This window comes from Aulonocara sp. 'chitande type north' Nkhata Bay, linkage group LG7, assembly GCF_057382095.1.
Source record: "Aulonocara sp. 'chitande type north' Nkhata Bay isolate Kocher_YH1m ecotype deep benthic linkage group LG7, A_spYH_male_GT1.1, whole genome shotgun sequence".
NCBI lineage: Eukaryota > Metazoa > Chordata > Actinopteri > Cichliformes > Cichlidae > Aulonocara > Aulonocara sp. 'chitande type north' Nkhata Bay.
The window spans coordinates 41,219,467-41,363,645 of record NC_141350.1 but is presented as its reverse complement, the minus strand read 5'-3'; the positions used below and the strand labels follow the sequence as shown (position 1 = coordinate 41,363,645).

Here is a 144,179-nt window from a genome sequence, read left to right as displayed (position 1 = left end):
CAGTAAAACACTGGCTGCACTGAAGGAGCAAAAGAAAACATTACTGTAAGAGAACAAATAACTTAATGATTCCCAGCAACATTAGCCATTTCACTGTTCATAATTTGCTGTTATTTTTTTGCACTTTAAAAAAAAACAAAACATTAGCATTAACATTTGCAGCTCATCTGCTTAAATCCACACCATGTATCAATAGATCTGAGAAATGAACAAAGACAACTTGATGTATCCTGTCTTTTGGCAACAAACATTTGTCTAACGATCCACCAAATTCCCTTTTGCAAAAATACATAAACCACCTTTTAAAGAAGCTGTACTTGAATGTATTGCGAACTGTATCCAAACCACATTACAAAGCATAAAATATTTCAACAGATATGGCTTGGAGGCCCACAAGGTCAAATTATGCATGAATGGCAATTCTCAGCACTTTACATTTGTGGTACAAAGGTAGTGGTCAATCTCCTGAGCAGTGAATAATTACAGAAATGTCATAAAAAAAACAATAAGCCAAAGTACTTCTTGGCTAGAGTGAGGTAGCGACAATATGCTTATCATTATATAAGAGAGTTATTTCATGATGGTCTAGATAAGCATTTATTGTTGCACAGCTAGTTGAGGCTAATTACTTTCTTTTGTCATGCCTTTTCTTACTCATACGGATCTATTGCTTAAGAACAGTACCCATTATAAAACTATAGCCTATTTATTTCTAATGCCTTAGTGACTCTTACAATGTATATACCTGAGCTTTGTCACACAAAAATGCCTCATCAACAGCTCGTGAGTCACTGTGTGAAATATATGATTCGTTAAGATCCAATGCTGCACAGAGTCTTTCTAACCTTGACACTTTAGACAATAATACAATTGATCAATAATACAACTTAACGTCATAATTCTAATCAAGCAGATGCCTGAAGCAAAGATAATAAAATGTATAAACAAGACTAAACATTAGATGTGGCTAGCACATTTTCTATGACAATTTAACAGAAAAGGAGGACAAACAGTAATATTTCGTTCTCTAATCATGAGAAAACTGGGTGACCTTTGTATATAATGGGTCCCTGAATGGCAGTAATCCCTAATGGGTAGATTATTGTGTCGCTGTTCCCCTAAAGAGATAATTTACAATTTCCTGTTTTAAGATTACTGCAGCTATTGAGGAAAAAAGGAAGTTAACCTCAAACCAACTACAATGCCAGTTTCCACTTGTAAATACTGGCTTTAGGTATGCCACTTAAAACATTTGCTCCTACCCTTCTCTCTGTCCTCTGGACCTTTTGTCTTAAATATTTGAGATTGCGTGTTTAGAAACAGGTACAGAAGGAATATCTAGCCAGCTCTTAACAAGGGCTTAGGAACTAACCCTTGTTCGTGACAATTATGTGGTGAAGATGAGAATTTATCTGCAACTGTGAAACAACTTGCATGGATTTCTCCTGTTTTTGCAGATTTAGCACTGTGTGACTATTGAGGTCACATTTAACTCTGTCTGAATTTCAGAGCCAAAACTACAGGAAATTGGCCACTGGGTCACAGTTAAAAGTGACATAGCTCATGCCAAATGATTTGGAAGACATAATGCATCTATGGTCCAATTTTATGATTTTGCATTTAGCAAACAAACATAATTCCAATGCTTACTGTAAGTCTCTGCCAACTGTTTTGGCAAAGATATCCAGGAAGTTCCATCCTCCACTTCCCAGATAGAAGATCAGGATGGCTGGAAGAACCTGGTACCAGGGCAAGCCCACCAGCAGCCTCAACACAAAAAGCAGGGCAGTGCAGCATGCTAGACGCATCATCCTGAAAGAATGCAAACACATATAAATAGATACAGAAGGGTCTGCCAGCCCCCTCTGTATCTACTGATCACAAACATTTCAGGCCAAATGACTGAAAGGTTACGTGCACGTTATATGAGCAAACAGAATTTTTGAATCCACTTCCTTAGAACTCAACACCTTAACAATGTTATGGTCTATGGTTTTGTTTACATATCTGCAGTCCATTTCAATCCACTGAGTCAGCTCTGGTAGACTGAAGTTGCGGTGAAGGGTTACCATTTGAAATAGCGGAAATTTAGAGGCTTGGGTGACCTCTGGGTATTCATGATTACAGATGAGATTGTAAAACATTTATAAAATGTGTTAAGCTGGGTGGAACCCTTAAATTTTCTCTTCTTGCTTGAAGGAGAAAACAAAAAGAAGCCTAAAGGCTCTGTTCTGAATTCACAGCAAACAGTCTAAAGTGACAGCAGACAGCACATGCTGACACAGTTTCCCAGTTGCCACCTGATACAGCCAGGAAGATAAGCCTAAACAGTAAATGATATCTTCACACCCATGTTTGTTATTTTTTAAATAGCCTTTAAGCACAATACATATAGAGATGATTGATTTCAGTTCATCATCATCAAAAGGCCATTTTATAACCCCCTCAATGCCTCCATACATCTGGCTGTAATTGTGATGATGTTAGCTCCATCATGCAAATTCAATAACTCCACTGCTAAAATATAAACAAGCACAGAGGAGAGCTCTGTGTGGACGATTACATTACCCTGAACCTCAAACAGATCGACGTGATGGGTTCGAGGGAAAGAGATGCATTAAGGGGAGAGGTGGCCACTTCCCGGTAAGAAAAGAGCTTCATCATTCGCTGATGCCGAACCCGGAAATTTTCATGGCGCGTAGCATTGCGGTAGAGGCTGTGGCAACGACAGGGGGAAGGCTCAACCCACTGTTGGCAAGGTTACACCTCACTAACCATGCCATGTGCATTTCAGACGAAGCCTTTTTTATTGCAACAACGTTGGCCAAAATCATCAAACTGATATAGGTTATCATGGTAACAGGCGCGCCAGGGAAACAGGATGCGCAGCGTATTGTGCGCATCGGCTTAAAGGAAGCGGACAGCGTGACACCATGAGCAGCTTCTTTCAGGAGATGAAGATGAGGCATATGGTGTAATCGCACGGTTTGCTTGTCGGGGACAAATGGCCGTCTCAAATGTAAACATCGGACACCCCGAGTCCCGTCAGCGGGTTAATCGCTGACAAGGAGATGACGAGCCGCCGCTGCTCCTCTCTCCTTTCTTCTGGCGAATAATAAACGGGCCGGTCCCTCAAACACCACGCCGATCGATCTGGGCTGAGGCAGGGACCCATTTCCGTTTACATACCTTGCACCTCCTTCACAGCATGCAGGTACGCAGAAATCCCAAACGTGAAAGTCGTTGTGTGCAATTCCACCTTGATCGGCTTACAGGCTAGCCTGGTCGCCCCCCCCACTCTCTCCCTCCCTCCGCTCTTCACCGCCGCTCGGTCGGCTTGACAGAGAAACGCACACGGGCTGACACAAGCACTGGGATCCCCCCCTTTGTTAATATCACAACGACCCGCTGCTCCTTCTTCGAAATCGCCTGGCAGTCTCCGTCGACTTTGATCCCACGATCATCATCCGTTCATTGTCATAATCATCAATATTATCACTGGCTTCATTGTAGCCGATAAGCTCACTAGCAGGCGTAATTCAAATGACCTTATAATTTTCTTACTTGCGCCCGCCCACTGCCGTCAGCGTCAAATCAGTGAATCAGGAATAAGAGTTGACGGACGGGTGCAACAGCCAATCAAGAACATGAATGTACATCTTTTTCTACGTCACATCCAGCAGGAGGCGGGTGTTTGCGGTTCAGGAAATGCGGTGTGGCCCAGCAAGCTCAGTTAACGAGGCCAGCACGCGCAGCAGTTTCAACGTGGTTGTGACAAGGCCCTGATGCAAAATGAGTACGCCTCTTTATGCCATTCACTCATTACTCTGCTGCGACCTGCTAGAAATTTTCTTTAAGCCTATGTATGTCAACACAGGAGCTCCCGGAGGACTGTGGAATTAGGAAGGGCAGGTTTTCGAACAATAGCGACAGGATTAACCCGTCCTGTGTTCCAGAGAGGACTCGGATCTACTATAACATCTGTAACTTGCCATTTTTCAGTACAAAGGCTAGGTTGATTGAAAATAACATTAAGTTATTTGAACTCCTCGTAGATGTCACATACATTCTTAAATGTACGACTGCTGAGCCAGACAGAACTGCTCTCAAGTGTTGCAATAAAACTTTGGCACCAAACAATTTCTATACTACATGTTGGCTCATGAATAATTGTGAATAATTGTTTTTGCTTTACGGACTGCTGCAACTTCAAACCAAGAAATGTCCTGTTGTCTACATTTACAGAACACAAGGACGTTGACATTTTACACAGTGCTTATACTAGCAACGTGACATCTCTTGAATTGCACTGCATAACCAGGGTGGATTACAAAAAGTCTACGATAGCAGGCCGTTGAGAGCCACTGGTGCAGGTCAACAAAGGACGCGCTCCCAGTGGTCCCGGAGAGATCTGACAAGGAGAGACTTGTTTGGAAATTCTTGCAAAAAACATGTTAAGTGTAACCTTGGGTCAAATAGTGGACTCGATCTGTGGTAATACCAAGGAGTCACAAAAAGGTGATAAGTTTTACAACACAATTATCATACTGCTATCCCATACACACTAGTGTTTGAGATCTTAGCTGAATGATAAAGAGATGCAATTATCAGGGCAAGAAAATTTGACCAGCTTCGACCTGCCAGTGATAGATTTCCATTCAGTTTCACAAGCAGATACAGATGCCAATCAAGTTAATGAGAGTATCACAGGCGTTGTCAAACTCTTGATAGCAGATGACACTTATCACTGATTCTTAGATTGTATTATGCATGCTATGCTTTTTTTCGGTACATCAAGTCCACCAGAGCTTTTGTTTTTCAGAAGTTCAAGTGCTGACAGACAGGAAACTATAAATATCTGTGAAAGTTGCCCAGTACCCTTTCTTAAATTAGGTGAAGGATGTGAATTGAAACAAAAAGACGGTGTATCTTTATAAATTGTGATATTTAAGCATCTCATTTATTAAATTCATGTCACTTACTGGTAGTACAGTTTAACACTCCAGTATTCTTATCTTTTCTGTAAATAACAAACCAAACAAGCAAAGTTAGAAAACGACTGCCATTTGAGTAGCCAGTACAGACAGGCCTTTACTTTAGTTCTATTTAGGTAAGCTCAAACATTTAAATTAACCCTCAGCAGCATTTACATCCTTGTACACACAGACAGATCTTGAAAGACTGGAATGAACCCACTGAAAGGTTTGAATAGCTAGACTATTTTAAATACCATGCCAGCATAATGGAAAAATCCCAGTGTCCTTTCATTATCAAAATTGTTAACCAAGAAAAAAGGGGACATCAAATCTATTAATAAGTTTGTGGTCTTTAACTTTTTTTTCCTGCAGTTTTCTTTGTCAGAAGAACCGTCCTCACCATTTTATTTTCATTTTCTCTTTTTGTTCAGTCATCCAGTTCCAAACCAAAGTGAGCGTAGAGATCTCGTGTGGTGGTCCCTCTCAGAGCAGCTGCAAGACAGGTTACAGGGTCAACTCCCTCTAGCCTACATTTCAAACAAACCACAAAACACTGAACAGGCCAAGAGTACAGCACCGAATAATTAATCAGGCTAAAGACGAGGCTTGCACTTGGTAAAAGGGGTATGAACAGAAGTATTTAAAGGATATTGATAATCTACATTGTGTTTTATTACCAATATTTTAAAGATTTCCAGTTACTTAGCCCCGCTAGCTGAATCTTGGGGTCGTTAGTATTCTACAGAATCAAACTATGCTGAATTATGTCGGGTCCAGCCTGATAGATAAGTGCTTGGCAAAGAAAGGCAACTAACAAATATTAGACTTTTTATATGCCCTAACTGCCAAGGTCAGTACGAATCTGTTTATCCAACAGTCAAAAAATGAAAACACACACACGGCAAAAAAACCTGCAAATACTTTTTAATAAATTACCTATTAATATTGTTTCAAAGTGTTTTGTTAGTAAAAATGAAGTGAGAATGCTTTCAGGTAGATAAATTAAACTATGCAAAGTGGAATAAAAAAGTACAATCAACATTTGGCCTCACTATTCTTTTTTTGTCTTTAAAACAGAATCAGTCAATACACATGGCATTTAGGTTACTACAGTGACCTTGGAGCACTATGCATAGTTCTTTCAGTCTCAGGTGTTTCTGCCTCTTTATATAATCTAAGACCACCTGTGTGATGTTGACACCACAGTCGTGTGCTACAAAGCAAGCTCAACATAGCCAAGCTCTGATATGTCAGCTGACTTTTCTTTTTAAGGATCAGTTCAGTGCCGCCTATTTCAACAGAGACATCGGGACAGGAGAACAGCAGACAGAGGTCTATAAAGAAAAAGCTGTAAAAGTAGAAGAGTGATAGGTAACAATGCTAGGAGACAAAATGTTACTACACCTTTTACCATTTACTTTTTACATGAACACTCCACATTACAACATCAAAACGGATCCATTTAAAACAACGACAACAACGCATTTATGTCAGACACAATCCCATAACACGATGAAGAAGTTGTGGAAACCACTTTAGATTTTAGCTGGTCACAGTGAAGTTGATTTTCCTTAGTTGATATTCTCCTTGATAACTAGCCTACAAGTAGAGTGATATATTATCTGACCTATGTTGTGCGTATTTCCTGTAATTCCAGCAGTTTAAAACAGACTTGGTAGAAGATTAGGTTCAAGCATAAAACATGTAAACATTTTCTACATCACCAATTGAATGCATGCAAATTCCTGTGACCATGCAGCGCATGTTGCACTGCTGTAACTTTGCTGTGTGACTTTACTGCAGGCTTCCTTTGGAGGTATTAGTACAGTATAAACATATTCCTTAAGCAGAGAATCTAAAATCAAATTTGGAGCATGTTGTCTTGAAAAGAATCAGTTGAGATGTGGTGCCTACAGCAGATTTTAAATGGAATATAACTCTGAATCAGGTTATGTGTTTAGTTACTATGGTGACCTAACGCGGTAAAAGAGAGCCACCTTTATGGCTTTAGGCTTGTTACAACTCGCTAACTCATTTGTGCTTCACAGTACACCCCTCAGGGCTCAGTGGAGACAATGTTCTGTTGCAGGACTCGTTCTTATTTCAGCAACGGCTGTGGGGTGGATGCTGGATGTCACAATGAATGATAACTTTGGCACCTACCAGATCCGCCTTTAACGATACTGTATGACAGATTAAACTTAAATTCTTGGCATAGCGCCTGGTAATAATAATGATGATAATGATAATGCCAACATCTAATTTAAGCATTTACTAAGAAGGTGGAAGGAGGTTTTAGTAATTACGCATCCTGCTTGTTGTCTCTTAAGTCTCATGACATTTAATTTGAAATAAAATTTAAAAAACTCTCTCTGAATACTAAACTAATTTTGGGCTAAAGGGATAAATAAACTTTGCCATCGTTTGTTATAAGGAGTCTGTGTACCAGGAAAAATGGACAGACTAAAGTTTTGATTTAGAAAGTCTGCATGTTGAATATGTTCAAAATAATCATCTGAGAAGGTAAATGCTATATTTCCCTAATTGTGAAGCAGATAATATCAAATTAAATCCAAAATCATGCAATGGTGATGCAAACACCAAATTCGGTACAATTTGGCCCCTTGTATAATAATATTTTCTGATTAGCCACATGAAAATCACATTTTTCAAGAAGGCAGCCAATATGACCCATGAAAAAGTAGTTTTTGCATTTAATTGCTACATAATTTACTGATTTTCATTATCTTGTGTCAATTTCTATGTTTTGAAGCATGCAGCATTTGCTTACTTTTCTGGTATATTATTAGGCTAGTAGCGCTACTGCATGGGGTAAATGGGGCATGGAGGTAGGAGCAGTGCCTTTGTTTCAGCATTCAGCCACATCCCATGGATGAACTACTGACACTGGTCCTCACCACTATCTGTCATCTGTGACTCCCAAGAAGTTGCCTGTGCACAGCATACCCTGGTCAACAACATTGGTTCGTGGGCTAAACTAGGTGAGGGAAGCACACAGAAGATCCAGTTTATGTGATGAAATTCATTTATAGCTCTGACATTGATGGCATATAAAGTCATAGATAAACTTCTGTTTTCTCAGAGATGACGGCAATAAAACAGAGTTGTTCAAGTTGCTAGCCAACAAGGTTTGTGAATCTGACACAATCAGTAGTCCAGTGATTGCTACAAGAGGGCCTCTTGTAGCAATCACAAGTACCAAGTGCCTAGATGCTGTCTCAGCCAAGAGGTGGCTGACACTGGGGTATACGAGAGATGCAACTCTGACTAGACGTCAGTAGCTCATTCATTAACGCAAAGGGCACCAATGTGTTCATTATAGCATTGTAGACAGTGGGAAGGAAAAACTGAATTTTAACAGGAAGAAACCTCAGGCAGAACCAGGCTTAGAGAAGGGAAGCCATCTGCCGTGACCAGTTGGGAGTGATGGGAAGAAGACAGGACAAGAGACAAACTGTGGAAGCTCAGGGATCACCTGATCCAGCAATAACTATTAGCTTAATCAAAAAGAAAAGTTGTGAGCCTAATTTTATAAGTAGAGAGGGTGTCTATTTCCCAAATCCAGATTGAGAGCTGGTTTCACAGAAGAGGGGCCTGAAAGCTGAAGGCTCTGTCTCCCATTCTACTTTCAAATACCCTACGGACATAAGGACATGTGTGATGAAATTATTAAAACCTTTGTTAAACTTAGACTCCTTCTGAAGCGTCTGACGATGACCTGCATCATCTGAAGCACTTTGTCATAGTGATGTATGACTAAACAAGTTCATGAGTAAGAAGTGAGCCTTGCATGGAGAGAGAAGAGCTATTCCATCATCAAGTGCAGCCCTTAGGGACCATGCAAAGCATGCTGCCTACCAGGCAGGAATCATCTGGGGCTGGGCTAAGGCTGAGGAAGAAGTCTGTACAGTTTCATGGACCACACTCCCTATAATAGCTGCATGCTGCCAGGAACTGACCAAGTATGGATGTAAACATGAGTATAGAGGCAGATACTATCACCATGAACATTTTTGCTTTCTATGCTGTTTTTATTGCTGAAGTAGTTGTTAATAAAATGTTTGCAAAAATGTGTTGATCTACTAAAGACACAACAAAACTGACTGAACATTACTTTCAAAATAATATAATACATATGCATATATATCTTACAGCTAGGCTCTTGATAATGGGAAAAATGAATCTGAGATGTTTAAACTTGTATGTCTGATTTTCAATGATCTTGGTGTCCAATCAGCAATCTTAATTTTTCAAACAGCTAATCAAGTAATTGTGCCAAATTTGGTGCTTGTATCACAATCTACACCATTTTTCTGTTATATTCTATGACCACCTTTTCAGCAATTTCAGAAGTGAAAACCTTAAAGTGGTGAATATATGCAAAAAAGGGAAAGATTTTAAGTAGCAACATGAACTCAGACAAACAGTCAGACAGACAGACAAATGGACATGAGACAAAGGACATTTGTCTTTAAAGGGTAATGCAGGGCATCTCCTCTTGTCTCCTCACTCCAGGGCCTGCCCACCCAACTCCTCCCTCTCAGAATAACAGCATACAGTACAACAGCAACTCATTGCGTTAAGTGTAGAGCTTTTGTGAAAGTGTGTGCTTGAGAGAAAGAAGGGAGAAGAAAGAATGACGGCACGTCTTTGTATTTGAATATATATGCACGTGTTACTGAATGCATGCATCTATAGACAGAGATTGTAATTGTGTGTCAGCCTGCGGGTGATGAGAAAGACAGCTATTGTGTCAGAGGGGAAATGCCATCTCCGTTCACTAAGAAGTCATTATCATCGTGACTCTTCACTGTACTGACAGAGAACTTGAAGAGAATGCTAATTTAACTCAGCACAGTTTTACTATGAGAGATCACCTAACTTTTCTACACAGACTGTTCATAGGTGGGAAATAAGTATATTGGTGCACTGTACATTTAAAATCACAGACTAAAATGGGAAGGGAACATCAAGATTTTATCTACAATAAAACACACACACCCTTAGGTAGTATGACATGACCGTGAATCACCAGAACTCCTTCCAGTATGAAAACTGAACTTCACCCTACTTACTCAACCTTGTGCAGCTGCAGAACAGGGATACAAAAAAACCCTTATGATTATGATAAATTACAATTACCCTTTTAGTAAAAAGGTGAAATTCCTTTTTTGGTCAGAAAACCTTTTGAACTCCACAAGAAGGGGAGAAATGTGTGGGCAGCATGCCAGTGATGTACAAGCATTATCTGATATGCAAGTTAATTAATTTAATTACTAAAAGTTAGTACCAAATTTGAAACCCATTCAATATTAGCCAATATAATCACTGAGCACAAAAACTACATGATTTTTAGTGGCTGACCTTTTAAAAAAAAAAAAAAAAGGTCAGCCACTAAAAGTCAAGTCATTTTTTTTCTAAAGAGTTTTTATAAGCAATCCCATGTGCAGCATATTATTAATTACTGCATAAGGTTTACTAAAAATACTTCTGTTTCAACAGAGAAAAAAAAAAGCAGGCACACCCCTCTTTGCTGCCCTCCAGTGGCTGACTGAGGAGGTTAAATCTTCCATTATAATTCTTAGTTTACATTTTTTTTAATACTCTCACACTTCTCATCACAATGTACGTTTATGGTTATGCAGCAAATTAACCAACACTCATAGTTAAAATTTAATTCAAGTGGACTTCACATGTCATGGTTGTAAAGAAGGTGTAGTGGATAGAAAGATCCACACACCCCTGCTAAAATGCCCAGTTTTAGTGATGTTTAAAAACAAAAAAACAAAAACAATGACCTAAACAAAAGAATGACTTTAACATTTTTTGAAAGACCCAGCCAGACCTCAGACCCGAATGCAACCGAGTCTGTGGAGTGACCTGATAAGGGCTGTGCATAAGATAGCCTCATAATCTGACAGATTTTCCACAGAGTAGGAAAATATTGGTAAGTTTAGATGTGCCACCCTAAACGCCAGAATGCTCTATTAAAATTAAAGGTGTGATTAAGGGAACATGTCCATGACCCATCATCTAAAAAAAATAAAGGTACTACTGCATTCATCCCTATATAAATATCAGTTTAGTCCATTAGATGATTGCCAGGTAACATTTGTGGAAATACAATTGATGTTACTGTTGTGAAATTAAATTGAAATGGTGGTTTTATAACGTTGTTGTGATGCATCAATGTTAAAAATGGGTCACTTAAGCCTGTTGATAGGTAAGTGGCTGTTAGGCAACATGATGATGTATTAGTACCTCAGATAGATAAGAAGTGTCATGGGACAAACAGAGAGAAATTTGGTGTATTATAATAAGATAGTGTTAGTGACTGATAAACATTTTCATCACTTGAAGAAAATACTATGCCCAGTGTTTACAAGAGTTGATGCTCAGGGGGAATGTTAATTACTGAATCACAGTAATATTCACATCAGCAGTTATAACATCATTAATAATATACCTTTATCATTTTAATTTACCAAGCTTCACTTATTACTACATACATTGAATGCTACTTAAAGCTTGAACTGAAATTTCTTTTTCTCTCTTACCTATACGACCCAGGAGTGACTGCCCAATGTCTTTGATGTCGTTGTATTCATGCAACTTATCAATATGATGCTCCAGCTCCTCTACTCTATAGCCCCTAAAAACATATACGCACGCATGGTCTCAGCAGATTTATGCAAAAGGTCATATGCAGGCAAAGGCACAAAATTATAAACATCTAAAAAAGATAAACTGCTATGTGCAGGTGGACGATTAAATCTGAGTTCTGTTCATCTAATGATTCAATGAACCATCACTACCCATAGCATTGAAGTTGGACCTCAAGACAGAAATACAGCAAGAACAACACAGCTGTACTTACTCAGCCTCCAGCTGTGCTATCTCTGTATCCAGCTGCTCTCTTCTCCTCTCTAGCTCCTCCACCTCCTCTGCAGGGCTGACTTTAGCACTCTCAAGTACTTGAAGCTGTGACAATCATAACAGAATAAGGCATGTGTGGCATGCTATGGGTGATTGTTTGTGTGTGTGTGTGTGTGTGTGTGTGTGTGTGTGTGTGTGTGTGTGAAAAAGAAGACAGGAAAGCTACTTACAGGTGACTTGAAGTGGGAATGTATTTTCTTAAACTTTGATAATGGAGTTCTACAAAAAGAAGGAATGAATTAATGATGAAAAAATATGGATACAATTAGATGCAATTATGTTAAGCCAACAACAGCAACAATAGCTTAGTTGCAGTAAAGGTACTCAAGATCGGACAATTGTTTAAGTACACAATAAACACATTATGTCACTTGTGTTTTAAGTTAAGTAAACTTCATCTTAAAACATTAAACTTGGAGCTTTGGCTAGGTGACAGGAATTATATTTTACGATATGGCTAAAAATATAATACCTGCGAGTAAATTGCCTGTTTTTCTTTTACAGAAGCTTGCTGTTATTTTACAAATTATTTTATTTGATGTGTTAAGCAAAAAAGAAAAAGAAAAGAAAAAAAGAAAGAAAACAACACGTAAAGTTTACATGTAAATCAAGCCTCAAAACGTGAACAGAATAAACGAAGCACCCAGATGAACCGCTCGGCTGCAAATACAAGTTGCTCTGTAGTTGGTGGCTGGCGTTAACGCTAACAACAATGGTAAGCTATCCTCACAGTTACCTTTTTAGCTGTCCTTTCTTTGAGTCATTTCCCTCCGGTGTCGAAACTGGGCAGTGACTTTCACAAATAGTTTCAACGGACTGCTCCGTGTTCATATTGCCTTAAGGAATTATATGTGTTAGTGTTGGTTTAATACAACATCGGACAGCTGAACACGGAAAAGGAAGTTTGCAGTTCGCGGCTAATGGTAAACAGATTGATAGCGTAATTTGATTGGTTGTTGAAAACGAGAGGCGGGATTTAGAGACTATTGGTCAACCCAGAGTTAACTCAAAGTCCTCACAGTTTCAGGTGATTTGTTGGGGTAATACCTTATATTTTATTGTTAATGACTGTCCACAGATACTGACGTGTTTAAGTATTTATAATTACATTGTTGCATTCTATACATTATTGTTTCATTTGACGTAAACTCCGCCTGGCAACCAAGGGGACACTGGACTCAGTTCATTTTGCAATTTCCTGTTTCATTGCAAAACAAACAAACAAGCAACAACAAAACATTAAAACAGGTCGTTGAACCAGTGTGCATATATGACCCTAAACACACAGTATGCTCAAATTTGTTTGCAATGTAATGTAATGTGGCTGTATTTCGAAAATGTTAAAATAATAACTCCCTGTATCTCGCAAAAAACACATTTTTGCACGCCTTTTTAAACTGATCCATGCTTAGACATTACTTTATCGGTTTCAAGTGCAAGTTACAAGTGATTATGACCTTTTTTTTTTTAGTCCAAAAGAGACTTAAAACAGGTCCACGTGCTCCAAAATCAGTCCGCTCCTCAGCCACCCTGCTCCAATTATTGCACCAATAACTTGCTGTTACTGTAACGACATTTTCATTAACAAATTGTATGACTTTATTTTACTTGTAGTTGTACAAGTATGTCAATAGAGTTCACCTGAGGGGTGCATAGTGAGTGACCAGGGCCAGTCCATAGTGACCCCATTGTGTATATTTTTAGAATTTCTTTTTTTATTGACTCTTTTTTTAAATATACATTCTCTTTGAGCTTTATATATATTCTAAAATGATATAGTCATTGGAGTAAAACAGTAGTTAATTAATGTTTCCAGTCACACGTCCAGCACAGATGCCACCACTATGTCTAAAAGGTTCGAAGAATAGTTTCCTTGAAACGCATTGGGCAGTTAATTTTCTCAAGTGGCCACATGAGAAACTGGGACTGTTGTGGCGGGCTGCACAATGGTGCTAAAATCAAAAACTTCAGCTGATTGTTGGGCCCTTCACAACAGTCCCAATCTCTCAAGTTCCCCCTTGAGAAAGTTAATTGTCCACCCCTGCTTTATGACCAAAAAATATTAATATTGCAACGATCCAATGTCTGCACTCACCATCAGATGGCGCTAAAGTACTGCTTAAGTTGACTCCATTATTTCCCTCTTTATCTCATCTCTCACTTGATTTCCTTTCACAGCACTTACAGGCTCTCTTTCATCCCCCTCGTCCCCTCCCATCCCCTGTCTGAAACAACCCACACACGTCTTGACTGAAAAGAATATTGCATAATCAGAGAGATATGCTGTGGCATATATTCATGGACTAATCTAAATAGAGTTTACTCTAGACGGCTCACCAAACAAGCTGCCTCTCAGATAGATTCAAAGCCACCAGAACTCTAAATCTAAATCTGTGGTAGATTATCAAAGCAAAAGGTCACGTTCAATCCAAAAACACACGCACACACAGACACACACTTTTCACCACATATTTGGGCCAGACTTTTTCCAGTTCAGTTCACTGGGTTAGTACAAAAGGACGAGGGATACATTAAAGGATTTAACTCTTAAAAAAACAAAACAAAAAAAAAAACATCAAATAGAAAAAGTCTTCACAGAGACAAAAAAGCAGGTGAAGCAGGAAGAGAAAGACAGACAAATTGTGTATCTAGGGGGAGCTGATGTTGGGGTGTGGTGGACATAAAATCCAGTCCATTTTGTGTTATGTCCTCGGGATTCATTGCTTATTTATTGGTTGTTATACAGAAACAGAGAGCATGGGGAATGAAAAATTCAGACAGGAGGAATGCCCTTTCCTCCTTTCAGAAATTGCAATATTACACACACTGGGCAGTAATGGCTCCAGCATGCAGTCATGTCTGCGTGTGGGAAAGAGAGATTTATGGAGGATGTCTATTTCTGCCTATCTCTGACACAGCAGTAAAAATCAGAGAGTGATGTGTGTTTCTGTTCCCGACAAGATCATTTATCTCCAAGTCTAAGTTTTGTTAATTTAAGGGAATATATACAAATTACTGCATTAATGATAAATTGCTTGGATTTCATAGCAAGATAACAGTGGTAATGCCAGTGTATGTCTGTATGTTATAATTATACTTTGAGCAAAGTGTTTCATCAATTCATGGTTGGTTTTAAATGTAGGTTGTATTTCTAGCAGCCAGTGTGATGTCCACATTGGTAGCAGAGAGTCTTAGGGATGAAAATCCATCCATCCATCCATTCGCTTCCGCTTATCCTTTTCAGGGTCGCGGGGGGCGCTGGAGCCTATCCCAGCTGTCATAGGGCGAGAGGCAGGGTACACCCTGGACAGGTTGCCAGTCTGTCGCAGGGCTAACACACAAGGACAGACAACCATTCACACTCACATTGACTCGCACATTCACACCTAGTGGCAATTTGGATTATCCAATTAACCTATCCCCACAAGCTGCATGAAAATATAAAGGAATATTTACAAGAAATAATACCTTATGAGCAACCAGCTGTGCAATATTTGGTTACAGTTGCCACATTTGGTCATAGTGTCGATGTTTAAAACCAAAGAAAACATCTAAACTAGCTCAGGCAGGCAACTTGTACTGCACTGTATCATAAAAACGAATATGCCAGACTCTCCTCTCATCATGTACCAAATGCACCCTCCCAAATTGGCAGTGTAATGAAGCTGCAGAACTTCTCATCTCTCCCTCTGACACCATGCAGCGATGCAAGGGGTGCTGTTTCACTCCCTCAACCAACCCAGCATCCACCTGTGAGCACTGGGGTGGAGGGATATTTATTCATCTGTTTCTATGTGCATCTTATTTGTGGGGAGTGATGAGCTCAGTGCCTGGACACCAAACTCGAAGTGTAACCTATTGCTGTAATAAATCAACCATTTCAAATGTGAGTTGTTGGACCGAAGTGCACCTACACACTTCAAGAATACTGATGTGTGTGTGTGAATTTTATTGGAGACATACATGGGTGCATCATTTGATGCCGGCAGCTCCAACAGACTCTAACTAACTGCTTTCTTTCTAACTTTTTTCTGTCTAAATCTCATTTTCTTCAATCCAATATTTTCTTCAATCCTATAAGATACATAGAAGAAAGCATAGTGGAACAGGCCCCAAGAAAAGGAAGTATAAAAAAGGTCTGCCTGGAGAAGAAAAAGTAAATAGGAAGGTGAAGTGCAAGGAACATGACAGTTTGGGCAATGAGGAGGAAAAAGAGAAAAGGCAAGAAGCTTTGGGTTGGAATATTAGCTGGAAAATTTCCTATCTATCCTGTTCATAATTCATGGATTCCCAGCTCCTCCTGCTGGGGAATTAGGGTCAGGGATCGTAACATAGGCACAGAGTAAGAGAAATCTGCAGATATTCACTGGACAGACAGAGTACGTTAGAGTGAGCATACTGCTCCTGGTTGAAGTGGATGATGCAAAGCACACTATAAAACATCAATAAACTTTGAAAGGCCGTGCTACTTACGCTGCAGGTGATTATTCCTCTAAATAATTCATATAGCTTGCACAACCTCTCATTTACACAAATATAGCACAAGTACAGATGTAAATAAATAGCCTGAAGGGATCCATTCAAAAATAGATTTTTGGTATTTGATTAGAATAAATCTTAGAGGCAGCTTGCAGAAGGAGTGAAATCTGTTTATATTTAGCTTTTCAGACCATCATCCGTGCCTTTGTTGATTTCACTTTTGACAGAGCTGGGCTCATAGCTGATCTGTAATTATTCTTCCTTTCCATAAGCAGTAATGCTGACATGAAAATGAGATCAAATTTGATCAGACTCTAGCCTTTTTCCCTCTAGAAAATGTAAATGTATAACAAACCAACATAAATACACCATCACTGAACCTTTGCAAATCAAGCTTTTTGCTATCCAGCTGCCGTGCAACTTATGGTCCACTATTGTCTCTGTTGGTGCTAGTATCACTACATATAAATTATGCTGACTGTAAAGAGAAAAAAACACATCTCCTGCTAGTTTGTCTTGTGGGTGGAATGCTAGTGTGACAGTAATTCCCTGTTACAGTGCTGGCAATTCATGTAGAAATAAGTAGGAGTTTGAATATATATCCACATCAAAGGGAATCCATCACAATCTGAAAGGTTTTTCATGTCTGAAGCAGTTCTGTTGTGTTAATGCCATCACAAAATAGCTATTCATGTTTGAGCCAGGGAGCTCTGGATTGGAAATCAGCTATTCTACGCCTCCATCTGTCTGTGTGTTCTGTGGTATGTGCTATTTTTCATTCATGTCCTCTGACTCATCCTTCTAATAACTACCCCTATTTCCTCTCTAAAATAGTTTTCAGTTGTTTTCCCGTTGTATGATTACTTGCCATGCCTCTCTGACTCATTCAGTTTATTGCCCAAATAAAGATTTGCATTTTCTTTTTTGTATCATTTAGCCTACATGTCTGAATGGTTTTTCATTAATCATCATCTCCTAGCCTCTAACTGTTTCTTTTTCATCTGACTGCTCCTGATTCTTGCTTGTTACCCTTCCCGTTAAGTTGTGTTTGCTGTCATGGCTTTCACCTTGTTGCCTAAGGGCAGACAGAACCTGTATATAAACAGACTTTATTGCTCCTGCTGTAGTCCAAGCCTCAGCAGGAATCACTGCTTTCTTATGTTATTGTTTGATCTGTTGCTGCATAGCTGAAATTGATATTGAAAAACAATATTAGTAAGTTCAGTGGTTCACCTTTAGATATATTTACACATGTAAGCTTTAGAGAGCACAATTTTCAGATGGTCCATGGCAATAACAATAATATCCCCCTTTGAGCCAATATAAGCCACAGATGTCAGCTCATTGAGTCCTTCAACAACAAACTGGCAACATACACACCCAATGAAACAGAATTAGATTGCTGTTTAAAAAAAAACAAAAAAACAACAACCCTGAAATACAAAGAAATTTTTTTTTCCATTAGAGAGCAATCTCAACAAAACTATTCCTGCAAGACAAAATTAGTTACATTTATTGCTTGGAGAATTCTCCTCCACACGAAGCGCTTCGGCTTGCTGATATTTAACCTGCATTTAGAAGATCACATGCGATTAGTAGTGTCCAGTGTGCTATACACATTCTGATTACATTAATGCACGCTAATGAAATCTTTTTCTGAAAAGCCTCAATTTTGTATAAAAGTTCACCGACGCAAGCATCTTCATGCACAAATATGAATGCGGTAAATGACCCCTGAGGTTTGTGACTCATCTAGAAGATGAATGAGAATGAGAAAAAGGAAGATTTTCATACTGTTTTATTAGCAACAATGTGTCTGTCAGTTATATATTAGAAACAAGAACAGAAACATTTTCTGCAGTACTGTACCGAGTCTGAAAAACCAGCTGAATCATAAAATAAAGCAAGTAATTCAAATACTTCAAGGTAAAAGCAACACTGCATTTCAATATACACTTGTACACTTGTAATAATAATAATAATAATAATAATAATAATACATTTCTTCTATACTTCCTTATGGCACTAAATTTCCTGTGCAACTGTCACATAGTTTTAGATTAAAAAATAAGAACATTGAGAACTATTGTGTGTGTCTGCATGTCTGCATGTATGAGTGTACTTATATGGCTATCTTTGTGAGGACAAGTTTAAAATTGAGAGAGTACTGGGATGGACGTCATTTGTGCCCCTCACCGCTTTTTCAACTTTAACTTGTTGTTTTAACTTGGCTTTAAGGTTATGAGTTGAATGAGGTTCAGATTACACAGGTAAGGATTTGGCAGCTAGTTGTGACAGTTAGGATGAGGGACCGGGGAACGTAAATGAATGTCCTCGCAAAGTTAGATTTACAAACGTGTGTACTGTGGCTTAGTGTATTTGCATGAAAGCACATTTTACAAAGGAAAAAAAACTTAAAAAAACCCCCAAATTACTCACTGTTTCACAGTTTGGAAAAAACAAATGAGTAATTTAAAAAAAAGACAGAAAAAGGGAGAAGAAGTACAACAGCATTTACCATCCATTTGCAAGAGAGTGGTAGGTGGGTCCAGAAAGAACAATCCAATCAACTTCAAGTCCCTCCCACAACCACGGGCATTTCCTCTTTTGAATTCAAGCAGTAAATGATTTAACTTATTATTAGTGTGTTCTCTGTCCATAAAAGTCACCAACTGCTCCTCCAGTCAGAAAATTAGCCCTCCAGCCAGGCCGGTCAGCCAAGCGCAGAAAATAAAAACAATCCCAAGAAGGAACACTGAGTACCTTGGAGCAAGAGCATATATTCCTCAGTCCAATGAATGGAAAAAGGGGAGAGACTACAGTGTATGTTATGGCCTCTTAAATATTTATAGATGTGCCTTTAAAGGTGAATCTTTAGCCCAGGAATCCATACATCAATAAATCAGACAGAACACAAAGAATGTAGTGAACGTTCACTAACTTCAGTGAAGAACTATAATCGGGTTCACATTGGAAGCTTACGGTGTTGCTGTAAAAATGTTTTGTGTTTCTGACTGAGTCAGTGTTATAGCATTAATTAGTAAAATAAACAGGTACAAAATAGTTGCAAATCCATTTTCTTTGTTATTTAATCTGTTTGGGTCATTCTTTGCATTAAGATAAATTTAGGTTAAAGAAATAATATAATCGCTTCACCCCTTACAATAAAATGTTATTGCAGCCCACCTCTGGGTTCATTGTACACATCGATGACCTGTTGTGTATAACTGGATGGAATAAAACTTGTTAACAATTAATTGAGACACACACACACACACACACACACACACACACACACACACACACACACACACGCTTGCCGGTATCTTCACATATATGCACACAAATGAAGATCAAAAACCTTTTTGGCACCTAGTCCACACTGCCTGCAAGAATGCAGAGATTTTTCTCTTCTGAAGTGTAAAATACTGTATATACACTGTGTTTTGATGCTCCAAGAAACCAGCCTTTCGTCAAACTATGCAACTCTATGAAAGGATGAGGGAAATCTTCTGTGAGCCCTTTACGTCTTAAAATGTTATGGCATAAGTTACGTCTGTCGAAAATGTCTGCGGGGTGGCAGCTAAACACAACAACCCGCTCCCTCCTCCACTGGCTGTGAGTGATATTTCATAACCTCTATAATCTGTGGATGGAGGACCAGACAGATAATCCCATCATAAGAGAGGGAAACACTGGACTTTTCCTAATCATATTTTGTTTGCAGCAGCTCTGGAAGAGAGAAATCCCTACTGAACATCATTTTGACACATCATGAATCTGCCTATCCTACAGGCCACGGTAGAGGAGCCCAGAGGAAGTAGGGCAACACAGACTTTATCAGATCATAAAAGAAATTAATTAATCTTTAAAAAAAAAAAAGATTCAAAACAAGTTTATGTTGTTGGTAATTTAACATTTTAAACACTTTGTCTTGGCCCAAGTGTGAGGACCTGAGCATAGTACCTTTGAAAAAACTGTCCTGAGAGCCAGCTGAGTCCTCCATTCTGCAAAAAGTGACTGGTAGAATGAGACCAGACTAGATCGGACTACACAGGTCAAGACGACAAAAACACAGTCTCACTCAAGCCCAGTCCAGCCCAGGCCATTCAGATGAATGTAAGAATCAGCTTAAACTGAGTTAAACCTTACCCAGCTAAACATCAGTGCTGATGCTACAGCTGCGTGTGAACATGTCCCTCATGGTAACTGAACGGGCAAGGTTTGGTTTACGATAGTTTGAAATGTTTACAGGCACTGGCAGGTCCAGATCCTGCTGCTGGACACTGCGATAGCTGATCCGGTCCCCTCCGTTCCTCAACCCATCTGGTTGGTGGTGGAGCTGCGGCTGAGGTGGCTGGAGGTAGAAAGGCATCTCATAGTGTGTACAGGATGGGCAGAAGGTCTGCGATCGTGTCAGTTTCCTGGCCATTGGAGGGGTGGAAAAAAGGGCAGGGCCATTTGGGATGGAGGAGGCGGCGGCTGTAGCCGCCACAATGTTGTGATTGGAGTGAACCGGCGGGAGGTGAGATGTAACGGCAAAGTCTGGCTCCTCCTCCTCCGACTCAGACTCTTCCTTCTTGCAGCAATAATACTGATAGAAACAGAGGGACAAAAGTGGGAGATGGGCAAAGATGAAAAAAGTGGTGACGAGAGAAGAAAGAAGAAAAAGTACCAAATGATGTCAAATGTGCACGAGAAAGAGCTGTCTCAATGATCACTCAATTATCTCTTGAGGGGTTCTCTTGTGTTGTAAACAGACTCCAGTTTGCAGCTGAGGTATTATGGTTGTGGTATGACCTAGCTTTCAAATTAATTCCTGGCATCTTGCCATCTAATATCTGCTGTAATTTGGGGATTACTTTTGATCCAGAGAAATGTTGTCAGGAAAGGATCTTACAGTTTCCCTTCTAGCTATGTTACCTGGGTTCCCAGAGGATCACGGTAAATGGACTGCATTTATGTAGTGCTTTTATCTGAGAAGCTTTAAACCTTGCTTCTTATTCATCTTTTCACTCCCACAGCACACACACTAAGTTACTATTCATAGGCCCCTTCACTTTTTGTACACGTAATATGAATTTAACTAATTCACACTTAATAACAATGATTTTGGGGGCTATTTTCTTTTAAAGAGAGAAATGAAAACATATTTTTAATTAAAATGATTTTGCTACTGCACGACAAAACCGGTTCAGATAAATTAGAACCTGAGGGAAGTCTACCTGTGGCAAACTCCCACAGGTAATGCTGAATGTTAGCATGAAAATCGAGAAAACTGAGGAATTCTCTGTGAGACAAGGAGCAAATGTGTAAAACCATTTATAAAGCTTAGGCCTTAATAATTGTGATATGAAAGAAGAGTGGAACCACCAGGTATCCTCCTCGAGTTGATTGTTAGGGAGGCATCCAAGAGCTCAACCTTCACTTTAACAGCTCCTCAGCAGAGACGGGAAAGACAACTACCTCAGCAGCAACTCATCAACCACTGCTTAAAGATGTCCAAGTCAGTACATATGGCAAACACTTGGCCTTGTTTATTACCTTGCTAAAATGAGGCATGGTTGTTACTGTGCCAAAAATGACAGTCTCTACTTTCTGAAGGGAGAAAAGAAAGACGTGTCCCAACACATACTGTACTCCAAGGCTGTGGTTCACTACTGAAATCTTTGCCATTCTGCCTGCTGTCCACATCTTGCTCAGTTGCACAGGTGTGGAAATGAATGCCAGTATTGATGTGTGTCAGCAGCCAACAACGTTAGGTAGATTTTTAGCTCGCCTACAGACCGCTGAAAACTACTTTAGGTGATTGCTAAGATTCCTTTCCTGTTTTTCATACAATTTGTTTGGTAACAAAAAATGAAATAAGATTGTTCAAATTGTGATGAACTTACAATAATTGTAATGAGTTTCTAATCCTGGGCTGACAGAGCCGGGGGTCTTTGTCCTCTGTCCGTTTTATGTTTTGAATGATCAGTTGTGTAATTAAATTTTTTTTTGAAAACCTTGCTCTCAATTGGTTTTCCGTTTCCACTAGAATCAGATACAATTGACAATGCATTAGCATAGTTTTACAGATTAAAGCAGCATAATTACTCAACTCAAAGTACAATCTCTTACCTGCAGTTCTGCAAAAAGTAAATAGAATGAACAAAACAGATGATGAAGTCTCACCTGCAGCCTACAGTAGCACAGTACTGCGATGATAAGGAGTAATATAACCGAAGCTAGAATTCCACCAGTGATGACCACAGTCCCGGCTGTCATTCGAATTGCTCTCCATCAACACCCTGCAAAGAGGAAGAGGAGGGAAGGAGGGGAAGAAAGGAAGAGACAGGGGGTGGTGGTGGGTGGAAAGAGTTGGAGCATAGAGGAGGGTACGGGGTGAAATGAAGGAGCAAAAAGGCACACAATTCATCAGTTCAGTAGCTTCATTAAGTAGATTATAACTGTGTGTCATCTCAGTGGTGCTTATTGAATTATCCAGCAGCTAGGAGACATGTAATAGAATCATCCCACAAGTGCTGCTTATAATATAGACAGCATCTCAGACTGAAACACGAAGTGTGTGAGTGAGGGGGAGAATCTGTTTAGCGGGAGGACGGAAAAAAAGGATGAATTGCAGAAATGTCGAGAGGAACGAGGTAAACGGTTGCACAGATAGATGAGGAGAGATGCAACTACAACAGGGTGCAGTCAGTTTGGAGAAATGATGCGGCAAGTAAAATTTGCAGTCAAGCTCACCGAGATATTCTTCATGCTGCTGTGGTTCAACAAAGAACTGATAGGAACCCGTCCAAAAACAATATAATGTGAGGTGGTGTGCAAAGCAGATCATCAAAAGATCAGTCAGCAGGACTGTTGCAAGTAAACAGCCGTGACCTGTGAATTCGGATATTAAGTCAAAGGTCATAGCAAAGAGAAATGCAAATGCAAACCCAGGAAATTTGAAAGTGGATTTATTAAGTTATAGCATATTACAGTGCTTCTTTTATGTGATTCACAGCTTCCAAGCCACAAGTCAGATTGGAGTATTTTTGATCGATACTTGTTGGCTGAAATTTCTTGGTTTACATTTCACATTAAGGTGGAAATTATGCAGCGGGAATTCTACAGAATATCATAAGAAGACAGGTCCATTAGCTCCGTGGTTCCATTTAAGACGCTAAAATAGTGAAAGTAATCACACAGTGGTGTATAATTCAAATGTTATTATTCAACCTCAGTGATATGTAATATTTTTGAAAAACCTTGAAGGCACTTATCAGATGAGGGCACAGACCTTTTCCCTTCATTATAGCCGCAATCTGGAAGTGTCATAGAACCGCACCAACACACTATATTGTGGATAATTGCTTGAAACCAAAAATAGGCCAGCAGGCTTGTTGCTAAGCTATGACTCATTGGTGCAAGCCATTAACAGCAACAAGCACACTGCAGCATAGGTCTATGTTGTCAAGATCTAACTTGAATGTGACATGGGCAAACACTAAAAAGGAAATACTAAAAATAAACAGGACTGCCACCAAATCTTGCAGTATCCAGTTTACCCTGACTTCTGCTTTCATAACATGATGCGAGCAATGCTGAGCATCCATCAGCTTACTCACATTAAGTTTACTGTCAGCTGTGTGTCACTGGGCATTTGGTATTTAGTATGACACCTGACACAGTGACCTTCTCACACAGTCATTAGATTTAAGTGAAACTGTTTAAACCGTAGACTGTATAAAATAATCTCTCAGCATGATGTGAGATGCTTTATAAAGTCAGAATAGATGTCTCTATGGTAGCTACCAGCCCTATCGACAAACACAGCACAGCTTCTCCTCACTCAAGCTTCAATTCAGCTGGACTCTAATTCAATCTGCAGGCCGCACAGTGCACCAACCAAATCAATATGGAGGACAAGAAAGAACAGAGCGTTTTGGCCTTAAAGGCTTCTAGTTTAATTGATAGGGAAACGAGGTGATTCGATGGCAATATGGTTGCCAGGAAAATAAGAGAACAGGATGTTCAGGTGGCGCTAAGCAACGTTTGTGTATCAATGTTTTGCACCTTTATTTAGTAGAGTGCATAAGAAAAGTGACAGAACAATGACAGTGGCTAGGCTAAGCCTAGTAGTTTAAGATGAAAGATGAAAGCCAATGTTGCTCTGACAAAAAAAAGTTTCTGCCTAAAATATGATATGCTGGTCTTTAATAATCAGTTATTATTAAAGTTAAAGACTTCTTAAATAATAAATATATAATAATAATGATGATAATAATAAAAAGATGGGCACATGAATTAAAAAGTTATATGTTTAGGGTGCTGGGGCAGTATAAATGAGTATTATTTAGTCTGCAGCATTTACCTGCATCCTTTTAAGACCACAGGGCACAGCTTTATAAAGGTGGAATTAGATTTAAGGACGACTGAAGACAACATCGCGTAACAGATGATCCCACTATGTGTGCAGACCTGTGTGGCCTCATTTAAGTAACCAACACAGATTCTCAAGCACCTAATAATTAGTGCTGCTTATACTCAGCAGTCTGAATCCCTTCAGTGCAAACTCATCATGAGACCAGATCATCAGTGTTGGGCTTTTAGACCTTAATATCAATTTTCAATCTGAAAACCTTGACTAGTGTCTTTTTTGTTTCACCAGCAGATGGTGACATAGAGCAGTACACGGCCTACAAAAACAGGTTTCAAAAGGAAATGATCAAAATTACATTTAAATTTTAAAATAAAATACTAGAAAGTTAGTTGTTTTTTTTGTTTGTTTTAGAAAATAACACTTGTCTACAGACAATTAAAAATGCATCCTCTAAATGTAAATGAATCTTAAAGCCAAACATTAAGCTCAAACAAGACTGAGATAAAATTCCAGTTATAGTGAGATAAATTTACAATGAAAAGAACAGAAAATAAAACATTCCAAAAGTATAAATAAATACCAGTGAAGGAAAAACTGAATAAAAGCTGTAATAAAGATTAAAAGAAGACAACACAAGTAAGTCAAAAAAAGAAGAAACCACTGACTCTGCATGTGGGATCTGCTCAGAGAGCATGCTCCAAAGTCAAGGAGCCCTGATCACAAAAGTACAGTCACAACCACTTTTATATATTACTAACTATTCTGCTAGAGTGTCTGTATAGGTCCTCTTTTTTTATTTGTAGGACTTGTTTATATTTTATGAATAATTTTAAAAATCAAACCATAGAGCCACGCTCCAAACAGCTGCCTTGCGGTCATATGTCTTATCACCATCTGTCAGAGGTACCAGGGGGATCTGCCAGGTCCGGGATCCCCATCGTCAATCCTCGGCATCTCAACATTGTGTGAGATTCTCAGCAACACCTCACACATCAGCACACATCATATATAAGCATGAACAACGTAAGAGAAAAATTAGCTGGACTGCCAACATTAGACTGTTGCCCTTAATAGTCCATATGTGAAATCAAATGTTCCTTACATGTGTAGGTGCATTATACAAAAAAGTTCCTTTGTAAAAGACATTACTGTTGTGCCAGTTGCAGCTTGCTTAATTGAAGTGGTTTGTCAGGCACCAGGCCAAAAGAATGAGCACATGCATGATCAGGACTGCGTGCACATAATTCTGACTCGGTGTCATACAAATCCTTTTCTGTCTTGTCTCAAATGATGATTTGTGGACTGAGCTGATTTCTGACTTTTCTCACTGATATTCCTTCATGAAAGTTATTATGGTGTGCACAAAAACACACACACACGTGCATGTAGCATTTCTCATTCTGCAGGCTAGGCTGGTGCTGTGTATCTCCTGGGGCTACATTAATCAGATCAGTGTGTGAGCGATGTGTTGCAGCAAGGCGACAAACAGTGTTAATTATTTAACCACACACACTCACGCTCGTGCGCGCACAGACGCGTGCATATACGCAATCCAGACCCCATTGTGAAATAGTGAAATACTGGAGAGGGGCAATCTTGTCCACTCAGCTGCTTTTGCTGGTATTCGTCCACAGGAATGACAAGAGTTAGGGGCAAAAGAAGAATAGCCGTGTGCACACTCGCACACAAACACACACAAACACTCACATGCAATAATTTTAGTAGTAGCTAACATGCTCAGACAGAGGGCTTTGGAATAAAATGCCACGCTTCGATGAAACATGGCAGGGATCACAGCAAAAGGTCTTGCTTGGAATAATGGCTGCTGACAGGCTTTCAGTTCAGTGGGGAAGAAGTACGCAGTAGGTGGTGGATTCGAGTAACACACACAAGAGACGATAACATGCCCTGAGAACAATGGGAAGAGCTCTGTTATAATGGTAGCTGTCAAAGGGTGATTTTACACACATTTACAACGACAGAGTGTACCTACACATGGTTTTTTACGGAAATGACAAGATCCAAAGCCTCCTGAGAAGTATGCATTATTTAGCGAAAGAAGTGCTCACGTTTCTGCTCCAGTAGCTCCAGTTTTCAATCTCACAATCTTAACTGGTAACAAAGTTCCAAAATATGAATATAGGGACACGCAGAAAACAACAATGCCTCATCAACTCTGTCTGATTACAGTTTTTTGGCCCGTAATGAGTCCTTGCTCTTTAATAAGCTGTGCAATCAGGGAGCATTCAACTAGTATAAATGACATAATTTCAACCTGCAGGATGTATACTTTTATTGGAAGACATTATGTCATTTTGTTCGTCATTTCGTTTTGAGGCTTTGGTTTCTGTATTAATTTTGTAAAAAGCACATCTTGTGGCCTTACTTCTCCATTTTTGTACCTCTCTTCTGTCCTCCTGCCTGTGACCTGGAAAATGAGGTCAGAAACTCAATTCCTGAAGTGCATCTCAAAGAGAGAGAAGTTTTACGGGAGAGTGGGGATGCATAGGTGTATCATTTGCAAACGTTTCTTTGAAACCTGTGATCTAACAGGCATGACACACACAGAGAAAATGTGTTCCTTTTGCATTCATAACTTTAATTAGTTATTTCAGATGATTCCACAGTCAAAATTTCTGCCGACCACACTGTGAACTTAATCAAAAGTAATGCTTCTAATGATGTCATGATATCAAAAAGTGAAATAGAGAGAAATGTAAAAGTGGACAGCACATTGTGTTACTTTAAACTGGAAGCTTTGAATCAAGGATTTCTCATTTTGTTAAAACGAGTCTTGTCGTCGACTGCTCTGCTCATGTGGCAAAGGTAAGGATGGAAGGAAAAATGAGAAAAGAGAACAGGAACCTGTGTTTGTTGGCATTTGTTTTTTCCATGACATCTGTACTTTTGTCTTTTCATCTTTCATCTTAATCATTTTGTGTTTTTATGCTAACGTGTCCCCTCGCTTGCATCACTCGTGTCTGTCTCTCAGATCACAACTCCTCCCAGCGTAGATGTGTGTGAGAGATGCGTGAACTGCGTGCTTCCACTGGATCAGATTTGAAGGATGTCAGACATTTTTCTTCCTTATACAGTGTTTTACCACCATAGAGCAGCTCTTATTGATAGATAGATAGATAGATAGATAGATAGATAGATAGATGTTTGTGTATCTCTGTGAAATCTCTTTGAGCTGTATGTAGATTTGCATATAAATCATGTTTCACTAGCTGGGCCCACGTCCTCATTTTAGGTTTGACAGCGTTTTAGTAGCTTGCAGAACTGGGTGAACCTATATAGATGAAGGAGCGTGTTTGGAGGCGTGGTCCTGCTCCTGAAATTCTAATACAGCATCTCCAGAAATTGTTTGCATAATCAAAATAGATAATTACTTGTTATACATTTTCTTTATCATGTTTAAAATTTAGAGTCACATTGGGGCTAGGGCCTTTCCATTTGACAAAGGGGTAAAGGTGGGGTCACCAGTCCATACCCTCTTCTCAAAAATTCTGTCCTGGATGTAAATTTGTGAGAAAGTGCTGCAGATGCTACCCGGTTTATTTTTGAATTACTGACACAGCCAGATTGTCTGTGTCCCCCACTGCTTTCTCTATCAATTTTAAATAGGAAAGTCTTGTACTGCATAACCCCCCCCCCCCAACAAAAAAACCCCCCAACTGCAACAAGTTAACATGTCAGCTGAAACTGAAGACTACTTGTATTAGCAAAATATATACTCTGACTGAGCTGTGGGTAATGTTAATCTGGATTAATAATGCTCAGTATCAGTCCATCAGTGTTATAGGAATGCAGTGATTCTCTCGAGTCTATGAGTGTTGCATTAATCTTTTATCTATGGCAATCGATGAACCTTATTCCTACACTTCCAAGGTTAACTTCTGCAAGAGTATGGCTGTGTAGATTGTTGCAATCAAAGCCAGTTTTTTTGAGCAATAATCATAAAATTCAATGTGGCAATCAAATTTGAAATATTGAATTACATTTAAAAAATTAACTAAAAACTACATGAAAAACTACAACTTAAGTTTCTAGTTTGTTTAACATGTGAAAGCACATGCAGGCAGTGACAAATGTTAAAAAATTCACATCCACTTTTCCTAATATGAGTTTGAAGTGCACTCTTTTTTCTTTTTCTTTCTTTCTTTTTTTTTTTTTTTTAAATGGCTTCTACTTTTTTCCTTTAGCCTTGTTAAATGAACCTGCTCTACATTATCCTCTCGGGTGGCACTGACCCTGACTGGCATTACTCAACTCTGTGTCCCTGACTCAGTCTATACCCGCATAAAATATCACCTGGTGCACAAAATATCTTTTGCCAGCATTTGTGTCCCTGCATCCACCTTCAAGAATAATGACAACACACACCTATCCTGAGGTAAAGCTCAGGATAACTGAGGTGCTTTTTTCTTTGGTAGACAGCAATCGTTTTCATCCATCCTGTGTGTCCTAGCATTACCTAGGCAACATGTCTGTAATTAGTGCCCCTCTATGAATGATATATCATAAAAATGGCTCTTGGCTTGTGTGAATATAGCACCATGAGGACATTTTAAGGACTTAACAGTGACCTGGGGGTCTCTCCATTTAATTATACAGCTTGCTAAATGTGTCTCATCTATCTAAATGACCTTGCTTAGTTGTTCTTCCAGTTCAAATTGCAAACTGAGGTAGAAGGTACTCCTATAACTTTAAATGTGTTGTGCAAGGACTAAAGTAATGGAGCATGACTTTCCTTCCTTGCTAATAGCATTTTTAGACGTTGACTATTTGTTTTTTAACAGCAGTCCCAATTTATTTTAGGAGTATATATTTGGCGATGTCATGGTACAATATCATGATATTATAATACTAGTATGATAGTAATTATGCACATCTGTTCAACTGCTTGCTAAGGCAGATATCTAAACAGTCAGTCATATGGCAGCAACTCAGTGCATTCAGGCATGTAGTCATGGTCAAGACTCCAAAACTTCAAACTGAACATCAGAACATCAGAAGGGGGAAAAAGTGATTTTAAATGACTTTCAACATGGTTCGGTTGTTGGTACCAGGCAGGCTGGTCTGAATATTTCAGAAGCAGTTCTCTGGGAGAAAATGTCTTGTTGATGCCAGAGGTCAGAGGAGAATAGCCAGACTGCTTTGAGCTAATAGAAAGGCAACAATAACTCAAATAACAAAGTTATGCAGAAGAGCATCTCTGAATGCACAACACATAGAACCATGCTAAACCACTTTTATCATACCACAAAGCAATAAATCACATCTTGAGGTGGTTTCTTGAACATGACAATGAGTTCAGTGTACTCAAATGGCCTCCACAGTCACAAGATCTCAATCCAGTAGGGCCCCTTTGGAATTTGACAGCTGACAAATGTGCAATGACTGTGTAATGCTATCATGCAAATATTGACCAAATTCTCGGAGGAATATTTTCAACACCTTGTTGAATCTTTTTCATGAAGAATTAAGTCAGTTGTGCAGCCAAATGTTCACCCAGCCCTACTAAGCAATGTCCTGTGAGCATATATTACTCCAAGTGCTTTCAAAGCAGCACCATCCACTTCAGCATTTATCAACAAGAAAATGCTAGGTTTTGTCTCAGTGTTTGGAGAAATCCACTACAGATAACGACGAATAATAATAAAAAAAGGATGCCAAAATGTTTGCATATCCCTATGCTGAAAACAACAAACTTCTCATTTGGAGACACTCAAATGGAATAAATAATATCACTTTTTGTTCTGATGAAGCTATAAACAGGCTATTTACCTGTTGGATACAAATCTCACTGATGATGTCCTTTTACATTTACAATCCACAGGAGGAAGCCATTAGTTCTAGTGATTTCATTATAGGTGTTCTCTTGTGAGTTGCTCAGGTAAAGTGTCTTAATCACATCAGTGTGGAAGAAGCACAGAAGTTAAAGTGCACGCAATTCTGAAAGATAGAGGCAGACACACTTATTCCCCACACTTCTCAGCAGGGTGTTCAAGGGTCTTGAACAGTGTAAAAGCTATAGTTTCCCTTTTCTATGTGGATAAAAATGGGACAAAAAAAGTACGACATCTATCTATCTGTCAGTTTATTGTTCTGCCCTCTCATATTAAAGGAAATTAGCTTTCATTTTCAAATCATTTTAAAATAATTGCATACAATCACGTTTTGTCAGCCTGCCACTGCACTTCCTACTCCTCCCCACAGCCCTACCCTGTTCTACCCTCCGCTGTGAAAATCATACCACTTGTCTGTGAATGACAGGCTGTAATCTTGATGCCACAGAGAGCTGAAGTCGACTAACAGATCTTACAGTCGGTTGAAATCATAGCTGATGAATTGAAAAGCAGTTGTTAGTCCCGCAAGTTAGAAAGCTTTAAGTTCCTGTCAAGAGAATGTATGGAGTACGTATGTGTGGAGAGAAGGGTTAAAGTCTTAGCACCAAGCAAAGCCCCTTAATCGAGGCGGGGTGCACATATAGATGCCTATTCAATTTGGGTCACTTGTTGGTTACACTGCTTCTGGTTTACTCCTAATTCATAAAAATGGCTTACAATCAATTTTGACTCTTTGTAGTTATGCATAGTTAGTAGTTATGCATAAAACCTTGCTTTGATCTTAAATTAAATTCTCCAGCTCATCATGCAGTGATATTACAAGTTGAAATGCTTTAAAGTCTGCAGTGAACTTTGCACATGCTTTATTAACAATGTGAGAGGAATTGATAATTAAAGATGTTAATTGCAAGGTGCAACCTGCTTTGAATTAAAAACAGGGTGCTAGTTTTATAGATTCAGTTATTTTCAGTTACTTCAGTTATTATTTTTTTCCACTGGGGAATTGCAATGACAACAGAGACAGTTTGCTGTAACACTCAGAGCTCTGTTAGGACACACACACACACACACACACACACACACACACACACACACACACACACACACACATAGTTATTATGCCTTTAAATACATATAATTCCATTTTCATTTCCCTTAATTAGCTAGGAAGCTATTAAATGACCTTTGCTCCTTGACACTCGGCAGTGAGAAATTTTATCCTACTCTGCTATGTCTTCCTGAGCAAACAGCATGATTCACTGAATTTTAGCTCTTGACCTGGGAGCCGGTTAGTTAGTTCTGGTTGGCTGGTGAGAAATGCATCCGTGCATCTCAGAGAGGCCGTCTACTGACACGTATGCTCTAACACATAAGCCGTGATGTCAAACAACCATTTCCAATCTGTTGGAAATGGTTCAAACTTTCTGCTTGAAGTCCCTTCACAGCTCAGAGGTAATCGTAAGTTTGGGCTTCAGTTTTGTTAGGTGCGGTGCATGCAAACCCCATGCTGTGTAAGGTTTTCTTGCATGTTTACGCCCAGTATGTGACAGGTTGTCAGTTTGTCAAAAAGAAGCGTGTGGTGAACAAAAGCACATGCCCACATTGATCAGTCCAAGGTCCTGAAAGCATGAGTGACACAAGTAGGATTATATGAGTGTATAGTTTTTGTGGCATTGCAGTACTTTTGACTTTAACTTAAGTTGAAGCAACCTGAAACGCTTCACTTTTACCAGCATAAATCTCCTCTCTTTGAAATCTTTTCAACAGCCCACGCAACACTTTCCATGTATTTTTCCCTCTTTTCTCTAAAAGGTACTCTCTTAAATTCAAAAACAGTCATCTGTGTGGTCCTTGTGTGAGAGAAGGGAGGGAGGGAGGTTGTTGTTACAGTCTGAGTCCTCAACTTTTCTTCAGCCAAGGACAGGCAACCCGATCGCAATGTCCTCACACTGGATAATAGATATTTCATCTGATATTTCATCTAAATGTATGCATTAAATGTACCATGCAGCGTCTGAGGGACACACACATTCACATACATCTAGCCAGATACCACGGTAAATGTAGTGAAACAAGAGGTAATGAAGGTCAATTCACATTATAACAGCATACTCTGATCATCATAGCGCTAAGTTCTCCAAAACCCCAGCTGTTGCTGTTGATGCCAACATATGGTTTGTGAGTAGAAGAGAAGAGAATCGGTGTTGAAAGAAGGCCCAGTAATCCCCTGCTAGTGTTCCAATGTTTTTGTTATTAGTGCATGTCTTCACAGTGACTGGGTTGTAGCTCAACTTTAAATAGGCTAAACTGGGCTGTGTATACATTTTTATTTTCTGTGCTTACCAGGAAGCTTTCTCTAAGGTCAGCTCTTCTCCTTCATTAGTTTATATCCCCATTACTCCTCTTTCCTTTTTTTTGCTTTCCACTATTTCTGTCTTCCTCCACCTGCTCCTTCTGCCCATTCTTTGAATCTTTAGCTTTTTCTTCCATTTACCATGCTCCCTTTGTCTCCCTCTCTACTCTGTGCTCAGCTGGTATACACTGCCTTGCAGTGGTGTGGCCTGTTTTAAGCATCACTTTGAACAATAGTGCCATTTACAGGCAAATACACTGCAGCTGACACGGAGATGGATAGATCCTGCTGTGCAACACTTTGCACATTCTGAGTCTGTCAAACAACCACATTTACAAGAAGTTACGTAACTCAGAAAATTCTTGGGAGGATCGCTAGTTACTACACATCTGAAGCACGGGTGAATTCATCACACAGCTGTGGCAAATGGGGGGAAAAAATGCCCTATGGGGGCTCATATCCACCAGATACACACAAAAATATACACAGTCACAAAAAAATTAAACTGTGACTCACATGAATATTTTGCATTGACACAAAGTTCCTCTGCTTTTTCTTCCTCCTGAACATGCCGCTTTAGAAACAATATACTGCTCACATCTGTGTGATTGTAGCATCAAGCTTCTTTCATTAAAAAAAAAAACTTGCGTTTTTTTTATGCATCTACTGCAGCATTGATCTTTTCTAAAAATTACGTCACAGAGGTGCATGTGAGAATGCAAATGTCTTAAGCAGCTGGATCAACCTTCCAGCTCCCTACTTCAAAAATCCATGCACCAAAGTAAATTCAATGGAGAAATTAGCAGAAGCAGTAATTTCGGGGGAAAGGCACAAGCAAAAGGAGGGTGTTGAAATACAGAAATAAGCAGAGAACAAAGAAGAGACATACAAAGGTTGCATAGGGCGCTGTCAGAGGCTGAGACGAATGCCCACGTCTAGTGGAACGTAAAGATGGACGGTTGAAGGAAATGTGCTAAGCTTAAGATTGGTGATGGCTTAATTGTTAGTGCTAATGGTCAGCGCTCCAGAAGCAGTGTGTCTAAAAGTATGAATGGGTCTCCAGTTACTATGGCGACGGGGCTATTACAGAGTGACATTTTAGCATCGCCTATTTCATTTTTTGAGTGGGTGGTTTACTGCTAAAAGTTTCAACCTGACTGTACCTGAATTGACTTCACCCAGTTCACTCTCTGTATGTAAATCTCCAAGCAGATCAAAATGAAGCACAGAATAATGAAAAAAAAGAGTAATACAATACAACACATTGGAAAGAGAGAACAAGATTTATGAATAAGATACTCTCTTCTAATGTCTACTTTTGTCTTGTTTAATAACTTTTATGGTAACGCAATTCACGACATTGCTGAGCTTGCTTGTCTTTCCTTTTCGCGTCATCAATTTCCAAAGGAGTGTGCAGACATTTGGCACTTTTTAGTTTCAGATTTAACATTAACAGCAATGCTTGCATGCTCCAGTGATGAGCGTAGAGGCTTGGGAAAGAGCTTTGGACCATGAAGCCTGTAATGAGAACGCCCCGAGGCTCCCTTGCAATGAATACTGTAGATTACAGATGCAATGCAAATTGTAAACTTAGTCTGAGCAATGTGCCGCTTACCATTAGGTTTCTTATGTAATATACATACAGTGCTGAAGGGCATAGACAGGCCACTAGCCCAACAGTTGAAAAATGTTGTCTCTTTACAGAATGGATCTTATTTTTGTAGCTCGGGTCTTCCAGCTGAGTCATCAACACTGATTTTTAGCTGGTAAATTATCAGGGAGATTCCCCATTTTTCCTTTGTTATCGTTCCCTTTTAGGTTTTCAAACTGAAGACAGTAATAGAAGTATCTCTGAACAACTGCTGCCAGTATCAACTATGATCTTGCCTACAAAACCTACTTAACTGGTGTTTACGAGTTTGTAGATATAATATACTGGAATTTGTTTTAGGTAAACAACTGTTTGTTTACAACTTGTCTGACTAAAATTGACACATTTGTGAAGTAAATGTAGTGATGCTCCCTAGATGCTACTGGATTTTTGTGTAAGAATGCCACATTAATAATTTATACATATATACTTATATTTACACACAGTAAAAACTTGGTGAAATTATTTGTGCTTGTACTTTATTTATATCTTTTCTCATATGTTCCCCCTTTTTATTTTACTCATTCTCTTTCGCTTTCCTTTTTTCCCCCCGTTTCTTTCTCTTTTTTCTTCCACCTGTCATTTCTGGCTTTGCTACCCTGTGCCTATATAAATGAGGCATATGGTAAAGGAGAAATTGGCAAACACATTTGCTTTGCCAAGAGGCAAAGCAAATGTGTTTGGCACAGCAGTGCATTCAGACCATGATTGCTGCCTTCTAAACCTCGCTGAAGATGATTTTGCCAGATATCTAAGCAACACTGAGACTTGATTCAAAAGTCAAAGGTGAAAGGTGCCTCTTCGGTCTTTGAAAAAACATGGATAAAAAGATAATCATGTGTGTTTAAATAGTGAGAGGACATCGCGTCCTCTTCAATGTAACCTCTTCAGATGACCAGCAGATTCAAACCCAGATCCCTCTTGCTGTGAAATAAAAGTGCTAACCACTGCAGCACCCTTGTATGGAAGAACAGTAAGTTATGACTCTCCAAAGGCATGCACAAATATAATAGACAGGGATTGTCATAAAAGAAGCACAGGATTTTTTTTTATTTCTCCACACCCTTTTCATGTTCTCTTTCCACACCTCCCTCACATTTCGTCTTCTCTTTTGAATGAGCTTCAGTTTTTTACAAATCACTCACAGGGATGAGTCCAGCTGACCAACAGCCCGTGTGCACGTATGTGCCTGTGTCTGAATGTGTGTTGGCCACACTGTGGCTCTGTGTTGGAACACATCTGTGCCTGAGTGGGATGTGTGAGCATGTCAGGGTGTAGCTGAAAGGGGAGAGCAGAATGTGATGCTGAGGGGGAGGGGACGAGTGATGCATGGAGGAAGGGCGGAACGGGTGGTGACTGTTTAATATGATCAGTGAACAGCAATATTCCCTTCCCCCGGCCTCAACCCATCCACTCCAATCCCCCTCTCCATGTCAGCCAAAGCATAGCCATAATGATTCCCTTTCCCAATATAATGCATTTTAACAGTAATTAAGCTGATATGTGAATACACTTGAAAAAGCCCACGAAAAAGTAGACGTGCCTCTGTAACTGCATTCAGACTTGTCTATTCAAGCCTTCCCTGCTCCTTCTTCTCTGCTTCGCCATTCCTTTTGCTCTGTATTCTATATGCTCTTCTCTCTACACCTTTCCTCCTCTTTTTTCATCACCTGTTTGTCTTTGAAATTTGCTTTTCCATCCTACTCATCCTGCTTGTCCTTCAGCTCCCTCTGTCCTCCTCATCTTGCTGCTGCTGTGAAAACTATAAGGCTTGTAGAGCAGCAGAAGACAGACAAGTCTCTTATGCTCAGAGGGGGACTTCAGTGTGTTTGAATGTGTGTTTGTGTGTGCACACATGCTGGAATATAACACCTCTCCCTGGGGGCCAAGGTTAATCTGAGGGCCATTGAGGAGGTCGCTATGGGAACACAAGCCCCACCTTATTGTTGATTGTTTCAGGCCCTCTAAAATGACAATCTATATTTTTTTTCTTGTAAGAAACTGACTAGCTTAAAGTAATATGGTAACATGTGACAGTAACAGTCTCAGATTCACAGAAGTACCAGTGAACTGCCATGTAGGCAAGGTCTGCAAGTTATAACTCTAAGTAAGTGTCCAACCATCACTGTTATAGCAAAGCTGAAGTGCAGCAAGTGCAGGTGAAAGTAAGACATTTGGAAATATGAGCTCAAGTAAACAAACACACACAAGCAGTGACTTCAAGTTAATTCTGCGGATATAGCAAGACAGTAGAGAACAGTGATTATTGCTTCGTGGGTAGTTAAAGCATCCAATAGAGCTTAACATAAGACTGAATAACTTTTCCTTACACTCCTCTGATCCCTCCAACCATCCACTTAACAGCAAAAACATGAAAAAATATGGAATGAAAGTGATTTTAAAAAGTTTTAAAAAATACTAAAATAATTTCTATTATTAGACCAAAACACTGTTAAAGCTTGCCCAAATTCACTGGTTAGTTGACATTTTAGCTGGCTAATTGCTACTACAGGCACCATAGTGTTTCCAAAACAATCACTAGAGGGTGGGTTGCATGTGCGCCATTCCCTAAGGAATTTTGTCATTTTAACTCCATGTAGTGAGATATTTTAGCATTGCGGGGCTTTTATGCTGCTGGAGATCCATTTGCACCAAGCCTAAAAATATCTGCATACAACAGTTTGGATATGACCATAGCTAACAGTTGGTGACAGTAGCTGTGGCTCACAAGCCATGCTGTTTTGTCAGCTTGTGGCAAACCAGCCAGCCAGCATGTGTTTTATACAAAGCACTGAAGCTGCCCTCTGCCTTTACCCTTTATACTGTGTCTGTACATACAGGCATCTCTCTGTGTTAAATTACTTAAAGATTTTGAAAAACACTCCACATGTACACAGTGCATGTAAACAACTTTCAAGTTTTGAAATGTGGAAAAGAGTAGACTTCTCCCAACCTAACATATGGAAAGTATCTGCCTCTCTCCGTGGTGCTGAAATTAGAATCTATCTATCTATCTATCTATCTATCTATCTATCTATCTATCTATCTATCTATCTATCTATCTATCTATCTATCTATCTATCTATCTATCTATCTATCTATCTATCTATCTATCTATCTATCTCCATGTCTAAAACAAAAACAACATGCATGACTTGATAATCACAGTCGATAAAGAAACACAAAGGAAACATCGTGGTACAACACAATCTTTCTTCCTTCAAGGGTAAAGCATTACCTTCAGAGATAAGAGGAATTCGCCGGGTCACATTGAGGGTAGGGGTGGCTCCTTGGGGCTCAGGTCCCGACCTCGGCAGGCTGTAGTCTGTCAACCTCAGTGACGAATAATGACACCGGTGAATACGCCGAGAAAAAAAAAAGCCTCCAATGTCGGTAAAGATATGAACTAAACGCTGAAGTGCCTGCGATCAAAGTGGAGCTGGAGTTCGACTCGGGTCAAAATAAAACCCACCGGGCCTGGTTCCTCTTTAGTTGATAATTAAAAACTAGCAGATACGCCCTTTGCAAACAAACAAACAAAAAATGTCCACCTTTAACATTCGTATTCTTTGTACTGAAGACTACTTCTCCACGCACAGCGTTGCCATGCAAAACATTTTCTTTCCAGTTCCCGACTTGCAGAGAGACCACTGAAAAGCACTCCGGTAACAATGGTATGATGTGATCTGTGGAAGATGCTTTTGAAGCAGGCAGGCAGCAGCACACAATTCCATCCACCGATTGTCTGGAGTTGTTTGAACGGTTCCTACTGGTTAACCGAAGCTGTCCGCAAAATAAAACACTCCTACGCAAACATCATCATCAGCCTCGGCAGCATGTGTGTTGGAGGAGGAGACGGGGTGATGCGAAATCTCGCCATCTCTATTTCAACATCCAGTTCAGTACCGTCCAGGGAGGTCGAGGTCAGATATTTGTTGTTGTGCTACTCCAGGTTCCGCCGGATTTCCCCCCTTTCTTCCTATTCACAGTATGATCCGCATGTGAACGTTCTCGCTTAAAAAATGCGACTAAGCAGCAGAAAGCCACAAAGTCTCTGCAGATAAGTGGTCACAAAGAGTATTGGTAGCTGTTGGATTTCCGTACGTTTGCTGATTCTTTCAGAGCGATGTCCGGAACTGCGCGGAAACGAGTAAACTGCGCTTTAAATCCAGAGGTGGCTCAGTGCCTGCACACCCAGAGACTACTAAATGCAGCCTGGAGTGTACAGTCTGGGAGATGGCGCTTTAGTCACAGGCTCAGATTGGCTGTGGGTGCTTAGAGAGAAGGGGGGATTTAAAAGAGAGAAACAACATGCTGTTGATTTTCGCCTTCCAAGTTGACGTGCGTGAGGCGAGGCATGCAAAGCTCCTCTGTTAAAAGATGTCACCAAAATTTCTGAAGCCCACTTACAAACATGCACTGATACACAACTGCATTGGATATAAAATTAGTTGCATTATCACTTGTCCAAACCCCCCCCCCCCCCCCAAAAAAACCCCAACAACAAAAAAACTAACAGCTGTCAAGAGCATGTTGAGGAGGTGGCGAGAAGTAACCTTCACTATGTACACTGGGACCCTGAAACTCCTGCCACATTCAGGGGAGGAGATTAATTAAGATTCCCACTTACAGTGACCGCAGTTAATCATTCATGCTATACGCTTATGCTGCAGCCAAATCTATAAAGATAATTAAAAAAATTACACGTGTCCTATCCCCATGGTTCAGCCAAGTTGGAAAAACAAACCGTTCCTCTGTCGGGAACGAAGCATTCATTAAACTCCACTCTTTTCTATCATCGTTGTATTATACTCAATTGATATAGCATTTGTATTTTATTTTATTCTATTCTATTTTATTCTATTGTATATAGTATTTCATTTTATTCTGTTCTATTGTGTACAGTTGTGTACATTATCTTTTTCTTATCTTATTCCAGTGTTTTTCTAATTTTTCTATGTAACTTTGCACTATCTACTTTCTGCTGTAACAAAACAAATTTCCCTCGTGTGGAAGTAATAAAGGTTATCTTATCTTATCTTATCTTGTCTTAGAATCCCACAACTGTCCTGAGAAAAGTCCTTCTTTATGTGTCCCTCTGTAAAATTCTCCTTATTCAGTCCCTAACAAATCCTCAAGACTAGAGGACATATTAGGACATATCTGTGGATGAGAAAGACTGTATGAGAGCCATATGTGCCACAATATTCTCTATGTTGATCCGCCTCTGAATCTAAATTGTTTCACCTCTTATTCCCTCCACTTCTTTCTCTCGTTTCCTACCTCGTAGTCCAGCCTCTCTTCCAATTATCCAATTCACCCTAAAGCTGCTGGCTTCATTCGTTTTGATCAGACAAGAGGTAGTTTGCTATCATATTAAGGATAGCAGTGTGACTTTTTATTGCATTCATTTTTCTAAACTGAAAGCATTGGAGATTAGTACACTTTGAGAGTCTGCCGTGTTGAAATATTTATACAAGCAGAGAATGAGATGGCTGCTTGGAGTGGTCACGTCAAGGTGAATTTGGCTTTTATCCATTTCTCCCTCTCTCTCTCTTTCTCTCTCTCTCTCTGTGCATGTGTGTGTGTGTGTGTGTGTGTGTGTGTGTATACACACTTGCAAACAAGGTGATGTGTGTCAGAGTGGCCAGTCTGTGAAAGCTTCTGCTTCTGATTCAGTAGCAGAATTTAATAAAAGTGCACTAAGTAACATCAGTTTTGTTGGAGTTTAATTCCACATCTTAGTACAGTCCTCTTCCCCCCTCAAAGCTGGATTAGCAAACAGACAGGCAAAAGTGGGCTACTGCCTTGGAGCCCCACACCCTTAGGGGCCCCGAATCACAGGATCACTGCGTGAGCATTTGAAGTCTAAGTGACACTATATGTAACTTTAGAAAGAAGAAGTAAAACAATCCTCGTTGAGTAACAGAAAATTGAAATTCACAATCAATAAAACAATCTTTCTCACTTCGCTACACTCTGGGGCTTGATGCTCCAGTTTTGCTTACTCTGGTAGCTCATTGTGACTAACATTAGCTAACTTTAACACAGTCAGTATGTGCCAGTTACACAGCCTTTCCCTCATTGTCACTTGTTGTTGTAACAGTCATTGTTCAGCAAATATTGCATTACTTTAAATACTTCAAGTATGATATAACTCAAAAACAGATCCCATGCCAACAGTAGAACAAATGTATTCATTTGATTTATTGATATTAATATGATCTAGTTTAATTTCCCATCCAGGGAATGAAATTCCCTATAGTCACAGCTCATTAAATCACAGCAACAGAAGATGATGATGCAAGACAATGACATGATTAAAAGACTACATGTCAAATCTTAAAAGTTGCACTGATGTAGAAAACTGAAAATATTCTCATATATTCATAAAGACTAGAGTAGAATAGAGTAGAATAGAATAGAATAGAATAGAATAGAATAGAATAGTCCTTGATTGTCACTGTACATGTACAGTGAAATTGTGGGTGCTCCACACCAACTGTGCAGGAAACATAAATAATAAGACAACAGGAATACATAACAAACTAGAAAAATAGATGTAATACAACAGAAAGGCAGACATTAAAAGGACAGGTAGCAAAGTGAATGTAGTGAATGCAGTACAAACAGATGTCACTCAAAAGAAAAAGTCTATTGTGAGATGCAGGGCTGTTTTCCATTGCATTTCTGCTTTAATTAACTTTTCCACTGTAGTGAAGTACAAAACTCATTTTTCTATAATCTTTCATTCATTGTGCTTCCACACAGGCTTTTGTGTGCTTAACCCATGAGAAAAGCTGGTGGAGGGAAACACATTTAAAGCCTTTTGTGATTTTTTATTATATAGTCTTACATTGGTAAATGCCCGTGTTAGTAATGGACAAAGTTTTGTATAATAAAGTCATCTTCTGTATAATTAGTCCCTGCGAGGCCAAAAGGCTTCAGTATGCTCTCAATGCTGATCAAACCTTTTATCGACAAAGGGCAGTCAATGAGGGGAGAGTTGGCTTAAAGTGACGATGTCCTTAAAGAGCGGCGAGCTAAAATGGCTAGACCAAACCAGAGGCATATGGAACCAGGACAACCACACCATCCACAGCCCCCAAGAGTACCAAAGACCCAAGGCGACACATCTTGGCAACACCTGCAACATCCATCCAAGCAGGAGAAAGAGGGAGGCCCCAGATGGGGTGTCCACGGCCAAAGGGTGAGAGTCCCAGAGAACAATAGCAAATGGGCAGTCAACCTTACTAGAGGCCAGCCACCCTGGTACGAGTTGAGAACCAAAAAGGACCTGCATCTCAGGGAGGGGCAGAAGCATCCAGCAGGGAGTGGTGACCATGTCCCAGGGATGAAGGCTCAGCAAGCCCCAGACCCAGCCATGCACACATACACTCATACAGACCCTTTGCTCATTCACCCACTCTCATCCACCCACTAATGACACACAGAGAGACATAAAAACACATGCACACACACTCACCCTCTACTTTCAAGGTGTCAGCAAGCAGATGTGCCCTGAACCAGCAGCAAAGTTGGAGCTTTATTGTTTGGGAGATGCTGCAGGGCTTCTGAAAAAGATAAATCCAGAGCCAAAATGTCTTCATCATTTAGTTTTTAGAAAATCATTGCATGGTGCAGAGGTGTTGGAGGCAATATGCGCATTGATCTAGACATGACATAGACTAAAAACCTCATTTTTTTTTTCAAAGCAAACATAATCAGACAAAGAAGCCTAATTTATTCTAAATCTGTTCCCCACTCCCCTCGCCCTTTCCTTCCAGATCCCAGCTGACTTTACGGCGTCTCATCTTGTTTTTGTTTGCTGACACATCAGTAGTGGCAGCAGAAAGATAAGTGCGCATGTATGAGATATGAGAAGCCAAGAAGTGATGGGAACAGAGTGATCAGTAGTGAATACAGAGCAGTGTAATGGAGCAGAAACAGGAGGCTGAAAAGTGGTGGTGTGAAAGATAAAAAAGAGACAATTATTTTACAGAAAGAGAGAGATGTAAAGAGAAAGAGAGAGAGGATTACTGAGCCTCAAATGAAGGCCAGAGACACTAAAAGGACACACAGATCTTTTTTGCCTCAGGGAGTAACAGAGTTTATTACATTAACCAGCCTTTCTCATCTGCTGTCCGTTGTCTGCTCTGATCTAAACCTTTCTCATAATGAGTCTCTTCTGGGAAAAAAAACGTAGTCAGACATCATGTGCAATATTGAATACACAAAATCTGCATATTGATTGAAGACAACTAGCCCCTGATATTTAGGGAAAGTGATTTAATTACGTCTATAGAAAAGATAGACGTGCGCTGAACCAATGTGGAACAGAAATTGCATTTCCTGTAAAATGCCCATCCATCCGAATAGCCGGAAACCAGACTAAAAGTCAGTACTTTAATATTTTTTGTTTTTTTTGGGGGTGTGTACAGTCAGAAGGGTGCACCTGTACCCGAAACCTGAAAGTACAGCCACTGGGTTCTGGATTACACCCGTATAGCTCACCAGTGGCTCGTTGAAATGTAAAAGGTCATATATAAGGGGAATACGTGCCCGGCATTTTCCTGTAAATCTTGCCAGCAGTAACTTCCAGCTAGCCTGACAATCCTTCTCAAATATCAACCCATTATTTCCTTATCTGATGCAAAAATACTCAAATATATGCAGAAGGTAGAAATACTGTGATCGCAGTCTTTCATTCTTCCAATTCGTCCTCTATTTTGCCACATGCAAACACAGACATACACGACACACAAACAGGTTTCCGCAGGGACTTTTCTAACCTTTAAAACCATGTCCTTTCTGCTTTTGAACCCCATAATTGACAGCTTGATTAGGTCTTCTGCAGCCTCAGGCAGTGGCTTAAGGAATGGGCCTAATAAGTTAATGCCCTGTTTACTCCTCCCGAACCGTTTGCTGCCCCCTAAATCTGCTTTTTTAAATACCCAAAAAAGCTAGGTATAAAACAAAATTTTAATATGATACATGTTTACCGAGCAAAAAGACAAAGCGACAAAGATGGAGTCAGCAATAAAGTTTGGTTAGCTGAAGCTGATTGTCGCTGATAATGTCCATGGTTGAATTTGGATCAATTAGGGTCTGGCAGATGTGCAGAATCATGGTTGACCCCAGGGCCTAAAGAATACAATCCAATTTTCCTCAACAAATGTAATACCATTAGGCTGGATAAAAACAGACAAATCACTAGGGAGGAGTCTCTTAAAAACCAGAGAGGTGGATGAGACAGACAGAGACCGGGCAGTTGCTCAGAGACAATACCCAAAAAGGTTTGGAGACAGAGAAACCTAAACACTGGGAAACTGGTGGTTTTTAAAAGAAAGTCAAACTTTTCAGAAAACGAGAGCCTGAGAGGATAGAAAACATGTGAAGAAAAAACAACAATCCTCGAATGACCACTGAAAGGGATTCTGCCGTGGCCAGAATGCAAAGAAGAGAAACACAGTGAGTGCTTGAGTTTGGAGAATTTTACAGCTCTGGAGAAAAAGTTTCCACAAAACATTTTGGATTGAACTCCAGTTCAACTTTGGTTAAAGAGAAAGAAAATAAATAGAGGTGGAAAGAAAACCTGAGAGACTCTGTTCGCTGTTTTACTGAAGCTCATTACGATCTGTCGTTGGGGATGCGGATCTTCAGCAAAAACCTTCGCCTTCAGGACATAACCATCATGTATTTTACTGCCCTGGCTGCTCTAATGGTCATCTTGGTGGCTTCTTACCAGGCGCCCAACAATGCTGTTGAAGTGTCCAGCCTTAAACCGAACCCCTCTCGCCCTCTCCCACCTCTCCCCATGCCTTTCCGGGTGCCCCTTGATCCACGTGGGGAGCTCCAGCTGGCTTGGAACGTCAGCTACACCAACCAGGAGATTTATATGGAGCTGAGGGTTGCAGAGCTCAGACACGGGGTGGTCCTGGGGATGTCCGATCGGGGAGAGCTGACCAATGCTGACCTGTTGGTACTGTGGGACTCTGGAACCCAGAGCTACTTTGGAGTAAGTAAACCCTAGATGTGTGTATTTTATCTTCATAAGACTCTGTAAAAAGGACTTTAATTTTAGTAGGTAAAAGAGTCTATCGTGCCCCCTTTGCCAATTTTTATTGCAAGTTAGCTTGCCATATTCATAAATGCTCAGGGATTACACAGAAGTCCTTAAAGAGGTGAGATTTTCCTCTTTCTCAGAAATCATCTGCCTGTGGTCCTTGGAGTGTGAGATTGGTGTTTTTCCAGAAGGAGCCGGCGGATGGTGTGCTTCATGATCACATAGTCACAAAGGATGCAGGCGGTCTGCACTAATTGGAAATCACTCAAACAGCACTAATAGCTGAAATTCATCTGGGAATTATTAGCAGATATTAGCATATCAAAGTTGAATCCTGTGCTGATTAAGATGTGTATGTATATTACCTCATTTTCTTTTTGCCAGACTTGAGCCTTTAAACAAAATCCAACTTTTTCTCTAATACGCTGTCCTTAAAAATAATATACATAGCTATAAAAATGTTTGGATTTACACTTTCCCCCCTCTTTTAGTATTCCTAAAGAGTTTATGTGGAAATATTAACGAAAGCACCAGAATGTGTTTAGATTCTCATTCCTTCTCCTTTAGATATTTTTCTTTAATATTTTATAATAGTAACATAAGAACAGAGTCTAAGTGGTGTAGTTATCAAAATATGGAATATCACTTATTTTTCAGCTACAGGCAACACATGTGGTGCTAATACGTTCCAATAATCCATATCTATTACAGACAATTTTCTTGTTTCCTTCAATAAGATGGGGAAAAAAATTAAGTACAATACATTTATTTTACATATATATCAACAAGCTGCATGCTTTTGGATCTTGACATGGAATTGTCCAGTTTAAAATGGGGATACATGTAATAAGAATGTTTATGAATTAATAAGGAGTAGTGTAAAATTTAAACAATTTGTATAATTTATACTTAATTTCAAAGATATGCCTTCATTTAATTCTGAAATATTTCCATAAATGTCGGTGTCTAGCATTCCCACCTTTTAAAAGCATCTACAATCTACATGTAACACTCGCATCATTGTAAGTCTTTTCTTGTTCAATCGATTGCCTCCTGTCGGACTTTCTTTCTTCTCCAGTTCCATCGTTCTTCCCTCAGGAGGCCAAAATTACCCACAGAAGAAAGGTCACTGCTGTTCCACTGTCTCCCTCCCTCCCTCCCTCTCTTTCTTGCTCCCTCTCAGGCACATACTCACACACACACGCGTACACGCACGCACACACACACACACACACACACACACACACACACACACACACACACACACACACATATATTCACACACTTTTCAGTGACTGGCTACTCAAGCTTGAACCATTTCTGTACAATCAGGAACTCAGAAACTCCGGACTTTCAATAGATTGATGAAAAAAAAAAATCTCTGCTATGATCTTCACAGCAGTGTGTATGGAAGATGAAATAAACACACAATAGAACTTAAAGCTAAAAGAAAGAAAACAATAAGACATTTAAAAAGCTAAAAAACATAATAAATAAGATTTCAAAGTCCACAGAACTCAAAACTTGTGGGTCCAGCAGTATGACAGTTATGAACAGTTGTTAATGCAAAGCCATTTACAGCTGCTATATTAGATATAGTAACATTAAATAACATAAAACAAATGCAAGTACCGGTAGTTTGGAATTTTTTTCAAGAGTATTAAAGCAAATATAAACAATAAAAAAAAATTGATAATGGTCTGTACCAGATGACGATGTGTAAAGAGTCCTTGGAAATGATAAAACTACAGAGAATTATCAGTTTAGTCTCAATAGCTCTTCATCTGTATCAAGCCTGTCATTCTTTGGTTGTCTGTTCTGAAATGTTATCTTTTTTTTGTTTACTCTCATTCCTTGTGTAGGATCATTCTCACCTGCGCTTGGATGGAAGCTCTAAAATCCCACCTACCTGCTCAGGGGGAAAAGAGGATGTTAGAAAGTGTTGCCTACCTTGTGCACACACTGGAGCATTCAGCAGCTAAAAAAAAGCTAGCAAAAGTCTCAAGTCTTAATTTCTTTATATGACACTAGGAAAAAACCCCTCACAATCAACATTAATTTTACCCACTGCATTTACCAACATGTTTATTGTGTGACCCAGGACTGAAAGACCTCTATCATAACTTATACACTGATCTGTGCTTTTTCAGAGGGCAGGGACAAAAGATTCCTCCACTCATTCACACGCAGCGGAGATTCCTTTAAAAACAACAACAACAACAAATAAATAAAAAGATTAGATAACACATAAACTGTGGCTTCAACACTTTTTAAAATAGTTGTATAACTCTGTGTCTCAGCCATCTGTAGAGCTCACAGCTTGTGAATTCCATACATGCATACATAGCACATATTGTTTAATGTGAACATTTTCCCCCTGATTTGTACATACTGTATGTTTTCAGAATTGCTGGCTTTAAAGTCTATGAAGTGTGTGCAGAACAGTTATATAAGAGCGACAGAGAGGGAGACGGAAATAAAGAAAGAGATCTTAGGTGCTATTCTGGCCAGGTATGAATGTGAGAAACATAACAGAAGTGGATAGAGCGAGCTGAGCTGCTGCAAAGCCCCCTGGCAGAGAAGTAGAATATCGTGTACACCAGGCTTGGATGGCTCTAAAACACAAACTGGCACACTTTCAATGATTTCTCTAACTGGATTATAATTACTTGCCAAACAACTCCAAAACTTTTTCACCACTTAAGAAACAAGCAGCTACATGCTTTGCACACACTCGTAACTCTCCCGAAATTTGTTCATTAATGGCAGAATAATGAAATTCCCTGAAAGAATGTAACCTAGACTAACCCTCAGTTAAGAATAGGTTGCTCAGTGTTGACTCTAACTTATCGCTGTGTTCTCAAATGTTTTGCTTTGCTATTTGTTGCGTGTTATTCAAAACCTAACCAGACTTATTCTGTCTTCTCCTGCAGGATGCTTGGAGTGACAGCAAGGGTCATGTATCACTAGACAGCCAACAAGACTACGACCTGATTGAAGCCAAACAGAAAGCTGAAGGATATTACCTGCTCTTCAAAAGACCATTCAGTACCTGCGATCCCAGAGACTACGTCATAGAGGTGTGAAGAGTTTATATTCTTAGTGTATGTCACTGCTCTTTAAAGCTCTGGTACTCAGGAGAAACCTAGTAAGAGACTCTTTCTTTAGGTGGTTTATTTATGAATTTGATGGTGCAGTTCTTTTTCCTTTTGCTTTCCTTTTTAAAACCAAAGATTATTAAAATATTGCTCACACTGTTAATTACAGCTTTCAGAAAGAGAGGCTGGCTATCGTCACGGCTATCCCACTAGAATGCAGTGAATAAATAAATGCATAAAACTCCCCAAAGCAACAATTTATCTTACAAACTGCTAAATCTGAACTGCTCCCCCAAGTAAAGGTGAACGGAGGAAAAGGAGTGCACGCCAGAAGTCATCAGATAAACTCAGTTAGGAAATTAGCAGGTAAGTTACCTATTACTGAAGAACCGCATAGTTATGGGTGTTGTTCAAACTGAAAAAACCTCCCAGTGGTTTTCAGCAAGCCCTCAAATTCTTAAGCAACACAAAACTGATTGCACATACTATAAAAGCATTTTAAATGACAAACAAGGTTTTAAAAAGGCAGTGAAGTCCTCATGTAAGCCAGGATATTTAATAGTCTGTAATTTGTAAATCTAAAAACCTTCCCGTTGGTTTAGTCTCTTTTGACTGGCGCCTCTTCACATTGAAAGGAGATGTTGGCAATTCAGCAGACGTGTAATGTGTCATTTAAATTCAGACAAAGATGCATGCTGATGCTAATTTGCCGCTCATCACTTTATTTACTGTAAAACCTTGTTTGTCATATGTAGGCTAGAGGTATGCTAATTACCTCCTGTGATGGCTAGATACCATCTTGACCACATTGGAGGATTGGAGGAGAAAATTCCTGTCTGTGGAACAATGCCAGAAAAGAATAATTGATTCAATGAAATCTGTTTAACTCCCTGTCGAAACTTACTTGAAGACGGCTACGCTGTAAGAATAAATGCATTTTAAATATTGTTTAAAAGACAGCGCCTCTAAACTCTTCTATATATTTTTTAATTTATATGTGTCCCTTCTAAGGAGCACTCTAAACAAAAACAATTGTGTGGTATCGCAAGAAATAAGTGGTTATATAAATATATGAGTATACATAATAGTTATTATTCATAGATACCTACATCCTAAGTTCCTGTTATTCTTCTGAAAGAAACAGAATGAATGTGTTGTTACAATGGTAATGCCAGGAGAGGCAGTATTAGTTCTGTGTTACATTAATGTGTAAGGAAGTGGAAGAAGAGTGTGTCCTGTAGGAGGCAGTAGAAAATGGATGCTCATGTTCTGTACATGCCCTGAAAGTAAGGTTCAGTAAACCAGTGCAACGATACTCCGGTGTAAGGCTCAGTTATTGTATTTTTATTTTTTGAAGATGCAACAAATTGAAATCCAGGAAGTGCTTTAAATATTCTTCAAATTAAGGGCGTTGTTTTATTCTGAGAGCACACATTTTCTTTTTGTTTGTTTAATTGCCTTTAATGACTAAGTTGAAAAATTATTTACTGTAACCCCAGTACTGTAGTGTTTATCTTTTTGCTGTCTTTTTGATTTTTCACCTCTAAATCACTTTGTATGGCAATAATCTGTATGACAAGGTGCTACACAGATCACGTCTGACTGAACTACAGCATGATTTTACTTGCTGGTTTTGGCCTCAAGCCAAAACAACAAGAAGGTGATGAAGAAGGAGGAAAAGTCATGAGTGTCAGACAGAAAGTATTTGAGTTAGCGCATCAATGTAACACATTGTCTTTGCACTGTGCATGCTAATGAGAAAGGGCCTATGTGCATGCGTCTGCACGTGCCTGCACTTTTGCAGTATTTTCATTGCTGTGAACCTGATTAATTTAAGGTGTGAATATAAAACACTCTGAACATTATAATGATTATAGTTTCCATGGCACCACATTAGATTTTTAAGTCAGATGCACCAAAGCAAGGCTCATCACTATGACAACATAATGAAAAGTTTGCTGTGCTTGCCTCAGAAGGCATTAAAGCCTAATAAAAATGAAGGGACGCTTAAGTAGAAATGCACATCATGGAGGTTCATATTCTCCTATTGTGGCCATTAAACACTCTTTCTTTTGTGATTGCTCTAATTTGTCAGGAGGGGACTGTGCACATCATCTACGGCTTCTTGGATAAACCACTTGCCTCACTGGATAAGCTGAACCTGTCCGAGATCCGCACCGGCGTACAGAGAGTCCTGATGTTGCGTCCCGACACGCCGCCACCTACCCTGCCTCCAGACGTACAAATGTTAGATGTAGTGGCACCAAATGTCATCATACCAAATCAAGAGACCACCTACTGGTGCTACATCCACAACCTGCCGGAAAATTTGGCCAAGAACCACATTGTTATGGTAAAAAAGAAAGGAAAAAAAGCTTGTAAAAACAGAAATATTCAGCGAATAGTCTTTTTACACACAGCTGAGGGGGTGTTTCAGATGATTGTGCACAGGCAGCTGTTATTCTCCATGTCTACAAGCTAGATCAAACAAAATACCCAGCATGGCCACAAAGCAGAAGTGTCAACACAAAAAATAACCCTTTTCACAGGCATTTTTAGTGACATAGATTACTAATAAATCCTCGGCACATATGGGAACGTAATGCCTTTAATGTTACATGACAGCAGAAAAAAACAGATACATTTCAGCCTGTGACTTCCTGCCACAGCAGTATTGACATGTCTTGCAGCAATAAAAATACATATACGGTTTCTTTTTTTCTTTCAGTACGAGTCGGCGATAACTCCAGGGAACGAGGCCATCGTGCATCACATAGAAGTGTTTGAGTGTTCTCCGGATGTCCCTGCAGTTCCAGGGTACAGCGGCTCCTGTGATGACAAAATGAAGCCGAAAAAGCTCAACTTTTGCCGACACGTGCTAGCTGCATGGGCTATGGGGGCTGAGGTATGATGGGAAATACTGACCTTCCTACTCCTGTCTGAATGACATTACCTTGCCTCAGTATGAAATACAAATAAGCTTAAATTCCTAACCCAAATGTCTTCAATTTGCAAAACAGATAAGCCACAAAGGGAAAATAATTTAAAAAAGACTGACACCCACATAAACATTATTTTTAAAAACTTTTTTTTTTCAATACATATAGCAAGTGCTTAATTGAAACACAGAGTTGGGAAAGTTTTTGGTCCAAAGCTTGTACCTATAATAGGAGATAAACAAAAACTCCTACGCAAGTGATATCCAAGCCTAGAATTGCCAGCATAAAATCTTGTATAGATGAGCCCACACGCAGCACATATCTATTAAGAGCTTGGAGACAGTCTGCATGTGGGATGCACACTCACACAGAAATATTCATGCTTACATGGAAGCACAAATATCGTCATAGGAGACACAAATTAAAACTGCAGTGAGGAGGTAAGGAGAAGGTGTCAGAAAAGTTGAAACAGGAATAACTTGGCTTGCTGCAGCGAGCCGTTTATAGCAGTGCCACTTTTCTACCCTTTAACGCTGGCTCTTCCTATCATTGTGAGGCTGAATTCTCCAAGTGTTTGCTACTAGAGAACATGGGTTGGGATGGCTTTTTAAGAAGCAGAAAAATACAGATGCAACCCAAACAGTACTTAGATTCTTGTTGTTAGTGATTTGTTTTTCTTTTCAATCACAAAACTGCTACCTTATTCTGAGGCTTGCCTCCCCTCTACGAAAACTTGCTTGCCTTTTTTTTTTCTCATTGCTTTCACTTCCCTGTCCACAGTTTTTACCTTCAACAAATTCATTGCCAGCTGTAGAAGACAGCTGTTTTCAGAGCAAAGAAGTCAGTGTGGAACATTTAGCACCTAAAAAGTTTGAGGTTTGGTAGCGAACAAACCAAAGTTAAAAAGGAGTTCTGCTCAGAGCTCTGCTGTCCCCCATTGCCAAGGTCACACTGTACACCAAGTGCCGTAGGCAGCTGAAGACACACAGTGATGAGGAACAGGAAGACGAACTATAGTGGAGGACTGAGTCCCTGCATAAGATGTACCACTGACTGAAGTGACTGACATTAAAAAAATCCTGCTAGTGGCTACAAAATGTCGGCCTAAAGGACATTACAGAGCTCTGATTATACCAGCACAAGAACAGGCCCTAAGGACCACATCCATAGAGACAGGAGTCTGCCACACACTGCGCATAGATGTCCCAGAGTCTATTCACCACATAGTAGCAGGATGTAAGATGCTTACACGGAGGCACGAGTAAGTGGCTGGCATTGTGTACAGGAACATCAATGGGAGGCACCACCAAAGGTGGCTGAGAACTTTAAGAGATGGGGCCCCCAGCCCAAGGAGAGCTAAACTGTCTGGTTTCAGACAGCAGACGAACTAGAGGGGATGATGTAAGGTCCAGTATATGATAAATAAGGACTAAACTATGAATCCCACAAACACCAAGTATAAAAATACAGAGTTACAAATGAGCGTAAATCAGCATCTTTAATGCCATTAAGCTTTTCATTCATCTTTAATTATTATGTAGTGAAATCTAATAATAATTATAACATTTAGAAGTTTTCTTTGTGGCATCTGGTTGCAGAGTTTTGGAGTCATGTCCTTATTACCTCTGAAAGTCACTAAAAGATTGCATAGCAGTGATAAAACATCATCATATCGCCAGTTTGTTTTATTTTTAACCAGGTTCCACGATTTGTGTCGTTTTCTTTGGGAGATTTACATTTTTGAAAGGACCTCTCATAAACAGGGGAGGTGACGCTTGTTATGAAGTAGTCAGCTACATAGTCAGTCGGTCATCTATCAGCTATTAATCTACCATACTTTGGTAGCCTACTGCTGGCCACAAGAAGCAAAGCAGACAAGGAATGGTGAGGCTGTCAACATATTTGTCTGCACTACTCCCCACTGTATCACAGGCAGCCTGGCCCCTCTCCGATTGGATTATCTGCCAGCTAAACAAAAACAAGCAGGATGCCTTCTGTGAGCTGTGAGCTGTGGAGACAAGATTAGGTGGGAAATATTCAGGCCTCTTTCATCACCTCTTAATAGTGTTGTTTCATTCTCCTCGGCACCGCATCAGAAGGGAAACGTGGCCATGCAAAACAAGAGAAAAAGAGAAAAATAGAGTGAAGGAAGTTCTGAAGTGAAGAAAATCAATAATGAATGATGCTATCAGAATGCAAAAAGGGAGAATAGCACCGAAGAAAAAGGTGCGTTTGTGTGCAAGGGACATGTTTCAGAGGATTTAATGTTATGACATGAGAGCAAGATTAAAGCTTAACGTGGATTTCTCTATGTAATCGATGAAGGCAGTGGCTCTGATATGATCCCGAAGAATACAGCCTTTTTTGTTTGTAGTATTTTTTTTTCTTTTTTGTAAAAAAATATTTCTTTTTCTATAAGAAAAATATAGATACACATGATTTAAGTCATAATTATACATGACATGACAAAAAAAATTCTCAGTTGTCAGTAATAACCTGTGCTAAGTAAATTAATTTACAGATTTAAACTATGTACTTGGTTGTGCATAGGTATCCCTGTTTCTTTGCGGGCTTCAGCAAGAATTCTATTGAACAGGACAAGGAGAGCTTGCTTTGACGAAGCGATCACATGTTCAGAGAACAGAAGAATGATGCTTATGGATAAATGGAACAATATATTGCAAGCATATAAAAAAATTATTAAAGGAAACCCGAAAACGTTTTTGCCGTGTTGTATGATATGTGAAAAAAACCTGTGACATGATCTTAAAAAAAAAAACTAATCATACATATGTGTGTATTTGTGTGCATTTATGTGTATTTGCAGGCTTTCTACTATCCCCCTGATGCAGGCTTGGCTATGGGTGGACCAGGTTCCTCAAGATTCCTCCGTCTGGAGGTCCATTACCACAACCCTCTCCTTATATCCGGTACATACAGTATATATGTGAACATACAAACTTCAGGCGCATGCCTCTAAGAATGTTTTTCACTTTCTTTGACACACACACACACACACACACACACACACACACACACACACACACACACACACACACACACAGCAGCAGCAGGACTCTCTGTGCAGTATCTCTCTCCAAGATCCACAGGGTTGTCTTGAACTCTGTCAGTGCAGACTCACTTTGTCTTCCTTATCCCAATCAAACCTTGAAATACACAGATATCTTCCAAGTATTTCTTACTTTTTCAGCCCTGGCTCTTATAATACAGTATTTCTGCGATTTAAAATAATTTAGAAACCACAGGTCTTCAATAACAGGAAACAAGGAAGCGAGGGGTGGAGGATGACATTCAACAAAGGTCCCCAGCTGGACCCCTGGACCAAGAGGGTTCCTCTTGAATTATTAAATTAATTTCAGAAATATCACCAAGATCACCTTTTAATATCTTATGCTAACAAATTGCACATAGCAAGCGTTTTAGAGGTTGTTATACTGTGTTGTCTAAACAGTTGACAGAAAATAGGAGGAGTCATATTTACCTGGGCCAAACATACATACTACATATTACAGTATATAATTACATATTAGACCTTACCTTATAATCCTCTTTTTATGTTTCTGTTAATCTCCTTCCAAGATCTGTTGCTGTAGCACACAAACAGCACCTGAAATAAATTCCTTATGTGTATTCTTAGTCTGGTATAATACAAGACTATTCTGGCTATCAAATGTTTTAAAATGATCTAAAAGTAAGTAGTTAACTTAAGATATGCTAAATGTGTTCTAATATTTTAATATTCTTCACGCAGGCCGGCGTGACTCATCAGGGATACGACTGTATTACACCCCGAGCCTGAGGCGCTACGATGCAGGGATCATGGAGCTGGGCCTCGTTTACACTCCTGTAATGGCTATCCCACCTAAACAACACACCTTTTACCTCAGTGGATACTGCACCTCCAAGTGTACCCAAACAGTACGTACAGATTTACTTCATTATTTATAGTTAAAATGCTGGGGGGGATATTTTGGCTGACATGTCTTTCTTTTCCCAAGTTTTTTCTCTTTGTCTCTATGGTAAAAAAAAAGTTTTACTTGGAGCTTGACTCTTTCTCTGTCTACCCAGGCTTTGCCTTCAGGTGGAATCTATGTATTTGCTTCCCAGCTGCACACCCACTTGGCGGGGCGTGGGGTGAGGACGATTTTGGTGAGGGGAGGCAAAGAGCTGGAGGTGGTACAGGAAGACCAGCATTTCAGTACGCACTACCAGGTGGGAGATAGCAGGGCTCTGTTTACGCAGAGGAACTCCACCTTTGCACACTGTGTCTAAAATTAGACTGGGTTAAGGTGGCCTTTATTTTAGATCTCAAAGAGATGTGTGTTTCAAAGCTTATTCACAACAAATATTTGGTAAATTAAGTCTTTTTCTACCCTTTTACTACTTTCTCCAACATTTAAAAAAAAGAAGCTGTTTTACTGCCGTAAAGTCTGATTGGACTGTGGTAAAGTGACCCGTGTACACTATACACAGGCCATAAGATACACAGACAAGCTAGAGAGGCAAAAAACAGCTAAAAATGCAAATAAATATGCAATCATGCATGTTGTTAATGATGTACACAACGTGTTTGTGAGTCAATCACAGTACTTCTTCATCATTTACTTACTAATTTCCTGTGGTTAATGCTGAGTAATTTAATAATGTTCTGTTAAAATAGGAATAAATCACATACTTTTACAGTATATTTTCACTGGCTGGTTAATAACATGTTGGGTTTAATATTAAAAAGCACTTGGGACACATTGGATGGCACAGTGGTGTACAAATTAGCACTCCTGTCTCTCAGCAAGTTCCAACTTACTGATCAGCTGAAATCTTTCAGTATGAAAGTACTGCACATCATCCCTGTGCCTGCTCCACCCACAGTCCAAAATATGAAGGTTGGGTTAACTGGCGATTCTAAATTGGCTGTAGGCATCGGGTAGCTTTTCATTTTTGGGGAGCAAAGGCTCAACAAGTTTTGACATGTGCTTTAGAAAAACTATTTCAAAATAGAGTCAATATGTAACTGAAAAAGATTCTTATTCTTAAAAAACAAAAAAGCGTATCTAGTGATGAAGGTCAGAAGTCACTTCTGTCCAAAAAACAGGAGCAAAAGAGAAGCTCACACTTAGAACACTTAACATTTTTATACATCTAAAGACCATCAGCAACCTTGTATAAGCACTGACATCAGTATTGACGTCACTAGATAGTGATGTAGTCTTCAGCTTCAGCAGCATCCTGGTTTTGAATAGTTCCCTTTACAGGAACTTTGCAGCAGCAAAGAGACACAATTTGTCTCCATTTCCGGCTTTATATTAGAGAAAAGCATTGATGAATGAGTGAAGGTGCAGTTCAGGTAATAGATGGATGCCTTATATAATGCCTTATATGCAAAGACCTATCAACTAAACATCTAATCAGTTGTCGACATCTGCTGTGTTTTATTTATGCACACTATCCTGAGGCAAATACACACACACAGCTGGACACAGACTCTCAAATAAAACGTCCAGCTGCTGCTGATGTCCGATTAAGTTTCACCTGCAGCCTTATTGAGCAATAAGAACCGCATCAAACCAGTCTCAGCCAAGCTAATAGACCTTTTAACAGAGAAAGCTAATAACTGTGAAAGGTGCCTCCAAGGAAAGCAGCCACTGGTTTTTCTTACTGCATTTGTGCTGTACACAGAGTATCCAGTTATATCTAAAATTAAGATGCTATGCAGAGTATTGCATTTTGCAGTGGTAAATGTGAACTCTTTTATCAATACATACATCCATGCATGCATCCATCCATCCAGGGGACTATCCTACGCCTGTCATAGGTTGAACAGCAGACTGCTTTTTAGGTTATAGCACCAATCTATTGTTGGGCTAACACATAGAGACAAACACCCATTCACCATCACATCATCACTTACAGCCCAGAAGCTTCTTAAACCCAGAAGCTTCTTGCAGGACTTATTATTAATTTTGAAAAACTCTATTTTTGTCTTTCTTTTTGTCTTTGTTTTCATACAGACAATCCGAGTTCTTAGGAAAATGGTGAACATTTTGCCTGTAAGTATCCAACAAATGGCTGTATTTTCAACAGAAATTACAAAAGGCAATAACATGTTTTTGTTTACTTCACGACAGTGCTTGTTCTACGAACAGATTCCGATTACTGTCTTCCAAAATTGTTTTTTTTAATGCTAGAGCCCTGTAGATATGATTTCCCCTTCGCCTATGAAGTTTTTAATTAGAGTAGCTTACTACTGTAGAAAGCGTTTAAACAGAAGTCCAACAGGAAGAGGCAGCTTGGCCCATCTCTTGGGAATAGCAGCAGCAGACCTCTGACTGGACACTGCATGGATTTTCTGGCAGTAATCTTAAAGTATCATCAGTGTTGTTTGCTAAATATAAAATGTGGTGGAATGTCTTCATATCTGTGCTTAATCCCACAGGGTGACGTACTTATAACAAAGTGTACTTATAACACAGAAGATAGGAGCAAGCCTACAGTGGTGAGCAGCGCACTCTGAATATATAAAAACTCTTTTCTTGTTGCTGGATTTCACCCTGATCATTGTGAATAACAGAAGGATAACCACGAGCAGCTTCTTTAATCTCCTTCCATCTTTCTCCTTCAAAACTCAACATATTTCTTTTGTTCTCGCTGTCTTGGCAACCCTGTATCTGCTCTGTGTACTATATTTTCACTGTCTGAAATATCTTTGTCTCCTCAGGGTGGTTTTGGCATCATGGAGGAAATGTGTGTCAACTACATTCACTACTACCCCCGTACCCAGCTGGAGCTCTGCAAGAGCCACGTTGACCAAGAATACCTGCAGAAATATTTTAACTTCATTAACAGGTAGTGCAGGCACACAACATTTCCCGCTCCCTAAAACGATTAGCTACTCTTTCTCCTTTCCCTCTTCCTCTCACATGTGACTAAGCCATTTTTGTTCTCAGCTCATCTCCTCCTGGGGACGCGTGGTGATTACATTGTCCAAAAGTAAAACTGTGTCCTGATAACTCAGATTCCTAATCCTTTCTCAATCTCACTCTGCCTCCTTCTTTTATTGACTTTCCTTCAAATCTCTCTTCCCCCTCTCCATCCTACCCTCCTTCCCTGCAGGTTCCACGGAAATGACCAGTGTGTGTGTGGTGAGGTTAGTGTGACGGAGCAGTTTTCTCAACTAGAGTGGGATGAATTCACCGGAGAAGTGCTGGACTCGCTTTATAACACAGCCCCCATCTCGATGCACTGCAATCAGTCGACTGCACGCCTCTTTCCTGTAAGTCCCCAGTCACACACACATACACCCGCTACAATAGACTGCCAAGCCACCAATTAGGCCAGTTCAAAAGAAGACATCAGTGGGACAGTGAGTCAGAGCAGCTGAACAGACAGCTTGTTAACTTGTAAAATCAACTCAGATGCACACAAGCTGTTTGGATCAGAGAGAATAAATCAATTACAAACTGCGAAGAAGCCTCGATCAAGGTTTTCTGTCAGAAATTTTGCTTTAGTCTTTAAGTTTAACTTAACTTGTGCAGTTAGTGAAAAGCAGTTACATATACCATACTGCAGCGTTTCGGTGGATACACGAACAGAGCATGACTAAGACAAGTAAAGGATAAACGGATTTTAGGTGATCTAGGTTTGGAAACAGCACACAATTTAAAATTCAGGCCAAATACGTCACATAAAAATCCAGATTAAAATCAGGACTGCTTATGAAAGAAACCCACAAGGTACACAGCTACAGTTCTGAATCAGCTAAATGTACAGAAAATCTGTCTGCTGTGAGGATTTGTTTAGTTAATCCATTAAGGCCAAAGCTGTTGATTGATTTTTTTTACCTGAAAAATCCCCACATTTTGTCAGTAGCATCCGCAAAACTTTCACATCAAAATGAAAAGCTTGTGCTCTAGTAATGAAAGTCACTTGCCTGTGATCCAGAAAAAAATGTGTCGATAACACAGACGCTCTACATCTGATGTTCTCAAATTATATTGTGTATTCTCATAGCAGTAGTCAGTAGCCCCGTCAGCGAATATACTGTGGTTAGCAACTTTGGAAAAATGGCACCAGCAGCATTTTTCTATCTAATCTTATGATTTAAAATACGGAAGTATTATCAATTCTGTCTCTCTAGAAATAAGGTATATCTGTACATCTCTTCTTTAACTAGTTTGACACCTTTTTATCTGGCATATTTCAGTAATGGTGCCAAAACTGCAAATATATATATATATATATATATATATATATATATATATATATATATATATATATATATATTTTTTTTTTTTTTTTTTTTTTTTTTTTTTTTTTTTTTCGGGGAATCCGTAATGAGTGAAATTAACCCAGTAATTCAACAATTGCACTTATAGTCAGGCTCACGGTTTTAGTATTTGAGCTGCCAGCACTCTGTATGGCAGAGTACATACAGCAGATGTTGTTTGGCACTTGAAAACTTTGCAAGAGATAATGAGCAGTGGAGCCAATTTAGGGATGAGCTCATGCAAAATATCCAAGTTTTGTTTTTAACAAAACATGAATCAAACATGTGAAGCTCAACAAAGAAAAACCAAAGCTCAACAGCAGGCTCTACCTGCTTTAAGCACTGTGCAAGGCATTGCATACAGAACACAAATTACTCTTTAAACTTGGCATACTTGTTGCTGGTCTGAGTATTTCAGGAACTGCCAACCTACTGGGATTTTCCAACACAACCATCACTAAGGTTTACAAAAAATTGTATGGCTGAGATGACCACTTGTTAAACACTTACAAAAAAAGACATGCAAAAGAGCATCTCTGAACACACGGCACACTGAATCTTGAAACAGGCGAGCTACTGTAAAGCACAAAATTGAGGCTGCAGTTCATTCAGGCTCACCATAAGTGGACAAAAGAAGATTGGAAACATGTTGCTTGGCCTGACAGGTCTCAATTTCTGCTGATACAAACATGAAAACATGGATCCATTCTGCCTTGTATCAGTGGTTCAGGCTGGTAGTAGTCTAATGGTGTAGGGGATGTTTTCTTGGCACACTTTGGGCCCTTTTGTACCAACTGGGCATCATTTAAATGCAACAGCCTATCTGAGTATTTCTGCTGACCATGGCCTTCTCTTGTGACCCGATAATAGCAAGATGTAGTTAAAGGCCACTGAACGTATTTAAATGTATCAGAGTCACACCAGCTTCTTTTTCTGAAAAGTAGTAGTACATAGTCACAGTGTTTCCTGTAAATCACAGGTGTAGAACTCTAGGCCTCGAGGGCCGGCGTCCTGCAGGTTTTAGATCTCACCCTGGGTCAACACACCTGAATCAAATGATTAGTTCATTACCAGGCCTCTGGAGAACTGCAAGACATGTTGAAGAGGTAATTTCTCCATTTAAATCAGCTGTGATGGATCATGGACACATCTAAAACCTCCAGGACACCGGCCCTCGAGGCCTGGAGTTGCCTACCCCTGGTTTAGCTTAACAGTATTTAGCATTTTCAGTCTTAAAGCTATGTCCCAAAGCTTCATGTGCGTTTCATAATTTTGTGAATTTGAGGAATGTGTGACAGTGGCGGCAATGTTAATACTTCAATAAAATCTGTCTAAACCGTCTGGCTATTATTTTAAAGCACCGAGAACTAAATAATACATTTGATTTTAAGAACATATCACGTGTGTTTCCAGGGTGACTGGGACAAACAGCCCATACCAGCGGTGACCTCCGTCCTTGAAAAACCTCAGTACACCTGTAAGCGAGGCACGCTTCGCACCAACTGATGCCTTACACCTTCAATATGAGCAGCAGGGGGTTCGCAGGATGTTTCAGCCCGAGGAAAAGGGAGACCTCAAGAGTGGAAACCCAAACAAGTTCCCACAATTTTATTCAGTTTGCCTTGGTTTTTATGTGTTTGTTATCTACTTGCTGTAACTATATACTTATATAAATTCCTGCAGTCTGTGTTATCGTTAGTACATATAGATTCTGTTAGTAACAATCACATTTTCCCCCCCATTGAAACCATTAAAAACTCTACAAAATGGGAATGGCAGGTATCAAACTAAATTAAAATAATGCTGGCAGTTTTTTTTGTAGCTGTTATCAACAGACATGTTACGTTTGTGCAGAGACATAACATATCTGCATGTTTGTTCCCTGTGATCCTGTTGACCAACTCAAAACATTTGGGCTGGAAACATGATGTCATTTGGTAAATAATTACAATCTGTACTAAACACAGCATAATAAGTGACTTGAGTGTTATTCAAAGGCAAGAAATTAAATAAAAATAATTAAAAATAAACACATTTTTATCCTTTCCTTAGTTAAAGTAAATGGATGGATGAATAATGAATGTCACAAAGTGTTGAATGCTAAATAGACATTTATTAATACACAAATCGCTTTGGACAGAAGAAATGAATGAGGGTTAACATTTGCTTTATAATTTGACTGGCCGCCACATCTTTCCACCTCTCATTTTTTATTCACTTTAAACTGGTCAAGTTTTTCCTCTCTAAGCATTAATAATAAACGCACAGTCCAAATGTACATCCAAACATCCAATAACAAGATAAATTTTAACAACAAGCCAGTTTTCCATCGAGAGGTTTTCAGTGTTTAATCATATTACAGGAAGAAGCTAAAAAACAAAAACAAAAGAAACAGAAACTCTACCTACAATGTGATAAAAGAGCTGCAGTGTTTTATCAGCATGTTTCAAATTTCCCACATAAATCTCTTTATTAACCTAGACTGCTCCTGAGAACAACCATTGCAATGATTAATGGCCTTGTGAGCAGAATCGATGAATCATTCCACATTAGTAAACATTTCGTGCTGAACTGGTTTCAACAAACATCGGCGGGAGAAGCAGGAAACACACATACAAATGCCTTCCATTATTTAGACACCTTTTTCTGAGCTGTTCACAGTGTGTGTGCTGGACTCCAAGTGTATTCGTGTAAGTTAGAGTAAACAAAACATTGTCTTATGAGTGTCAAACCAGATTTAGATGCTTGTGTAAACACTAAGAATAATTATAACTAAAAAAACAGCACCTACATTAAAGATAAGATTCTCTGTACATTAAGAGCATTTAGTCTTTTAAAAAAAAAAAAAATCTATATAAGCCAAGGTATTCATCAACAACTTAATTTTTCCCAGCATGACATCTATAAAGTCATGTCTTGCGTTACTATTAGTTTCAAATTTAAATATTTAGGAATTATAGCAAAGATAAAATGAGAGGTTTACCTATGCATAAATTAACTGCTCGCCTTATTTAGCAAACTTCTATCTGTTAAAGAACAAAAGGCGGTACATTAACACATAATGCCATGACCATGAGGGGACGGATCAGAAGACAAAGGAGATCTTTTCCCAAAAGTGTTTTCTGAAAACTGCTGTCTTCTGTTATTCTACTTCATTAGTGTCTTGTTTCCCTGGTACGTCGTGCCTTTGGGTGTTTCTTTTTTTGCCTTCCTTTCTCTCCCAGGATGACTGCTTCAGATTTAGAGAACAGACAAAAAAAAAAAGCCTCTGGATTTTGTCATCATTATCAGCACAAACAGTTATTGTATTCTCTGTAAATGTCTGTATTGTTATGAGAATAATTTTACTCCCCATTACAGAGTATTAGTATAACCAAGTAAAAGGTCAAATTAACACCGCCATTAATATCAAAGTACTTCTAATAAAGGATAGCTTTCTCTTCAGCCTGATTAGCTTTTTCAAAGGACCTTCCCAAAAACTGAGAAGTATATTTATTGATATTTACTTTGGATAAAAACATCCAAATATCTGTTGTATCAGCTGTTTGTACTGTTACACACACACACACACACACACACACACACAACCAAGTTCTATCCAAAGAGTTGCACTGAAAACTCTACTAACAGGGTTAGTTGCAGATTAAGAGTTAATTGTCTTTACTATTTCTGGCTGTTGATCCTTTGACATAAACAACCAACAGATGTTTTAGTTATTATTAAAAAAAAAAAAGAAAAACGGTTTGAAATACATCATCCGTTATTAAAGTTCTTAAGTTAAACCCTGGAAAGATGAAGGCAATCTGGACCACAAATCCCTCGACTCTTAGAGATAATACGATCAGTGTATCCCTTGAACGTTTTCATGGTATTAGTACTTGCATGACGATTCAAACAGTGTGCTATTACTCTCAGAGTGGATATAAAAACGTGGAGACAAGAAACAGAAGCACCCTTAACAATCCAGTCATATCTGATTTTTACTGATGCACATTTTTCACCAGCTTTCAACATGCAACATTTTTACAAATCGATCATATGCACATGAGTCCCATCAAATCAGAACAAAATTAACAACATTTGAGATGAACTTGTATTTGACAGAAGACAAAAACAGCTGCTCGTACAAAAGGTTGTAAATCCCTCCACCTCTGGTGCCGTTCTGTAGCTGGTGTTTTTTTCGTCAGTTTTTACATGTGTGGTCTGATCTCAATCATAGATGCCCTTGACACGCTTATTCTCAGGGTCAAAAGGAGATTTGAGGTGTGCTTTGGCCTTGTATACTACTCCCATCCTCTCCAGGGTAAACTCACCACTCTTTATGAAGTTAGCGCTAACCTGATGAAGAAAGAGACGGTGAGAGAAAATGATAAGTCATAAAACACAAAAAAGACAGAACGATAAGCAAGTATGGGGAGGAGAATTTCAAATGTGTCAAACAAGGACACATTAAAGATGAAAATGACAAGGGAGCAAAAAGAGATGAGCAAGAATCCACGTACTTTGTAAACCAGAATGACGGAGCAGCTCATCAGGCTCACGATCCATCACAATTCACAAATTGCATACAAATGCCATTTGTGACTGTGCGATTTGTGATGGATGGTTCTGTATATAGTCCGTAAGATGACAAATAAAACCCTGACCCTGAGCACAGTTTGGTTGTAAATGCTTGTGTGCAAGTATCACAAAAATCTGACAAGTCATAGAGGAGGAACACCATTACTTGTTGGTTGTATAAAATACTGCTCCGAGCAGGCAGATTATTCCAGAACGGACAATGTGACTGCAGGAGTTTTAAAGCACAGGAAGCTATCAATTCCCTCATGACTCAGTGTCAGCTCGCTCGTAACACCAAGTGCTAATTTTCACTGACTGACTCCCCGACTCTCCCACTAATCTGTCACCGTGTCTCGAATTCATTCGCTGACAGACACATGCTCCATGTCCTGGAGCCTCACGCTAACCATACGCGTGCATACTACTTGTTTATTACTAATCAAAGAAAAACCTTGAGAAGAATTTAAATGCAGAAATACATGCAGGGACATATGACACATATCTAAGCAGATATTAAAATCACAGAAGTCAACTGCTGCACGCAACCTTAGCTACTAATCTAAGCTGTCTGATATTCAGTTATGACAGCGGCTCGTGTGATCATTTTAGTTTTCTGCACTTTACTTTCAAGGATTTAGTAAACTCGACACATTTTTTTCACAACAGCGCAGATCTCTGCCATTTTCATATTTTAACACAAACACTGGAAAACGGGAGAGAATGTGGTCAGAATAAGTGTGGGCACTGCAGTGTGTTGGTGCTTTTAAGGCACTTACCACTCCTCCATCTGGATTGCGGATGTATCCATAACCAATAGTTTTGTCGATATAAAAGCCATAGTCGGCACGTCGGAGGTGACCAACAGGAACACCATTGCGGTAAATAGCCTCCAGACCAAACATCGGGACTTTCCTAAAAGCCACAGAGTAAGAGATGCAGATAATGATAACAGCTTTATCTCAAAACAATGTTGCAAAGATTTTGACATTTGACAATGAAAGACTGGAGGCAGTGTCAAGTTTTCAACAATACAACCCTGTTGCCGTTTCACTGGATTTGTTTGTTTTGGACCGCTTTTGATAAATATTAACCAGTGCATACCAGTAACAGCCCACAAGACCTTTCTGAGAAACTCAGACCCCGCCATCACAACTGACTGCTGTCAGTCGGTCAGAGTTTCCCGCTTCCAGCACATCAACTTTAATAACCGACTGTTCACTTGCAACCTAAAATACCTCATTTCCTTGACAACTGCCACTGTAACGAGATAATCAATGTTATTCATCTCACCTGTCAGTGGTTTTAATAATGTGGTTGTTTGGTGTATAAATACAGTCTCAGGTCTCAGAAAATGAAAAGATTTGTATTTTTTTGGTGTATTATTTACTTCATAAAATAAGGTTATGAATCTTAAATATTAATAGTCAGAACTACTTAAACATAATATATCTAAAGATAACATTTATAAACTGCTTCACCTGTTCCCATCTTTCGCTCTGGAATAAAACATATATTTGATTTTATTTGATTTTTCAAATCAATGTTACATTTATTCACTGCACCATCTTTAAATATAATGATCCTGTTGCCTGGGAATAACATGGATGGTTGCTGTGCTGCTGAAAATATTTAAATTACATCTATAAATGCCCCCCCCCTTAATTAATTTTCTTAATTTCTTTCTGATGACTAAAATATCATGTCACGACAGAAGCTCTACTGACTCATCAGTGGTGAAGCAGACGATGCGCCTCTTCAGTCCCTCCTTCTTCTGTTTCTCTAACATATCACGACCCTGGAAAGGGACTGAACTCTTCAGCTTGCAGGTGAAGGCTAGCCCCGCCTCCAGTGGTGTGTCATCAGGGCGCAGGTCGGCGTGCCAATGCCTGTACCCTTAAAAACAAGAAACACAAAAGATTAGAGTAAAAGCCATGTTTCCTGCATATTTGGTACAATATTATTAAAAGTAAACTTTGGCTGAGTTCCATGCTGGATGATTATTAAAAGAAATGTAGACTCAGTTGTTTTGTTTACTAGTTAAATCCTACCTGAGCTAGATTGGATATTATAGTTATAGATTTATGACCTTTAAATACAAGTTACCTTTCTCTATGCTGAGCGAGTCGATGGCTCTGTAGCCTGAGTTGATGATGCCGTGCTTTGCACCAGCAGCCATGACAGCACGGTAGACTGGAAGGCAGGAATCTTTGGGAATATGCAGCTCCCAGCCGAGCTCTCCGACAAATGACAGGCGCATAGCTCGCACCTGTGATGAGAGAGGGGTCAGAGAAGAGGCTTAGAAGATGGAGAGATGCACAAAGAGGACCGAGCTGCCATACTCTTTTTGTGCTCATTCATGCACAAACACACTTCATCCTTGAGGCCCAAATTTACATGGAATTCATTTTAATACCAAAAGCAGCTTCACAGAAAGCCAGAAAACAGAAGAGAAAAATCAGGACAGATGTACGAAGATACAAGGTGCACAAGAAAGGACAGGAGGGAAAATACAATCATACTGAAGGCATGAAAGACGTTGCTATGAATCAAAAGGAAAATGGAAAGCATTTTGCAATCTGTGTGTCATTCTTTATAGTTTGTCTTTTTCAATAAAGATAGTGTTAACGTTCATCATCTTCACAGCAAAAAATGCAGAAAAGGGAAGAGGAGAAAAAACTCCAGCGAACGGCTCAGGAGAAGCAACTGCAATCTGTTTACCTTCTGACAACTGATGAAGACTGCGAGTACAGACTGTGTATCCTGTCATTTCATTTTTGCAAAGTGAAAAGCTGCACACAAATCTTCTCCTTCTGTTTCTTCTTCTATGGTATTATGTAAGCTAAAGCGCCCTCACACCCTTACAGAAAACTGTGTGAAATTAATAAAGCAAAAATGTCAGCCAGCAGAATGGCCATGTAGTGGTTATAATAATCTAATATTTTATGCAGTTTACTGCAACAGTGACAGCCATTTTCATTTTTAACTGGGAGTGAAATAAGATTAAACCATGTAGATAGCTTTGGGCTTGAAGCACTGAAAAACTGCAGGCTAAAAGTCTGCATTATTATTATTATTAGCACTGCTGTTTTAACGCCAACCTCAGCATTTGAAAAATGAAATGTATCATTTTACATATAGCAGGTATCTGTGCTAACCCCGGCAGTGTTTTCTGAGATGATGTCACATTTACCAGGCAATGTCTATCTTTGATAAACAATCCATCTTAACTTTTTTTTTTTTAAGTTGTATGAGGTGAAAATAAAAAGTTCTTCCTTCAGTTCCCTTTTCACTACAATAATATATATAATGTGTCAGTAATGTAACAAGAAGTCCCAGTACATGTACATGTTATATATTATAATTAAGTATGGCAATGTGTCTTCATTACAACGTTAACCACCAGGGAGGAAAAACAAAACAAAACAAGCAATACATGTAAAGATCTGAAATCAAGTTGCATTATCAGTAACAGCTTTAAAAATCCAGAATATGCCACTTAATCATAACAAGACTGACTCTGCTGCCTTAATTTGTATCAGATTCAACAAAGCACTGAAAACATTCCTCAGAGATTTTGGTCCGTAGTGACATGACAGCATCACACAGCTGCTGTAGATTTTTTTGGCTACAAATCCATGATGTGAATCTCCTGATTCAACCCAAAGGTGCTTTGTTGGATTGAGATCTGACCATGAGTATAGTCATTAGTCATTGTCATGTTCAACACCCTGGTTTGAGATGATTTAAGTTTTGTGACATGATGCGATACATGCTGGAAGTAGCCTTCAGAAGATGGGTGCACAGTGGTCATAATGGGATTTATTTATTTTTTATTAGTCCTTTATTTATCCAGGTAAAAAATCTCATTGAGATTAAAAATCTCATTTTCAAGAGAGACCTGGCATCATGGCAACAAAAGTTAAAATACACATACCACATAAATATATAACATTTAAAACAAATACAATATCCCATACCAACATGTGTAAAATATACGATAACAGATCAAATTAAGAGTACATTAAAAACAATCACATTGAGTAAAAGAGTTATTCTCTCGTTCCTTTAAGGTAACCAATTCTGATAATTTCAGTTCCTTCTGCAGATTATTCCAGGAAGCAGGGGCAGCGTATTTAAAAGCCTTTCCCCCCAATTCTGTTCAGATTTTTGGGATAATCAATTGTATGGTATTATGGGAACAAAGGCTGTACTGGTTGTGGTTTTTACACATATAAACACATAAATAAGATGGAACCAGCCCAACGAGAGATAGATAAAGATCAACCAATGGGAGAGTCTGCGAATATGCAAAGATAGACATTTAGCAGCAGCATACAAAGAACAATGATGTACACGATTTCCATAGCCAGTAATAAAATGTAAAGCACAATGGTACACAGTATCCAACCTCTTTAGGTAGTGGGCAGGTGCATTCATAAAAAGCAGGTCACCATAATCCAATAAAGGTAAAAAAGTTCTATGAATCAAGTGTTTTCTCACTTGGAGGGAGAAACAGGATTGATTTCTAAAAAAGTAACCTAGTTTTAGTTTTAACTTCGACACAAGCCTTTGGATGTGAGTTTTAAATGACAAATTCTGATCTATAATGATCCCTAGATATTTGTAAGGTGTGACCATTTCAATTTCAGTTCCTTGAATTGTTTTAATCTTAGGAGACGTAGCTAACAACTCCTTGCCATTTGAGAATAACATGAACTTGGATTTATCTGGATTTAACACCAACTTAAGTTGAGTTAAATGGGACTGAACTATATCAAAGGCAGACTGCAGAAAATGCAGGGTTTGTGCTACTGAAGGGGATGAACAATAAATAATTGTATCATCTGCATAAAGATGAAATGCTGCATTTGACAAATTATCACAAAGGTTGTTTATGTAAAAAGAAAATAGCAATGGCCCTAATATGGAGCCCTGTGGAACTCCTTTGGATACTGGGAGAAAAGAGGAAGAAGACCCAGCAGCACGGACACACTGTTTTCTTGCTGACAAGTAATTTGAAAACCAACTTACAGCATTTACAGATAGACCAATATTGTTTAGTCTATTTAATAAAATAGCATGGTCAACTGTATCAAAAGCCTTTGACAAGTCAAGAAAAAGAGCAGCACAGTATTTAGTCCATTAAATTAACGATGTCATTAACCACTTTAATAGCAGCAGTTATTGTGCTGTGTTGTTTTCTCAATCCTGACTGATGTTGGGAAAGAAAGGAATTTTTGTCCAAAAAGTCTTTCAGTTGTTCACTAATGAACTTTTCTAGAACTTTTGCTAGAACACACAATTTAGATATGGGCCTGTAGTAACATCTGAAGGATCACCTCCTTTCAGCAAAGGGAGAGACAGTAACATGGAATTTGCTTTTTACATAAATTGCAACACCGCCACTGTCAATGGAAAATTGTATTTAGTAGTCAGTATAAGCTTTTAATGATATAAGTTTACGTGTGATAGAATACTGCATGATGACCTTTCTTCATGCAGAACTGATTGTTCTTTATAAAACGTGTTCTGATATTTCTATCTGAATCTTCCCCAGTTCTGACTGACCACACACACACACACACACACACACACACACACACACACACACACACACACTAAAATAAAATAAATAAAGACAAGTGCAAGAACAGAGCGCTGATCACAGGGCCCCCCACTCTCGTGTGAGCGCTCTGTGACCGCCCTTGCAAGTAAAATCTGCAGCGTGTGTGTGTCTTCACTCTTAGAAGTGTCTTTTAAAATAAATCTCTTGACAGCCACCCTTTCTGAGGTGGTCGCAACGGAAAAGATTATAGCCTGTTATTGCAATGTCTTTGTCAGTAATCGATTTTGTAAGCCAGGTTTCTGATACTATAAGAATATTGGTATCTAACTCTTTCATCCAAACTTTCACAAAATCAAGTTTGGGAAGAAGACTTCTGACATGTAAATGAGTGATACCAAGACCTGTTCGAGTTTTAAAATCACAAGGAGTACTTAAGCATTTGCAATCTGGACCGGGATTAGGTTGCACATTTCCAGATAAAAGAAGCAGAAGAACAATAAAACATTTTCTTTTCACAGATTTTTTTTGTAGGATTACAGACTGATTTCTCTTAGTGCCCAATCTCTTTGGGGGGTGAGAGAATTGGGAAATAAACCAGTGATATGGAATAAATCAGTTAAAATGAGATCTCTGCTGATGATCACGTTTGAGAAGCTTAAAAGATGTAAAATCCCACCTTGTTCCCTTTGAGAGGAGTAAGAAGTATGGTTTTTCTTGCTCCACAGACATCATGTAGACAAAAAGCTGTCAATAAAAACAAAGGAAAAAAAGACTACTGAGGATAACATGCTGACTGACAGATAGACCTGTGGTAGAGCCTGGTTGTGGCCTGCTGGCTGGACCTGCTAGCTGATGGTGGAGCCTGGTTGTGTAGGAAAGCTTCTGGTTGTTCCACTGAACAACCAGAAGCTTGTTCAATATGGGAACATATTGTTCAGTGGCAATATGTCTCCATATTGCCATGGTCAGCAACAATACTCAGGTAGGCTGTTGTGTTTAAACAAAGCTCAGTTGGTGCTAAGAAGCCTAAATGTGTCAACAAAAAAAATGCCCCCACCCCTATTATAACACCACCAGCCTCAAGCTGTTGATACAAGGCAGGATGGATCTATGTTTTCATTTTGTTTACTCTAAATTCTGGCCCCATCTAAATTTCACAGCAGACATTCAGACTGAGACCAGATAATGATTTTCCAAACTTCTATTGTCTAATTTTGGAGCGCTAACGCAAATTGTAGGCTCAGTTTCTTGTTCTCTGCTGACACGAGTGCCACCTGTACAATGGTCCTCTGCTGCTGCAGATCCATCTACCTCAATGTTCGGCACTCTGAGATGATCTTCGGCCTACCTCGAATGTAACAAGTGGTTGCCTTCCCATCTGCCCAGAGCAGTATGACCATTCTCCTGGCCTCGAGCAAAGCATCAACAAGCCATTTTTGCTCAGACATACTGGTTATTTTCTCTTTTTAAGATCAATCCCTAGAGATGGTTCTCTGGGGAAAATCCCAGTACAGTAGATCTTCAGTTCTCAAAGTCACATAAATCATCTGTCTTCCTCATTCCGATGCTTTTTTTTTTTCTTTTTTTTGCCTGTCCCGTTTGGCTCTTTTGCCATCAGAATTGTTGTCTAAAGGCAAAGAAAGATGCCCAATGGATTTACTTTACCAAATTGACCATCCCAGCCTTGCCATAATGGTCCATTTGATTCACCTTTTATTGTTTATTTTATTTTCACTTACTGAACATGGGACAGACTTGACTGGGGGAAAGAAGGGGAGAAAGAAAGAGGGAAAGAAAAACAGCTGAGAAGAGGGACGGGGGAGAAGGGCAAAAGACAAAAACCAACAGAATAAGCAGAAAAAGAAAAAAAGAAGAAAAAAGAAAAAAAAATGCATATATCAATCACCTGGATCACCTGCTGAGAAAGAAAAAAGAAAGCAAGCAGAAGAGAACAAGAGTAATAGAATAAACAACATCACAATGATATATGGGAATATGACAGTAAATACTAAATGTTAAACATTATTGTGCAGCACATAAGATCAACAGAACACAGTGTGCTTTGAGGTAGGAGCCAAAAAGGGTGTAGTTTGTGGGTGTGATCACCCGTGTGTACACCTGTGAGCATGGACGCGCTTGTTTTGCAGGTCAACAGCATACCTAAATGTGTCGATTTGCTACCACATGACTGACTGATTAGATATTTTCAGCAATGACCAGTTGAACAGATGTAACTAACAAGGTGGCGAGTGAGTGTACAATGTTACAATGAAACAATATGAGAACACACAGGTGACAAATCCCATATTGCTCTTTAAAATGAAATCACATCAAATTCAGGTGAGAGAAAAGGAGATGGAAAGATCACATCTAAAAAAAAAAAAAATTAAAAAAATATGAGAGAGAGCAAATAAAATAAAAAAAACGTGGAGAGAAAACAACAGTTTCCCCAGTAGGTGTAGTGACAGCCAGGCCATCTGGCCATGTAGGGATCACCCTGAGTCCCATATGTACGCATGAAGCTCTGGGGAAGGTACATGTATGCCTGCATATATTCAAAATACACCCTGAAGCACATGAGTGACCAGCAATTATACATTTACCTGGAAAAAATCAAAGACAGATAGCTAAAAGGCTGACATATGTACAAGACTGCATCTACACATAAATTTGTATCTCCCTCCATCCCGCTGCACATTTGCTATTAGGAGAGAGCGAGAGACAGAGAAAGAGAGAGAGCGAGAGAGTCTAATGAGCTATGAGGGGAGCAGAGGGTTCTGGTCTCACAGCAGTGCAGCCATTAAAATGTCACCCAGACAAGGCCAGAAACCAGCTGGAAGACAGCACAAGTGGCACACTTGCACACAAGCAACACAAACACTCCTGCAGAGCTGTGAGAAGATGCTGACTGCAACCACCAGAGCGCTGCATAATTCATGCAAGACCAACTAAGAGAGCGAGTATGTGTGTGGACATATGTGTCGCTGCATGTGTTGGTACAACATGCTCTTTTTCTTTTTTCTTTTTTTTTGAGGGCAGGAAGTCTGTGGAGGTCAAAGGCAGAGGCTGATCACACTTAACTGCATCACCTCTTGAAAAATTTATAAAAAGACAGCTAAAAATGAGTACATGAGCATCATTTTTGCTCCTTTTCCCTTTCCTTTATAGCAACTGCACCTCCATCCCTCCCTTAAGATACCAACCAAATGTTTTAAAAATCGCGATTGGTCTTTTATTTGTACCATGGTATGAATACAAAGAGTTTCCCATGTCCTTCTAAGCCACGGCCTTATAAACTTTGTTTTGAGTCAGTAGACCTCAGGGACGGAGTTTGTACTCTCCCTCCTCAATTTTGAACCTTAACAAAAGGTAGAATGTGAAAAAAAATACATAAATTTTGGACAGACTCGACATGCAAGGAAGTCACAAGGACGCCTTGAGACACACCATCTGTTCCTCCTACACACAGTGTACAATCTTTGATGACTGAACCTTTTAAATAAAAAAAGAAAAGAAAATACCGTTTCACTCAACAGCATGCAATTTGCATAGTGGCATTTTTAATTAACTGCATTCTTCATTTAACTAAGACAGACAGGGTTATTTTGAAGCAGAGAAATGTAGAGCATCCATCGTGTACATGTGTGTGTGCATGTAACGGGTGTGTGAGTGCTGTCACCTGATGTCCTGCTGCAATAACAACTTTGTGTGAGGAGAAGGGGAAAGCTTCGTTGCTCAGGTCTGTGTCTAAAACCTCCTGTAATACCTCCCGGCTGCAAAAAAGGGGAAAAAAAAAAAAAAAAAAAAAAAACACCAATAAGAAGAAGAAGAAACTCTGGCAGTCATTCAACACATTTTCTGTATTTGTGCAACCAGAGTGCAGAAACACAATTATTGTTGACATTTTTTATGTATTTATTTTTATATTTTGGTATACGTTTTACCAGCACAAATAATGCTGGAACAATCCAAAAATGTACCAGCTCTTCTCCCACAATCATACACACACACACAAAATCAATATTACATAAAAAAAATGAGTCAACAGTAACAAAAAAAAAAAAAAGGGGGGGGGGGGCTAAGTTTAGCTCACTGTGCTGCTTGTACATTTGTATGTTTGTGAGTGGGCAGGTAGAGAATACAATGTGTGAGGCCTCGTCAAAGAGATATTTTTTGTAATATTGTGGCAAGAAGCCAGGGATGAAGATATCAGGGGAAGGGTTAGAAATGCAACTGGAGGGGTGTCCTCTAATTCAAAAGAAATAAATGCGGAAAAAAAACAAAAAAACGAATGCTCTTAAAATTCCCTGCAGAAATATAGCTGGAATATGTAGGGTTTCTAACATATGTATGTGTGGAGGTCTCAATGCATGTGTGGGGCTAATAAGAATTTTTTTTGTGCCATTTTCCAGTTCCTCCCATCCCTTTCTCACTGAACTTAAGAGCCCAACAGCAAAGGCTAATTAGCTATATATAATCAGTGAATTGCTCTGTTTTGTATGTGTGTTTGCGTATTTGGCAAAAGGGGCACTCGCAACTACCAATTTGTTTCTCCTACTTGCCGCATCACTGTGGCTCTCAGCTGTGCGTCTGAGAATCCGCATCCACACAAACAAGGCTCGATTAAAGGACGTCACATAATTTCATCCATTATACAGCGCACAAGGTGCATAATTGCAAAAGCGAGTGGTTAAGCACTACTTTTGCCCACTGGAACACACTGCCAAAGCTGCATGAGAGAAAGGCTGCAAGTTTAAAGACTCCCTTATTGAGTGAATTTGAATGAGACGACTCAGGGAGGGAAAACACGGGCAAACACATTTCCATAAATGCTGCAATCGCTCCTCTCCTCATGCTCTAAAGGGATCAATTTGCTTCGTAAGAAAACAAAACCCCCAAAATGCTGAATTTCTCAAACGTGGCAAAAACAATACAGAGGAGCTAAAAATGATTACAGTAATGTGCGCAGAGAGGCAACACAGATGCCAGTCTTTTCTAAATTACACACACACACACACACACACACACACACACACACACGGGTGAAAATATGCACACTCATGAAATAAATGTGCTTTGGATGCTAAAGAAAAGTCAATGAACTCCGTAATCATCATAGATATTGTCTTGTGTGTATGAGCATATAAAAATCACACACACACACACACCACACACATAGAGAGCACATACACACAGAGCACATACTGGACTATCTAGCAGTGACGCAGTGGTTTCCAGTTTGACGTAAGCAATAAAAGCAAGAGGGATAGAAAAACCTAGGGAAAAAAAGTGAAGATGACACTGAGCACAGGGGGTGTGTGTGAGAAAGAAGTGGATACAATCCACAGAGACAGAGAAAAGAAACTTAGGAGAACAGGAGAACGAAGCAAAGCCTCAAGAAAAAAAAAATCGACAAAACCCACACAGGGAACGGAGTGGACTAACCCTGCTGCTGGTGAGAGGGAAGAACAAAGACAGAGGGCGGTGAGCTGGGGAGGAGAGGAGGTGAGAGGGGAAGAAAAAGATAGATGTGGAGAGCAGAGAATAAGATAAGGAATAGGTAAAGGTGGTGTAGCTTCACTATTTGAGTGTTGAGCAAAGGGAAACTGTGGGAAGGATAAAGAAAACATTGATCTCCCTCCATATCTGCAGTAAGATTTTTACTTGCACCGTGCACAAATTTGAATCCGTAGATTAAGAAATCAAGCTGATGTTGATGGTTGAAGCTGAAGAAATAATTGCTATGTCACAACAGGTCTTATGGAGTGATGAACTGAAATCTGAAATCTCAACATTATTGAAGCAGCTTGTGATCATCTTGAAGCGAGCAAAAATCATCCAGCATCCAAAGAAGAGCTTTGAATGTCCGTCAAGAAGCCTGCAGAACTTTCCATTAGTGCAACTCTGTTTTTGCCTTATATAATGGATTTCCGTTGTGTCTGCACATGTTTCAATAAATCACTGCACCCGTTTTCTCAAAATCTCTGACAAACTGCATCATTGACAGAGTCTATTGAAAATTATTTATGTAAGCCAGCAGAATTAACACTTAATCCTTGAAACTCATCACTAGTGTTCAACTTGGAAGCTGATGCAAACCTTCATGGGATTTATTATTTTCAGCTCTGAGGTGCAGAAGAGTGAACTTGAGAAGCCCTAAAAAATAATCTAACCAATAAATGTACGATGAGGTGGTATCATGCAGTAGTAGACTGCATACTGAGCAAGGTACCCCAGGTGTCCTGAACTTCACAAGGTTTACAAGGATTTTGCAGGTCAGAGTTGATATCAAAGGTCTCAGTACCCTATAGTCTCTTAACAGTTGGATACACACCTTCAATTGTTCTCTTGTTCATTTCTCATCTGGATATAAGTCATTCCAGAGTTAACATTCACTTCTAACCCTCTTGCTTTCCTCACCTTTTGGGCCCCTGGATGCTGATCATCCCCATGTCCTCAGAGTGGTCCGTCAACTGGCAGCGAAAGCCTTGATCCTGAAGAACTGTTTTAATGTGGTTCCAGTTGTGTTCTGCCACACCGCCTCCAATGGCCAGGTAATATGCATCACCTGGAGCAAAGTCAGATGGCGATCAGGTCAAGTATAAGAAAGAGAAAGACACATGAAACCACTTTATCTATAGCATACAGTTTGTAATCACAAGTGTGAAGAATCTCAGCTGACAGCTACATTAGGTGATCTGATGATGAGATAACAGAGTTTATTACATTAAGATGTTTTGAAAGTTGACTCTGTTGAATCCTTCCACTTACTTTATGTAGATATATTCAGCAGGACTTGTCAAGAAATTTGCATAATTAATAGAGCGGCAGCAACTTTTTCATGGCATTTTAATTGCCGCTTCCCACCTAAGATGTCATTACGCAACATTAATTACTTAAATTAATTTATCTCCTGTGATTCATGTGCTCCCTGGGGTTTTTCAATCAGCAGCTGTGGTAATAGAAATAAGGGATACCTGAACAGATGTTATTTTCCAGGCTTTTTTTGATGGAGTGGAGTCAAAATGACAACATAAAGAAACAAGCTACTGCTGTGTAACGTCAAAAGGAGACACATCTTTCATGATATTCTCTTTTCTTGAGTGAGACAAGAGTAAAAAGAATTAATAAATGTGGATAAACAGTACTGATTGGGCGAAAGAACCACAAATAACAGAGAAAAAAATAACAATAAGTCTGAAATAAGATAAAACAGAATAGCACATTATTAAATCCAATAAACAAAATACAACAGCTAAGCTGACAAATAGTGATGCGGAGATAGGGAGATGAATGAAATAACAGTAATAGGTAAAGAGTGCAGCAAATAACTGTGAAACACACACGTCTACACACTATTTCTCACCGCTGGATTCTGGTGCCAGGGGCAGGTTGGCCACACCAGGCTCCAGTCTGCTCACAGTCAGGTCGGCCTCTGACCTTCCTCTTTTATTCAGCATGCAGGTATACACAGTGGTACCTGCAACACACACACAAACAATTAATACGTGCTGCAGACTTTGCAGACGTATTTTAAGCATGCTGTTGAGTGGAAACATACTGATGGAAGCGTGCTCTATGTGTGAACAGGGATGAATATTTAATACATTCAAGTGTACTGACACTAAGTTCACAACTTAGTTGTTCTGAAGGAACAATAATCGTGGCTCTGATCCTCTTAACTCATAAAACTCTGCTTTTTTGTAGCAGAGTACTGTGCAAAAGTATTGTTTTGATTGATTGTTTCTTTCATCAAAAAGAGGGGTTAACCTTTCCCTTGGTTTTCATTTTACTTTAGCTCAGACTTCTAGCTGTTTTGACTTTGCTTTCTGTGATAAGTAACAAGAAATGTATTTCTTTTTTCCAAATCTGGAATGATTTCAATGCAGTGGCACTTGACCACACATGTACAGATGGAGGTAGAAACAGACCTAGTCATACAGGCTGTCTTTAACAGACCCTCATGCACTCTTAGAAAGTATGTTATTACTAGTTTTAATCAGGTCTGAAGACTACAAACAGAAAGAGAAAAACACTTGGGGGTTCAAGTTATAAAGATGCGAGTGCGCCGAACCTCAGCAGATGCCGGTGTCATACATTTTTTAAATCCATACAGGAAAGTAACAGAGAGGCTTAAAACTAAAAGGATTATCTGTCTTCTCACTTCTTCAGAACTTGATCTCACCTTTGGAAAGGCTCTGGGGCCAAAAAAGTAGCAATGTAAAGAACGCAGCTTTCCATTTTCATATCTGCACAATGGTAGGATTCAGACACGGTTGTCAGTTTGCTGATTGTGACAAGAATACAAGAAAATGAAGCAGTAGAGACGTTTGTCGCCACTGTTAACAGCATACCAGACACATTACATACTGGTATTTAGTCCTGTGTAGAAGGCTGCTATTCCTCGCTTGTTGGCATCTTTTTCATAACTCTATGCACGTAGCTGCCCTTTTTATTCTGTCAATCTTTCTTTCTTGTTTTTTTTTTTACTCTGACCTGGCTTCTTGTTGACATCAGCAGTGAACAGCCAATCAGCTGCCTTCTTGGCATCGGGTCCAGTGAGATAGAACTTTCCAAAGTAGGACATGTCAAACACAGCCACACTGTGTCTACATGAGAGGCACTCGTTCTTAATCTAAATAAAAATAAAACAAAAAGAACATGATAGCAAAAGGATAAAAACAAACTGTCCCAACTCTGCAAAGCATGATGTTTCTAAGAAGAATGCATGTTATTGTCAGATCCCTGAAAGCAACATTCATTACAGCAGTGAAGAGAGATTTTAAAATCAAGGTTAGCATTCTCTCCTCTAATTTAATCCTGCAAGCTGCTGAGTTAGCGTGTGTTCTCCCTCGATACCATTTAAACACCATTAAACTCACCGACTTCCCCTTAGAAGCCTTCAGTGCGTTTATACTCATCTGACCGCACGGTAATACTGCACTATCGATCACCCACGCTCAGCCACACATACCATTTACTCTTAGTACTGTCTCTTACCACGTCATGATGTGGAGGGAAGTCAAAGGTGTACTCTTGACCTAGCAGTTCATCGTATTTGTACTTTTCATTCCTCTTCACATCGTAAGCTCCGTAATAATCATAGTCTTTAACCTGTGCAATATGACACAAAAAACAATTAGAAGCTAATTAATCATTACGGTTTCGCACGAAACAAGGCAAGATGTAGAACTGAGCCAGACACTGTGGTAGCATCATCCATTATTGGCAGTCAGTATGTTCTAACAGCCTCTATCCAGCATGGCTTCTGAAAAATATCACCGGGGCAATTATATAAAAGTGTGCCTGCGACTATGTATAGCATTCAGAATATGTGCAGTGTAAGTGTGTTTCTCACAGGAGCAGGTCCTTCTTTGTTGAACCAGCCAGGTCTCTCCCAGCCATGCCGCTCTTGGAACATGCAGCCCTGCTCTGTGAGCACCTGAAAACAACCACACATACGGAGCACAGTACAGCAAAAGCAGTTCGTGTCTGTCTTTGAAGAATTGCTATTTATTCACTAGAGGTCAACATGATGAACTAACACAAAACTTGGACACACTCTCACACTTTAAATGAGGGCGAAAGTGGGAGCAAACAGTTGACAATTTCCAAAAGAAGAAAACATACATGAACACAGTCGATGCTGTATTTCTGGACACCTGTGGATCGAACTACAATTTCCTTTAAGCTCTGTTCTCCAGCATGAATTGAAAAACTCTAGCTGAGAGGTATTGTGATAATAATTCTCTGTGGTTTAGTCACAACAAGCAAACCTCCCCCCCCCAATCACACCCAGTCTTTTGATCCATTGTCAGTATAAAGATAATACAGTACATTCTGTCAAAAAGAGAAAAGATTGTCTGGCCTAAACAATAAAACTAATCTAACATCACAGGAATCAATGAGAGTGCAAGTACACTGTTAGTTTTCCATAAATTGCTGCAGAAATATTAAACTTCTTATTTCTTGAACAGTCTTTAGAAAAGATATATCAGGGCTCCTTGTTAAACTGACAGTCGCCCACAGTCGGTAGGTATGTTCTGCTATGCTCTGCTCCTAGCAGGCATCTAGCAGTCTCTTGCCAAAACTTCCCACACTAGGCTATATTTACCATCTGTGCTACCGAGGTGGAGAAAACGTGTGAGCAGCAGTGTCAGAGATGGCCTGCATGTGCTCTGAAATAATCCCATATTGCCTCTTAAAGCTAGACAGTCTCATTACTTGCATAGCTTCCCCGATTGATCCAACCCTTAAGTACCTCCGAGCCACAATACATTAAACCTTTGTCTTGTGTTAAATAGGAAAGGTCACAGGTGTGTTACACATGAAAAGATTACTTGTTGTTGTGCTAGACAGTCATGGATGGTAAAAAAAATAAAGTAAACGCTCTCTCAATTATATTATATAATACACCACGTCATTCGTTTTGTGTGAAATAAATGTGTATACCCCATGATGCAAAAGCTTATACAAACCACCTTTATCACTATTAACCTGAAGTAATAGATTTAGCCATAGAGAATTTTTTGGCCCACTCTTTAAAACTTCAGTCATTGCACTGACTCGGTGCAACGTCTTGAGTCGCATCCTGTTACAGATTTGCTGCTGTGCTTGGGATCATTGTCCTGTCGCATGACTCAATTTTGCCTATACGTGGATTTAGTATACAGAAGAGTCCACGGTAGACGCGAGAGGTAGCTCTTGGGTTTATGCAGCTTCTCTGAGCGTTGCACGGTCTGGCTTTGGGGTGAATTTGCTGGGACATCCACCCCCGAGAAGACTGGCTCCACTTGAGTAACCTTTCTCACTGTACAAGGATGGGCTTCAAAATAGCACGGTAAGCCTTCCCAGACAGAAAGCAGCAACAGTCACTTCACCGCTATCATTGATGTCTGTGTTAACACATTTCTGACTACTCCCGACCTGCCAAAACTTTACACTTGATCAGTTAATCAAGTGCATTTGATTAGCAACACCTGGCTGCTATTTGCCCTCTTAGTTGCTATGGAAGCAGTAAGGTGTACTTTGTTTTTTCCACAACCTGCTTTTGCATTTTGGATTATTTTTCTTTTAAATAGACGATGACATGGTGTAAAATGGTACTTCTTGTTGTTCATCTCAGGTTTTATTTCCAAAGATCTGCTAACGACCAGATTAAATCATAATATTTAAACCTTATAATTGAAAGAGGGTGTATGTACTTTTTACCATGACTGTAAGTAAGGCTTAAATTCTTTTGCTTTTTACTGACTTTTTGCTCAATCTGACTTCATTTTACTATTTCCCCAACACAAAGAAACCTATACTCATAGATCCAAGTAAACAACAAGATCTTCCAATGACTATAAGGCAAACTTAAGTTATAATGATTACAAATTATTTTTATTTCATAGTGAAGAGCAAAAACCAGATGTTGAAAACCCCCTCATATATTTAAACGAAGCAAACTCTGAGAAAGCACACGATATAAGCTACAAGACAAATTGGCAATGTTACTAATGGAATTTGTGTTAATAATCTTTCATGAAAAGATGCCTACATTTCCGAGTGGGGGTACAAATTGCAACCGTTAAATGTAAATGAATTCTGGAATAGGAAAGCATGTTTAAGTGGATCATTAATGCATAAAGTGTGGTAGTGGGGCCCATTAAAAGTTTGTGCCAGGCTCAGGAGGGAGGGGAAGCTGAAAGACATCTGAGACCAGGCTACTGAAACTAAGTGTAGCATTTAGATTCATGTTGGCAGGGGTTGCATTATTAAATGTAACTGCTGGGGATAACTTACACCTCTAACTGCCTTCTGCTTGAATCAGCTGCCTCTAGGTTTGAACAAAGGCAACGGAATAAGAAAGTGAGATCCCCGTGTCCCAAACCTCGAGTTTACAAACACTTGTATGCCTATATCTCTCACAAGTCTTTTAAGTCCCTTTTATGACATTCACACACATGGAAATGTGACAAGCTAGGGTTTCAGCAGCATCATTTATATGTAGATTTGTTCTATCTGCACATTTCTGTCTCAGCTAGCCAGCCAGATGTTGTGGTAGCAGAAGTGTAGAAAGAGAAAGAAAGGGGAAACACATAAAATGCAGACTTTAATGAGAATAACTAAAGCAACACAATTACGAGAAGAAGAAAAAAGGGAAGCAGACTTGTGTGAATCTGCACGAAAACCTGAATGAATAGATGAAGAAAACTGAGTGACTGAAGGAGAAAAGTGCAAAAGTTAGACGGGTAACAGAAGGAAGAAATCGGAAATGACAGGTCAAGTTACATGCAGGGAAAAACATGGACTGGATATTGGTCCACAAACCAGCATGCATGTTTGTCTAAATCAAGACAGACACAGTAAGTAAATGCCCTGACGATTACCCAACTAAAAAAAGCTTTAAGGAAGCCAAGGTTAGGCTTAATGTTTATCTCAAAGGAAAAAAGAAAAAAAAATCATGCGTATCTTCTTCCCCTTCACCCACCTACTTGCCAGCTTCTGCCTGCCTAACTTTAATAAAAAGGTTTAAACTTTTTATGAGTCGTGCATGAGTCCTGTGCTCTCTGTCACCATTTGCTAGACTACCTGTTCATACAGTAGTTCTTTTATCATTTCTGCGCTTATCTCAAACTCATCCGTGACTCACACCACAGCTGAAAGGAGTGTGACTAACTCCCAGCACAAAGACAAAGCATGTGGGTCACTTCCTTGAACTCCTCATGAAACACTGATTAACTGTCTGCACTGGAGAGCAAACCACTGACCTACCTGGTGGAAAGGATCCTTCCTCATGTTTCGGCTGGCCAGCGGCTCATCAAAGGGGAACACTAAAGAGTAGTTCTTAGCATACGACTCGTGACTCCTCTCTCTGATCCACCGTTTGTTGTCTGTCAGCGAGTGATGAAAGCGCCTGAGAAAGAAGGGAGACGGATTCAAAAGATGCTCATTAAAAGTCACAATCGTTCAGACTTCATTAAAACTTGCTGCAGTTCCTGCTGCCTTTTGCTAAAGTGATAATCTGAAGAATTTTGAGTAGATTTTGTGGAGTGATGTACCTGATGTCATAGCCGTACATGTCCTTTTCAGGGCGGCCATGTATGATCCAGTGAGCCAGCTCTCTACCACAACCACCTCCCAGCATCATACCTGAAACAGAAGGTGTAAGGATAAAAGAGATGTTGATGTGAGAAGCATTCCCGGTCAAATTCAGCTCATTTTAATTAATGCTGAAACAATATTAACCAGTTTAATGTAATTGTGGAATAAAATAATTGAAGATTATAGCTTCTTTACTGTCTTTTGAAACTGAATGTGTTTGTTTTTTGGTTAAAGGACGGAGCCTGTGAATATTATGAGTGCCAATATTTCTGTACCTGATTAACTGCTTTTTAAATGCAAAGTCAGATAAATTTCCACAGCCCAAGGGAATAACATTTAGATGGAATGATAGTCAAACCAAACAAAAGATGCCACTTTGGATTCAATTGTTCCCTGTGGGTCCCTGAATGAGGACCAGAGGGGGAAAAATAATGATCATTTAAAAACAGGCATTTATTCACACTTTTTGAAATTAAAGACAACCCAAAACCCATAAAATAAATGCTAAAACAGATTTAAATTAAAAAGAAAGGACACAGACAAATGTCCAAAGCTTTAAACTGTAATAATAATAATAATAGTACTGTGCAAAAGTCTTAAGAAACATCACTCCTTTTCAGTCCAGTCCTTAATCATTTTTAGGGGAATGCTTTTTTTAGTTGCTTGCTAAGGCACTCAACACTGACCTGCAAATCAATCAGGTAACCACCAAAAAGGATGAACTAGTACACATAACAGACAACTTTGCTAAATCTATTTTTAGTTTCATCTTTAGGCATTTTGTTACTAGCAGTCTATCACACAAACATCTTTTTTTTCCCTGATTTCTTTAGTTGAATCTATTGAAAATGCCAAAGATAGCACAATTCAACAGACACAAAATCGTTTTTTAAGCCAGCAACGTGATTTCCAAAGACTTTTCACATTCTGGCACTGTGTGCAGTGTGGCCTTCGAAAAGAATCAAAGAAAGAAGTGGAGGACCAAAGAAGAATAAAAGAATAAAACAAACTATCTATTCTATGAATAGTATTTAAAATAGGGAAAAATGCAGCAAAGACCCAAAACAGGACCGGAGAGATGTTTCTGATCTGTTTACTGTTCGCCAAAGCCTCATCAGAAATGATCTGAAGGGTGTCAAGAAACTGTTCCTCAGGAAGGGAAATGGGGAGGTCTTTTAAGCTTTTGTACAATTTAAATTTTCATCAGAACTATCATCTAAGTTCACTCTTTTGTTACTTATATACATCTTTCCCATGTTTGTCCTCAACTTTTTTTTTTTTTTAAAGAAACAGACTATTTTGTGGATATTCTGAATAAGTCACAGCAGATCTCTAATCCCCTTCTTGCTCACCTACATCCCGCCTAGAGGACAGAGTCACATTAATTTGTAGAAAAGAAAGGAAAAAAAGAAGAGAAATAGAGCAGTTTATGTCCTCCTATGTGGCACATGATCCACATAAGGTTATTTCAACCCTTCTTCCATCTTTTGACTCTTGCTCACAGGAGCCCCCGAGCAATGTGACCTCATCATCTGCACCCAGTGGCTGCAGCATTGTGCATCTTTCAACCCAACCAACAAACAATCATCAGCAATTCAATATTTTATCTGTCAAGTCCCAAAACTGTCGGGTTAATGAGCTGGGCCCTTTTAGCAACCCCCCGCTTGCATTGTGCTGCTGGTAATTTGCAGTTATCAAGCGTATGTGTGTGTGCTGTATGTATGTCTCTCCCATGTGTTGCAACCACAGCATCAATATGCAGCAGCACGAACAGTGTGTCCTTGCAACCCTCTGTCATCCCTCCATCTCCATCTCTCACAGCGTCCCCTCTCCCTCTATCTCTCATTACTTCACTCATCTGCAGGCACTGTCACTCCGAGCCCGGGTGGACAGTTGAATGGCTGTTTTGCTAGACAGATGGATGTATGGGTGCAGGGATTGAGCGATAAAGGGAGGAGGGGTGAGAGGATGTTGATGAAGTTCTCCCAAGACAATGTGGGGACAACCAGCAAGGCGAGGTGGCACTGATAAATGTCACTCGAGATAACTGGGTTGATGTGTGAGTTTCCATACTTGTAAATCCTCGTGCTTGAGCTTCCACTCATTCTGTCGTCCCCTTCTAACCCGTCCCTTTTCCTCCTTGCGTTTATGCCGTGCAAATATTTGCCCCTTTCACGGTCATTATGTGTCATCTAATCTCCTCGGTGTCAAATTCTTCTTCTTGACGTTTACAGCGGTGCTGCCAGCAATACCACCGATGCTTAGAAAGAGCAGGAAAACATGCACAATTGTTTTTTTTAAATCTTTTCCAATATCCTCTTCAGCAGATTAGCAAGCGCATTAATCCAAAATTTTAAAACAGCATTTAGTGCTGCATATCAAGATGTGTTATTCAGAAGTTAGACAAACAAGATACACTAAATGAATTAGTCCTCAGAGCCAGGATAGTCAGTACTCTAAAATCCTAGTCTTCATATTTAGCTAAACATTTGAATGCTGGTCTTGATATGAGGCCATCTGTGTGATAGCTAAAGCTTGGCCTAAGATGGGTCATTCATCAGAACAATAATCCCAAATGCTGTAGGAACTGTACATTAACAAACGCCTGCAAACCTCGAGGAACTAAAGCGAAGTTGTAAAGATGAATGAGCCAAAGCTCCTCCACAACAAGGAGAAAACGTCATGTACTTCATACACAATTTCATATATTACAGTTCACACATTTAAGTGTTTTTAACCTTCTCTTCTAACATATAGAAAGCCAAGTACTGCCACAAATGCTTTACTCTTTACTTAAAGGCTTTGGTTATTTGAATATAGCACATATAATCAGCACTAAAATAACTAGAACTTTAGAGTCAGTATGTTCCTCACCTTGAAATTAACAATACTCTCCTCAGAATGCAGAGAGTGTGTTTCGTGATGCCCTCTTCAATAATTTTTCTAAGTTAGAAATTTGATCCTCTTTTGGCTTCACGTTCACACTAATGCTTCCATTTTATGAGCCAACAAAGTTGGCCAAAAAACAGAAGACAGTTTTTTTCTAAGATTTACATCAGCACCAGTATCCTTATTATTTCTTATTGTGCACAATAAGAAATAATAAAGGTGCTTATTCCTGTGATTGTTAGCAAGACAAGGATGCAGCCGGGTAAGAGGGGCTGCAGTTCATAGCTTTAAAAGAAAGAAGAAGAAAAAATGCCTTTATAAACAAGAGCAGTTAAATGTTAAGCATGATGGGTTTGACACCAAGAATAAGTATCCAAAGGTTGCCAGGCAACAAATACAACTTCAACCAGTCTGAAGGCTTGGTGATTGCTTGGAGACCAAATTTAGCTCCAGCAAGTAAAGAGCATTCAATGACTATCTATCAAAAGTGACCCCTTGGTCTCTGAACTTTCCTGCCTCTCCGTGCCCGGCCTTGAGCCAAGACAGCCGTGTCACTGGAAATGCGAAAGATGCCGTTTCCTTGTCAGAGGGGCATAAAGACAGGGGAAGAAAGAGTGACAGATGCAGAGAGTGTGAAGAAGGGACGACATGGCACATCAGTGTTTCCTTTGTGTGTGTGGATGCTGAGTGCGAATCGAGCACAGTTCAGGCAGGCTACGAAGTCAAGCTCAGTCCCAGCAGATCGGCTGATCTCAATGGCAGCCCACATCAACTGATGCTCCAAATGCCTTTCTGCACATCCAGTTTCTTATGCAGGGCACACTATTTAAGCTGCTTTAGCCTTCCCACACTTACTGCACATCTGCAATACATCTACACGTCATACTAAATCTCCAACTTAGACAGTACCTGCATCACTGATGCCTGCTCTCCTCTGTGCTGCTGGTCGTACCGCTGCTTTCCCCAAACTCTAGTTTTTAAAAGTATATACTTGCAAGACGTGCAAATAGTCTTCTCACTACAGGAAGCACTCCCTTTGGTGAGCGGGTAACACACGCAGGAGACCAGCCTCACGACTCCCACTCACTGTCTGTGAATTCGCATGACAATTACGTGCTTAATTCACACATAAGCTACATGGGACATTACACTGATTTTGTACCATAGAGCAGGCAGCACAGCTCCACCATGTAATGTTTAGGAAAGTTCAGGGCTGCTGTGCATGTGTGAAAATGACTCAGGTGTGATATTAGTAATACTAGGCCCATTTCACTGAGCTAGTACCCGGCATTACACTAAAAAATAAAATGGGTACGACAGCATTGTAACCACCTCTATTCACACAGGCAGGTTGTGTTTCTATGTAAATGTTGAAAAGAAAATGTAATGCCAACAGTCCCAAGCTCACTTTATAGTTATTAATTACCAGAGAATAACAGATGGGGGTCGGCCTCTCACATGAGGTTGTTGAACATTTAGCTTTTTGCTCACTGAGCTGCCATGAATTAATAATCCAAACTGATGACAATTTATTATTTTTATGAGAAGAAGCCTATTGGCAAGTTTTACCACTGTTTTCAGGTATAATATGAGGCAGTACTCGAAGGACGTGTTAGTACTCTGATCAGGGTGGTGGACAGAATATTTCATGGTTAAGTGGTTGCGGAATAGAAAAGCAGTGGTAAACATCAAGGACCACTCATTAATTTGCAGCGAGTCAACTACACCTCTGAAAGAAAAGAAAATACAGAAGAGGGAGGTCTGTGTAACATATGAGTGTCGAGATGCTCACATCAGGTCTTCACTTCACTGCGTCTCCCAAGCGTCTGTCAGGACTGCAGAGCCAGATCCCATAGTCTTTTGCTCTTGTGCAGAAAAAAAAAAGGCTTTGTCTGAATTGTCTTAATGCTTATGGTGATTACTTTACCCTTTACGCCCCCTCTCTCTGTTTTTCAGACCGCTGAGATCCTCGCATTCCTCCTTCTCTAATGTCAGTAGAAAGTTCATCCCTGAGTGAAGTAATGGAGTTACTCGGGTTGTTTCTGTGTGTGCCTGCGTGTATGTGTATGTTCTCGATGAAAGCTGAAAAATGAAAACCACTCTATTATTCATTTGTGCCTTGAGAGACTGGTGAAGGCTAGGTCAGAGTCTAAGAAAAAAATTCTTTGGCCATTTCCCTTATTTTCTTCATTATTTTTGCCCATTTGTTTTCTAAGAAGATTTCTTCGACCTTTGTCACCCCTTGAGGAATCATTTCATAGAATCATTTCATAGATTCCTCAAGGGAAAGCTATTAAAGATGAAGTACTTTATAATAAATAATCAGTGAGTGCAGTGTATGTATTGTTTCTTTAAGGCAAAGTTGATGAAGCTAACCATTTAATCTAAGATGTCTTTGCACTCTCTGGGATTCTCGCTCACTCCCTGCCTCCCTTCCTCTCTTTTCTCACCTCTGACTATTTTATTTCTTCAGACTGTCAGTTGTCAGCTGACGCAGAACTTACCAGCACTGTTGAAGCCACAGCCCAGGAAGAAACCTCTGACCTCTGGTGTTTCTCCCATCAGAGGCTTATGGTCTGCTGTGAATGACTCTGAAACAATAACAAAGAGAAACTTTGTGATAAAGGTGGGAACAAAATGTTTCTATCCAATTCGTCACAGGAGTCAGTCTCAGCTCCTGTGGTAGCTCGAATAGGATACAGTCCACGCATGACCCAGAATTGGATATGCAGAAGAAAAAGGACTGATAGATGGAGGTATGGAGGCCTATCCCCCCCTATCTCCCCCTACCACCACTTCCCCTGCCAGTGGCGGACTCCCTCAGACATCGGTGCGTTGGTGGTTCTTTGTGTCCGGGGATGGGCGTCCAGGTACACACCGGCTCACTCCTTGGCGGCCGCTTATCGGGGCCTGGAGCCTGGGGCTCGCTCGGGCCACTTCGGAGGTGGGGTCACTCAGGCACGGCTGGCTGCCGGCGGAGCTCACGGGCGCGTCACTGCAACTCCCCCTGGCTTCTGCTCCGCGGCTGCTGAGTGAGCCCTCATCTGGGACTCTCCTCAGCTCTTTCTGGGACAGTGGCGCGGCTGCCCCTCTGTTGGTCTTCCTTGGTCTCTTGTGTTCTGGGGGCCTCTGGATGTCTGGAGTTCTGATCTCCTCCATACCTGCTTCATGCCCTGGAGGACGGGGCTGTGGCTCCCCACACCCTCTAGCAGATTATTACAAGAAGGAACCTTTTAAAAAACAAAAAACAAGCGCGTCCATGCTCACAGGTGTACACACGGGTGATCACACCCACAAACTACACCCTTTTTGGCTCCTACCTCAAAGCACACTGTGTTCTGTTGATCTTATGTGCTGCACAATAATGTTTAATATTTAGTATTTACTGTCATATTCCCATATATCATTGTGATGTTGTTTATTCTATTACTCTTGTTCTCTTCTGCTTGCTTTCTTTTTTCTTTCTCAGCAGGTGATCCAGGTGATTGATATATGCATTTTTTTTCTTTTTTTTTTCTGCCCATTCTGTTGGTTTTTGTTTTTTGCCCTTCTCCCCCGTCCCTCTTCTCAGCTGTTTCTCTTTCCCTCTTTCTTTCTCCCCTTCTTTCCCCCAGTCAAGTCTGTCCCGTATTCAGCAAGTGAAAATAAAATAAACAATAAAAGGTGAATCAAATGGACCATTACGGCAAGGCTGGGATGGTCAATTTGGTAAAGTAAATCCGTTGGGCATCTTTCTTTGCCTTTAGACAACAATTCTGATGGCAAAAGAGCCAAACGGGACAGGCAAGAAAAAAAAAAAAAAAAAAAAAAAAAAAAAAAAAAGGACTGACAGATGGACATTTGACTACTTTGGCTATTTTATCAGTGTCATCTCTGGCTTTGGGTCATTCCATGCCAAATCATCAAATGTTGAGAAGATTTTATGCTCATCCATCTCCAGTTTGCCTAAAAATTAGAGATGGATATTTTTTTTGGTATGTCTGAGCATGAATATCTCAAAAAGTACAAAAGATGAAAGCCTGAAATTTTCCCGGACCTTTCTTATGAATCAGGGTCTGTAATTTTGAACAGAGAGATTTAAAAAAAAGTCACAGTATTATCTACTCAAGATATGAAGAAACCCCCCCCCAAAAAAAGTCACTTATGCGAGCACACACTAATAACAAACATCACGTTGCATACATACAAATACTAACATTTTCTGAAGTGTATATAACCCAATTTCACAATAATGCAGAATAAAGCAGGTAGAATACTTTTTAATATGAAATTCCTTGTCACAAATATGAAGAAGGAATCCAAATTTCATGCTGCATTGAGTAAACATGACAAAGTGTAAAACAAAAATATCAGTAAAATAATGTGCTCAGTAACAATAAATATCTGCATATTTTTCATTTTGATACATACTCTACCTACCGTTTCCAGATCTGACGCCCATCAGAGATCTTATAATTCAGGGTAAGCTTAAAATACTAAGAGGCGATAACAATGCAAAGAACCCAACAAGTACTGATGTAAGACTTTTCACATATGAAAATAAATATAGCACAACAATTCAAAGTAGTTAAAACGGGATTAGTAGCCTCTTTCACGTAAGTAGCAATGTAAAGTTGCTGTGTCCACTTGTGATCTGTATTCCAATGCAAGACCCTAACCCCCTAACCCAACCCAAATCCTAATGCCACAGTTGCTACAGGCAAGCAGGAATCAGGCAGTTGACTTCCAGACTGAATCCTGCAAGAATCGGACGAGACTAACTACTGATATTTTTGTCTTTGTGATACAACTTGTCATATTTTCTCAATCCATTGTGAAAGTTAATTGAAAATAGCACTTTATGACCATGAATTCGTGTTAATCTATTCAAAAAGTTTCATTTTGCATTATTCTGAAACTCGACTATAAACCATTCAGAATTCTAGTTTCCTTTTGCAATGTTTTATTAGTGTTTGCGCAAATATGGTATTTTGCAGGGCAGCTTGATTTTGTGTTTCATATTTTAAATAGTCATGTTTGATATATCTATCCAAAATCTCAGATCCTGATTCATTTTTACAAAACGAAAGGCCAGTGAAAAATTCAGGCTTTTGTCTTTAGTAGTTTTTAAAATATTCATGATCAAACATGGCAGCAGATCTTCCACAAATTAGATGATTTAAAGATGTGATGTCTTCAGTCTTAACATGATATCAGCAGTCTGAGCGCCGAATCATCTGACATGTTAGCGGATATAATAAGAAATGCGTCTCTATATTCGGTGGACAATCTGACAGTACAGGATGTGTTAGTTTTGCACAAGATATAAAAGTGTGGGGAGGAATTGTGACAAGGCTAAGGCTCAGAACTTTTCATTTTAGTTGGCAAGCCACCATTTATCATTTAGGTTTGGTCAGGCTTGGTCCTCTGAGACTTTTAGAACAGCTGTGTGCAACACTGAAACTTAGCGAGCCGTTTGTGGTCAGTAAATGCCTCCTAACCATAACGGCAGGCTGGCTGTTCATTAAACCGTAATGTCTCCTTTTCTATTTCCACTTGCGTTAAAAACCACAGATTGGATGGGTGGTTTTGGAGAGCTGGAAGTTGTTTAAAGGCAACTTTAGCCAAGTTCTGCAATGCAATAATAACTTTTTCAAAAATCCAATACACGCAAACTTTAAAACTAACAATGTCTTATGTAACAGAGAAATTGCAGCAGATACATTAAGATATCAGTACTTTTATTACTCAACTGAACTAAGCCGAAAGAAAGACATTTTCTCTTACATACCTACAAACACATGCGTGTGAATACGTCTTTTAGCAACATTAGACTAACTGCTAAATATTCCAAAAGAAAACACCGTAAACCTTTAACTCAATTTTCCATACTTCTGTCTATATAAATAAGTCTCTCTGAGTGGTGAATTGCACATACTGATGGAACTCATAATATTCGATTTATATTTGAAATTTCTCCTTCATTTAGCCTGCTGTATCCTCATGGAAATGCCAAAGGTGCCTTAGTAACTTCTCATTTCTCGTTAGTAACATTTTCTCACTCTGAAAATGTTTTGTTTAACGCAGCAAGCTTATCCAGTAAACATAAAATGAAAACCTGCAGGACTTAAAGCCAAGGGCACAGATAAGAAGAACAGACAGCTTTTCAGACTTCTATCTTTATTTTTTCTTCCATCATTTCGTCTTTATTTCATCTCTGTAAAATTTATGTTATCAATTATTATTTCCCTTTAACATTTTCTTTTTTGTATGTTTGCTTTTTGTCAAAGTTCCTTCTAAATGTCTTTTGTACTTTCATTTTATCACTCTGTTTTACTTTTCTATCCTCACAAAATCATTCTGATCATTATTCCAAACTGCTGCTCCAGGCTAAAATAATGAAAAACTCAAATCAGAAACCACAAAGCATGGCTACAGACCAGCTCACATAACCAGCTGGGCAATGTGATATTACCTGCACAGGAAGTCAGGCTCGAGCTAATCAAACTATCTCCTCTGCAAACATGGCATACAGCTCGCTAGTTTACATATTCATGGGCAACCACAGTATGCATCCAAAGTGTTGTGAAAGTTGCTTGTTTGCTGCTGTAATGCATAAGGATTTGTAGGGAAAGGCATGGAGGAATTGCTCAAAGATTAATGCTTCTTTTGAACTAGTGCTTGTATGTGTGCATGATTGCATTTTTCCTGTGGGGATATATATGTCCGCTTACACATAGTCACAAATAGATGCCCTGCTTTGTTTTTAGAATCCCTGTAATGTTAAACACATATCTACATCTTAGCATGTAGACTTTAAGCTTAAGATTAGTGGAAGGGTTAATGTTAGGAGGTTGCAGATAGAGTAAGTCTCCAGGAAACGACCTCAGTAAATGTAATTCCCCATGAGGTGATGGGAACACAACTGAGCATGTGTGTGTGTGTGTGTGTGTGTGTGTGTGTGTGTGTGTGTGTGTGTGCGCGCGTACCTGGTCCACAGACAGTGGACTTAATGCCAGTCTGTTCCAGAGCAGGAACTCTGTTGACTGCACCCTCAATATGTTGCATAAAGACATCCCAGTCCAGATCGAACAGGCTGAAGGCGAACTTATCAGACACCTGGGAAATATTGAAAAATAAATAAATAAATAAATAAAGGCACACTGATAATAAATGACTGGCTTACTTCCAATAACCTTGAAACCTTGAGTAACCTTAAAATAGCAGCACACATTTACTTTCTCTCTTTTACCCCTAAAACACACCAATTTTGAAACAAATTTTCACACTGAAAATGAGTTCTGTTTGAGGAAGACACCAAATCACATAAATAGGGACCACATCTAATTAGAAAAATTGAATTGAAGATTTTTGAGAAAATGCAAATGAGCAGTAAAACGAGCACTGAATAATGGTGCATTTTAATATTTTTCCTTTTCTTTGTGTGTCTTTGTAGGCTACAGTCAGCACTACTACTGTGATGTTCAATGCTGATGTACCACCGCAGTGCCAGTGTCAAAAATACTGCTGTGCTCTTTTATCCTCTTCATATGTGACTGGAGGAAGCAAGGCTGCAGCCACAACACATCCTGTAGCATCTGTTAAATCAACTCTTCCTCACCACAGAAACATCTGTCAAATCAGCCCTTCCTCTCATCTCAGTATCTTGTCCAAGCTTTAATTTGCTCCAATCTGGAGTTCTGTAACTCCCTCCTTTTCAGCCACACCAAAATCCAGCCTTTAACTCCTACAACTAATGGCCAGCAGCACAGACGACCCCCCACCCTCCACCTTCCCATCAAACACTAATCTGGCTGACTCAGGGCACTCAAAGTGGAAAGTCCAGCACACCAGAGCTGTCCAGCAATTTTATCAGTCACGTATTTCTCTCTCAATTCCTGCCCTGATTCACTCTTTCATCTACTTTTACTTTACTTTCCTCAATTTTTTTAATTATGTAACAGACATGCCTAAACAAAAACAAAACAAGAACACTGGATAACAATATCAACCCGTTTTTATAAATGTTGAACATAAGTGATTAAGTTAGATAGATGGTTATGGTCTACAGTCAAGTACAGAGGACGTACTGAAGGAAATTCCTTTGGCTTCACAATTACCATCTGCTGTGACACTCTCAGCTTCGATTAAGACTTTAATGTCATATGGATGCCTAAGCTGACAGTAGCTGCTTTCATGTGAACAAAGAGTTCTGCACTATTACCGGGCATTGACACTCAACTGGGGTATCTGAGAAGCAGATACCTTTGTCCTAGGCACCACACTTCTCCCAATCCTTCCCAAGCCATCAATCTAGCTCATCTTCAATCACTCCGCTTCTTCTATTCTCCACGTCTCCTTGCTAATTCTCCTTTTGGTATCTATTCTTTCTTCTTCCACTTGCTTTAAGACATCAAAGCTGCTGCAGAACGAGAACAAAGAAGCTGCTTCCGCTCAAAGAAATCCTCTAATATGTAAAAACCACTGAGGAATCTGCAGACAGGCAGCCATCCAGCCAGAAGGACAGAAAGCCAGGAAGTTAGGTTGACAGGCAAAAAGATATTATCGGTGACCTGCAGAAAACGTCTAATGGCTTTCATTACTTCTGAATAGTATAAAAGACCAAAGTCTTAAAGAAAAAAAAACAGGCATAAATCAAGAAGGAATGCATGACGAGTGAAAAGTTTTAAGTATCTAATGCATAAATGCATGCCACCAAACCTCCTGCCAGCCCACTTAACAAACTGCTCTAAAAACCTGTCCTTGAGAGAAAGTACAAATCCATTAAGACCAAGACCACCTGTCAGTTCAAAGGCTCTTAAAAAGATCAATCTCCAAAGTCAAACTCTCTCTAAAGTCGGTCTTTGCATGGAACATGCAACTGCTTGCACAATGACTTTTTCTAGTTGCCAAAGTGTTGTTCGAATAATTAGTCTTCAGAGCCTTCAGTTCCTTTTACAGATGTACTTTGGTTTTAATGTTCCAATAAAACAAATTTCACCCCAAGCGGAGCTAAAAATACAATGTTTGTCAGGGGTTGTGCTAAAAGAATGAGTATGAGGTAATTAAAATCCAATAGACTTATCCCCTCTTGAGCACTGTGCTCATCACTGTGCACATTAGAAATAAAATATATGTGGAGTGTGGGCAATAAGACTTGCAACAGTTTTATTAATGGATACAAATATAGGACTAGTTTTTTCCTTTCTAAGTATAGTTTTCTGTATAAACTTTCTAGAGAAAAATAAACTTTCCAAAAGTGTCAGCGTTTGATCCCTTTTTTGTTTCATTATTTGCATCAAGGTTAATAAACTTCGCCTTCGCGTAAGTGACCTGAAGGCACTGGATTTGATGAAATCATCCAACAAAAGCCAAAGATTCCAACAGAACTTGGGGGGGGGAAAGGGAATCCTGTTCTTTCCCTACTAGGTATACTATACCTACTCCTGTGCCTTCAGAAGCATCATAAACACAGTTTGTTGCGCTTTCCTTTATAATGGCTACTCAAGTTTTTATACTTAAAGTCCAACATTTGTAGCTTTGTGTCTTTACAGAAAGATGATAAGAGAATTGATATTTGTCTGTCATATTAAAAACCTATAAAGTCGACCCAGTAGGCTGTAGGAATATTTAAACTAGAGATGGCACGATACCACTTTTTTATGTCCGATACCGATACCGATATCATAAATTTGGATATCTGCCGATACCGATATGAATCCGATATAGTGTGTTTCAACAAAACAGGTTTTTTTTAAATATCTTGCTGCATTTTGTATAAGTTCATACTCAAGTTTAAAACAACAACTACACTAAAGCTATTCTGTTATACCTGTATGCAAAAAAAATATTTCATAGTTCAGCAACACTGATCAATCTAATAAACTTAAACCTACACCATCCTCCCTATTCTGGTATTTTAAAGAGTACTTAGCGTAAATATTAAGCAACCTAACTAATAGGGTTCCAACTCCCAGCAACAACAAAAATAAATAAATAAAAAATAGGGAACCACCCCTCACGCTCCACCTCATGATGCTTAATCGACGTAATCAACCTTAATTTGATGCAGTGTGAAAAAAAATGCACAGAAATCAATTATTTTTCAATATATTAAAATATTAAATAGATTCAACATCTTTCTTCAACAAAATTGCAGACTGCACAGATGGTACCTTCCCAAAGGAAAAAGTACTATAGCTTACTAGGGTATATATATTAGACTTAATAGTCACTATATACAGTAATGGACTTCTATTCATTTTGCATCAAATTAAAACTTTGGGTGTCAGATAATTATTTATTAAAAGCTAGACATTTTAAATGAGAATAAGAAAGAAAAGTATGTCTTTGTGCCCCCTTTTCCCTGTTAATGCCCTATCGGCCCCCCTGGCTAAACTTTGCTAGATCCGCCCCTGCACAGTTACCAGCCGTCAGCTACGTAGAAAAAGATCCTGGAGTAGAAAGTAATATTAAATACATTCTAACAACAGCTGATCAAGCTTAAACGTGCTGCTGTTGTTTAGCCGCTGGTTTCCTCTTTCTGGTGCAAAGTGGGCCAAAAACAAACCAGAGACACGGACTCCCGACAGAAAAGCCGATCAGCTGATCATTAAGCAGTTTCATGATTGAAGTAGCAGCCGGAGAGGCAGTCGCTCCATATATCATTTGTTAAGCTTAACGCAGGAATGCTTTACAAACATTCAGAGATGGACTTACACACTTGCTTTACTTCTCTCGGGGATAACTTTGTCGGAGATGAAATGCTGGGTTGCTAGCGAAGCTCCAAATGCTATCCAGACCACGACAGGTCCCGCATGCGGCAGCTGCTCTATCACGTGATGCATACTGCTAACGTTCTGAGGCGAGTTACGGCGCGTTGCAAGTTTTGTGAGGTGCTTTCGTGATATTTAATGGATCGGATTACATTTTTTATTTTTCTCCGATATCCGATCCAGTAATTTAGGTCAGTATCGGACCGATACCGATACGTAATATCGGATCGGTCCATCTCTAATTTAAACAGAACCAGATTAGTGGCTTACTGTTGTTCTGTATTCAGGCTAAGCACACATAAACATCCTGAATTCAGCTTCCTAGACAAACAACTAAAACATAAAAAAAATAAAATAAATAGGATACATATATTAAAACCAAGTCTGAGCATCCTGCAAACTATGGGAGAAATAGCAAAATTGGAGTGTAAAAAGATGTGATCATAAAGAATGGAAGAAAACTGCTAACTGTTCTTATAGTACCTCCGTCTTAATGCTAAGCTATGCAGGATGGTCACAAACTATCAGTCTTTATATCAGTTTTTTGGAATAAAACAAATAACAATTTCCCCTGAATGTTAAATATTTTTTACAGTTTTCCTTTAAAATTAACACACACACACACACACACACACACACACACACACAGAGTTTTGACTGCTGTTATGAATACAGTTTGACCTCCAAACTAATACAGCAGAAAGTAATAGACAAGGTAAATAAGAGAGGAGGTCAAAATGACACATGAGAAGTATATAAACTGGATGAGTTTATTCAGCTTCCTAATTAAAGTATTTGATTTTTTTTGTCGAGCAAAGCTAAATTTTTTAATCACAGCACTCACTGAAACGAATAGAAAGAGAATCTGACAATTAACCTCAGGATGACATTCAAGCTTACCTCATCCCAGAAGATGGGGTTTCTTTCATAACCGCCCACAGACAGAGCGTCACCTTGAAGGCGCAGGTACACTGACGCATCATGGTCCCTGACATTTGGCATGTTCTGGGAAGATGAAAGTGAACGGATCAAAACACGAAGGAATGAGAACACAATCAGTTAAGGACGGTTTTTATGAAAAAAAAACAAAAAGTAATTTTATTACCAAATAGTTGTTTAAATTCTCCAAGTTCATAAAAATCTACATTCACTCCATTGAGTGAATTTCTTCATCGCACATCCAATTCAGGGTCACAAGAGCTCAGGGATGGATGGGATAGGCTCCAGAGACTGAAATCCCAAAGGCTGTCTAAAGCAGAGGTCTCCAACCTTTTTTGCGCCACAGACCGGTTTATGCCCGACAATATTTCCACGGACTGGACTTTAAGGTGTCGCGGATAAATACAACAAAATAAAACTAGTACCGGTACCGAAAAAAAGAAGATTTATTCATAACACACGTGAAAAGACCCAGGAAGACCGAGTAAACGATAAAAACAATAACAAAATAACGCTGAAAACCCTGAAAACCATACATTTCACACCTGAGCCTCAACTCTCATGGCCCGGTACCAAACAACTCACGGACCAGTACCGGTCCAAGGCCCGGGGGTTGGGGACCGCTGGTCTAAAGCTATTCATAAAAATTTTAAATTGCTAATAATTTCTTTATGTTCTAAAGGAAAATGGAAAACGGGTGCAGTGACTTATTGAAACATGGACAAGAGTGAGTTTCCTTGTCATTCTAAAAAACACGAAGCTGCTGCCACAATCTTTCCAGTTGATACTGCATGGTGGATTCAAGTGCAATTATAATTCCATACGTTTTGACAACATCCCCAATACCATTCGCTGAAATGCGAGCCTCCAATTTGTTTTAGAGATGGATGTAGACACTTACTTTTGTCTCTCTTTCCTGACTTCTTCTGTACCTGCTGACAGCAATTTGTCATCGCTCCATAAGCTCTGTTGCCTCTGATTTTTGGTCATGCTCCTGTTTAATTTGGCATACCTCAACCTTTTCTCCTATATTTCCCTTCTTTAACAATGGCTTCTTGACAGCCAAACTTTCACTGAGACCATTACTGATGAGGCTTCGGCGAACTAAAGGGTTAGATGCATCTCTCAGGTCCTGTGTCAAGTCTTTGCTGGATATTTCCTACTTCTTAAGTGCATGACTTTCAGATACTGCTCATCTCCTGTAGATAGTATTGGCCTCTTCTTCACCAATTTTTAAGAATACACTGCACATTATGTCAGCATTTGCCAGGTTTTCAGCTAATAGCTTTTTGGGAATCACCTTGTTGGTGCCAAAAATACAGTTTAATTCCTATCAAAATGTTATCTTTGGCATTTTTATTGATTTTATGACCTCATGTGTTCTTGCAACAGGCTGCTAGAAACAAAGCACCTAAAGATACAATTTAAAATGTGTCTTTGCTAAGTTGTCTAATATATGTGGACACAATACTGGTTAATCCCTAGAGTTTGATACCTTTTTAATGCTTGAGTGATTAAGTGGGTTCAGTTGGTTAAGTGGATTAAAAAAGAAGAAGAAAAAATCTGGAAATAGTCAGATAAAAGGACTGGATTAAAAAAAGAATGAAAAACCAGTCAAGATTTTTTTTTAAATGTCTAAAAATCCTACCTTAAATAATTATAATAAAGTCTGGTTCCTTGGAAGCTGAATATAAAGACAAGTGCACTTTTGTTTAGTGCTACATTTTTATAAGATGTTAAGAGCTGTACAAAAGGGGCATCACAACATGGGACTAAAAAACAGCCTTAAAAATGTTTACAGCAGCAGTCGTCCATACAATGACTTATCTTAATAAACCAAAGCATTTCTTTATGCATCACAGCATCGTGTCTAACATACCATGTAATCATTTCATTGTGTTCTAATAAATATTTATGCAAAAATGTTCAATAAATAGTTACATTTTAGGTATGTTGTCTCATCTGTATTCACGTCACTATGGAGGTCTTTTCTACCCACCAACTGGTTTTCCGGGTAAAACCAAAATACCAGCGAACAAGCTGACATTTTAAAAACCGCTCACTCCAAATAACAAAAGCCAAACTGCTCATTTCCCCTCTCTTGTGCACTGGGTGCAGCTGCCAGCTTCCTTCATGTGATCAATACTAAACATTGCACTACCTTCTGTCCTTCATGTATTCACACAATCTGGTATGGTTTCTTTTCCCCTTACTTTAAAGCCACCACAGCCTCCCAGGAGGTTACATGTCACACAAAGGCACACAGATGACATGAAATGTTTGACCTGACAAGTTGCACACTCTGGTGGGAACAGATTTCCTGACATCCAAGTGTGCGAGTGTGTCATTTTGTGTGTGGGCTGACGTCTGTGAACGTGATGTAGCAGTAATGCTGGTTAAGCTCCTCTTAAACTACATAATACAGGGGAGCTGACAGACCGCCTACAACCACCAGCCTCGAGAAGATGAGCACAGTCATGCATGTGTACACTAATTTAATCTAACAGTCGTAAGACTCGCAATCACAGAGATACAGTGAATCATGTGAACATCTGTTATAAAGTATACACACACAGGGGCTTCCCCAGTAGATGCAGGTTCACATATCATCCCATTAATATAAAGATACACACAAATTATTCTGTTTACTTTTCTATTACAAATTATTGCAAACAATAAAACAACAGTCTGGGCCATCGCAGGCTGAAAATCTGTTTGGTCATAGTGCCCCCTACTGGTTATATAACCTTAATGCAGACAGAATTACCCTCCTCCACCTTGAAAAACTGTTTATAAATTAGCCATTAAATACACACCATCGTGCAACAGTTGCCACCAAGTAGCAGTGAAACAATACCATAATATGTCTGGTATTTATGAAAGGAAATGAGTTATTTGAAACATTCGCCCGCTTTTGGCAAACAATCTGTTGTTTTTCACGTCAACTCTCATGAGAGTACGTCGCTGTGGTAACTAACCCCTGGGGGAAACACTGTACAGCATACATCTTTAATGACTTCAAAAAAGGAAAGAACTTGGTGCACACGTTTGAATTTAGTTTGGATGTTCTCTAATCTTCTGCTCTTGCTCTTGACGAAGGCGGTCGCACTTTTCTCCTCTCCTCCTCTTCCTTAGCTTCCCTGCTTAGCCTCTTATGTCCTTGTCTAGTCTCGTGTTTTTTGTATTACTTTTCCCTGGAACACTCTCTCACAGTCTGTTCTCTAAAACCTAAAAGAGGAATTATGGATTGGATCAACTGGTCCCTAAATGCAATTGACACCCCTTTCTCAACGAGAAGTTTGGGCTTGGGTGAGCCTGAGTGCTGAAGATATCTACCTACAGTATTCGGAACCATGGTAACAGGGTTCTGGCGAATCGGAGCTGGCTTGGCCCTGACTTATCGAAGAATTAAGGAAGGAATCAAACTGATCTCCCTGTTGGAGCTCAGTCTGGGGGGGAGTTATTTTTTTTCTCCTTATCTTTCCTCGTGTGGTGCATTTTCCCATTGTTATACCTCTCTGACCTGTCTTCCCCATGTGATGTTTTGTGTAATGTATGTATGGTCGGAGGGTAAGATGGTGCCGCCATTGCGTGCAATAGGTCGGCAGCCTTATGAAATTTCCCCTTGTGGGACTAATAAAAGGTATATCAATTCAATTCAATAATCCACACGGTAAAAAATACACATACATTTACTTAAATCTTTTAATAAGTGGCGCTGAAGGTTTGACAATATCTTTTAACTTGACAAGGCCAGCACTCACCGCTCTTTCTTGGTCGGCATTCTCTAAGTTCTCAGATTGGCTTCACTGTGGACAGGTGTTCCAGCAGTTTCCAGTTCACGACAGGGTTCCTGGGTTGTTCCTAAACACCCTTACCAATTTTTTTTTTTACCTGAGGGTGACAGCTTGGGTCTTATTCTAGGCCTCAGTGACACATGAGAAAAACTTTTACTTATGTACAAGTTGTGTTACTCTACAATTCTCTTTAGATCTTCACAGAGTTCCTTGGACTTTCCCATTATTTTGGGTATTAGTCAAACAAGTGAGTGCTGTCAAACAAATCCACTTTATGCTGGTAAAGAGAAACTAACTTTTATAGTCAATCATGATCACTAATGAGAAGTTAATAGACCTTGGCCTCCTCAAGTTAAACGACATTGTAGAACCCTCAGCACCACTTCTTAAAAGATTTAAGCGAGTGGATGCAAATATTTGAGCCTATATCCATACTTTACTGTGTGTGCATTAGAGAAAATGCTAAATAGATTTAAACTTATGCACCTACTCTATTCTATAGTTGCTCTCACACTGTTACACAACACCAGGGCTGTAGCTGAAAGAATACAAATTAAAGTATCCTAAACACATTAACTATTAATTTAACAGAGTAACAATTATAATCTATCAGATTTTCTCATGTTTTAATGACAGAGAACTGATATCCTGTGACCAAAAACACTGACTGTAAGTAACAGTCAGTGTTTTTGGTCACTTTCCTTTCTGGGTTCACAGAGATTAAACTTTATCAGTGTAGTAGATCATTTCCAGAAATACAGATTAAGGCACTTAAAACACACAAACACACACAGTGCCTTTCCTCTCTGCACTGCAGCAGCTTTGTTGCTTACAGCCTGTACCATGCGTTTTACTTCTTCATACAGCATTTTGCTAAAATCGTAGTTTTCTCTTTCTGCTGCCAGCAGACCTGTCCATGTTTATGATTGGTCAGACGCCCCTTTCATATGAACACAATCCTAGCTAGACTCCAAAACCCTGGTTTAACTTTTCAAGTTGATAAACAGCTTTGTGTGCCCACTTATCCTGATTGCTTCACTATAATGTTGGCAAAGCCAAATAAAACAAAGCATGTTGAACTTTCTTCATGATTCCCCCGGAGAAGATTTGGTAAACCTATTAAAATCACAGTAACTTGCTTTGTAAAAAGGAAACTCACAAACAAATTTTAAAAAAAAAAGTATTAAAATGAAACACCTCTTTTATTCAATGATGTCTTAGTAACACAACATTGTCAAATGCAGCATTTACTGCAAATAAGTTAAAAATGTAAACAAAACGTTAACTTTATATTTTTGTAATATCATTCGGGACGTGGCTTTAGGAGGTAGAACGGGTTGTCATTTTTCATACATCTTTACAATTTTTGTTTGTCATTTTGAATATTTATGATGTAAATCTGCAATGCTGCGACTTTAAGAGGTATCCATCCTCGACTGCTTTTATGGACTTCTTCAATCCTTTTTTGCCCTCCTGCTGAAGATTTTTTTTAGGAAAGTCTTCCTCATTTAATCAAATGGTCTAAAGGCACGAAGGGATCTACAGGCTCGTAAAGCCTCTTGAGGCAATTTCTGACATTAGCTGATAGCACTGACTCCAGGAACGGTGGTCATACCTGTATGCCCTCGATTCTCTCTGTTACCACATAGGCATGATGCATAGCAATGAGAGGAACCTTGACTCCGGCCATTTCTCCCAGCTTGGTGGCCCACACACCTGCGGTAACACAGAAAGGCAAAAATGTCATAAGTGTGTTACCTTTAACACCAAACAAATATCCTTAAAAAGTGTATGGATTTTCCTTTGCTCATTGCGATTTCACTTTTACAGGATACATTTACATCAGGAGAGCAGTTGCAGGTTACATAAAGACTGCTTTACACTGTGTTACATTTGTGGATTTGTCATCTTTGAAAAAGAAAGCCAGCAAACCTGCACAGTTCACCACACAAGGTGTCTCAATGGTTCCGTGTTGTGTCTCCACTGCCTTTACCCTCTTCACACCAATATCATCAGTTCGCACTTGAATGCCAGTTACAGGACAGTTTTCGATCACCTGATTTAAAGAATGGAAAACTGAAATGCTGTATGCACTTTTTTCCATGCAAGTACAATGCACAGGGAATCAGTCGAGTAATATTACAGACGTATAAATGTCCGACTGGAGAAGCCTCGTATTTACTTATTACTACAGAGGAAAAGTAACGGAACATGTGAGTCATTTGTGCAAAGCTTAAGAATGTAGTGTAGTAGTTGGGCTGTTCACAATATAAAGACATGCAAAATCAAAACTAATGTGTGTGTGTGTACACACACACACACACACACACACACACACACACACACAGATTGAAATCTATTGGTAGAAACAGAATAAAGCTGGCCATCAACTAAAGAGGCATTTAGCAGATCAGTAGACATTACCGTGGCTCCTCGGGCAGTGGCTGCCCTGGTCAAGGTTGTGCAGGTACCTGCAGGGTCCATGGTGCCGTCTTTTGGAACATACAGTGTTCCATAAAGATCATCGACATTCATCAGAGGATACAGGTCCTTCGTCTCAGCCGGTGAAAGGACATGGGACTCAATACCATAAACTTTGCCCAGCTAGAAAAAAGAAAATGGGGAGATGACGTGTTCAATGTAAATATTACTTTAAAGGCACCTTTGTTCCAATTTCAAATAAGTGGTTAGAGAAAAATCTGCCATCATTTTAAATCATATCAAAGTCTTTATCTTCATGATAAAGCAAACAGAAAGACTCTTTTCAATACTGTAACTATAAGTTGAGTCTGCCGCTATGGCAGCATAGCGTTCTGTATTAGTTTTATAATATGCAAAGGGAACAGTAGTGTTGTTTGTGAACTTTGAAAATCTAACACACACAATTAAGGTAAATTAAGTTTTTTTCTCTCTCATGTACCTCATGTTAAGCAGTAAAAAAAACTTTTTTAGAAAACCCACAATCAATTTTACATTTAAAAGCCCCAAGGAGGAGCAGCAGTCGAATGTTTCATGAACTAGAGTGTTCCCTAAACACATCCTGTAGAGGCCATGTCTGTAGTGCACACATATTAAGCCGATATGTCTTGTTCTTTGGTGCTTTTGACTTCAGGATCCTTTACCTGAAGAATAGAATTATTTATGAGACATTACTCACCAACAACTATCTCAGTCTCGGAAATATTTAGTACATTTACATGCATAAAAAAAGATTTCCCTGTTGCAGATGGGTAAATGTGCATAAATATATACATAAAATCAATCAAACTGATTTACAAACTCAAATACTTTGAAATGAAGCGTCCTTTTCTTGAAGCACTGTGAACTAAATAGAAAACAAACAATTTTGACTAAGGATAATATTTACTTTCATCTTGTCTAATTGCTGTCACAGAAGTACTTGCTCCATCTGAAGTCTTTGTGTGTTTGTGTGACTCCTTTTGTATCCCAAAAAGTTAATTCTGTTCATTCGGATGCAGCGTTTTTAGCAGAATAAACGCTTCGTCACTCATCCAAGTTGCTTCTTCAAGTCTGAGCTGAGCGGAGATTTCCCCAACCTTATAAACAGTTCACTTGCATAATGATTGAAACTAATGACTGAAACTAGCACCACTGACGAACATTGGGCTGTGAGGTCAGTTTCCTCATCATTAATATGAAAATTGTCATAAGCATTGATCAACAACAACTGATCAACAGACTGATCAATGAATACAAACACATTTTCATGTGTTTTGCCTCTGTTTACTGAACAGTGAATCTATGCTTTCCTAATAATGTTCACAACCAACATGTCTCTGTCTTTACCGACATGAGGCGCTTGTACTCGTCAAGTCTTTGCTTGTTGGAAGCAATGAAGAGCCCTCCGTTCTGGATCCAGCCTGTATGGAGACCCGTCTCCTCCTCTAGGTCTTTGCTAATCACATTCCTGGTGTGGGCCAGGAGCTCTACCTCAACATCACTGGGTCGCAGCTGCCACAGGAGGCCTAATAAACAGAGGGACACATGAGTGCAAAAAACTTAGTGGACATTAGTGAGCGTCTCGCACATCACGCACATGCAGGTGAACACACTTGATAATAATTACTACACAAAATTACCAAAGAGTGCTTAATTTACTCTTAAAACTTCTTATTAGAACGCTGCTATTAAAGTAGGATGTATAACTTCAGGCAAACACAGCTCTCTGTACTGTTACAGACTGTTACCTGCAGTATGCCAGGTGGTGCCAGCAGTCAGTCTGTCTCTCTCCAGTAGAACTACATTAGTCATTCCCATTTTGGCCAAGTGGTAAATGGTCTGACAGCCCAGGCTTCCTCCTCCAATCACCACCGCATCAGCTGACCTGAGGCAGGAGGAGGTATATGAAAAGACTAAAAAGGCTGATGCTACTCTTGACATATGAAGGTAACCAACCAGCCTGTGAGCTAGCACTAACTTATCAATTCACAAGTGCAACACAGTCCCTTTTTCTTTCCCCCTGCTTCCAATCTTTAAACTACAGCAACAATAATGACCAATAACTCCTTTTTTTAAATTAAACGAACAATAAACACTCTTGTTTTGATACAAACCTTTCCCAGTGCAAAGTATCAACAGAGCATCTATATTCTGTTCAGAACTTGTACATCACTGTGTCCATTCCTCCATGAACTAGTTTTTCTTCACAATCACGTATTAATCCACCACTTCAACCATTAGATTAATCAGCTGTTTATGTATAAAGTCACTGCATATAATCTTAAGAATATATTTCTGAAAACATTCCCACACAATCCATTTATCCATTCAAAACCCAATCTAACCTGGGTAATGGCTTAGTGGGTCCTGAGGAGGCTCCATCCTCCTGTTTGAGTGTCTTCTCGTAGGGAACACTCTTTTCCTTGGTGGGCTCCGAGCTGTAGGACCGAGTGCTTGTCCGGCACAGCGGAGAAAGAGGAGGCCTCACTGCTGAGAACACTCGCCAAACTGCGCTCCTAAGGAAGGCCATGACCCCTGTGTGCAGTAAGACAACACAAAGGGACATTTTAAGTTTTAAGTTGTAACACTCAAGGTTTCAGAACAAAGTCATTATGTACAAAAACTCTTTTCTGAAGTATTTTCTGCTTGTTCTGGCTAGGATTTGTTTTGTTTGTTTGTTTGTTTGTTTGTTTGTTTGTTTGCAACATTTTGTACCCAGTGAAAACCATAATAACTGAAAAATAAATGTAAATAACTTTATTATACTCAGGTTCAGGGGAATTTACGCAAATTTGCGCAGGGTTAGTAAATCTAGTGGGCAAGACTTGGCGGATCGAGCATATAATGTTCAGCCACGTGCAAACACCAATAGTTTGACCAAACAAGGATTTTGGAAAAAACACTTTGGGCACCTGGGCGCAAAAACGGCAGCACATTCACCACTAAATAACCCCGCACTTAATGCGTATTACAAAGCTTTTAGCGGGTAAATGTGCAATTTATGCAATAACGTACAGAACGCGATGCACAGAGTGCGCTCGCCTGGAAACGACAAGTCTCAAAATAAAAGAAACTACATTAGCAGTTCCAGGTAGCAACGTGGCGTGAAGTTCTGCGATCTCAAACAACGGAGCATGCAAATTACATAATGCAGCAACTTTTGGATGTACATTCATGTCGCACTTACGCTCGATTCCGCTTGTCCAAGATTGCCCCGGAAACACACTCGAGGAAAGAGGTAAGTATTGAGAGGGGCTGCTTCCAGAATTAAGGGAGTGGGTTTATGGTGAGAAACGGTCAAGTAGTTCCGCAGACCAACGAGCGACAGAACTGCTGTCGTGGCCCACAAGACACAGCTCAGTAGCTGTCAGATAAATGTGAGCTGCAGCGGTGTTAGACTGCAGTTGTAGTTCCTACCTTCACATGCGGTTTGGCATACAACTAGAAATTAGATCAGTCAGATAGGATTATACCCAAGCAGCCTAGTAAGTGGTAAGCAACAACACATGACACTTTGGAAACGCCAGAAAAAGGTTAAGTAGACTTGACCAAGTACCTCAAATGAGTCAGCAGAGGTTCGTGACTTCGCTGGTTTTGTCCCATAAACATAAGTATGCACAAAATACCTCCTATGTGAAAATATTCAAGAAAATATATAATGTGCCAAAAGAGAAACATTAATGTCAATTTGCTGTTTGTTCTGTTTGTTTGGTTCATGAATGTGTGGGTGTCTGTATTTCCGGGAGGCTAGGGTAACAGCTGCTATTGACAGCCCAGTGATCAAATCAAGCAGAAGTAGGTCATCACATATATGTTGAACATGTGGAGTTTGTCTGTGTGAGGCATTTGACTCAGTGTTGTGGGGATGCTGCAGTAGGACAGGGGAAGAAGAAAAAAACACTTTAAACCTCAAAAGAAGGCTCCTTGCCACACTGAATGATTCAAACTTTGGCTCCAGACCCCTGAGACATCTGTAGTTGAAGCCTGCCAAGCTGACCTCATGATTCCCCACCTCCTAACCAGCAGCCAATAAAGTGCAAAGTTTAGGTCCCTCCTGTGCCAGGTGGTTCTTTCTAGTTTAGACAGCTTTGAGCTAGACTGAAGCTGAGTATAGGAGCTGTTGCCAGCACTGGTATCTTATGTATAAGAATCTGAAATGAAGAAAGTGGACCACAGCTACCTTTGAACTTTGTAGATTTCCTTAAACTAATTTTTTATGTGACTGAATAACAGTGTCTTAAGGACAGAGTGTTATGTCTAGTGATGGGCAGATGAAGCCCCATGAAGCACTGAAGCTTTTCATCCAATTGGTTCACCCCAACGCGAAGCTTCATGAAGCTTCATTTGCTCTAGCAGGACACCTACTGGACGTAAAAATAATAGCTGGCATGAATTTGAAGAGTGTGGCCTTTTGCACACAGCCTGTAAATGTCAACAACAAAAGGAGTGTGTAAAACATGTATATTGTAGTGATGGCAGTATACTGTGTATATTTATAGTGGCAGTATGGGAAATGATTATTTGGAAATGCTTGAAATGGAAATGATCATTTACTGTGAGGTGAGGTGTGGTTGGGGTGTGGACAGTAGTTGTGCTTTTGTAACGTTGAGGTATGGACAGCTACACACTGAGGCTTTGAGCCTCAGTCCTGCCTGTTCACATTTTATTCTGTAAAAACTAAATTTTCACTGCTTTTACGACCTTTTTAGTGGGGAGAACATAGCTAGGATTTAATGATTTAACAAATCTTTTGAATCCTTTGTCCTCCACAATGCTAAATGGCTGGGAGTCCTCAATCACCATGCTGACCAGGTCTTCATCTATTTGAGATTGTTCTCCTGAGGAAAGACAATAAAGACAAAGCACAAATATAAATATCACATACGTAACTTATAACAGTTGTATAATATTGTTATATCATTTAGTAACATTACTGCATCCTATATTATCATTGCATTTGATGGCTCACCTGGTCTTGCTCCACAATCGGTGTTCCCCTTATTCTCATGCAAAGCTCTGTAGTGCCTAAGCATGGATGAGGTGTTGTTGTTATATCCCAGCTCCCTGGCACATAGCAAACACTTCACCTTGTACAAAAGTAAAGACAGCTTAACATAAATTGTATTGCACCATCAGTATCATGAAAATACATCTTCTGTAGAAATTTACATACCTTGTTGGGAGGAATAAGATCAAAATGTTCCCTCACAGGGGAGGACATCCTCCTCTTCTTAGCTGGCTCCATTCTCTCCAGACTTTCTCTCCTCACTCTCATAAACCTCCAAACGGTCTCCAAACTCACACTAACCGCAACTCTCCATCAAACACCCACATTTTGAATGAAGTCTGAGGGGTTTATATCGCTGTCATAGCTCGCGGCAAAGTTCGAACCACTTCATGAACCAGTCACGTGGTACAGCCGGGCAGCGAGGCTTCGGAGGTCATCATTTTCAGCTCCTCCCATAAATGAAGCAAGCCTCGATACGCGCTTCGCGGAAACGCCCCCTCCATTACTCGACACACGCTCCGAAGCCTCGATACAGAACGTCCCATCACTAGTTATGTCCACGTGTATTTGTGTGCACGCACATGTGTATGCTGCTATGCCAGCAGATGCAGCAGAACACTGAGCTGTAAGCACATAGATTGTATATAGTGGCTTCTCTTCTCTTCCTGTGGTATGTGGCAGAGTGTTCCAGAGAGAACCAGATAAACTACTGTATATGCAGACAGCTGGGGTGTGCTTAGAGGTAAATGTGTATGCTTTGATACAGACTTGGGTATCAAGTGCTGGTGTACTTAGAAAGACAGAAAGAAATAGATTCAATCAGACTCAGAATACTTTACTAGGGGAAATTCTTTTTCGTTACAGTGCTCTATTATAAACAACCATTAACAAAGACAGACAATACACTAACTAAGAATAGCACAATATATACAGGCATATATATACATAAAGGTCACTTATTAATAACAAACCTGAGTCAATAGCTAATAAATGGGGTTTTTTTTTTTTTTTTTGGCCTGTCCCGTTTGGCTCTTTTGCCATCAGAATTGTTGTCTAAAGGCAAAGAAAGATGCCCAACGGATTTACTTTACCAAACTGACCATCCCAGCCTTGCCGTAATGGTCTATTTGATTCACATTTTATTGTTTATTTTATTTTCACTTGCTGAATACGGGACAGACTTGACTGGGGGAAAGAAAGAGGGAAAGAGAAACAGCTGAGAAGAGGGACGGGGGAGAAGGGCAAAAAACAAAAACCAACAGAACGGGCAGGGAGAAAAAAAATGCATATATCAATCACCTGTTGAGAAAGAAAAAAGAAAACAAGCAGAAGAGAACAAGAGTAATAGAATAAACAACATCACAATGATATATGGGAATATGACAGTAAATACTAAATATTAAACATTATTGTGCAGCACATAAGATCAACAGAACACAGTGTGCTTTGAGGTAGGAGCCAAAAAGGGTGTAGTTTGTGGGTGTGATCACCCGTGTGTACACCTGTGAGCATGGACGCGCTTGTTTTTTTAAAAGGTTCCTTCATGTAATGATCTGCTAGAGGGTGTGGGGGGGATAGCTAATAACTGTTACATGAATAGACTGAGAAAATATTTTTTACGTTTGTGTCGAGCCCTTCATTTTTAGAGTGCTCTCAGAAGTTATTTTCACAGCAGAGAGAAAGCTGTCCTTTACTGGTAACTTGTAAAGATGACAAAGAAATAAAAGAAGAAATTATCAGCTTTCATGGTGATATGCACATACATTTTTCAGTATCTCAGAAATGGCAGTGTTGACTTGATTCCCCCATTTTCAGCTGTGTAAGTTAACAACTGATGGACAAGTTGTCGTGGAAGTGTCTCACCCTTTTGCACACAATGTTCACAGATGAGAGATGAGCAGGTGTTCTTTCATGAGAGGTTATTTGGAGGCAAAGCCTTCACGGGATTCTGTGTAGCCCTGTGAAAAACTAATAATTTTCAGAAGCACCTTTAGCAGCAATAAGTGGAAGTAATCATTTTCTTTATGACTTTATCATCCTCTCACATTGTTGTGGAGGTATTTTGGCCCACTCGTCTCTACGGCTTTGCTTCACTTCATGAAGGTTTGCAGGCATTCGTTTTATGAACAACAGGACTGTGCAATATGGCCAAGTACCTCTAGTACCTTCCAAAGGACATCTGTCCTAGAAGTCTTACAGTTTGTTCAGATCCAATTTTTCAAATCTGAGCCGTCCTGCCATGTAGTGAGAGGAGGTTTTGGTTTGTTTTGTCCTGGTAATTCATCCAAACGAGCTATACTTGTTCTAATTTTACTCTCATGAAATTTAACCCTTAACACCTGAAAAAAAAAACCCAGTTCACCTGTAACAACAGAAAACAAAAAGGCTATGCTCTAGAGACCACAGATCCAATAGTGCAAGAACCCACGCGTCATGTGAACTTATTTGTCAGTGTTACAGAGGCAGTACTGCAAGATGAAACACTATTTTTAGTAATAAGAAACATAGGGCTGGACTGGAATTTGACAATAATTTCATTGGGAGAAAGTTTTATTCACAGGTCAGGAAATCTCTGCAAAAGGTCTGCATGGACATGTATGGATGCTCCTGGAACTTTCTCAATCATCTTAGTTTTATTGTTACAAAGCAGTTGCTCCTTTCTCAATGGCCTGGCCTTCAACTTGGAGCACATCCTGTTTTTGAGTTGAAATTGAAGAGAAATATCCTGCACTTTGGATTATTCTGCAGTTTTTTAGTGCCTCTGCAGAATGCATGGGCAGGGTGCGCACTCATCTTTCTTCTCCTGGGAGTTTGGGTAAGTTTCCCAGGATTTTCAACACCTGCTAAAGGGGAGAACAACAGGTAAGATGGAGTGGGGGACTTCCTTGTGAGTTTTTCAGGTGTTTAACTGGGATTTATTTTTTGGGTTTAGATTCCCAGAATCTGATTTTATTTTGTATGTGTGGCATTTTTTGTAAATATTTATATTTTAAGTAATGAAAATAGAAAACTGGTTTTATTGGCATTTGTTAATGTGGAAACACCTTTTCTTATGTGGTAGCAGTAAAATGAGGTGCAAAACAAATAATTCATGTGGCTTTAAATACGAAATGTTCGAGAAATAAATCACGCAACCTTACTTTGCTTCTGCCCTTATAATTCTGAAATGTACAGTATTGTATTTATTTCCTTGTGGCCTGCACTTTAAAACACATCAAGTTAGATAAAGACAGTTTTTGTAGTTTTGCCTCTGCACTGTACACTACCACAGAGGCTTTTAAATCAAACATTAACTGATTGAAGTGCTGACTTTCGGCTTTAGGGGATTTAACAAAATAATGCTTTAACTTTTAAGGAATCGTTGCCATTTTTATACACAGCCCCTATTTGTTGGAAAAGTAATCGAACAAATGACTGACAAGCAGTTTCGTGGCCAGGTGACGGCTGATCCCTTGTAATTAAATGACAAATGTAGTAGACATAAGAATGATTCAAAGTGTTGAATTTATATCTTACACAAATCAAAGTCTACAGCTTGTTACTGTTATTTTAATTGAGACCTAAAGACACATCAGTGCCAGTGAGCAAGCCCTTTATTCTGCTGAAAAGAAAAAGACTAAATAAACCATCAGAGGCAGTAAAGACTTTAGGAATTGTCAAATCAACAAACTGGTACGTTGTTAATAAGAATAAATGCACTGGCCAGCTCAGGGCCTGAAAAACCACAAAATACAACTAAAGTGTAAGCATTTCTAAAGGCAAAGAAATGGGATATTATTCAGTGGCCAAGTCAGTCATAATCCAACAGAGCATGCTTTTCAGTTATTAAATACACAAGCTGAAGGCAAAGAGGCCTAAAAACAAGCAGCAACTGATGGTGGCTGCTGTAAAGGCCTGGCAGCCAGCATCTCAGTGAAGCAAACACATTTAACAATGTCAATGTTTTTTTTAGACTTAATGCTGATGGCTGAAAAGGATTTTCATCAGTTCTGAGCCTCTAAAAATGGGGCACTGTATATGAAAATGACTGTAATTCCTAAACAGTTAATGCAAAATTTTTGTAAATCCCCTTGAATAAAAACTGAAAGTCTGCACATCAATCACAATGACTGATTTCAAATCCACTGCAAAAATTGTGTCTTAAACTGCATTTATGTACTTCTCCATCTACACACACATCTATAGGTGTGCATGTATGTAAACTCTGGCTGCAGTAGCAGAATTTAGGAAACAGTACCCCCTTGTGTTTTTTCTTCTTAGCACATGGTAGCTTTGTGTATTTAGTAAAATATGTTCATTTGTTAACTAACAGTCCATAACCATTTATATAACAGTGCAAAAATATTTGTATTTCAATTCTGAGCTGCTTGCTATCCAGATGTGAAATCAGTGGCAATTAATGAATCGTAATATTAATATAAATTTATTGCTCAAAGATGCAGAGACAAAAAGTAGACCCAGAGACAAAACTGGACCCACGTATCGTACATCATGTTGTGCAACTCATCTGTGATTCACAAAGAAAAACAAATAAGTTAAGATATTTGCAGGAAAACAAATCTTCAATGTCAAAAAAACAATATACGAAACAGACCGTCATCAATGCGCACAAAAATGAAATACAAGTTTAGTTTGACCTGATCAAATCCACAAACTTGCGACATCAGTTACCTGCACTGCAACCCTGTCTAGACGAGTGTCAGCTCAATCCTGGAGCGACAGCGATGCTACAAAAGACTGTTAAAGGCTGTACTTTCATAAGACCTTTAAACACTTAAGCAACACATAGCATTTATACTTTTTAAACATAACATGTGGACGCTCTCCAAAACTGGATAAAAACCAAAGCTACACTCTTCAAGCCTCAACATGTTGCATAGATTTTATGTAAGTAATTGGGCCTTCAAAAAAAAGTATTTTTACTTTAGGAATTTCTCGTGGTTGTAATAGTGTCATAAAACCTGAAATCTTCTCAAACGGTTCTCGAATCATGACGTAATATTTTAAAACCAGTAATATGCGCAAAATTACATGAAGGTAATTTTGTTTCCAGTTCATGTTAAACTCCTAAGGATGAACATGGCTAAATGTGAAAATATTAAAATACAGCTAGGGAGTAGAAGATAATCCAAGTTAATCCATTAAGTTAAGAAAAAAAAAAATCAATCTGAAGAAGCGTAAACTGATCAAAAGCAAACATTCAATGTGTAAGAGCTACTAACAAAATACTTATCAATTATGGTCATTCGAGATTTGTGTTAACTCTCCAGTCCCCAGTGGAGGACACACGCAAGCACAGAAATGTACAGACAGATTATAGCAACACGAAAAAAAGAAAAGAAAAAAAAACAATAGCCAATACATTTCAGACTTTTTTTTTCCAGACTTGCCAGGAGTTGTTAACAGTGCAATTACTGAACCCTCGGTTAGAATATGATCAACAGATTAAATGTACTCCTGTGATAGTGCGTAAACAGGTTGACACGAACCATACAGAATGAATTAACGCTCTAAATGAAGCAACTAAACTAGATGACTGAGCAAAGTAAAAGAAAAGCACATAGAAGGATAAACACTCTAAACATGGGGTTGTTTGAGAAAAATCTATTGTGCAGGTTGACGCATTTATTACACCGAGACAACTGTGCATGTCTTTACACAAAGCCGAAACGAACACCATATCTTATGTTGTTGCCTCCTATCTAAGAAGCTCAGGTTAAATGACACTGAGCATGTCAGTTTTATGACACAAGGTGGAGTGAAAGTATCACTCTCTCCTCAGTAACAGTCTCTCTGACCTCATGGCCTGTGGACCTGCAGATTCTCCTCAGCTACATTTGTGCTGCACTAAAGTTCATCCCTGTAGGCGACTGACAGCATCTCGGGTGCCGGGGCAGCCCCTTTCAGGGTCTTGTGGGAGCCCCTCCAATCAGTCCTCACAGAGTCATCATCCCACAGGGTCGACGTCTCTGTGTCGCTCACCCACTGGGGATCACCGGCGTAGTGACACGGCTGGACCAGGAGGGGGTGCGCACTGAAGGCTTGTAAGTTTCTATTGGGGAAGTGGGATTTGTAGTCCTCGCTGCAGAGGGAGCACAAAGGCAGTGTTTAGACTGGGTAAAATCATTCGAAACTTAAAAACACAGGATAGGATGTCATAATAAAGAAAAAATAACAAAAATAACAGCGCTGGAACTACAGATGGAAGTTTTGTTTTTCTTGGGGGGGGGGGGGCAGTTTGAGCAATTTTTCACCATTTACTGAAATGTTAAATATAAACATCAGGGATATTTTGTGATTTCATTACACTATACTGATTTGACAAGAGATGGTGACAACAGGCCAATTTCAGAGATGGTTCAGTTACTCTTGGCATGAAGGGCAACAATGCATGGGGTGCATTTGTTGAGTGTTCTCAGCAGACTAGTCAAGCATATCAAATCAGAATCACAGTGGTGTGAAAAAGAGAGAGAGTGCAGAGAAAGCAGGCTGGCTATAGGCCAGATTTCCACACATGATGGAGCACACAGACACAGCCAGGCCTTCTGGTTTGCAGATCCTTTGGCACAAAGTGCATTTCATTTCTTAGAGTTAGTTCCTGATGACGAGAACAGTTGCCTTGTTGGGGAAACTGTCAAGGATATCATTGTTAAAGCCAGAATTTGATTCACCCATTACACTAATAATTTAAAGATACATTTGGAGGTGAAGTCGATATTTTATAGACCTCCAGCAACCATCTAGCATGAAATAGAAGCTTTACAGATGATGGCTCCAAGTCAGCAGTTGAAGGATCGCCAATGTGGTTAGACTTCCTTTGTACGGAGAGACAAACGTGCATTTTTATTGCATCAGACAGTCGTCTGGACCTTTGCAACCAAAAATGTGAACCTCATAGTGATGCCAGATGAACGCTAAGGGATAACCATAGTCATCATGGTGGAGGAACCATGGATGTCTGTATTATTATGGCAGTAGTTAAAACTAAACAACAACATCTGCGGTTGAAAATTAAAGGCAATGATTAAAAAAGCAGTTCCAACAATGGCCACTGGAGGCTTGCTCCCAAAGTGAGTCAACCCCAATGACTCCAATGTTAGTAGGCCAACTTCCAACCAGAAAATACAATTTCCCCTTCAACTGGTAGGCCTTAGCTATTTAGAGTGACTGAACTGTCTGTGCTCTAGTTATGGTGCATATAAAAGAATATTTTTAGTGAGCTTTAATTAGCAGGTATCTATGTCTGTGACAAATTCACATGATGCAACTTGTCAACCATCCTACCATCTTTCATTTCTTGACAATAGCTCATTTCTATCTGCCAAAGCTGAATATATATGATAAATGATAATAGCGACCACCTATCAATGGGCTAAAATTATTCTTTTTTGTGATTATACACGTACAACACATTATTAAAGCATCATTTTGATTTCGCAGCCAACGGCATAAACAAACCAAAAAATGCTGTAGTTCTAAATATAAGGCTTCAAAATTAAAGTCCCCAAACAAATGACTGATATTAGTGTGGCAGCATAATTCTTTTATATCAAATCTGTAATAAAGAAACTTTGATGTTGCAGCTTAATTTTTGTTTTGTTTTTACCAAAGTAAGTACAGACCATACTGTTAGTGCCACAAACACTGGTATAAACTTAAATAACAAACCATAGAAATTTAAGTATGGACTAAAATAGTCTGGACTGACCATACAGTAGTGTAATTCATGGAGAAAGGCGACAACATAGGCTTGGAAAAAATATATATCTTCTTTACCACAAACAAAACTGAGTCCACTCTGGCTGCTCACATCTGTCGGTCACACTGTGTTTAAGAAAATGTCAGCCCACACTGACAAAAATTCAGACCATTAATCCCAGAAAGAGATGCAGACACGAGGCCTGTGCATCATGAAAGGAAAATGCTGAGAAAGATTAAATCTATTTTGAAATGTGGTGCGCTAATTCAGCTTGACAAGCACAACATATCAAAGTGACTTTCTTTCAGAAAAACGCAGTGAAGTAAAACCACAGACTTCCACATAGTTCTTTAATCTATACACTCCAAACAAAACTAGGCTAAATATAAAGCATGTACACATGTTTAGGCAGCTATAGAAAAGAATGTTTTTAGCCCTGAGGTCTGCTTTAGTTTAAACGGTCTCGCAGGAGAAGGAGATTAAAGAGTGCTGAAGAACAGCTTTCATTATAGCGGTCACTGTATGGAACATACAAGAAGAAAACCAGAAAAACTTCAAAGTGCGCAGAGAGTAGCATGAGTGTATTTTTGACACTTTTTTATGATACATACTTCGGATGTTTGTCGTACATAATGGGGAGGAATTCATCAACAGGCAGCATCTTGGAAAGTGGCTCAGCATTGAGGAGTTTCTGGGCTCCCTGTAGGGAGATGGCGTAGGACAGAGTCCAATACGAGTAGTCGGCCATCACCAAGTTACGAACGTTCTCCACTGGCTCCTCCTTTCCAGGATTCACCTGCTTCCTGCCCAAGTATCTGTGGCAACATAAAGCGATCATAAGAACTAAAGAAGTTAAAAAAAATAAAATCAGGCGCGGGGTAGAAGCAGCAAAAACCCAGGATGGTCAAGGCATGTGATTTTTACAATCAAACTCCACCTTGCTGTTCTTTTCTGCCTAGCAGGCATAAAACATTTTTCAGCACATGCTCTGTACGTGCATTTTCCTTCCAAATATGTACGAAAAAAGAAAGTGCTAACATCACATGTTTAAGTATTTTGGATGAGCTTTAACCATGGAGCTTGGGATATTCTATTAGGGTTTGTTGTTTTTTAATTAAATGATTTTATCTCATAATATGAGAAAAAAAAATCACCCTACTGGACTTCATGGTTCTGCACAGTACACAAAATGTTAATGGTTATAGCAAATACGATTGCTCTACAAAAATATGTTCCATTAAGTTATTATTGTATATCATAGTCATAAATTTGTCCCAAATTCTACACTAGAAAAACTTCAAACTTTGTCTGAAGTTTTGTCTAATCCCGTTTGTATGATTTCAAACAAAACCAGCAAACTATATCAAAGGGTACAAATGCACTTTGGACTTTATAATGAACCTAACCTGAGCTTTCTTACCTGCGTCTCATTTAACCTTAACCAAAAACAGGAATTGGACTGGAAACTAGGAGTAAAATGTGTCTTACATGATGTCCCAGTCCAGCTCCACCTGCTCCACATCCTGCATCATTTTGAGTATTCGTCGCTTGAAGTTGGCCTGAAAGCGAACATCATCTTCAAAGACCAGGGCCTTATCCATCTGCATGTCCACCATCTATGGAAAAAGAAGTATACACACTGTAAGCCTGACCTGTTAAATAAATCAAAAGGTTTGTGTCATAAAAGCAGGTTTTTATTTTGCATCCATCTTCTTTACAAACATGACTCTTGGTTTTCAGCTGAGTGCAATTATTTTCATTTACAGTTGTGAAAAAGAAAGTACGCCTTCTTTGAATTTTAAGGTTTTACATAAAAATAATCTGGTCCTTAGCAGTTCTTATGTAAATGCAAATTCAGATTAACAACCACACATTATATATTACATCATGTCATTATTGATTGTATGAGAACAACTCCATAATGCAGAAGCTAAGGACAACTTACTTAGATATGAATTAAGAGGGTAAATAGCAGCCAGGCACTGTGAATCAAATACACTTAACATCAGCAGGTGTGAGCACTTACATAAAAGCAGATGTTTTGGCAGTTTGGTGGTATGGAGCATTCAGGTGTGTGTTAACACAATGTCAAGAAGGAAAGACATCTTACACATGACCTTAAAGAAGCAATTGTTGCTGTCTTTTGTCTTGGAAGGGTTGTGAAGCCATTTTCAATCATTTGAAGTCCATTTTATGAAAGCATTCAGTACAGCTGACAATCTTCCTGTGGACATCCCAGCAAATGTCCACAAACAAACGGCAAGTTTGAAGGGTTGCAAGAAGAAAGCCTCTTCTTGGCAGCACGGCTTAGGTTTGCAAACTTACATCTAAAAAAACCCCACAAGACTTCTGGAACAATGTGTGGTGGACATATGACACCAAAGTGAAGATGTTTGGCCATAATGGACGCTGATATGTCTGGAGAAAACCCAAACACAGCACATAAACCTCACACCAACTGTCAGCACAATGGTAGAGGGGTGATTATTTATGCTTTTTCTACAACCACAGGACCTGTGCTGCGAGTCAGAAGCTCCTCTGTATACCAGATCATTCTAGTGTTAAATATGAGGCCTTCTGTCCAAAAGTTAAAACCTTTGGGTCATGCAGCAAATCTACAACAAAATGCCTGAAAAAGAAATAAATCAAGGTGTTGCAACGGCCGAATCAAAGTCCAAACCTCATCTCCGCTGAAATGCTGTGGTGGACTTTAAGATAACTGTGCATAAATGGATGCCTGCAAACCTCAGTGAAGTGAAGCTGCGTGCTGTAAATGAGAGCGGGCCAAAATTCTTCCACAATGATGTAAGACACCGATTAAGTCATCCAGAAAACCACTACTTCAAGTTATTACTGCTAAAGGTAACGTAAAAGCTACTGAAGTTGATATAGAAACGCTTAGAACTCAAAGAAGTTATAGTTTTGTTTTCACATGACTGTATCATAATATTGTAAAAAGGTGATTTGCAAGGACTGTATATACAATTATGCTTTCTTCTTATATAGTATACTATGAAGTATAAATTAAAATATTTGAGTTTTAACTTCAGAAAAGGGATTTGACAAATGTGTGACAGTGTGTGTCCTCTCACCTCCTTCCAGATGTAATAGTGACTGAGGAAGCAGCCCACTTCTCCTTTGGTCAGAGTGCGTCCAGAGAATGGGTCATAGTATCCTGGCAGCAGGTCGACACCCAAAATCTTAATGTCACTGCTGTTCAGTGCACTGCATACACACACACACACACACACACACACACACACACACACACACACACTTTTTTTTTGGTAATTCTGTCTTTGATAAGAGAAGAGCGTTCAAATTTGGAGCATACGTAGCCATAACGCTGATATTTATTATAAGCCACAAGTGTCCATATTTTCAAGATAAGAATTGAAATTGGCCTCACACCAAGAGTCTGAATTGACACGGTGTTACATTTCTTGACAAACTTAACTATAAAACTGAGAGAGGAAAAGACCTGAGAGCAATCCACTCACTTTCCATCCACGGCATCGACCACTTTGACGTCAATCTCAAGCTCGTTTAGAGAGAACAACATCCTGTCTCTGCGGTCAGCACGCCGTCGCAGGTTAATCAGATAAATCTGTGCAGGAGATGGGCGACCCAGAACGTTATTTAAATCTGGACACTGTGTACCATCATCATAAATCTTTGAGTTTCATCAAATGGGTCGACTGCATATTCGGCATGTTTTCAAACTCTATTCACTCAGTGAAAACATGCATCATAATTGGTCTGAATCTTGCTGAACATAAAGTACTACCTAAAAAGTTGATGTATAATTATATTATATATTACACATAATTACATCCATGCTTTCATTACTGCATAGAACAAGCCTGTATAAGGTTGGGTTAACCTTTTTTACACATTAACTGAAAAAACTTGAACTGGTTCACCTACCTCATCAAATCCCAGGAGGTCTCTCTGTTTTGGAAACATGTGGATGAAACGGGAAGGATACATGGGTGGCCCGTCGACTTTTCCACAAACAGGGATATTAGTTTGGGGGGGGGGGGGGGGGGGGGGGTAAAAGAGAGGTGAGCTGATGTGCCTTTTTTTAACTGTCATTACTTGGCTTTAGTATTACAAATCATCTATGCTCTTACTCATAGACTCAAGGTGAACATGGACAAAGTTGAGACGATCGTCTTCTAAGGTGTAGTGCGGTTTGGCTGGAACGTTCAGGTAGCCGTAGCGCTCCTTGTTGCACAGGTACATCTGTATCTCTGAGTAGCAACGAAAAGCAATCATTTAATTAATTATAAACATATTTATTCATGTATATTTTCAACACTGAGTCCTGAAATATACAAATATTCTACAGTGAAGCAAGCGCAGACGTGATTTAGTGCAACAGCTGTGTTGAGTAAACCTGACTGCTGAACATAATAACACACGAGCATCTACAGACCTGCAGCCCGACAGGAGAAGGCAAAAACAATAATATCGTCGTAGGGCCACGAGTAGTCCTCATGAGGAGGATAGAAAGCAAGTTTTTTCATGCCCTCCTTCCTCAAATCCAGCAGCAGGGTGCTGTGGACCATAGGCACAGGGAAGCAGCCCACTCGGTGACGATGACGGGTGGGGAAGTACTCTGCTGTTCGACGATAATATCCCTAAAGAATTGAGATATTTAAAAAAATATGCTTACTTATGTCCTAGATCTGTGTCATTTTTCTGCATTATGTTCATCAAGAAAGCAACAACAATTTTTTTTCTCAAGTATTCCCTTTAAGCGGATAAATAATCACTCATTTTTAAGTGCTGCTCACCTGTGGAGTAATACCACACCAGTAGTTAGAGTACGCCCCCGGAGAATCTAACATAGGAGCGATGACTGACTTGTTTTCTGCTATCAGCAGGTTGAGGGATTCTGGATTTGTGAGGATATTGTCCGTGTCTGCGTACTGAATCACAGAGACAGAAAATACAAAGGAAAAAGTATTTTTCATTCAAATTACAGTTTCTAAGTTTTTTTTTTTTCTTGGATGAAATAACAGCCTCAGTAAGAAAGACATCCCATCTGCTTAATCAAGAAAGGAGATAATATGAAACTTATCACAAGAAAGGTACCAAGATATAATCAGCCCAGCGTTTCCTGGCAAAGTTGAGCGCTGCTTGTTTCAGCTTCATCACATATTCGTATCTGCTGTTGGGCCAATGCTTAGGACCCAGCTCTCCAGCATAGGACCTAAGACACACAGAAGTACAGTATTATTAGGGGATATAATACTATATTGGTAAAATGTTGTATAATTTGCCACGTGAAGCAAATATGTGATTGGCTGAATGGTTTCTATTGTAAAAAAAACAAAACAAAACAAAAACAGCATCGCTGAATCATGCTGGAGTGTTGACCACAGTGAATACAGCATACCGATGCTAATGGATTAAATAAAACCAGAACAGTAAATAAGTTCTGTGGTGCTGTGAAAAGAGCATAAACAGGTGGATAACGTAACAGTTTCATGACTGTAGAAGTTTAGCAGAACTCACTCAGAATAATAACTGACAGGCATAAAAGAGTCTGCTAATAGAAAGCAGAGCATCATGTACAGACAAGCCTAGATATGCTTTGTCAAACTCTTTTTTTAGCTTTTAAAATGAATACCAGATGAACTGCAACGTTGCAGCCTACAGAGGGGTGTTAATACTTTCACTGAACACGTGGACAAAAAGAGCCAGTAAGAAAAATCAATACATGTACAATCTGAACATTGTTTGATTTATTTTGTCAATACCAGGATGACACTTCAGAGGATCATAGATTTGCCTCCTGATGAGTAAAAGGGATTGTTCCTGTCATTTCCCTTGTAGAAAGCAACTATTGAAGGTGATCTGCTTTGATCCACGTGTGCTGTAAGATGAAGTTGGGGGTGTTTCCAAACTCAAATCCCAGCAGTACACAAAGCTCAACACATTAACATTTTCAGACTTACGTTGGCTTGTCCATTGGTCTCCACTCAACATAATGGTAATATTTCTGCATGACAGTCAGCCACTCCTTCAGTATGGCTGTGGTGTTATCTGTGTTGTGATCCGTGGCTGCCCTGGAAAGCACAGAGAAGGCAGAGGGTGAAGTAACTGCACCAAACGTAGGGAACCTAAACTTGGCGTTGGTTCTTGTTATTACTTATTCCCCTCGTTGTGCCAGGGGAACAGTGAAATCTACATTATGTGAATTTTTCAGCTCCTCATCATGCCGGTGCAAAATCCATGCTGCATTCCCGCTCTCATTGGTAAATGTCAAATTATTTGCTGACAGGCTTATTTGATTCAGTGCCCAATACTGATGTTCAGCCTGTGTATTACTCGATCAACAAACAAAACCAAATACAATACAAAACAACACAATACAAATGATTACTACTTATTTGAGCAGAGTTTTTCAGGTTTGTAAACGTTTTAATGTTGTCTCTCAGTTCCACTGAATGATCTGAACAATCATTTTCCGCTTCTCTGGTTTACGGTACACCACAAGGTTCTATTTTGGGGCCTTTACCGTTTTTGTCATATCTGCTCCCTTTTCAGCACATTTTCATCACTTTTAAGGACATTTCTTATCACTGCTAGATAGACTGGCTGTCAAATTTCTTCAACTTAGTGAAGAGAAAGCAAAAATCCCATGACAGATTTGTGCTGAAGGTAATGGAAATTCTAGATTGCCTTGCCCCTTTTGCTAAAGTTTGAATAACTTTTGATTGTGGATACTCCCGTTAAAGCTCTGGTTCACTCTCGTTTTTATCACTTCAGAAATATTGTCAAGTTAGGTTTCATTGTTTCACAGTCTGAATTGGAAATCAATCAAATCATAATCAGTCTTTTATTTCATCACATCTAGCTTATTGCAATTCGCTAATTCAGTTCCACTTGCACCCCATTAACTTCAGTCTACTTTAAGATTCTAGTTTTGACTTTTAGAGCTCTGCATTAACAAGCACCAGCATATATCAGGTATCTTTTTGTATCCTTACATCCCCAGTACATCCCTGAGGTGACTTAATCAGGACTTGCTGGCTGATATACAAATATAAAAATAAATGAGACAAATACCCCAAGAGTTTGAAGCTCTCTCCCACTGAGTCATAGCACTATGAAGTTGGTGATCTCTTTTAAAAATGAGGTTAAAAATGCATATTTTTAACCTTGCTTTTTGGTAACTTTTTTGTCTTTATGTTTTTAGCATTTTGTGATATTCATCTTGAAAGGGGTTATATAAAGAAAAATTTACTTTTTTAATTACTTTTTGATTACTTTTAACCCAATGCACTTCATGACCTCTGGGCAGAAAAGAAGAGCAAAGTGGCTGACAGCTTTTGCACTAAAATATGCATTGGATCCCGTTCCTGTCCACAGCTGTGAGTTATCTTCAGCAGTGTCACTCTAGCAAACCTTTACTTGTGGTGAAGTAGGGTTGGACAAAATGACAAGGTATATCAAAGATACTAGATATCTGTCAATTAGCAGAATGGCTCTATTGCATGACCAGGTTTTTGTTAGTCTTGTTTTTTTTTTATTTGTGCAAATAAGACACCACTGCAGAGTAACATCCTTTTTTTTTTAACTTCATCATAATATTAGGGCTCTTAATGATTTCTTTAAACTCATATTTGTACAGCAACTGGAGACACAGTTAGGGAAGGTCTCTTTGAGCCATTTCTAAACAACTGCGGATTCCAAGATCATTGGTTCAAACAATTATACAATGTAAAAGTTACTCTCATGTGTCTGGAAGAAGACCCAAATCGTTACTCTCAGATGAGAGGAAACTGATTAGGATGTTCAGGAACAAACCAGGAACCTCCAAGGCTCAAGCCTGCCATGAACTGAAAGTTGCTGAAACACCAGTGTCACTGTCCACACTGGAGTGAGTTTTACAACACCATGGACTGAGAGAGCGCTAACCGAAAAAAGAAACCCCTGATCTAAAATCAACACCGTCAAGCTTGACTACAATTTACAGTTACTTTCAAACACAATAACACTATCAGGTGTCAAACATGGTGCTGGTAGCATCATGCTCTGCTGCCAGTGGTAGGGGTAAAGATAAAGCCTGAAATCAACAGATGGATAGTCGAAACTTGGACACAACTGAGTGTTCCAACAGGACAATGATCCCAAACACACATAAAAACTGTTATTGGAATGGATAAAGCAGGCCAACATTAAGCTTCTGGAATGGCCTTCCAAAGCACCTACCTCAACTCTATTGACAATTTGTGGACTATGCTTAAAGGCCCGATCTGGATCCAACCAATTTAAATAAACTCTACTAATTCTACTAAGAAGAGAGTTCAAATATCCGTCTGGAAGTGTGCCAGAAGCTTGTTGGTGGCTACCAAGGCATCTGAGGTGCTGCTTGCTAAATCTTCGTGTGGGTGGATGTTTGTTTTTGACTCTGTATGGATTAGAGAAAATCCAAAATAAAGTTCTTACTTTGTTTCAAATAAATAATTAAAAGTCAAAAATTGCCATGACTTTCATGACGATGATGATCAATATTCTCGTAGGACTCAACATACTAGAGTCATCTCCTCATCTTAAACCAACAGTTAATCTTTTTCCATCATTACACCGATTAAACGGGATCTCTTTTACTTCCTCACTAATAAACCACTCCGCGCTGTCTAAACAGCTAAATCCCTAGAGTTTGTAGATTTGAACATGCAGCATGAATTATAAAGAAGTAAAATCACTGCTGGTACAGTTACTCTATACAAACTTCACGGGACATAAAACTCCAAGCGAGCGACGGTAGGAAACGAATGCGGCGGAGTGAAAGGCAGCCTGGACTGTGAAAGGCGCAGAGGGAACAGGGGAGGGGTAGGACGCTGCTGCTTTCACAAACTCATTTAAATGCCATTGACCTTTTGAACGGCTGCTATAGACGGATAAAAAGGAGACCCCTCTACAAACAGCCTGGCAGTCCATGCAGGAAACCCACCACACAGAGATGCGATCTTTGGGGTAGTTGAGTCTCTCCAGAGCTCCGAGGTAGTATGGCAGGGAGTGACCGGTATTTCTCGCTATGATAGCGATAACCACGGTTGGAGGCTGCATTTTCGACTCCTCTGGATACTTCTCCTCCGAAAAGTAACATTCAGTCTGAAAAACAAAGGCCCCCAAAGCTAGAAAGTGAAGTATCATGGTGGAGGCTGTTAAAGTTGGAAAGTAATCCGCGGGGCTCCGGAGCAGCACGTAGCCGCGGTACGCGTCAGCAGTCCAAGAAAAAAGGGCTTTCCCAAATGTTCAACCCCTTTCTTCATGTACAAGCTGGCCCCTTCTGAAGAGAAATGCAAACCCAATCCTAAAGCCAGAGAGGGTTATATTCCGCTGTAATAAACCTTTTCCTGTAGGAAAAAAACACAGAAAGAGGGGAAAGAGGCGTGATTTGGCCACACTGGTATTTACAGCGGTGGGATACCCTTGGAAAGATTAGAAAGATGGAGAATAAAGTTTTAAAGTTTAAGGTCGAACATCCTTAAAAATATCATTAAAATGTTCCCAGGGATAGAAATCGGTGGTGGTGGTGGGGGGGGGGGGGGGGGGGGGGGGTGCATTTAAACATGGCAATTTGTTAGTCAAAAATTTATTTATTTATTTATTGTTTTTGAGTAAACCAGTCACAGCCTTTTAAATATTCCGACCACAGTATGGGCATTTAGTCTGTATGTGTGATATTCTGATACATACATCTGAAATAGAAAGGGATTTTGAATAAACCCAGCTTTGTCGTAATATGAAGCCAAAGAGTAGCAATTACAGAGATTCACCAGCAGAGGGAAGTTTTGATCCAAGAGAAGAATCATCATGTCGCGCACGTCTTCCTGAGGCCTTTGATCCTTTGGTTTTCTCAAATGCTGCAATTAGGATCAATTACGAGGTTATTTTTACATTTATTATTTTATTCTACTTAATAGTTATCTTTTCGAGACGTTCTCATCGTATGTCACCTTCCACTACATTCACTCATGCTATATAGTACTTATTTGCATGCATATAATAGTTGCAAGGTCAGTTTTACTCTGTTGACATTTGCCTTATAAGAAACGCAGTGTCTGCTACAGAGACACTGAGGCTTCATGAACAAAAAACAAAAATAACAAAAATGAAAACAAGTGTAAATGTTTTTAAGGGACATGTTCAACCTAATATTCATTGTAAATCTTTACATTTAAATACTATAGAGCTTTGACAGAGAAAGTTGGGAAGTTTGTGGTTTTAATCAAAGGGGAGCTTCCAAATTTTAAACACAGCTTGTAACATCATTTTCCATTTTGCACTGTGGCTCTTATTTATTGCAGTCCTAGAGCTTCGAGTGGCCTGTTGACAAGAGAAGATGTACAGTAGCCTGGGTGTTCCTCAGTATATTAAAGAGTCAAAGGTCATCTTGAATGTATTGAGTGTCAGTATGTGGGCAATAGAAAATTCATGGCCAATAGCCAAGTAGAAGATGCAGGGGCAGACAGATGCATTGGCTTCAGGGTGTAGGTGTGGCGGGAGAGCAGATTAAAACAAAGGACTAAAACACACTCGTACGGGGGGAAATAAGCACATATACACAGTTAGATCTTCAATTGTATTTTTCGTCTAGAACAACAGTAGAAAATAAACGTGAAAAGATGTGCTTGCTCCCATGGGGCTAGTGAGTATAAGGAGGCAAATGTTTTAAAAACTGATGCTCAGAGTGCTCGGCATACAAGGGAAAATTCACTTGTATGTAAGATGGACAGGACAGAGGTTGTGCGAAAAGGGGACTGATGGGAACAGACAAAAGAGAATGGAAACGATGGAAAGGGCAGTGGAGAGAAAAAATAAAGAATGGGGAGATGCATTAGTGTGGGTGGAAAATAATAAGCAAAGTCGTATATAATGAATTTTGGCTCTTTTGGCGGGCTCTGTGAATAAACGAAGGCAGTCAAGGCTGACAATGGCAGACTTGGGGCATAGGAGTTGTTTGTGTGGACAGGTCACAAGGGTTGAGGGTCAAATCTCTCCTATTCATGACACCCCAAGTGTTGCCACGCTCACACACACAAAAACACACGCACGCTCATGTGCACGCATACACGTATGTCAGGCTCACTTTCTCAGCGCTTGTGGCTGCAGCTGATCTGGGAGAGTTCAACCTCGGGTGCACTAACTTTTCACTGCAGGGTCAAGGGTGGAGGTGGCGTTTGTGTGTGAATCGGGGACAGACGGACAAGAAAAGCGAGAGAATGACAAAAAGAAAATCTTCATTGTTTTGACCAGATTGCAGCAGAGACCGCAAAAGAAAGCTGCAGCGACACCAGGACTATGCATGCACGCATACAAAATATACGTAAATCACCTCAAATGTTAGCCATCAATACTCATAGCTTTAGCTCTATTTGTGCAGGTTGCAAGATACAACTCTCATATCTATACAGAACGCACATGTCCTAACTGGTCACGCAGCCTCTATTCTATCTTTAATCTTTTCTTTGCTGGGCCAGGAAATTCTTGTCAGCGTGAGCGAATGATTGGCTGTAAGTTTGGATGTGACAAAGTGTAAGTGTTTCTGTTTTTGTGTGTTGGGACCAAAACTGGTGGGCAGCACAGAGTCGTGACATTCTCGCAAGCTTCCGGGACCTTTATTGCTGTGGCAATAATCAATAGCGTTCCCACAGAGACGTCTTTTGGCTGGGCAGGTCAATACCTGTCACTCAGGGGCTCAGTCATGGCACAGACCCTCTTACTCAGCAGCTACGGCAGCCTCGCTCTGTCTGCTCCCCACCTCGCATGTCCTCCTGCATGTGTCTCAGGAGTGTCATGTTTGCACAGTTTAAGGAGCTGTGCGGTTCATTTGAAATCATATCCAACTGAGCATCCGCTTTTTTTTTTCTTTGCACAGAGTCCAATAAAACAGCCACAACAACAGTTACCATTATTGTTTAATCTCCAGAATATTGTCATTTTAAACATAATTGGGTTTGGTTTAAAATTATATGGTGCTGTTGTTAAATTGTTGTTTTCAGTATTTTGTTTTCATCTTTAGCACAAAACACCTGTTTAAGTTATTTGTTAGGTTGGAGTCTGATTCATTGTGCAATCAAAACTCATCTTTCCAAAGTAAATTTTCATGAAGTGCAACCGATATTGCAGTTTTAAGTAAGCAAGTATGTTTGTTAGCCAGCACATGTTTGCTAACTGAGTTAAGTTTTACATGGAAGTAGCTCAGTTTTAAAGATGCATATCAGATGGATTTTTAGGAATCCTTACATTTACTGTTAGGAAATAATATCAGAAAATTATGTTCAGCATTTTAATTGCAATGTTGTTATTCTAGGCCTTGGATCCATGTTTTCCCCAAGAGTTTTACAGGTACTCGTTTTGTTGAAGTCTGACTGAAACGAGCATGTCTGGAATCATTTACAAACCTGCATTTCATTTCATTTTTAACTTCACAACACTCAGTCTTACAGATGTGATTTTCTGATTGTAGCTGGCAATATGAAGAGGGGATGCTCTGGAGGTGGCAACAGTGCAGATAAACTGACTACTGGGCCAAACAGCAGGTGTGTGTGTGTTTTCCCAGGTGCTGTTTGACTAAAACACTTAAACAGAATTGCTTCAGTAGAAAAGGACTAGAATACCTGAAGTCCTGTCTTCATGCAACACCACCAAGTCAGCACAAACAACCTCAGGCTCAGACCGAACGCTCAGAATGCTGGAGGTAATGTGATTAAAGAGGTCAGTGACACATGGTCACATCTGTTCTAATTAATATTTTTTTTAAAAGCAATCAATTATTTTGATGTCATTTATTTTTTATTGGTCGTTTTAATATAATCGATTAAGATACCTGTCAAGTTGATTCATTTTACAGAAGATGATCGCAGTTACACTGACATTGAGCCAGTTTGGTTTAAAGTGAAATAGACATTTTAAACTGAATTGAGTCAACAATGAAACATCAAGGATTTTGATTTTATTCATTTTTTAAGACATTATACTTAAATGTAATTTCATCTGAAGATCTTGACAGTAACAGGAATAATGAGTAAGACCCGGTGTTATTTTTTAAATAAAATAACATTTTTAATTGGAAAAAAAAATTGAATAAAGTGGTGTTTGGATTTTCAGTCGACATTCTCCTTTTTATTGCACAAATGTGAAGATTTCCAGGACGCAGGACAATGTCAAAAAAATTGACAAGTTTCTCTTAATGGATTTTTAAAATTTGAATATACTAAATAAACCTTCAATAGATTGGCAACCTGTCCAAGTGTGTTCAACCTTTTGCGCTAAGACAGCTTCCCCAACACAAAAGACAATGGATGGATGGATGGATGGATGGATGGATGGATGGATGGGGATACTCTGCATTGCCATCTGCTCCAACATCCCTCCAGCAGTTATAACCTTTACATGGTGCTTCATTACTAAGACTGGATGGACTTCCTTAAACTCAAGAAGAAGCAGCAGCATCATGTGACATGTTTACAAACCTCTACCAACGAAGATCTCAAACTAGCTCACATCTCTTCTCTATTTAAATAAAGGAAGTCCAGTACATGATTAACCTTAGATATTACCCCTGTGCACCAACCTTGATAACCTGGTTTGAGGTAGCCTACAACACACTTTTCAGAAGCGATGAAACATCCTCAGACTGAGACATTCATTCATGAAGATCTTAAAACTTCATTATCTGAGTTTTTTGTTAATATCATGCAGCTGTTTTCCTTCTTCAGTGTCTTGTTCTGTTGTTTTTGTCTGCTGGTTGTGTTCTCCCATTCATTTCAGCTTTTATCGTTGGAAAGGATATGTTCATTTTTGCCTGGTTAAATAAAGATTAAAATCTAAAATATATATAATGCAAATTTTTCATGACTTGCAAAACTCAGCAAAATTGGTACAACTGCGCAACTGAGTCATTTTTCTTTTAGTCGTTCAAAATTTGACATAAAAAACAAATTATTGGATATTTTTGATCACCCTGTTGCCCCCATGATCTGTACAGTCTCGGTGAGAATAGTGCAGACTTCCTTGCTTCTCATCGTCTCCGTTGCTCCCTGGATGACGCTGTCCGTCTCCCCGTTGCCAAGCAACAGAGCAGCCACTGTCAAAGAATTCTGGGGGATGTTTAGGCAGCGGCATGCTGAGGGGGAAGGAGTGTGTGTGTGTGTGTGTGTGTGTGTGTGTGTGAGAGTGTGTGTGTGGCTGTGATGGTGGCAGTGAAGAAGTAAGAGGGTAAAGCGAGTGTATTTGTCTGAGTGCAGAGTCGAAGGATGCACTCAGTTTTGCACTTACAGGAGAATTTTCTCTTAATCTTTTCATTTCAGCCTTTACACCACTTGGTGATTTCTTTAAGATTTATTAATTTCACGATCCAACATTTTACTACTCTTACAAATTGAACCTCAGATCTCTGATGAATCAACTTTTCTCAAAAAAACCCCCCAAAAACTCAAACAATGTATCTTTTAGTTATTTGCACTCTTAATGGTTTGGCTGCCCGACTGCAAAGAACAAGATCCCATAATTTTTAGTGCCTATATAAATAAGCTGAAGACATGTACTCAATGACATGTGATAAACAAATGTGCTTATGAACATGGGAGACTGTGTGGCGCATAATTGGTTTTTAAATGAAAGTACAACTGCATGTTTCTTGTCTGGCCTTAACACTTGCAAAGCGCTATCACTTTCTCCACTAGATATTATAAGCTGCCATAAACAAGATCATCTTACACAATACAGTGCACCAGCAGGAAGATTTATGGCCTGAGAATTTTTGTTTTTCCTTTTGTCTTTTTTAAAAAAAACTCTCCTTCCAATTTACTTCTTTGTCCCTTTGACTCCACGTCCTGGCTTGCCTGAGCAGCTAGTCCACTATAAATGTCAGTGACATTCCCTGCAACAGTGTTGCCTCTCATTCTAACCTCTTTACTCTCCTACCTCTGTAGCTGGCAGCAAGGAGGAGATGCCTTCACCAGAGGAGGTTTATTTTAAGGATTCCCCTGTCGCCTTTGTCCTCCCTCTCATCTCCATCTCTCGACGGGATGGTTTCATAGCCCACCTCGCTGATTGGGCCTCCCTGTCCCCTGCCAAGCCTTTTAGCCAGCGGGTTAAACATTGATTTGTGAATGGAGGGAAGCACAGTGGCCCCTGCATGGAGCCCACCAGTCCCCTACTGTTTCTGTGTACACACACACACACCCCTACTATACACCACCAAGACCAACAGCCAACATGAAAGCTTCTGAGCTAAAAGGCTTTAATTCAACAGCTGATGTTGGCTGATGGTGTTTTAACTTTTTTTTTTTTTTTTTGCGAAATGCTACCTAGCCTTTATTTTGATCAAATCACCTAGAAATGGTAAATAACAGTTAGAAAAGTAGTCTTATGCATGTCTTATGCACATTCTAAAAGGTTTGCAGAGCTGCAACAACAGAAAATTTCAGACCAAAAGAAACTGTGTCGCAGATGTCTCTGTGATGCAGTATATGTTTAATATAACCAAGCAGTCAGTCTTCTTTTTTTTTAATCCATAACCCTGCGCAACACAAGTGAAGGATGTCAAGGTGAGAGTGAAAGTGGACCCTCTTGACTTCTTCCCAACTCAAGTCATGAAAAGACAGAGAGAGGGAGAGTGAGCGAGAGCGGAGTTGAGATGGAGGGTTTTGCTTTTCAACACTCAAAAAAAAGAGCAATGAATGAGTGACTGGCTGAATGAATGAGAGGCGGGCTGGAGCTGAGAGGGTCTCTGGCTGTGTGGATCAGCAGAGGTTAACTCGGCTTCTTCAGAGGGATGAAAAGGGGAAAAAACGGATTGAGCTTTAAAGAGGAGGACCCCCTGCGCCTGGGGCGGGATCAGTCAGGATGATTTATTAGAATGAGAGAGCGAGCGAGAGAGAGAGGCGTTTGCAAGCGTCAAAAAGCTGCAGCGCAAACGCAGCGTTAAAAAGTGCTGATATGCACGACAACAAGATGGGCATGATTCAGATTCTCATTTCAAGTAAGAGGGGAGCACACACATACAAGACTTTCAACCACCTGAGCTGTTGCCACGAACGGGAACGTTATACGAAAACAAAACAAGAACTTGTGCACATGAAAATAAAAGCCTGCGTGTTTGGGAGCCTTTTTTTTAAGTGTTGCAAGCAGAAATCGCTCAAAGATCCTTTATAATTTGTCTCTCTTCCTTTATTACCTTTCAAATATGATCATACCACATTTGGTACCAGTATCCGTAATTGAGGGCAGTACTATTTAACCCCTGGGTTTATAAAACAGCTGCGGAAGCACATATAAGGAATTTGGAGTACAGTGCAATATATTGCGTCGCTTACGCAAGGAAACCATACTGCAGTTTGGTTCTCTTGCTTGCTTGTTAAATGTGCTACAGATTTTTTACAATTAAAATTTAAAGCACAAGACAACATGCCCACTGTTACCCCATCAGTCGCTTGTCACACGAGCATCATATAATCCACTCATTTTCTGTCACTTCGGACAACACTCTCCTTACAGGCCTACAGTAAGCAGCTCTTTTCTGGGGCAGAATGGCTGCACATGGCGCTGAAGGCACCGCTTTATGTCCAAGTGCCTGGTTACAGCGTTGCACTAGTTTGCTCACACAAGAGAGGGGGCACAAGAGAAACACTAAACGTCATGCAGTGCGGTCAGAGAGTAAACAGTGTCGGGATTGTAATCTCTTTTTGGGTAGAAAATAGGGCTGTTGTATCTTTAAGAGGGGCTGCTGGTCCCTCATCGCAGCTGCTGGCGTGTGTGCGTGTGAGTGCGCGAGCGTGTGTGTGTGTGTGTGTGTGTGTGACATAGAGGACAGCGGAGATTCATTACTTAAGCAGTACAATGGACATTTATCACCCCGTGGTGTTATTCAAATTCAGTACCAAGCGAGGACCTTCTCCACTCCTCTCTCCGCCTTGCGTCGCGGCCACAGCGTTTATTGTTGCAGAGGCTTAAAGGAAAAGCCAGGAGGGCAGAGACACATGCATCCAGTCAACCAGTCAGTCAGTCCGGGAGACCCGTAAAGGACGGGTGGAAGGAAGGCAGGAAGACAGGACCGTCTGTCTGGAGTGTACGAAGCCCGCACATCTCCTGCCCCGTAGCTGCTTTTTGTCAGTATCCGACGCTGCTCGCTGGGGGGCATTTGGAAAGGAGCAGCGAGATCCGAGAGAACGCGCGTCGTGGGAACTGAACCAAGGACGCACCAACGGGAACTAAGGGGGTCTCCTTTTAATTTTTTTCGGTTTTGTCACCAGCTATAAACAGCAGAAGAAAGAACCGCTCGAAGTACCTCTATTTTTGTTTTTCAAATATAAGGCGGATTTTTTTCTTTTTGTAATTTAACATCCGTGGAAAGCCATTGTGCATCTTGAGGCACCATCAACTGAGGAGTCCTTCCCTAAATCGATGACATTACACAGGTGCAGAAATGGCGTTTTCCCGGCGTTCTCACGTCGGACTTTAAGATGAAATAAAGCCTAAGCGGCTCGTCTTATTCCCAGCTTGTAAACTCTTTTGAGACACTGTAAAAGTAAGACTCCTGGAGGAAATACAAGGACATACCTTTTTATTTAAAACTGCATTGTCCATTCAGCCATCTTAAGGGCCTAGAGATGTGGGTAGACAAACTTTACAACTAGCAACCAGTGTTAACACATGGAGTGAAGACAGCAGCTGTAAAAGAAAGTAGGGAAGAGGAAAGTGATTGTGACCGCATCAGTGGTTAAACAGCAAAGGGGTGGGCTTTTTATAAAGTATTTATCAGTAGAAAGGTTGAGTTTCTGTGAGTGTACAATGATTTTAAAGGAAAGGCAAATGAAGTTGTAATACAGCTTTTCTGTAATGGCAAAATATATATATATATAGGTTTAGTGAAACAACTCAGTGCTTGAAATGTATAGCAGTTTTTTTTCTTTACAGGAAAAGAGGAATCCGAGAGGCAGTGCTGAGCAGTGAGCATGTCAAAAATAATGCACAGTAGTGCAACTCCCTATCTTGTAGAGAAACGAGGGGGAGGGAAAAAAGCAGGGTTTTTTTTTCGGTGTCAGAGGCAGCTAATACTGTCAAAGGCCAAATAGGCAGGCTAGCAGGTGCACCCATGGACCTATACAATAACTGCCCGTGCACATTTGTGAGTCAAATAATCAAATGCTTAATTTCGTCTTTTCATTCTGGCAGAGGATATATAGAGTCTTTAGCGGCTGATTGTCCAAACGCAATTCTTGAGTAAACTCATATTCAACCCCAAGAATTGTGTATGGACATCTGTTGCTGCAGACTCACATTCGTCACTGCTGTCTTTGGCCAAGCGCCACATCCGAAATTGTGGGCCTCTAGAAAAAAAACACCCCAAACCCCACAAAGACACCAGTAGAAATGGCTTAAATCTCGTTTTGTTTTGTATCTGTCTCGTTCCAGGTAAGGGACAAACCACATTTATGCATGATATGTAGAAAAAGTCGCGAGACTGGGATAATAAAGTGGAGGAAACCGCATTCTGCCTCATGTAATGTGTTTTTCGGGCTGTGTGCTGTGGTTGGCCCGATTGGTATTTACACTTTGTCGAAGATCTAATCAAGACTGTTTGTTTTAAATGGCAAATATCGACTGGAAGCATCAATGTATTGACTGTCTTTGGCAAATAGGAGAAAGCAGTAAGTTGAGAGCTCAGAGAGTGAGGCCTGTATGCAGCATGCACGCTGTGGATGAGACGAGCCATTGCTAAAAAACCATCGGGTACATTAAGCAGTGAACGGGTTTAATAGACAGACTTTAAGGTTTAACGTTTTCGTTTACCATATAAACTACACGTAATGGAAAATAGCAACAACAATTCCTAAAAATTTATTAATAAACTGAAAACACATCTACAGCACATTATCTCTAAGTAGGGCTCAGCAGACTAAACTCAAGTATCTATTGCTTCCACCACAAGATTCTACGTTGTTTATTTATGTCAAGGTGTAGTAGTATTATATAAAATATATATATATAGAAAACAAAGAAAAGCAGGGCTTGATGGTGTCAAATATCTGGAGCCAAACAGCGTCATTCATAAATCACGTGGGGCACTTCTTGGCCCATTGGATGCTTCGACGTTATTGTTTTGTTCATAAAGAATAAAACTATACCCACTTCAAAAATAATGCGATTATTTTACTGAACTATCCATAGGTTTTTTTTTTTTAATTCATAAATATTTACAAAAATGAATTTATAACTTTAACATTTTCGAGCAATACAACCTAGAAACTGTTTAATTCTACATTTGTCAAAAATCATGGAAAATTGCCCATAATTTAATTTCAAAATATGAGCATTTTTTCCTCTTTCTCTCCATCTCTTTTGTCTGCCTGTCTTTCACTCACTCCCTCTCTCTTACACACACACACACACACACACACACACACACACACACACACACACACACACACACACACACAGTATTGTTGAACATTAAAGACTAACCTCACTTAATTCCAGGGGATTAGTGCATCATGTTTGCTCTTATATAAACGCTTCTGTGTCCAACGCAGGGGACATACAGAGGACAAGTATGTTCTCCTGCTTGACATATTGAGAGAGCGTTTTTATTGTAATTTATTACTATCTATTTTACAAAACACTCTAAAATAATCATTTTAAAACAGAGTGGCTGGTGTAATGTCTTCGAACAGTAAACCAGTAACAATTACTCATGTAAAAAAACGAAAAGAAAAAAAACTATTTTATTAGCAATCCATAGACTTAGTGTTTTGCTATTGTGGTGGTAAGCGACTTAGTATTATAACGTGGCGATAGACTCTAATGCCTTCTTTTTATTTTATTTTATTTTTTTAAATTTCGAAGACGATGAAGTAAGTTTTGATTGGCTTAAGTGAAATGTGTATTCCCGCTTTCTCTCTATGGTGTAATCAAAAAATAGAGCAAATTTTGTTTCTTTTTTTTTTTCATCACAATATAAACTTACATGCGATAAAACTACATAGAAAACAAAGTATTAGCTTGACATTTACAAAGCGAAAGAAAAAAGAAAAGCAAGAGGAAAAAATATGGCAAAAATTCGTATATTATTTTCAAAATATAATTTTTTTAACCATGTTGTCAGGTTGATGTAAAATGAACAATCGCGTAAATAAGGCTTTTATGTTTGTTCGCCATTGTTTACTAAGTAGGTGTTTACCTGAGAAAGAGAGAGAGCTTCAGCTTTTTATTTCCACTGTTATAACCAGAGCTGTGAAGCCAGGTCGACTCTCCCACCGTGCAGCAGCAGCATCCTCCACAGTGAGCTAGTCACTGTGCACACTTACCTATATACAGAAATGTAGGCCCAGGTAGCTCTCCAAACCTCAGGTGTTTTTCACCGGATGCACTCATAATCCACATATCAAAGTAGCTACAAACCAGATTTAACTAACCAGCCAAAGATAACCAGAATTTATCTCCACAACTTTACATATCCTTGATATTTAAAGACAAATGATTTATTCGAGCAACAAGCTCTGTTTGTCTCCTCACATTAAACCCCTGTCTCTCTTTGCACACACACACACACACACACACACACACACACACACACACACACACACACACATTGCTGAGTACATCATCCTCGGCCAGCACTAGCTGACACAGTGCAACGTTTTCTCCTCTCTAACCCCCTCACAGCCTCATTAGCATTTCCTTTCTGCCGGCCATTATATGCTAGTTTCCCGTTGCAAATCGGACTCCACAACCGCGAAAAGGTTTTAGGTCGCCCCGGGCGTTCAAGGGAGGGCAGCCCGGAGGCTAGACCTCGACCTCCCGCAGTGGTGCTGTAGTTCACACCCCACCCACCACCTTCACCACACACACACAAACATATATGTTACACGCACACACCCCCATCCCCTTCTTATGAATATTCTCCATGAGTTTGGTTATATGAAGGTAAAATCTTTCCCAAGTGTAGTCTAATCAGCCTAAAAATGCGCTGGGAACACACGAGCTGGTCTCAAATCGATCACGTATAAGCTATCATCAGGGATTATCGAAGCGTGATGTAAAACCCTCACTGTGTTAAACATTTGGATAGGCGGCCCCTGTGCGTGATACCACCTTGCAGCCAAAAAAAAATGGACTCCGCTGGAGGAGGGAGATTTTGCAATTGGCAGAAGTAGTAAGACACATTGTGCTTTTGGAATTTGTAACAAAAAATTATACAAATAACACAAATAGAAAAAGGTGCGATATTAATTGCCTAAACACACGGTGACTTGATTTATGATACGAGGTCGATCGCTACGGGAAAAAAGGTAATTTCTAGCGATTTATGCGGTATTTGTAAATTTAAAACGACAGCTGTGATAGTGTACAAATTTATATAAAGAACGTCTTCTTTACTTTAGTTTTTTGGTAGCATTTTTCTGTCGTCTAGGTTTAGAACCCCTCACCCCCCAAAAAACAAGCCAAAATAAATAAATAAAAAAAATAAATAAAAATCCTGATAAACTGAATGTTGAAACGGGGGGGGGGGGGGGGGGGGGGGGAGTAGCAGAAAAAATGTGACAGAAACTGTGGTACAAATAGATGTATATATTAAAACGAAGGACAATTTTAAAGACAATGAAATTGTAAAAAAATGTAAAAAAAGGAAAAAAAATTAACCTTTTTTTTTTAGACATTTAGGGCAAAATACATTGATGAAAAACATTTCATAAAAGGTTTACATGAGATTAAAAAATGCTCTCAAGGGGATACAAATACGTTTTTAGGAAGTAATAGACTTGTCAAATACAAACAAACATGTAACTGGCTGTTTGTATATGAACACATTATTGACAGCAACATAACAAATATGTAAGCATATTAAATATCTTTGAGTTGGTTTTAATTGTTTACATATTTATAAACACTTAAAGCACAGTCAGTGTGTAATAAACCATTTATTAAATGTTAATACATTGCTCTGAAACACTAATGGAAGAGGGAGTAACGTGTGGTTTTTTTTTTCCTAAAGTGGTGATTTGCAGCTAATTTTTAACCTTCAGGACAGACATGCAGGAAGAGTGTCTGCATGGAGATGAAGGCAGACCCAGTAAGTGTAGATTACTGATATTGGTGCCTGGGAGATGGCCAGTGCAACCAGGATTTGTATCGCTTCCCATTACACCAGTCTAACAGTTTCCATCTTTCTATATGAGAATTTCTCCTCATTCCCATAAAACATCATCAATCCTCTCAGTTGTCGCTGGGCAGGTTGACACATCTGCAACATCCAATAGGGTGATGTGATGCTGGGATGTGGTGGTGGTGGGGCAGTAAGAAGAGATGATGTTGTGAAAAGGCTGAACTGTTAGGAAACATTTAAAATCCTTGCCTTCTTCTTTTTAAAAAAATGTTTTTATCCTCCATGAAGAGTAGAAATAAACACAACGTTGTCTTGGTCTTGTAGTTGATAGTCCAGTTCCCCCTGAGGTGTAGAAAACACACAAAATAACTGAGAATCAAAGAATCTGCACAAGTCGCTGAAGAAAAAGCTGCGTTTATTAAAATAAATGTGTGAATCGCTCCTGTTCCCACTGGGGTCCAATCAATGCCAAACTTTTCATTTACATCCCATCCCGAGTCTTGTAATTGAATCAATTCATTTAAACTGTAGTGTTCAGGCTGTGTGTTCATGTAAATATGAGTTCAGATAAGAGACCCCAAGGACAATCTTTCCCCGCAGCTTCTTCCTGATTATATGAAACATTAACACACTGAAAAAATAAAAACAAAACAAACAACCAAACAAGTCAACTTTCCACATCCCCCATCTTTTTTTTGCATTTTTAGTTTTGAAGATGCAAGCATATGTAATCTCAAATAATTTGAAATTAAATGCAGTGAAATTCACGAGAAACAATTTTACATATTGTTAGGAAACACACACACACACACACACACACACACACACACACACACACACACACACACACACACACACACACATTCTGACAGTAAACATAACTTCCCAGTGCTCACCATCAGTTCCCAGTCTGCATCATTGATAAGTACCAGGATCCCAGGCCTCCTGTGGGAAAACACAACACCATTTTCAGTCAGACGTATCTCCCAAAGGCAACGCAGATTCAACCACAGGCACACACGCGTGTAAAAGGTAGAAACAGGTAGCTCGCTCTCATTTCATACATGCTGTACACAAACATTTCATCAATTTACTACAAAAATACATTAATAAATAAACACCTAAAAAAACCTAAAATAAAAACAAAAGAGATAAAAATCCTAATATTTAAAATAAAAAATATAATAAAGTATTGCACAAAGATGAAAATCTTTAAAGCAGAAGTCGAAACTATGGGATTTTTATGTTTTTCCTCCCAAATTTCAATCTGTAATAACAATTATAAAAAACGACTATAATGTTTTACACACAGGTTTATTAAAATATGTACATATTTTTAAAAAAATAAAATAATAACTATTGTCAACTACAGATTTGTGTTGGTGCATGGCATGGGGATTTCTTTGACAGCGGCTGACAAACTCTACTAATATCATTCACGGACAACACATTTAAAAAGCGATGAATTCTGCCGAACGTCAAAATCTATGCAGAGACAGGAAGCAATCAAATCAGCTTTTTATCATTATTATTTTTAAGTCTTAAAATGATAAAATGACTATTGAGTATTACATGTCAGAGATATGTGTGAGATTTCCATGTTACAGCCATGGTGACGCACAACCCCCCCACTTTGCTTCTGTTCTTATTGCTGCTAATGTAATATACTGTGTATCTGAAGTGATTTATTTACAAATATGTAATTAATATTTTTACATATTGATCTTATTGTTACAAGTATTATCTGTCATAATTCCTCAAAAACCGAACGTGATAAGAGAAGGTAGAAAATGAGGATATAAAAAAAAGAAAATGTAAATGAAAATTATCAGGGCCCCAAAAATAACAACAACAAACAAATTTAAAACAATTGTCATAATTGTGAACGATTACAGACAACTGTCTTTTAATAAAAGATGCTAATGTGGGTTTTTTTCTTTACTGAAGAGATAACTAAGTCACAATGCCTGTGATCATCTGTCCTTTATCCACCTCTTAGATGCTCTGTGAGAGGAACCTGCGAGAACAAATACACATTTGCAAAAGCATGCATGCACACCCAAAACAAAGCTGTGCTGACAAAGAACAAAAGAATAAAAGAGAAGCTTGTAAACTATATCACACACACAGGATCCATGGAGCATTTTAAAAGATAATGAAGCAGCACCTTAATGATGGTTTGCTCAGAAAACAATGTGTGCTGCAAGCATAAAGCACACACAAACACACATCTCTTCTATAAGGTTTATAGGTAACCCGTCTTTTTCTCCATTCACTGGTTAGATGGTGCTATAAATAGTCCTGCACAAAGGCAGCTGTAAAAGTCAGCCAATCCTATAAGGCTGCTGTGAGCCCACGATCCACACACACACACAAACACGTGTGTGCATACAAGCACAAATACACAAGCATGTGTGATGCGTGTGCACAGGTAATCATCTTACTGAAACCTACAACCTGAAGGCTAGACTCTCCCCCCTCAACATTTCAGCAGTTTTAGCTGCTGGAAAGAATTTTTTTTTTAAAGCCCCCCTACACACTGTTCCCAAAATGCAAAAATGCTCCCGTAGAGTTATTCTGATCATGTCTGAAAGTTTGTTTGTTGTTTTTTTTTTTTCAAATGACAGTGTAATGTAATGAATTACATATCTACTTCAGGTGTGTCCAGTGCACTCACACAGAGTCTCCTTGGACGAACAGCTCAGGTCGTTCCTTCAGCAGGTTCCTTTGGATCCAGACCAGCAGCTGCTTCATGTCCCCTAGAAAACACACAAATACACACACATGACTTCACAAGACGTTGCATTGACTTGCATTCATGTCCTGGAGAATTACCCTAAGCCTAACCATAACTAATATTTACTTAAACTAAAGAGAGACTGCTTACTAAAATGCAATGCTTTACATATTGAAGACTTATTTTTGTGCCCAAAACAGAGGCAGGTCCCCACTGTGTGACTGTGTAAACAGATTTATGTCTTATGTGCACACACACACACACACACACACACACACACACGCAGACGACAGGGGTCATAGAGATCAAGGGTTAAGGGTCAAGGTGCATGATTCCAGCCCCCTGGTCGATGTGACGCGACAGAGGCACCAGAAGGGACAGGAAGTGTGTGTGTGTGTGTGTGTGTGTGTGTGTGTGTGTGTGTGTGTGTGTGTGTGTGTGTGTGTGTGTAGGTGCATGTATATTTATGAGTGTATGTGTATGTTGGGGGGAAGGAGAGGACACTGAAAATGGGGGAAGGTTGTCTGATGTCAATGGCCAAGAGCAACATTTTTCACCTTGGTAGAAAGAAATAAAAGAAATTATTTTAGTGTATAAATGATCAAATGGACAATCTAAAGCCTGAAATTTCATTGTATTAACTGAAATGTGTTATTTCATTATATTAAAATAGTAAGGAAAAATGTAAATACATAGATTTTTTTCAAATCATGTAAGACTAATATCAATTTATCTGAAACTTTGTAATTAAGGTGATTTGTTTTGTAAGTACTAAACAAACAAAATCAAACGCAAAACCAGATTTTCAGAGTAGCAACTTTGCTGTCACACATTAAATGCAATGTCTGAGCTTGAACATCAGCGTTACTTGAATTTTCTATGAGTCTGACCTCTTGAACAATCAGATTGACCTTCCCTCAACAAAAGCCTGAGCTAATGACAGCCCCAAAAGCCAACGGCAACGAGAGGTTTTAGAGTAAATCCCTGCTAAATGAATAACAATGAATATATATTAGAGTTATGGCTCTCTTTAACGTTAAGATTCAAGGTGTCTGGGCGTTAGCTGGGGTTCGTTTAAATATGGTGCACTGATCTAACGTGAGCACACAAAACTGCAACAGAAGTAAAACACGCACACAATCGCAGAAATTTATTGTTTTTTCTTATGAGTGTTTTCTGGTTATGTGTCTGCGTGTTTGTGTGTGTCCGATCAAAGCTGTCTACTTGACGTACATTGGGGTTGTCGAATCGTGAAAACAATTCAGAGCCAATCTGCAATCGCTGGTAGCCATATGATACACACAGACGCCCTGTCAACTAAGCAGAAATGGCCTCCTTGACCAGTTTACACAGGAGCGAATGAACAGAGGAGACGAGGGGACGGAAATGTACAAGGAAAAAGGGAGAGAAATAAACAGTGCAGAGGAAGAACAAATACTCCAAAGCGAGGAGGAGTGCGGCAGCACATATGAGGATGAGTGGATGACAATGAGTCCTCCAAAGCCAGGTGTAAAGAGAAGAATCTGTACCAGGTAGGCAATGAATCACTCAGAGATCCGAGAGTTCAGACGGATCAAAGGCAGAGCTAAAAATCATAATAACACGGCACAAAGGCTGCAGGCTTTACATTAAACAGACTCAGAAAATGCAAGCAAAATACTGAACGATCACAGGGAGGCACATTTGGATTTGCTTTACTTTTTTCAATGCATTATTCTGCTCATTTATAATGCACACTTTCAGTTAGCATTTAGCAGGATCCAGGGTAAGAGATTACACAGAGACAGGCATTGCAATGGGGCTCATGTGCTACTATATGACAAAAAGAGTTCAGGGTTTAATTATTCTTTCATAAAATCAAGATTAAACAACAGTGACTGAATAAAGTAACACATAAAAAATAACACTAACATATATATAAATACATTAAAACATTGAGATTTGCAAAGGCATAAAACGTGATGCATAAGATCTTTGGGAGTGAGGTCAGGCACGTGCAGTTTCAAGCCTGTGTGCAGGTTAATTGTAGAGCTGTCTGCCAACTCAGTAGTATAATGACAGAGCTAGTTCTCTGTGGTTGCAGGACTTCATATAAAAAAAGAAATAGCTCCCCCTTTGCAACATGTGCACACACACACACACACACACACACACACACACACACACACACACACAAAATGTACAAGGCAGGGAATATTGACCTGCACCTCTGTGGGGCTAAAAACAGAACTAATCACTACAGCAGTCATAACTCCTTCTTTGTGGTGACTCCTTTCTTTACACTCCTGCCTGCCTTTGACTATTAGTATTTTTCCCCACCATTACCTCTTATTCACGCTTTCATCCTCTCAGCCATTTACTTTTTTCTTTGGCTCTCTCTTTCTGCATCTCTCTCTTTCTCACCCACACATACACTCATAAAAGCACTCTTCCCCCTCTTTCACTTCACATTTTTTGCCTCTTCTTTTATATTCCAGTCTTTAAACAAACAGGCAAACATACTAAAAGTTTCACATAGAAAATAAAGCAGGGTTGCTTTAGCTCAATATACAGATTAGTGATAATTCAGACTTTAATCAATTAAGCGCTTTTTTTTATTTATTTATTTTTAAGAGGAAACATCAGGCACTGCCTTTTCAATCGATTTCTTGTAAAATGTTACACAGGCCTACAAATATAAATCAACCCCAGCCTGAACCCAAAAGAAAGACTTATATGGATGCAGTGCTTTACAGTTAAGAGACAATGTATAGAAATTAGGTTGGGAGATGAAAAAGGAAAAGATGGAGGTTGCGGAGAAGCTTCGAGGTTCAGGCTTTACGGTCCAGGTAGAGGGGAAAAGAAAATGTGGGACCAAAAAGACAAGGCAGAGAGAAAGTGCGTCACAAGCTCGTAATGCATCCTGGGATTGCGGCGTTGCGTGGGCGAAAAGCAGACACAGAGGGAGGGGAGAGAAAGGGCGCCATTTTGATGTCGATTTAAAACCATTGCTGCTTTTTCCTTTCCTTTGGTGCCGGTCTTTTTTAATTTTTTGCTTTTCTGCCTTTGTGCAATTACGACAATCGTGCGAGTGGGATGAGCTATCCATCTTTTTGCTGATGTGACGGGCAAAAATGGCGTGGTCCTTAGACTATGGGGGTTTTGTTGCGTGAGAGAGGGTGAGATAGAGAAAGAGAGGGGGTGGGGTTTTTCAGTTGAGGGTCATCAATCACCGGCTGGGGTCAAAAAAGAAATACGAAGGATTCAGAACCCATTATATCTGTCCCAATTGCACCCTCTCTGAACCCACACGCACTCTCACGCACACACTCAGACGTCTGCTGGTTTGTAGCAACATTTCCAGGATCAGCAAACCTACTGAGCGAAGCTACGCCTAACATCACGAGAACAGAGGCGAGTAGTGTTCTGTCAGAATGTGTGTACACCTGTGTCTTTAAAACCCAGAGCTATGCTATAAAGCAAAACATCACCTCTTTCTCTCACACACACACACACACACACACACACACACACACACACACACACA

The 144,179-nt window shown here is 39.5% G+C and overlaps 8 protein-coding genes across 15 annotated transcripts in view; 1 reads left to right on the top strand and 7 right to left on the bottom strand.

The window, feature by feature from the left end:
* slc27a4 (solute carrier family 27 member 4) overlaps positions 1–11,626 on the bottom strand; it is a 31,214-nt gene extending 19,588 nt beyond the window's left edge. Inside the window, exons 1-4 of one of the 6 annotated variants that reach the window (XM_086300422.1) lie at positions 11,555–11,598; positions 5,377–5,468; positions 1,651–1,812; positions 1–19 (exon numbers count right to left, since the gene is read on the bottom strand). The exon at positions 1–19 is cut by the window's left edge and continues 192 nt beyond it. In XM_086300422.1, coding sequence (XP_086156548.1) covers positions 1–19; positions 1,651–1,812; positions 5,377–5,411 — 216 coding nt within the window. In that variant the 5' untranslated portion in view covers positions 5,412–5,468; positions 11,555–11,598. Of the gene's footprint in view, positions 20–1,650; positions 1,813–2,568; positions 3,099–3,189; positions 3,580–5,376; positions 5,469–11,554 lie in introns of those variants that run through there. The other 5 variants (XM_086300425.1, XM_086300423.1, XM_086300426.1 and 2 more) reach the window with 5 other exon arrangements.
* On the bottom strand, positions 5,329–12,838 carry swi5 (SWI5 homologous recombination repair protein). Its single transcript, XM_086300428.1, has 5 exons — positions 12,670–12,838; positions 12,104–12,152; positions 11,875–11,978; positions 11,555–11,649; positions 5,329–5,468 (listed from the first exon to the last, which is right to left on the bottom strand). The coding sequence occupies exons 1-5, from the start codon at positions 12,762–12,764 to the stop codon at positions 5,404–5,406; spliced, it is 408 nt and encodes a 135-aa protein (XP_086156554.1). The 5' UTR covers positions 12,765–12,838; the 3' UTR covers positions 5,329–5,403.
* Positions 12,839–18,195: 5,357 nt separating this feature from the next.
* Positions 18,196–38,891, bottom strand: LOC147325755 (protein FAM163B-like). The gene is made up of 3 exons (XM_086300420.1): positions 37,872–38,891; positions 22,587–22,702; positions 18,196–21,006 (listed from the first exon to the last, which is right to left on the bottom strand). Exons 2-3 carry the CDS (start codon positions 22,677–22,679, stop codon positions 20,569–20,571), a joined length of 531 nt encoding a protein of 176 aa, XP_086156546.1. The 5' UTR covers positions 22,680–22,702; positions 37,872–38,891; the 3' UTR covers positions 18,196–20,568.
* A 5,050-nt stretch (positions 38,892–43,941) lies between these two features.
* On the top strand, positions 43,942–61,012 carry dbh (dopamine beta-hydroxylase (dopamine beta-monooxygenase)). Its single transcript, XM_086302514.1, has 12 exons — positions 43,942–44,651; positions 47,633–47,779; positions 49,893–50,150; positions 50,526–50,702; positions 53,564–53,666; positions 54,509–54,675; positions 54,826–54,969; positions 56,766–56,804; positions 57,191–57,250; positions 57,473–57,600; positions 57,868–58,027; positions 60,434–61,012. Exons 1-12 carry the CDS (start codon positions 44,283–44,285, stop codon positions 60,524–60,526), a joined length of 1,845 nt encoding a protein of 614 aa, XP_086158640.1. The 5' UTR covers positions 43,942–44,282; the 3' UTR covers positions 60,527–61,012.
* A 101-nt stretch (positions 61,013–61,113) lies between these two features.
* Positions 61,114–106,757, bottom strand: sardh (sarcosine dehydrogenase). 2 transcript variants are annotated; one of them, XM_086300419.1, is made up of 22 exons: positions 106,631–106,757; positions 105,420–105,609; positions 104,823–104,959; positions 104,422–104,600; positions 103,039–103,218; positions 102,547–102,670; positions 102,230–102,330; positions 96,779–96,883; positions 92,093–92,222; positions 87,629–87,715; positions 82,193–82,283; positions 81,906–82,047; positions 78,505–78,588; positions 78,147–78,260; positions 77,643–77,781; positions 76,513–76,626; positions 75,567–75,714; positions 72,826–72,919; positions 65,684–65,846; positions 65,305–65,473; positions 64,357–64,492; positions 61,114–63,358 (listed from the first exon to the last, which is right to left on the bottom strand). In XM_086300419.1, the coding sequence occupies exons 2-22, from the start codon at positions 105,602–105,604 to the stop codon at positions 63,230–63,232; spliced, it is 2,751 nt and encodes a 916-aa protein (XP_086156545.1). In that variant the 5' UTR covers positions 105,605–105,609; positions 106,631–106,757; the 3' UTR covers positions 61,114–63,229. The 2 variants fall into 2 exon arrangements, with proteins under 2 accessions (XP_086156545.1, XP_086156544.1); XM_086300418.1 differs by lacking the exon at positions 106,631–106,757 and adding an exon at positions 106,262–106,507.
* Positions 106,758–107,393: 636 nt separating this feature from the next.
* On the bottom strand, positions 107,394–108,380 carry LOC147325752 (uncharacterized). Its single transcript, XM_086302513.1, has 3 exons — positions 108,248–108,380; positions 108,044–108,161; positions 107,394–107,912 (listed from the first exon to the last, which is right to left on the bottom strand). Exons 1-3 carry the CDS (start codon positions 108,347–108,349, stop codon positions 107,752–107,754), a joined length of 381 nt encoding a protein of 126 aa, XP_086158639.1. The 5' UTR covers positions 108,350–108,380; the 3' UTR covers positions 107,394–107,751.
* A 4,109-nt stretch (positions 108,381–112,489) lies between these two features.
* Positions 112,490–125,123, bottom strand: cercam (cerebral endothelial cell adhesion molecule). Its single transcript, XM_086300417.1, has 12 exons — positions 124,753–125,123; positions 121,748–121,858; positions 120,882–120,999; positions 120,581–120,715; positions 120,220–120,424; positions 119,915–120,034; positions 119,709–119,785; positions 119,282–119,388; positions 118,874–119,006; positions 117,270–117,397; positions 116,393–116,596; positions 112,490–114,164 (listed from the first exon to the last, which is right to left on the bottom strand). The coding sequence occupies exons 1-12, from the start codon at positions 124,953–124,955 to the stop codon at positions 113,930–113,932; spliced, it is 1,776 nt and encodes a 591-aa protein (XP_086156543.1). The 5' UTR covers positions 124,956–125,123; the 3' UTR covers positions 112,490–113,929.
* Positions 125,124–137,380: 12,257 nt separating this feature from the next.
* Positions 137,381–144,179, bottom strand: part of urm1 (ubiquitin related modifier 1) — a 10,606-nt gene continuing 3,807 nt past the window's right edge. The window contains exons 3-5 of one of the 2 annotated variants that reach the window (XM_086300415.1): positions 140,594–140,675; positions 138,813–138,861; positions 137,381–138,258 (exon numbers count right to left, since the gene is read on the bottom strand). In XM_086300415.1, the coding sequence (XP_086156541.1) occupies positions 138,190–138,258; positions 138,813–138,861; positions 140,594–140,675 (200 nt within the window). In that variant the 3' untranslated portion in view covers positions 137,381–138,189. The remainder of the gene's footprint in view (positions 138,259–138,812; positions 138,862–140,593; positions 140,676–144,179) is intronic. The other variant, XM_086300414.1, reaches the window with a different exon arrangement.

Coding starts and splice junctions, on each gene's coding strand:
- swi5 (XM_086300428.1), bottom strand. CDS start 12,764: ATGAACACGGAGCAGTCCGTTGAAACTATTTGTGAAAGTCACTGCCCA. Junction 12,153..12,669: donor AAGAAAGGACAGCTAAAAAG/GTAACTGTGAGG, acceptor TTCTTTTTGTAG/AACTCCATTATCAAAGTTTA. Junction 11,650..11,874: donor ATAGCACAGCTGGAGGCTGA/GTAAGTACAGCT, acceptor ATATGTTTTTAG/GGGCTATAGAGTAGAGGAGC.
- LOC147325755 (XM_086300420.1), bottom strand. CDS start 22,679: ATGACAGCCGGGACTGTGGTCATCACTGGTGGAATTCTAGCTTCGGTT. Junction 21,007..22,586: donor TGTGCTACTGTAGGCTGCAG/GTGAGACTTCAT, acceptor TGTTTCTATCAG/TATTATTGCTGCAAGAAGGA.
- dbh (XM_086302514.1), top strand. CDS start 44,283: ATGCGGATCTTCAGCAAAAACCTTCGCCTTCAGGACATAACCATCATG. Junction 57,251..57,472: donor ATAGGAGCAAGCCTACAGTG/GTGAGCAGCGCA, acceptor TTGTCTCCTCAG/GGTGGTTTTGGCATCATGGA. Junction 57,601..57,867: donor TATTTTAACTTCATTAACAG/GTAGTGCAGGCA, acceptor CCTTCCCTGCAG/GTTCCACGGAAATGACCAGT.
- sardh (XM_086300419.1), bottom strand. CDS start 105,604: ATGGCCTTCCTTAGGAGCGCAGTTTGGCGAGTGTTCTCAGCAGTGAGG. Junction 104,601..104,822: donor CACCACCTGGCATACTGCAG/GTAACAGTCTGT, acceptor TCTGTTTATTAG/GCCTCCTGTGGCAGCTGCGA. Junction 64,493..65,304: donor GTCTGCTTCACCACTGATGA/GTCAGTAGAGCT, acceptor TGTGGCTTTTAG/GAAAGTCCCGATGTTTGGTC.
- LOC147325752 (XM_086302513.1), bottom strand. CDS start 108,349: ATGAGAGTGAGGAGAGAAAGTCTGGAGAGAATGGAGCCAGCTAAGAAG. Junction 108,162..108,247: donor ATCTTATTCCTCCCAACAAG/GTATGTAAATTT, acceptor CTTTTGTACAAG/GTGAAGTGTTTGCTATGTGC. Junction 107,913..108,043: donor CGATTGTGGAGCAAGACCAG/GTGAGCCATCAA, acceptor GTCTTTCCTCAG/GAGAACAATCTCAAATAGAT.
- cercam (XM_086300417.1), bottom strand. CDS start 124,955: ATGATACTTCACTTTCTAGCTTTGGGGGCCTTTGTTTTTCAGACTGAA. Junction 121,000..121,747: donor AGACCAATGGACAAGCCAAC/GTAAGTCTGAAA, acceptor TGTGTGTCTTAG/GTCCTATGCTGGAGAGCTGG. Junction 119,389..119,708: donor ACCTCCTGGGATTTGATGAG/GTAGGTGAACCA, acceptor TCTCCTGCACAG/ATTTATCTGATTAACCTGCG.